General features: G+C 49.4%; 4 protein-coding genes across 5 annotated transcripts in view; 3 read left to right on the top strand and 1 right to left on the bottom strand.

Annotated features, from left to right (window-relative positions):
• The window catches only part of Ubash3a (ubiquitin associated and SH3 domain containing A), a 36,262-nt gene extending 1,133 nt beyond the window's left edge, over positions 1–35,129 (top strand). The window contains exons 2-14 of one of the 2 annotated variants that reach the window (XM_032888707.1): positions 701–754; positions 4,543–4,729; positions 5,736–5,934; positions 8,478–8,647; positions 10,274–10,482; positions 19,770–19,896; positions 23,192–23,291; positions 24,043–24,165; positions 27,761–27,853; positions 29,656–29,800; positions 30,391–30,497; positions 31,766–31,875; positions 33,997–35,129. In XM_032888707.1, coding sequence (XP_032744598.1) covers positions 701–754; positions 4,543–4,729; positions 5,736–5,934; positions 8,478–8,647; positions 10,274–10,482; positions 19,770–19,896; positions 23,192–23,291; positions 24,043–24,165; positions 27,761–27,853; positions 29,656–29,800; positions 30,391–30,497; positions 31,766–31,875; positions 33,997–34,134 — 1,762 coding nt within the window. In that variant the 3' untranslated portion in view covers positions 34,135–35,129. The remainder of the gene's footprint in view (positions 1–700; positions 755–4,542; positions 4,730–5,735; positions 5,935–8,477; positions 8,648–10,273; positions 10,483–19,769; positions 19,897–23,191; positions 23,292–24,042; positions 24,166–27,760; positions 27,854–29,655; positions 29,801–30,390; positions 30,498–31,765; positions 31,876–33,996) is intronic. The other variant, XM_032888708.1, reaches the window with a different exon arrangement.
• Positions 35,130–37,983: 2,854 nt separating this feature from the next.
• Positions 37,984–38,327, top strand: LOC116887077 (40S ribosomal protein S27). The gene has a single exon (XM_032888583.1). It carries the CDS (start codon positions 38,010–38,012, stop codon positions 38,262–38,264), a length of 255 nt encoding a protein of 84 aa, XP_032744474.1. The 5' UTR covers positions 37,984–38,009; the 3' UTR covers positions 38,265–38,327.
• Positions 38,328–47,729: 9,402 nt separating this feature from the next.
• On the bottom strand, positions 47,730–68,211 carry Rsph1 (radial spoke head component 1). The gene is made up of 9 exons (XM_032889189.1): positions 68,087–68,211; positions 64,153–64,266; positions 63,945–64,050; positions 58,126–58,216; positions 57,558–57,693; positions 53,866–53,937; positions 50,605–50,764; positions 49,796–49,918; positions 47,730–47,773 (listed from the first exon to the last, which is right to left on the bottom strand). The coding sequence occupies exons 1-9, from the start codon at positions 68,138–68,140 to the stop codon at positions 47,730–47,732; spliced, it is 900 nt and encodes a 299-aa protein (XP_032745080.1). The 5' UTR covers positions 68,141–68,211.
• Positions 68,212–85,239: 17,028 nt separating this feature from the next.
• Slc37a1 (solute carrier family 37 member 1) lies at positions 85,240–140,372 on the top strand. The gene is made up of 20 exons (XM_032888449.1): positions 85,240–86,137; positions 89,513–89,734; positions 97,337–97,418; positions 105,275–105,413; positions 106,039–106,117; positions 108,790–108,925; positions 110,949–111,025; positions 111,993–112,159; positions 115,644–115,681; positions 118,340–118,420; positions 123,944–124,075; positions 125,749–125,839; positions 127,564–127,626; positions 128,182–128,267; positions 129,109–129,157; positions 130,415–130,488; positions 131,139–131,217; positions 135,955–136,052; positions 138,941–139,005; positions 139,401–140,372. The coding sequence occupies exons 2-20, from the start codon at positions 89,679–89,681 to the stop codon at positions 139,414–139,416; spliced, it is 1,608 nt and encodes a 535-aa protein (XP_032744340.1). The 5' UTR covers positions 85,240–86,137; positions 89,513–89,678; the 3' UTR covers positions 139,417–140,372.
• The last annotated feature ends 895 nt before the right edge of the window (positions 140,373–141,267 follow it).

Genomic DNA, 141,267 nt, shown 5'->3' with positions numbered 1-141,267 from the left:
TCATGGCGGGACCTCTCTGTCATGGCCTCTCTAGGCGGCTACATCTCCACTGCTCTTCGCCCAAATACTGGGCGATATTACACTGGGTTCCAACGCGGACCAGTGGTCTCAGCCAATGATGGTTGGGTGCGTGGCCCACTCTGGTTTCTCTGGCCCAACTCAGCCAAATTGAAGTCAGCCTGTCTACACCCCAGGTCCCAGAATGACTAAGACGCATGGGAACCATGAGGAAAGCACCAGCGAGTAGTGGGGGTGGGGGGAGACACAGGAGAGGGATGTGGATGAGCCTGCCCAGTGGTTGGTTAAGGAATGCTACCGGCTAAGCAACCGGGGTTGGGCTGCATCTGTCAGGGCAGCACAGGCTCGAGCCAGGAATGCAGCCTGTCCCAGCCCAGTTGAGCATCCACAAGTAGATGACGTTGGCTTTGTTGCAGGGTAGCCGGGTGCAGAGAGACGAAAGTAAGAGAGAGCAGAGGTCGGTCTTGAAGGCCAGGACCCAGGGTCGAGAAATCAAGCCATGGGATTTGTGGGTGTGGCATGAGTCAGTGTATGAAAGATGGAGATCTTGGCATAAAGGGAAGTCCAGCAGCTTGGCCCTGGTAGGACACAGTGTGGAAGAGGAACCATTTTACTACCAGAGCTCACCCCTTCCAAAGAAGGGGCGAGCGGGCCTTGACTCTGCTGTGTTCACGTTCCACAGGCTCAAAGCACTGGCAGCCACAGGGATGAAGACAGCAGAAGAGGCCGCAGACTGGTGAGTGGAATGGGGGCTGCAGGGTTACAAGGGGCTTGGGTGACTCCACCGGGGGACTCTATACCCCAGGTAGGTCTTCTGAGTGGGATGGGGTGCCTGCAGAAAAGACTCAAAATGACATCCATTTGCACCAGTTCTGAGCCCAGAGAAATAGTGAAACCCAACTTTAAGACATTAAGACAGAGGGCTGGAGAGGTGGCTCAGTGGTTAGAGCTCTGACTGCTCTTCCAGAGGTGCTGAGTTCAATTCCCGGCAACCACACGGTGGCTCACAACCACCTGTAATGGGATCTGATGCCTTTTTCTGGTGTGTCTGAAGACAGTGACAGTGTAGTCATATAATATAATAAATAATTTTTTTTAAGAGCTAGAGATTGTTCTCACTTAAAAGCCAGATTTAGGGCTCTGCACAGATCCTTCCAAACATCCTGGCTTCTACCCCTTGCCCATAAGTGCAAGCACATGCTCTCTCGTGCTCTCTCTCTCTCTCTCTCTCTCTCTCTCTCTCTCTCTCTCTCTCTCTCCCCCTCTCTCCCTCTCTCTCTCCCCCCCCTCCCTCCCCCCTCTCTCTCTCTCCCCGTCCCTCCCTCTCCCTCTTTCTGTCCCTATCCCTCTTCCTCTCCCTCCCTCTCTCTCTTGCGTGTGTGCACATGCAGACACCTGATTTTTAATCCAAATTTGACTCAAAAAAGATTCATATTTGTGATATACATTAAGTAAGCAGGGAGGTGTAATTTTTGTTGCTATGAAATTCACACACAGGCCACTGCAATGGAGGAGAATTTAAAGGCAGTCCTGAATCGCCAAGGTCTCGAAGGGTAAACCTCCAGTAGGGTTAGGGAAAGATGACCTCCTTACCTCATATTTCAGCCATCTGCCTGGGGGGTGAGGTTGGGAGTCCTTGTTTTTGGGAGCTCCTCCCCAGCCTTGGTGTCACTTGATGTCACCCTTCCACCCAACTGGGAAGTCCTTCCCACCTCTTAGCTGAAGAAGCCACGGTGAAAGTCGAACAGCAAAAAGCAGATCCTGGGCTCCGCTATGGCTCAGTGGTGAGGGCTCACCTAGGTGTGGGGACCTGAGCTCTCTACTAGTTCCCTTTCCTGTTGCTCTGAGATCAAATGCTCAACAAAGGCAACTAAAGAGGGAAGGGCTTGTCTGGGAGTGTTTGACGGTGGTGGGGAAAGCCGTGAGATGTGCTGGAATGTAAGACAGCTGGTCCCTTCTGATCCACAGTGAGGAATCTGGGAGAGGTAAATGTTGGTGCCTGAAGCACCTCAGAGAGGTGCGGATCCCTCCATATCCAGTGCTCAGCTCACTCCCCACCCGCCCACCGACCCTTCCGTAGGATCACTCAGTCACTCATTCAGGTTGAGCCTTCCTTCCTCAGTTGACCCAATCTAGACTTTCATGGTGGAGCCTAGCAGTTTGTCTTCTAGGATTGATTCTAGAGTCTAGCAAATAACGATCAATATTTGCCATCCCAGGTTCCGTGCCGAACCCTATCTACCTAAAAAAAACTCTTCCAGCACTGGATAGAAGCCTGGGAGTGGGACCAGGGTTCTGTGTTCTAGGAGAACCTCTGCCTATAAGGCCACAGGCCAAGGATGTACAGGCAGAGTGTGCATAGGCAGAGGGAGCACATGCAGAGGGAGCACAGGCAGAGGACATGAGTGTACAGGCAGAGGGAGCACAGGCAGAGGGAGCACAGGCAGAGGGCTCACAGTCAGAGGGCTCACAGGTAACACCTCTGGATAAGGGAATGCCCAGAGTCCTGGCAACCTTACAAGATGGAGGGTAGTCAGGCAGTGCCTCAGAGTTCCAGCCATCTGACTTCAAAGCCAGCCTCCAGATTCTAACTAAACACCACAGGCTAAACTCAGTAGTTGAGGGTTGGGGGTGTGCCTGGATGTTACCTGTCAGTAGCAGCCTGGCCAGTGAGACTCACCAAGGATGAGGGATGATTCCGGGTTCCCTACACTTCCCTTTGATGTTGCTGAGAGGGAAGGCAATGTGCCGTGTCAGTCAGTGCTGGGAACATGGGAAGCTAACCATCTAACTCCACACAGTTCCGCCTCTACACAGAGACCTTAACAAAAAAAATCAGATCTACTCAGAGCTCTTAAGGAAGCTCTGGAAATGCGAAAGTAGGTGAGAAGTATGGTGGTTTGAATAGGAATGACCCCCACAGACTCATGCAGTGAATGCTCAGCCTATGGGGCGTGGCATTATCAGGAGGTGTGGCCTTGTTGGGGGAAGTGCGTCACTGGGGGCGGGCTTTGAGGTCTCAGCCGCTCACCAGATCAGAGGCTCAGGATCTCTTCCTGCTGCCTGTGGATCCAGAGGTAGAACTCTCTGCTCCACAGTAATGGACTAAGCCTCTGAAACTATAAGCCAGCCCCAATGAAATGTTTTCCTTTATAAGAATCGCCATAGTCATGGCGTCTCTTCACAGCAATGGAAACAAAATGTCCCCGGATTTGGAAATGGGTTGAGGCGACGTTCCCTTTGTGTAAGGTGGGTTGTGAGGCAGCCTTGGTCACCCTCATTTTGGTAATGTACCTAGATGCCTAGTCTCCGCGCGAAAGAGCCCAAAACACAGGTCATGGAATGGCTTGAACGAACTCAGGATTTATACAAACACACATGCCCGCTGGGTCTGTTGCTAATCCGCCATCAGGGTGAGCTCAGGAAAGAGGTACAGGGAGAGACAAAAGCGGCAGGCTCACCTCTGCTACAGATTATCATCAAGGGAACTTGCTTACACACAAGGTGTATGCCTGCTGATAACACCCCACTTCCTAGCCATCGTGTGACATTACGGGCAAGCATCCGTCCCCCGGAGTTCTCCAATGAGTGTGTGCTAAGCAAATTAACTGCTACTTAGCCCTTACCTTACAGAGATTTTTTTCCGTGTGAAATTTTTTGTCTATGCTTCTTGCTCTTCTTGAAGTTGAATTATTAATTTAAGGCACCAAGTATTTTCCCATGCCAAGTGTTGGCAGATCATGCTAAGCAATGGCCATGCAGCTGCAGCCTGTGGTCTCGCTGTACTTCCAACATGATGGCAAACATCATCAAACCTTTGAAATAAATGCCTATCTTAACCTGACCGACGAGAGAAATTGTGTCTTTCCCCATTTTTATTTGTTTTGTGATAGACTTGTATTTGGCGCTGTACATTGGTCATTCTTGTATTTAGAGTGGTTTGCTTGGCTAGGGGTGGTAGCTCACACCTGTAATCCCAGAGTGAAGAGGCTGAGACAGAATCACTACCAGGTCCACCTGGTGTATAGCGAGCTCTGTCTCAATAATCAAATAAATGCTTTTTTTTTTTATCAAAATAAATAAATACTTTTTGAGTCAAAAACAAACAAATAAAAAAAAACAACCCACTAGTATTCACTTAAATGTTGTCCAGTCTTCTGTGGTTTCAATTTTTCCATTTAATGTGAAAGTCGATGGTGAAGTTAAAATGTGGGGGGAAAATTCCCTGTATGTGTGTTTCGATACCACAAAGATATCTAGACCAGCACTCTTCTGAAGGTTGAGGTCTGGGCCGCTCTGTCTTTGGCTGCAGTGTCAAACTGTAATAGGACTGAGAGCAGGTAGGCATTGGTCTAGCCTAAGGCCACACAGCACCATCACTTGGCACTATCTTGCAGGGATGGCCACAGTCCCGATGTGTTTGTGTGAGATCAGCATACCCTCAACTTTGGGCTGGTGTTGCCGCTGTTGCATGTCCTCAATGGAGACAGTTCCAATTTGACACGACAGTGTTTTCTGTTGCAGGCTGCATGGTCACTGCAGTGACCCTTCTCTGGATGACCCCATCCCTCAGGAGTATGCTCTCTTCCTCTGCCCCACGGGGCCCTTGCTGGAAAAACTCCAAGAGTTCTGGAGAGAGAGCAGACGCCAGTGTGCAAAGAACAGAGCTCATGAAGTCTTCCCTCATGTGACACTCTGTGACTTTTTCACGGTGAGTCCGCCCCGGAGGCCTTAAGTGCTCACCACTGCAGCTGACGGCAGTGTTCTCTGGTAACCGGGCAACAACAGAACATGACTGAGATTTATTTTATTCAAGACATAAGCATGAGCTGTCTGCTTTGTGGGATCTTTTTCTTCCTCTGGTCAACTTTAGTTCATCCTTCAGGACCCAATTCAATTTAGAGTCTTCAATTCCCAAGCAGAAGAAGGTGTAATCCCAGGCTCTCAGCATCTTTTTGTCAATATCTCTAGGAGTACATTTGGGTGCTATGAAGGTTTCTGTCTACCCAAAGACTAGCAAAGTTCTGAACAGAGCAAGATGAAGTACTGAAAGGTGATGATTTGGCTGGACATAAACAAGGGTCTTGCCTGTGTCAGAGCCTGGCCCTCTGAGGAAAAAACATGGCCAAGTCAGCAGCCTCCCTATAGAGTAATGTCAAAGAAACAACCATTTCCTCTATACCTCTACTTGATAAGTTAGAGAAGGACCTACCTACTTCGGGGACATCAGAGCAGAGCCTGCCACTCCACAGTGCTAGAGGAACACTAAGTGTGATGTGCAAGAAAGAAGCTTCCAGAAGCTTTCCCCTGGAAAGCAGCACCTCACAAACATCCACAAAGCACCCACTGTGTGCCTGAGACCAGGAGCTCTCTGGGGTCAGAGCTAAACCCTTGCTTTCTGGAGGTCTGAGCTGGGATCCCTCGGGGCACCATGAGCTTCCTCAGAGTTGACTAGAGAATTCCATATGCATACAACAGAGAAGGAAAGAGGACTGACTGGGGAGGCGACAGGGAACTTCTAATCTAGGCATGTAAAGGGGATAGTATTCTTATCAAAGATGCCTCATAACTGAGCAGAAGACTTGGTGGTGACCCTTCACTCCATAACTGCAGGGGCTGGATAGGGAGAACCCCAGTGTCCTGGACAGAGAACAGTCCATGGTGGATAAGCCTGAACAAGCTACAAGAATACATGTTCTTTGCTTCTCTTCCCTTAGTGTGAAGACCAGAAGGTGGAGTGTTTGTATGAGGCTCTGAGGCGTGCAGGGGACAGGATCCTGGGCTCCTTCCCTGCCCTGGTTCCTCTCGTTCTCCATTCTTCGATCAGCTACCTCGGCTTCTTCATCAACGACAGCCCAGCTGATGTCATCCGGGAATTCGCCATGGCGTTCGCCACAGAGGCATCAGCCCTGGCAGGTAGGGAACCCTGGCTGGGGGCAGACACACTGTACCCTTTGGGTCCCAGCAGAGACACCTCTAGAGCCTTGATGGATTAGCTCCTGTGAGTGGCAATGGCCCTTTAATGACCGTCTGCTGAGGGAAAAGTTTGGCTCTTGTCCTAAGGCAGCCACTGCCCTCAGACAGGCACTGTCTCTATGTCCCCAGATGGCTCTTATAGGTGTCACCTTAAAAGGGGGGAGGAAGTTGCAGGGGTATATATCAGTTGATAGAGTGCTTGCCAGGGCATGTGGTTCCGTCCTCAGTGGTACATGCTCCAGACATGAGGCCCACGCACCTGTAATCCAGAAAGGGGAGGCAGGAGGGTCAGAAGTTCAAGAACATCTTCACCACAGAGCTAGTTTGAGTCTTGCCTTTATTACACAAGACCCTGTCTCAAGAAAACAGGAAGAGAGAGAAAGAAAGGAAAATGAAATGAAATGAAAAGAAAAAAAAGAAAAGGAGAGAGAAAGAAAGGAAAAGAGAAAGGAAGAAAGGAAGGAAGGAAGGAAGAAAGAAGAAAGGAAGAAAGGAAGAAAGGAAGAAAGAAAGAAAGAAAGAAAGAAAGAAAGAAAGAAAGAAAGAAAGGAGGACGGTTGAGTCTGCCCAGCAGAAAACCCTGCCCAGCATCCCTGTCCTAGGTTACACAGGGTCCCCTCCCACCAGGAACCTCAGAGTGGGACCTTTCTTAGCAGTGGGCTCTTTAAAGACTCAATTAATTAAGATGAGGTCACGCTAGAGTAAAGTAACCCTAAATCAATAACTGGTGATTGATACCAAAATCAATAATGTAAATCAATAGCATGGTCCTGAAAAAGACACGTGGGGATAACAAGGAGGTCACTTGATCTAACTACCTCACTTCCTGGGAGAGCTGACCCTGAGCTCATATCCATCTCTTGACCCTGAGCAGGTTTTTCCTGCATTCCCAGGTTCACCCTCAGTCTGACCTGAGAGGCTAGGAGACTCCCCTGAGATGACAGCTCAGGAGTGTCCCAAGTCCCTCCCTGCCCGCACTGTCCCTCTCAGTGAAACTGAACCCAGGTACACAGAGTAACAGAGGAAAAACAAAAGCCTATTCAGAAGTCAGCATGACTCACCCCTGGGTCTCCAGAGAAGCCAGACCAGGTCTTTTCCAGGCTGTGCTCATTTACATGGAGCGCTTACCCTTCTGAACTACCAAAAAGTGTCATGAAAAGGATTTCCCATCACCTACACATACCTTCATGCCACTAGCTGCTTCCCCAGAAGCTTAGGGCTCAGGGACCTGGCCAGGATCCACTGGCTGCCAAAGGTCCCCTGTGTGGAGAATACTGTAGTGAACTTAGCATCATGGTGCCTGAACCTTCCAGAACTTTCATTAGGGGAGCAACACATCCTGTTTGCTTCCTGACCTGGATGAAGAAGTGTCAAGCAGCCCTTGGGCACAGTGGACTCCAAGAGTCCTGGATTTAACCATCTTCATCCTCAAGTACTTCCTGTCACGAAAGAAACTAAGTCAGAGCATGACTCTCAGCCAAGGCCCCTGCGAGGACAAGGACAGAAGAGCCTAGAAGTAGGTCCTTCCACGGCAAAGTCTGTCATTTCTACGAAGACACCAGACTGCCTCCTCAGAGTCTGTAATGCTTGGGGCCCAACTGACACCAGATCTGATCGTTCCCAAGATACTATCCTCTCTTGATTACCAACCTGAAAGGCTCAAAGGCCAACCTGAAGCCGAGGAGTTCTCAAGGGCAGAGGCCATCACAAAGCACTGAGCCTCACCACTACCCGGCCTCCAGTGAGGAAAGTCTAATGCTGGCTAGACACCGACAGTGCTGCAGGTTTTATGTCCGTCTGTCAGGGAGACCCTTCTTTAAGCATTCACCTAGGCTGGAGACATAGCTCAGTGGATAGAGTGCTCTCCAGCAACAATGAGGCCCTAGGTCCAATGGCTGGCAACACATAAACCAGGGATGCGGATGCACTCGGTATATAAGGGCAGGAGGATCAGAAGTTCAAAGTCAACCTCAGCTACATAACAAGTTCAAAGCAATCAAGGACGCACGAGATCCTGTCTCAAATCAAAACCAAAACCAAACAGCACCGACTGAGGAGAGTCTGGGCCCCAGTCACGGGTGCCCCAGAGAATGAAGGGCCATTCACTGCACTTTGAGCTAGCTTGCAGCCTAAGAGCTATGAAGACCTTGAGCTACATCTCTGTGCCCGTCCTTTAGTTTGTTTGTTTTTTGTTTTTGTTTTTGTTTACAAACACTGCAAGGACCCAGCCACATCCTGTCTCATAGGGAGAGCCCAGCCCTCGCTTTGTCAAGAAAGCGCTAACCCTAAGGAGCAGGCGCAGTAGAATAGAGGCAGGGAGAAGAGAGGTTTCTGCCTGTTCCAGGCAGGTAGCACTGACATTCAGGGACAGGTTCTTGGCACTCCAATTCCTATCTGTCATTCAGCATGGGTACCCCGCATGCTATGTTCGCTTGACATTCAAGGTGAGATACTCAGCACCCTGCGTTTTCTTGACTCCACAGACTGTACCATCAAGCCCTGCACCAAGCAGCTGCACCTGACCTTGGCCCATAAGTTCTACCCTCACCATCAAAGGACCCTGGAGCAGCTGGCCAGAGCCATCCAGCCCAGCCACACCTGCCAATGGACAGCTGCCCTGTACTCCCGGGACATGCGTTTTGTGCACTACCAGGTGAGAGGACCTGGCCGGGCTGGTGGGCTGGGCCAGCCTTTCTTACTGATAGGAGGTGAATAAATGCTCCCCTGACAGCACTCACTCCTACAGTCTTCCCTGATGAAAAGAGGGGGCTCCCCTCTGCTGGAGCCCCCCCCTCATGTCCAGTTTGGAAGTAGCATCCCTTTATGGATGAGTTGGACATATACAATCATTTCAAAAGACAATGAAAGAGCTCCCACGGTGTTCAGAAAGCCCGTTCGTTGCCGAGGAGTGCTAATGCATGGTTTGCTTGTTAATTTATCCTCTGTAATGCTTTTGGTGTACTTCATGCCAAGTTTTCCTTTCCTAAGAGCTAATTGGTTGAGGAAGAAAGTGTGTCACACAGAGAAGTATGAGGGAGCCACACATTTCCTGTCATAAGGGAAATTGTAAGTAGTGTCCCACCAAGGAAGGTAGATAAGCATATTTGGTCACACTGTAAGGTCTTTCCTATAAGAGAAACAGATATTGGGAGAAAGATGGATGAGTAGATAGATTGATGGATGTGTAGGTGAGTGGGTGAATAACTGAATGGATAGATGGATGGATAAAATGGGTAGATTAGTGGATGGACAGATGAATGGATGGTGGTGGGTGGGTGGATGGATAAGTGGATAGATGGATGGATAAATGGGTGAAGGAATGCATTGGTGGATAGATAGATGTCTCAATGGATGGATAGATTGGTATATGAATGAGGGGGAATGGGTGGATGAGTGGATGGACAGATGAATGAATGGGGAGATAGGTGGATGGGATGGTGGACATATGAGTAAATGAATAGATACATGGATAACTGGATAGATGAATGAATTAGAAAATGGGTGGGTGGATGGATGGATGGAAAGATACATAGATAAATAGATGATACATACATAAATACATACATAGATAAATAGATATGTAGATAATACATACATAGATGATAGATGATAGACAGATACATAGTTACATAGATACATAGATTAGATACATAGATACACAGATACATAGATAATATATACATACATAGAACATACATACATAGAACATAGATATATATACATACATAGATACATGCATACATACATACATACATGCATATACACATACATAGATACATACATACATACATAGATACATACATATATATACAGGCATACACACACAGATACATACATATATACATACAGGCATACACACATACATACATACATACATACATACATACATACATACATACATACACACATACATACATGGGAAATGAGTGTTTGAGTTGATGGACAGATGAGTGCATTAGTGGATGGGTGGTGGGCAGACGAATACACAAGCATTTGGGTAGGCAGAGAAATGAATGCAGACGTGGGTTGGTGAGTGAGTGGGTGGGTAGAGGGAAGAAGACAGACATAAAACTTTCTAAGTCCACCCTAAGATTTCTAATCTGCGGTATTTGGCTATGTTCCACACTGTGTATCATTAGGCAAAGGCATGAAGGGACCTCAGGGACATTAGACACATCAGAGGAGACAGAAGGCAGGACAGACTGGCATCTGGCCTCCCACTGCTATCGCTTCCCAGCCAAACCCTCACTAAGACATGGGTCTCCTGCCTCCTTTCTAGACCCTGAAGGCGCTGTTCCAGTACAAACCCCAGAATGCAGACGAACTAATGCTCAGTCCTGGCGACTACATCTTCGTGGACCCCACTCAGCAAGAAGAGGCCAGCGAGGGCTGGGCCATTGGGATCTCACATCGGACTGGCTGCCGGGGCTTCTTGCCAGAGAACTACACAGAGCGAGCCAATGAGGCTGACACCTGGGTTAAGCACAGGTGAGCCCCACCCTCTCTCTGTTGGTTAGCACCGGAAACAGCAGGCACAGTGGTTATGTCCTCAATTAGGTCATTAGAGAGACTTTCAGTCCCTACACTGGCCACATTACCTTCCCTTCCCCCCTCTTCCCCAGTGCGCACAGCAAACATCGGATCTATTTGTGGTTTCTGCCGATAACCCTGAGGAAATCGGAGTGCTTCAAATTACTCTTCTGAGATAATAATGCTCAAATATTGTGAAATACCTTCCGTCTTAGGAACATCACAGAGCGCACACAGAGGTCGGAACTGGCCCCTGTAGCCTTCTGAGGAGGGTTAGCAATCTCTTACTGTTCTGTAACAAAGTGACACAAATTTAACTTCACCGTCCTCTAAGGCTGTGACCCTGGGATAGCTTGCACTGGGTTCTCATCTGACGCTCAGAGTCCTCCCCTAAGCTTATGTGGTTTTTCGTAAAATGTACTTCCCGGAAGCTGGCCTGCTCCTGCTGGTGTGTTTCTTCCAGCTCACCTGGCGGATCTCTTTCTGTTAGTATCTAGCACCATCTGTCAAGGCCAAGGGTTTTCAAGCTTTTCAGAACCAAGGCGTTGTTTCTTAAATGTATCAGTTCCTCCCCTCGATGTATGCATGCGATGTATGAGTCTCTGTCTCCCGTTTTACTACGAGCAAAAAGGAGAAACGTGGTGATTGCTTTGAAGTTGCACACAGAGATAGCCAGAGCTACTTAACCAACTCCATTCTTCATCCTTTCTGTTTCCCATCAACAATGTTGCTAAGCCTTTTATTGCAACATGGTGACCTCCCCACCCCCACCCCTGCTTCTATACCTGTGTCTTGATGCTGTGGACATCCTCCAGCCCACAATCTGTATGTGCTCTTCCAGGAATAACCATGACTTTTTTTCTTTGCTTTTTCTGTGGGGTATGTGTGTGTGTGTGTGTGTGTGTGTGTGTGTGTGTGTGTGTGTGTGTGTTTGCATTTGCATAAGCACATTGTGTGTGTGTGCACTTGCATAAGCACATTGTGTGTGTGTTTGCACTTGCATAAGCACATTGTATGTGTGTGTGTGTGTGTGTGTGTGTGCGTGTGTGATGCATATTTGCTGGACAGATCTTCTAGCCTCTGTGTATTCAGAGAGATTTTCTCCTACCCCCCTCCCCCACCCCCATAACTCTTTGTATCACAAGGCAGAGCTGTGGAAACCATACTGTTTTGTTCACGCGCCTACTGGAAGCCAGTTAGAGAGTGTGGTAAAAGTTCCAGAAGCTTAAACTTCTGTTTTGAATAAATTAAGAAGCAATGCATTTTGAATATTTAAAGCAAATGGTTGATTTTGGTCATTTAGTGGCTGACGGGATTTCATGGGGAAAAGGACTTTGCAAGCAATTATTATTTTTATTGAATGGAGGTCTTTTTTTTTTCTGAAAAGATTTATGAAGGGAGATCAGGTGACCTCTAGGCTACTGGTTCTTCCTGTTAACATTAATACATTTAAGTTTGCATGACAGGCCAGGCTCGGCATCTGTGCCCTTGGACTGTGCCACCAAATGCAGTTGACAATAAAGTAAATCCCCCACCACCCCTACCCAGGCTGCCCAGGGACTCACTACGTTGCTCTATAGCCAAGGATGACCTTTTGAACTTCGGATCCTCCGGGCTCCATCTCCAGAGTACTGATATTACAGACATGCTCCGTCGTGCGGGTTTCATGTATGCTACGCAGCTAAGCATGGGTTCCTATATGCATTTATGAATCGGTCAGGTATGCATAGGAATCTAAAATTTCGTGAAAGCTGTGGAGCCTGCCTACAAACTCAGGAAGAAGAACTCAGCCTCTAGGGCTTTTGTATCAGGTCACCTCCATGATCCACTGATTCTCCAGGGCCTGGAGAGAGAGCTGGACACGCCCTCCCGGGAAAGCCAAACCCCCAGCATGGGAGAGGAGGGGCTTCCTGCAGAACCCACTTGGTCGGTTAGCTGCTATAAAAAAAAAAACCGGAAGAAGGAAGAATGTAGGACAGGACAGGCTGGCATTGGACTCTGGGGGGTTGGGGGTGGGGCGCTGGGGAAGATGGGGCCTAGTAGCCCCTCATCTTCTCTCCCCACCCAAGGGCCAAAGAGACCTTACTGTGGCCAAGAAGCCATCAGCCAAGGGGCAAGCTTCTGTAGTGAACTCCGGCTAGCAACAGTTCCACTTCCTGTTAATACGTCACCTGCACCTGCCTTGTGATCCTGACCTTCCTGGGAGGCCAGCTTCTCTCAGGAACCAGGGTATATTTGTAAAAGTTTCGAGAAAAAGGAAGTTCTGGCTGAATGCTGTGGCTTGTCTCTTGAGGTCTCACTCCCCCACACCCCATCCTCCGCCCCCGTATCAGACTCACTCTCTCCTCACAAGATAGCTATGATCTACTCCCCACCCCTAGGCTGTCTGGTGTGCCTATAGGTTGGGAGTTAGCAGTGGGCTGTCTATGGTTTTCAAAGCTGCTGATCGTTCTTCTAAACATTTAAAGAGGTTTTAAATTGGGGCATAGGGGTTGGGGATTTAACTCAGTGGTAGAGCGCTTGCCTAGGAAGCGCAATGCCCTGGGTTCAGTCCCCAGCTCCGGAAAAAAAAAAAAATTAAATTGGGGCATAGCGGTGCCTGGCCTTAATTCTAGTACTTAGGAGGCAGAGGCAGGCAGACCTCTATGAGGTCCAAAGCAGCCAGAGCTACACAACGACACTCTGTCTGAAGAGAGATCCTGGCAAAATCTGAATGTGTCACGGAAGCGTTAAGCAGTGGGGAATGTAGTCAGACACCTGTGTGCACAGATAGTTGGCCTGTGACCAGACTACTTGTTGTATATACCTTCCGTATATAACTCCTAAGGGCACAGGATTCACACAGGGCGTGCTTGATATGTACAGTGAGAAGCGCTGCTATGCCAGCACCCAGGGAGAGATCTGCAAACCACGTGGCAAGAGGCCCCTTCCTGCTCAGAGGACATGCCCCCCCGCCCCCAGCCCTGAAGGTGGCTGCCATGGGAACACACTGTACAACCCCACATTGTGCAACCCCACCAGCAACAGTGTAAACTCCCCAGCAGGTGGCTACAGGATTCTGAGGACCCAATGGTCCTGATCCAACACCCACTTGTTACTTGGAAACCATGTATTACTGGAAGATAGCTGCGTGGGAGGGACCACCGCTACCTCAGTTTCAGGCATCGTCACAGAACATGTATCCAGCCCGGCCACAGATCAGAGAGGCAAAGGCTGAGAATCAGAGCCCAACAGGAGCGGAAGCTGTCTTCCAACCACCAAAGAGCTGATCAGATCCCACAAAGCGAGCTGGTGGGAGGAAGCTTCCACAATAGCAAGGGTACTACGCCGTTGCTGGATGAACTGTGTCCCTCCCAAAACTTATATGCTAAAGCCCCAATGAACATTTTTTTAGAGACCTTTCAATTAAGGTGCCCCTTATCCAATCTTACTTTGACTAAAGGTCATAGAGGACACGGGGGGGGGGGGAGGCACCAACTTCTCACCAGGCCCAGGACAGAATCTCTAAGATAAATCACAAGTTCCTATGTCACCTCCATCTTGGATCTCCTACTCTCTGGGGCAGAGAGACAATGAAACCTGTTGTGTCATTGAAGCCCCAGTCTGTGTGACAGTAACTCCAGGACAGACACTACCCCTGTGACTTTGTCTTTGAAATGCCACACACTGAAGTGACCCCCTTCTAGGAACAAAGGTGAATGGGAAATTTAATCCATTACTATGGAATGAGTTAACCACTAAGTGACGTTCCTAAATCCAAGAGGAAGAAAAAAAAAATGACAAAATGTCACCTGCTTCCCTCTGTCCCTGCAACACCAATGTGCTCGTTAATCTGTTGCTTGCATTTTTTTTTAATTGAAAGACTAGCAGACAAGCTCGACTTCCTCTCTGACTGTAAAGTTCACAGATGTCACTCAGAGATAACCATAGTTTTACTGTCTGAGCAGTAAGCCCTGAGTTACACGTGCCCCAGCCTTGCCCTCAGGAAGAAGAGATCAGCCTGCACTTCCTGTATCGGGATGCTTCAGCTCTACCTGCTCTGTGTGACAGTCATTGAAAAGGGTGGGTGAAGGAGCACCCTCATAGAAGCAGGGGGAGGGGGGATAGGGTAGTGGGTTTCTGCAGGGGAAACAGGGGAAGGGGATAACATTTAAAATGTAAATTTAAGGGGTTGGGGATTTAGCTCAGTGGTAGAGCGCTTGCCTAGCAAGCGCAAGGCCCTGGGTTCGGTCCCCAGCTACGAAAAAAAGAAAAAAAAAAAAGAAAGAAAGAAAAAAGAAAATGTAAATTTAAAAAATCCAATAAAAGAAAAAATGCCAAACCTAAGAATGGTATGTATAGAAGAAAAGAAAGAGAAGGGGGAGGAGGAGGAGGAAGAGGAGGAAAGAAAGAAAAAGGAGGAGGAAGAAGGAAGAAGGAGATGGAGGAAGATGAAGAAGGAAGGAAGAGGAGGAAAGAAAGAAAAAGGAGGAGGAAGAAGGAGGAAGGAGATGGAGGAAGATGAAGAAGGAAGGAAGAGGAGGAAGAGGAGAAGGATGAAGAGGAGGAGGAAGAAGAGGAGGAAGAGGAAGAAGAGGAAGAGAGGAAGAAGAAAAAGAAGAGAAGAAGGGGAGAAGAAGAAGAGGAGGAGAGAAGAAGAAGAAAAGAAGAAGAAGAAAAGAAGAAGAAAAAAGAAGAAGAAGAAAAGAAGAAAAAAAAAGAAGAAAAGAAGGAGGAGGAGGAGGAGGAGAAAGAGGAGGAGGAGGAAGAGGAGGAGGAGGAGGAGGAGACTGCTCAGCTCAAAGGCCCAGAAAATATTTTCAGCAAAACCATAGAAGAAAAATTTTCTAACCTAAAGGAGGAGGTGCCTATGCAGGTACCAGAAGCATAAAGAACCCCCAATAGATTGGACCAGAAAAGAAAGTCCCCCTTGACACATAATAATCAAAACACTAAACATAAAGAACAATGGGAGAATATTAAAAGCTGAAAGGGAAAAAGACCATGTATCAAATAAAGACAGACCAACCAGAATTACACCTGACTTCTCAATGGAGACTTTTAATAATCAGAAGGGTCTGGACAGACGATGTGCTGCAGACTCTTAAGAAACCACAGCCCAGACTGTTATACCCAGCAAAACTTTCAATAACCATCTATGGAGATAGTAAAATACTTCATAAAAAAAGAAAGGGGTTGTCAGTGGCTCTGATGTATGTCAGAATTCAGCTACAGGATTCACTGACGCCTACACTCCATCCTGCTTGTATCTGCAGCGTGAGAACACATGAAGTCCATGTCTTGTTGGTTGGGTGCCTTTAATGGCTGAGCCATCTCTCCAACCCAGGTCCATATGGAGAAGGCCATAAGAGGTTACAACTCGAAGACACAGTGACAGGGACAGAGGACCATAACTTATAGGTAATCAGAAAAATACTTGAGACCAGAGAAATGGCTCTGCAGTTAAAAAGCACTTGACTGCTCTTTCAGAGGACCCAGGTTCAATTCCTAGCACCCACTTTATGGCTCATGACCATCTGTAAGCCCATTCCCAAGGGATCTGATGCCTGTCTTCTGGCTTCAATGGATGTCAGCCATACCCACAAGGCACAGACATACATGTAGGCAAAGCTCCCATATACTTAAAATAAAATATTCAAACACATGGACTACGTCAAAATGCTACAAAAGTCACAGATGGCCCAGAGCTTGGTCACAGGCACCCGGCAGACAGCTGCTGCCTAGACTCGGGGCAAGTGATGCCATGTGACTCTAGACAGTCTTGGGGAGCTGTTGCCTACCATATAAAAAGCCGTTGTAAGAAAGGGGCTGAGTAAATAGAAATACACCTCATGGGTGGTTGAGGAGAGTGAGTCAACTTCAGAGTCTTCCTTCAGGGTTTTACGAGACTTCAGACAAAATCCTGGTGGGGTCATTTGTTTGAATGTCAGTGGCTAAAGGAAGCATTTTCCTAGAAGAGACATCCAGAAGAGAACTGGGACGACATTGGGGCCAAAGTAATGAGAGGCGGTGCTCGCCCAGTGCATACGAGGACCTGGGTTTGAGCTGCAGTACCCCCTGAACCCAGATGTGGTGGTGCACACCTGCAATCCCATAGTCGGCAGGAAGTTCAGCAGTTCAAGGGTATTTTTGTCTACATAGTTCATTTAAGGCTAACCTGGGCTACCTCAGACCCGTCTCAAATAATTTTTTATATTATAGCATATTTTATATTATTATATACTTTATATTATAGTATAGTATATTTATTTTATAGTATATATGTGTATATATATATTAATGGTATATCACATCAAAAATCAAAATAGGGTTTTAGCTCAAAGGAAAGAAGACAGCGGGATGGGGCAGGTATAGGGGTAACAAAGAGGCCTACCTGGCATCTTGGGAAATTCATCTCTGAGAACCCCACAGAAGCTGCGGGGGAAGGACAAATGACATCCACAGTATTTTGTACCCCATACATTTGTTTACCCAAACCAGTGCCTGGCAGAGACAAGAAATAAACAGAAAGAACGTGTTTTTAGACAAGCATGCCTCCGGCTTCTGTGATGGGAAAGTTTGGGTGGGGCCGAAGCCAGAGGGTTTCTCAGAACTCTTGGTAGGCCTGTCTCTAATGGTGACCAGTCATTGCTTGACATTCATGGCCTCTGTACATTCAGAATAGCCAGAGTACCACAGGGCAGAACAAGGCAAGACCTGAGTTTTCGCAAGCTGTTTGCAGTTCACACTCCCATAAGGGGAGCCTGTTTGAGCAAGTTCCTGCCTTTGTGTCGCCTTTGAAAATGACTGTGACTCTGGCCCCAGGTAGTCCTGAGCCATACCCTCACCCCAAGCCGGCTCAGTGGTGCCGTGTGTGTTCCTAGAGGAGATCCAGGCTTACAGTGGCCAAGTCCAATCTCAGAGCCTGTGCATCTTGTTCAAGAGCAGTTCACTCTTTCCTGTGGCCCAGCTGCAAAGCCTGGAGCTGAGCTTGGATCTGTGTCCGTGGTAAAGCACTGGTCTGGTGTGTGAGGCCCAGGTCTGATCCATAAGAGTGCAGAGAGAGGGGGGGGCAGGAGAGAGGGCTCAATGGTTAAGGGCACTGACTGCTTTTCCAGAGGTCCTGAGTTCAAATCCCGGCAACCACATGGTGGCTCGCAACCATCTGTAATGAGATCTGATGTTCTCTTCCGGTGTGTCTGAAGAAAGTGACAGCAGTCCGACCATATCTGTCTGCTCCTTACACTTGCTCAAAGCACAAACCTCGGGTGAGCCTGCAGCCTCTGGGCTCTGCGCCCACAGAAGCTCTTCTGTTTTACCCCTGCCTCTCCTCCCTTGGCTCATTCTGTTCCAGCCAGGCAGGCCTCAGATGTTCCGATAACCCTCAAGAGAGCCCCTGCTGTTGGCTAACCTTCCAGAGAGTTGAGGCCCGCACGCACAAACGCAGAAACACACACATGCCTGCCTACTCCACCTACTCCTCCATCCCCACATTCACCCCATCCACCCACTTCCTGTGTCAATCGAAGCCTTGAGGAATTTGGGGGCCCTGCTTCCATCCCCAGATAGCCAGAAGCCTATTCAACCAGGCCGCCACCCCTGCATTATTGCAGCCCATAATACTCTACTTCTGAAACCCAGCTATGCAATCTTCTTCCCCTCCTCCCCTCCGCACAAAAAAATGGGTCAAGTCTAAATATGGGTGGATGCAAAATCTAAGTTGTTGAATTCAGCGGCTGACAAAGTCGTGACTACCTTTTCGTTTTCAGTGGGTCAGAACCATTTTCCACATTTCCAGTAATGAATCAAACTTTCCTTGACCATAAAGGAATTGGAGAGTAACCTTGCTGGGTTAACAGAAAATAAGAGTAAAGGCTCTCAGACATAGAGGGCGGCAGGCAGGACTTGTCATAGAATGCAATCCGGAACGGCTTGAGTACCTAACTGTCACTGGGGCTGCCCTTTTTTTTTTTTTTTTTTTTTTTCTTTTTTTCGGAGCTGGGGACCAAACCCAGAGCCTTGTGCTTGCTAAGCAAGTGCTCTACCACTGAGCTAAATCCCCAATCCTGGCCATTAGTTTTTAAACAGTTTCCCGAAACTTCTATGAAAAGGCTTCTGCCCTGGGGAAATCACTCATTTTCTCCCGTCAGAGGGGGAGTCGCGTGCTCTGTGTTAGCCATTCACCCTCCTCTCTCAAACACCCGCCTGGTCCTTCCATAGAGGGTTGAGCACAAACCCTTTCCTGTTTCATATCTCGGGGTTCGCTTTCCAGTTTGCTTTGGCTTTTCCCCGACCCATGTGTCCCCAGAGTTCCTGACCGCCCGTTCACGTCGTGGCACTTTAAGTAATTTACAGTTTCCTGGTTACCTGCACATGCTCAGTGCCGTCAGTACCCACTGCCCACAGTGCACATCTCTAGCTCTCAAGGGTGTCTGGCCACTATGACAGTGTCCCGACTACTTCTAGCTGAACACCTCTGACTGCAGCTGAGGAGGGTAAATCAGGGGATGGCGTGTGGAAGAAACAGATTTGATAGTCACTAAAGGTGCAGCACCAGTAAGATAGAGGGGTGGGAGGGGGTTCGTTGGGGAGGGGCTCTGTTGAAGTTTGTGATTGACAGATCTGAAGTCTGAAGGTCAGCCCAGCAGGTGGGGCCCAGGAAAGATCTAGGGCTATAGCTTGAGTATGAAGGTAACCTAGAGACGGAATCCATTCGTCCTCCGTGGAGACCTCCGTCTATCCTGTATCTCCCCCGACCCTGCATGCATGGGATCATCTATTTTATTCAAGGTCTGCCGGTCTCGCCGCTAATCTCATCTAAAAGGTACCTTCTTAGCGATGCTGGAAACATCAGAGCTTGGCATAGAGGCACACATCTGCCGTCCCAGCTACTCGGAAGGCTGAGGTGGGAAGCGGTTTTGAGCTTTCAGTTTGTGCGCAGCCTGAACAACAGGGGAAGATACAAAGTAACTTTTGAACAATGCCTGATCATGGTGTTGAGTTGGGTCGAGCATCTCCATGGTGCTACAACCATGAACCAACCACAGGCTTCACCAGATAGGCTCTGAGCGCTCGGTAGCTCGGTGTTATTTTGTGGCCTTGATTTTTACTGCAGGGGCTGAAGCAGGTATTCCCAGTAACATCCGTGACCAGAAACCATGTTGACGACATGGCATGTCTCTGTTCACAGCTTCTCCTCCTCCTCCTCCTCCTCCTCCTCCTCCTCCTCCTCCTCCTTCTTCTTCTTCTTTCTTCTTCCCCCACAGGACATACACATTCAGTCTCGCCATGGACCTGAACTCTAGGAAGGACTTTGAAGCCAGTAGCAGGAGAAATGGGGACTCACACACTCCGTCAGTGTCAAGGAGCATTAGCGACATACAAGCTTTGCAGGTAACAGGACCTTGTGTTGTTGTTGTTGTTTATGTGTTTGCTGTTTTGTTAGTAAACCGTGCTTGCTGATATAACACTACGGTAGCCCTGGCTGCTAGAGTTTGACTTTTCTCCCAAGTAAGGCTATTGTAGTAACTATTTAATCTCAAATGGGAGTTTCTACCCCACCTTTGATCATTTAGCTCCCAGATAAAAAGACACAAAACTTTTATATCTATAATAAGCCTTAATCAGCACAAGAGCTGGGTGTGTCTACCCTCTCCTATTATATGTCTACTTCCCTGACAATAACCCCGTTATGACCTGCCATGTTCCGTCTGGGCTGCTCTCACCTCTAATTGGCCAACCCTCGTGACCATCTTTTCAAGACTCACCTACCCCCATGGTATCTTCTCCTCTCTCTATCTCCTTCTCCCTCTTTGTGGTCTCCTCAGACCCCAAGCCCAGGAATTGAAACCGTGCTTATCTCTCTTCTGTCCAGCTATAGGCTGTCAGCATCTTTATTCAACTAATAGTTTTAAATTAAGGAGCAAAATCGCATAGCATCGCTTGGCGTGTGTGAGGATTCTCTCTACCCTGAGAGCAATCAGACCTTGGGGCCCGGTGTTTAGCATTACAATACATAGCCAGGGACCAAACCTCACCACAAGGATGAGTTCACACACAGAGGAGCCCCTCCTGAAGGTTGCTGCTGAGGACCCTGGGGCTACTCCCCAAACACAAACCTCTCAAGAACACAGTGGGCAAAAAAAAAAAAAAAAAAAGAACACAGTGGGCATGTGCCCTGTGGCTATGAAGTACCAAGGGCAGCCTAGAAAGGAAGGAATGGGGTTGGGGATTTAGCTCAGTGGTAGAGCGCTTGCCTAGGAAGTGCAAGGCCCTGGGTTCGGTCCCCAGCTCCGAAAAAAAAAAGAACCAAAAAAAAAAAAGGAAGGAATGTTTCAGAGAGCTGCTGCCCCCAACACACACACACACACACACACACACACACACACACACACACACACACACACATGCACTGACCTAAGGCTGCTGGATGCTGTCAGGTAAAAAGTTAAAACAAGGGGCTGGAGAGATGGCTCAGTGGTTAAGAGCAGTTAACTGCTCTTCCAGAGGTCCTGAGTTCAATTCCCAGCAACCACATGGTGGCTCACAACCATCTGTAAATGGGATCCAATGCCCTCTTCTCATGTGCATGAAGACAGCGACAGTGTACTTGTATAAATAAAATAAATAAATCTTTTTTTAAAAAAAAGTTGAAACAAAATAAAATACAGCCTCTGTACCTCTAGATCACGAGGGGCTTTTCCCCCCATTGATTCAACCAACCAGGGGTGGAAAATATTATAGAAGACTGTACATTGTCTTAATCAGCTTCCCAGTATTGCAATAAAAAACCTAAAATGACCAGCTTCGAAGGAAATGAATGGCTTGTTCTGTGTTTGCCGTGGTCTTAAAGTATTCAGTCCGTCATCATTTGGACCAACCGGTTGCTTTGGACCTATCGTGATGCAGTTTACCACGATACAAGCAGATAGCAGAGGAGAGTCAGTTACCTGATAAGAGCCAGGAAGCAAAAGGAGAAAGGCACTGGGTCCCAAGAGCCCTTCAAAGTCACAAGTCCAGTGACCTAACTTCTTCCCACCAGGCTCTCCTCTGAAAGGTCCCACTCTCAGCAGGACCATGGGCTGCAGCCAAGCCTTCCACATCTGAGCCTCTGAATAACATTCAAGATCCGAAATGGCTGCGGTAACACATATCTGTAATCCCAGCACTCGGGAGGTAAAAGCAGAAGGGTAGCCATGAGTCTGAGACCAACCTTGGCTACACTGAAAGTTCTAGGGCAGCCTGGGCTATAGTGTCAGACCATGTTTCAAATGAAAACAAGAAAAAACAAAGAAAGGAAGGAAGGAAGGAAGGAAGGAAGGAAGGAAGGAAGAAAGAGAAGAAAACAAGAAAAAGAAGCAAAGAAAGGAAGGGAGGGAGGAAGGAATAAAAACAAGGAGAGAGGGAGAGAGGGAGGGAGAGAGAGGAAGAGAAAAGAGGGAGGGAGAGAAGGAGGAAGGAAGGAAGGCAGGAAAGAAGGAAGAAGGAAGACAATATCTGCGCCAGTAATGAATGCATACAGACTTTTTCTGCCACTGTTCTTTTTTTTTTTTTTTTTTCTTTTCTTTTTTTTTCAGAGCTGGGGACCGAACAGGGCCTTGCGCTTGCTAGGCAAGCGCTCTACCACTGAGCTAAATCCCCAACCCCTCTGCCACTGTTCCTTAAACAATATGACATAAGTACTGTTCACATAGCATTGAATGGCATTAGGCGTTTCAGTTGTCTGGAGATGAGTTAGAGCACACAAGGGATGTGTCTACGTTCAATAAAAGCATCGCATTGCTTTATAGAAGGAACGTGGGCATCTGTGAACTTTAGTGCCTGCAGGGGTCCTCAGCCCACCTCAGGGACACTGAGGGATGACTGTCCTAATCACTAAGAGCACTCAGGCAAGCAGAGACTGACCAGCAACAGGAAGGCAGGGGGAGGAAGAGGGAGGCTCCTTACCTGAGTGCTCAGAGGCAAGGCACACACCCGGGCATTATGAGGAAGCTGCCTTGGGACGGACTCAAGCATGAATAATCCTGGAGGGCTCCTCAGAAGAGGAAGAGTAGGAGTAAATGAGTAAACTAAATAGATTGATATATGAGAGAAAAAGAAAGGAAGGAGGAAGATGGAGGGAGGAAGAAAGACGGTTAATAGATTAGACAGACAGACAGATGTAGGGGACCAAGTATTCAAATAGCTAAGCCTATAGGGGACACTTCTCATTACTGTAGATTGACAGGCGATAGATGATGATGATGATGATGATGATGATGATGATGATGATGATGATGAAGAAGAAGAAGAAGAAGAAGATAGATAGATAGATAGAGATAGATAGATAGATAGATAGATAGATAGATAGATAGATAGATAGATAGACAGACAGACAGACAGACAGGCAGGCAGGCAGATAGACAGATAGACAGAATGACAGACAGACACTTGGGAGAGATAAAACAGTTGGAGATTACATGTCTGTGATGGGCTCAGTCCTCCTTACATCTCTTTTATGAAGTCATGGGGCCCGGGAAATTAAATGTAGGAAGAAATGAAAGCAATCCCCCAGCCTCACACTGTGAAGGCTGGCCGCCTGACTGACCGCAGTTGCCAAGGAGCTTGGGAGAGTCTTTGTCCCTAGTCGATGGCTGGTGGATACTGCAAAGTCTCTTAATAACTTCACAACCCATTGTTCCCACCCCAGGCTACCATCGCGAGGAGAGGTGTTCTGGTCATACGCCATGGTGAGAGGGTGGACCAGGTCTTTGGGAAGTCTTGGCTACACCAGTGCACTACCACTGATGGTAGGTTGAGTCGGGATGACTCTCGACAGATTAGCTCTGTGTCCTTGAGGGACCCTAGACCATGGCATAGCACCTTTGCGGCCGCTAATTTGGATAAAGAAACCCACCCACGTACACACTGGCTACATGTCTAAGCCAGGCCCTTGGCATCAGGTCGGTGACTGGTGGCAATCCTGGTTCCCCTTTTCTCTAATGAGAGAGGTTAAACCACTCATTTCTGGTCATACAGCTAAGGGTCAGGATTTCTAACAGGTTGACAGATCTTAGAGACCAGTGTCAAACTCAAAGGGACCAGGGTGTCACGCAGCCCCTGTTTTCTGGTCCTGCATTCAAGCATGTGACTGAAGAGTTCCCATGGTAGGGGACCTCCAGCCAAGTGTGGACTGCCCCACCATTAGCAACACAGAAGGGAGGCATCACACTGCAGTCGGTTAACTGATACCAACTCAGAAGTTTATTCTGAGGATGCAGCGTTCTCTCCCTTGTGAGTGATAAGGGATACAAGGGAAAAGTGGGCTCCTGGCCCCTGGGGCTCAAATCTAAGCATTCTGCATTTGAGAACATGTTACTGGCCTGCGATATTTGTCCCCTGACTTGAGTCCCCATCACAAGAACCCTTTACAAACAACGGCACTGGTGAGCTCTCAGACAATAGCCTTCCCCACAATGTGGATCTCCCTCTTGGGGACTTGGGTGACAAATGGGATCTGACTCAGTGACCTCAGATGTCTGCCACTTGTTTCTACCTCAGGAAAATACTACAGGCCAGACCTGAACTTCCCTTGCAGCCTGCCCAGGAGGAGCAACGGCATCAAAGACTTTGAAAACGATCCGCCGTTATCTTCCTGTGGAATTTTCCAGGCCAGACTTGCTGGTACGTTTAAGAGTGTTCCCACAGGAAAGTGGCAGTAACAATAATGACTATATTGTATCCACTGAGCCCCTGCCATGGACTATATTGTATCCACTGAGCCCCTGCCCCTGCCATGGACTATATTGTATCCACTGAGCCCCTGCCATGCATCCTTTGACCATACTGGCATCTTTCCTACTCTGCCCATACCCGGGCATGCAGATTGTCTTAGTTACTGTTCTATTGCTGTGAAGAAACACCATGACCAAGGCAGCTTATGAAAGGAAGCATTTAACTGGGGGATTGCTTGCAGTTTCAGAGGGTGAATCCGTGATCATCATGGCAGGGAGGCAGATGCTGGGTCAGCCGCTGATAGTTTACCTCCTGATCCACAGGCAGGAGGCTGAGGGATACTGGGCCTGACGTGAGCTTTTGAAACCTCAAAGCCCATCCCCAGTGACATACCTCTTCCAACAAGGCCACATCTCCTCCAACAAGGCCACACCTACTCCAACAAAGCCACACCTACTCCAACAAGGCCACACCTACTCTAACAAGGCCACACCTATTCCAACAAGGCCACACCTATTCCAACAAGGCCATACCTTCTAATACTTCCCAAACAGTTCCACTACCTGGGGACCAAATATTTAAACATATGAGTCTGGGTTGGGGGACATTCTCATTCAAACCACCACAGAGACATTCAATCATTTCCCTCGGGTCACACAGCTAGTGACCAAAAGTAGAACAGTCTGATCCAGACGTGGATGACTGGTGATAAAAACAAGGAAATATAGGGAGGAAACACTGTAGGGAGAAGAAATAGCAAAAAATCAGTGAATGCACCAAGAGCGTCACTTAAAAAATTAAAACCGAGCTGGGGAGATAGCTCAGTGGGCCAAGTATTTGTCCAGTGAGCACACTGATCCTCAGAACCTAGGTGGAAAAGCTGGGTGTGATAGCACACTTGTTCTCCCGTGCTGAGGAAGCAGAGGCAGACTGTTCCCCAGGGCTCCCTGGCCAGACAGACTCACCTATAAGGTGAGCTCCAGGCCCGTGAGAAATGCCATTTTAAATAAAAGGGTGAACGGCATTCCTGAGGATTACTTCTGAGGCTGACATCTGACCACCACACATATCCACACACAAGCATACATGCACACCTGTATATGTGCACATATGCACATACACATACACACACGCACGCACGCACGCACAGACATAATCACAGGCATAGATGCAGACACACACAGATATAGGCACAAACACACAGAGAGACACACAGTCACAGACACATACATACACAGATGCACAGGCACAGGCACAGATGCCAACACACAGATATAGACACACACACACAGACACACACACACACAGAGGCATAGGCACAGGAACACATGCAGACACACCCAAACAGATACAGACATGCACACACAGAGACACACACAGTCACACACACACACACACATACACAGACACAGGCACACACATATACACACACACACACATACACACACACACACACACACACACACACACACACACACACACACACACACACACACACAAACACACACACACACACACAAACACACACATGCACACGCGCACAGACACACAGGCACAGGCACCAATGCAGACACACACACACACACACACACACACACACTTTCAAGGCACACCCCCTCACAGGTAATACTGCACTATCACTTATGCCCTTGAGTTTACGACTGCAGAGTCTCCTTCTATGAGCTATCATTTGGGGGAACAGATGAGACTGTTGTGCTTCTCTGGTTTACAACTTACAAATTCAGAAAGCTGAGCCTAAGGGGACAAGCAGACATCCCAGTCCCTGGCTGGTCATCTACAGGACCGCCTTCCTGCTTCTTGCCCTACATGAGACAGGCTCTCACTGCCAGCTCTCCAGGCGGTTCACACTGTGGCTGTTTCTACTCCCAGTCTGACGACAGTTGGTTCTCGGGTTGGGATACATCAGCTGTATGCAGCCCATTAGGGTTCCTCCTTCCTTAGGAGAGTAACATGCCCACATGTCATGTGAGCCTGTATGTGTGTCCCAGAAGTCCTGTCCTCGTGCCTAAATACTTACAGAGATGTTTGAACATCTCCCAGGATGTATGCATGGGAGCATCCAGGGATGGGTTGCGTGGGTAACAAATATCCCCAGTTGCTATATCCCTGTCACCATCTGGGTGGCTGAAGTATCATTTGTCACCTATTGGTGCTAGAGGTTGAAGTCCCAAGGCCACAGTTCAAGCACATGGTTCCTTCTGAGGAAGACTTACCTCTCCCTGTTGCTCCATGGGGTCTGGCCCTGATGTCTCTTCCCATCATCCCTTTCTGTCTATATCTCTACTCAGCCTTCTCCCTTGTGGAAGACATTTTGGCACAGAGCCGAGCTTTATGTTAATATGTTAACTTGTTCTCAGTTGCCCTGGGGAATAGGTCCCAGGATCTTTTTGTGGGCACAGAATCTATGGGTATTCAAATCCATATGTCCATATGTATGTGTGTGTGTGTGTGTATAGATATATATCATAGATGTATATCATAGATAGATACATATCATAGATATATATCATAGATATATATCATAGATATAAATTCTGCATGAAATTTGTGTGTTTGGTGCAGTCACAATTTTCTGATTTTTTTTTTTTTTTTTTTTTTTTAGTATAGAATACAGTTTATTCAGGGGATGGGGAGGGAGTTCGGGGGGCAGGGAAGGGGTGAGGGACAGAGCAGGAGCAGGAGGGAAAGAGCGAGAGAGCAAGATCTCTGATATTTTTCTATTCCTATTGGTCAAAGCCTCAGATACGGATCCATCGATTAAGGTCCCATTCTGAGGGGGTCAGTAGTCCAACTTGCCCCTAACGGATAACCGCAAGCCTCGTGGCTTTCATGCCAGGCACCTCTTATGCCATGGGGTTGCCTTTGCCACCAGCTAGGCTTCTAGCACCACAGAGAAAACACGGTTGGATTACCCCTTGTCCCCCCACAAGCCATGGCTGGCCTTAAGGTGACCGACTAAGTGGACACCTTAGCTATGTGCATGCTAAGCTTAAAGTTGCAGATCTGACTTGAGATGGGCACAGTGGGTTCTCAGTCCACAGAGTCCAGTCCTCCTACCAGACTCACCCAGGCTCTGAGCAGAACTCAGATCCTCAGGGATGTAGGACTGGGGGATCTTCTCTGGCTGCTATTGGCTACTTTCTGCTCCTGAGGCTACACCCACGCCTTGTAACATGAACCCCTCCACTTTTCAACACAGCTAAAGAGTAGGGTTCACATGGCAAGTACAACCCCCTTAGGTTTCCTCTCAGTCCTGCTCTGTGGCCAGCTGGGAGGAACCTCCACACTGCTTACAGGATCATTGACCCCTGGGCCACCACCTCCGCCATGCAATATAATGTAGTCACAAGACCATTGCTGGCATTGCTGGTCACAGTTGCAGGTCCTACCCTATCCTGGTTGGGGGATCCTGCAGGTGTGTATAGCAGTTGATAGGAGTCTCATCCATCCCTGCCTGCCACCAAGGCAAGCCCCCAATCCTGGGCTGATACATGAAGGGAGTTTCCTACCTGTTGTTTTCCAGGAGAAGCCCTGCTGGACAGTGGCGTCAGAGTCACCGCGGTCTTCACGTCTCCAGCCCTGCGCTGCGTGCAGACAGCCAAGCACATCCTGGAAGGTGAGAAGCTCAACAGACCTTACCTTTTGGCTTGATCTTAAGGCGGCTCTCCGTGGGGAGCAAAGAGGGCGTGGGGATGAATGAGATGTTGAGCAAGGAGTGGCAGTTAGGAGCCAGCCTCCTGGGAGCCGCTGGCAGAAATGAACCACTTACATCCCAGAATGCGAGGGTTGTACAACCCGTGGGAGCTGGTGTCACAGGATCAACTGGTCTGTCATCATACTTTGTCATGTGGCTCAGTTCTGCCAAGTGTCTTGGTACTTGGGAATGAACATTCACAAGCCTAGAGAGCTGGGGCTACTGAGGACCCCTTCTAGATCCATACCAGACTTCCCGGGACAGGATCAGTGCTGGAAAGGAGCTGTCCAGCATCTCCCAAAGGTCAAGAAAGCCCTTCACAGATCCTCTCAGCTATGCGAGACAACATAGCCATGTGGGTAGCTGGTGGTCACTCAGGTTCTGCTCACACTTAGGGTGTCATGGAGGTGTCCATAGTGGGGAAGAGAACCCCTCTTTGTTCATTGCAGAACAAAGTTCCTGGCCGAAGTCAGCACACTGCCTGCCACCAGGGGGACAGGGGCCCTCCCTGCCCCTACTCTGAATCCCCCTTGCTTACACTTTTACCCATTCACAAAGAGCCTTACTCGATGGGTCTTTTGGTCCAGATATAAAATGCTCAGGAAGGGTAAGCTGTGAGAAATCCGAATGTTCCAGACGTTTCCTTCCCTACTCTTCACCTCTTGCCCCATCGGGACTCCCTGTCTCTATTATACATCATTCCATCAAGGAAGAAACTGTGGCCTGGCTTAGGTGAGCTTCATATGGGGTTACAGCGGGAACCTAAGGCAAACCCGCTGCCTATGGTATTCCCCTAGCCAAGCAGCATGGTCCCTCTTGATGGACAGCATGCTGTCAGTCCTTGGATTTCTCCAAATGCCTGGTGGTTCGGGGCTTAGAGAAAGCAGTGCTGTGCTTAGATCCCAGGATGGTGATGTTTGCCAGGAAAGAGTAACATATGCGAAGGGTTCCCTTGGACTCTGTTATAGGTTGGTGTCCTAGTTTGCTTTTCCATCACTGTGATAAAACACTAACCAAAATCAACTGGGGAAGGACAAGGCGTACATCACTTCTACTTCCACAGCGCTGTCTGTCAATCAGATCGGTAATGGCAGGAACTCAAAGCGGGAACCTAGAAGCAGGAACCTGAAGCCAGGGAGGGGTGCTGCTTACTGCCTTGCTCCCCATGGCTTGCTCTGCCTGCTTTCTTATAGCACCTAGGATGGCATGCCCAGGTGTGACACCACCCACGGCGGTTTTGCCCTCCCACATCAGTAATCAAACAAGGAAATGGATGTAATAGTGTGTCCCTTTAATCTCAGCACTTGGGATGCAGAGGCGGGCAGATCTCCGTGAGTTCAGGGACTCTGCAAGAGGGGCTGGAGAGATGTCTCAGAGGTTAAGAGCACTGGCTGCTCTTCCAGAGGTCCTGAGTTCAATTCCCAGAAACCACATGGTGGCTCACAACCATCTGTCATGGGATCTGGTGCCCTCTTCTGGCCTGCAGGTGTGCATGCAAGCAGTAATAGGACTCTGCAGAGTGAGTGCCAGGACAGCTAGGGACTTGCCTGCAGTGTCCAGTCTGAGGCATTTTCTCAATTGAGATTCCTTCTCCCCGTCGTAACTCCAGCTTGTGTCAAGTTGACAAAAAAAACGCTAACTACCGTGCCGGGTCTAGCTATGAAGAAGCCTCTCTATGTAACGTGGATGGTAACTCCTTCGCACTTGTTTTCCATTGACCCAAGAGCTCAAACTGGAGAAGAGGCTGAAGATAAAAGTTGAGCCCGGAATCTTCGAGTGGATGAAGTGGGAAGCCAGCAAGGCCACTCTGACCTTCTTGACCTTGGAGGAGCTGAAAGAAGCAGACTTCAATGTTGACCTCGACTATAGGTATGGGTCTTGCAAATCTCGGCCACCGAGGCTTCTCTGGTCCTTGTTAAAGAAAATCTATCTACCCAGGTAGAGCCGTGCGGTGGGGAGTAAGGCAGACTGGGCTGTGTATATAGTACCAGCAGGATCAGGGGAATGGGAAAGGGCTTGAGGGTTATGGTTTTGCTCAATCAAACCGTCAAGACTCCTGGTGAAGGTGGCTAGAGGTGATGGAGGTTGGGGAACCTGACCACATATAGAAGATGGGGTATTCCTGCTTAAAAAAAAAAGGGATGAACACAGGGACCTCACCCAGAAGAGGGTCCTCACTGTGGTTTGTGAAGGGGAGTATCTTTGTCCTTCCCACGGGGTGACTGTCTCCAGGTGGGCTGAGATGTACAGCTTTCCTGTTCGGCGATCCTCCATGCTGGTGGTTCCCTTGGCCAGTGTAGAACACATCCAGGAGCCCCTGCTGGCTGTGAACCCCTGAGCCGTGCCCAGCAGGCCGTCTGGAGGATCATGGCCCCACTCGGCTGCTCCAGCACACTCTTGTTCACCAGAAGGTTCCAGAACAGCAGCCCATCTCTCTCTTTCTCTCCATCCTCTTTCAGGCCAGCATTCCCCTGCTGCTCCCTCTTGCCAGCTGAGAGCTATGACCAGTACGTGGAGAGGTGTGCCGTGAGCATGGGGCAGATCATCAACACATGCCCACAGGACAGTGAGTGTCCCACAGGCTTGAGGAGGACAGCCTCGGGCTTCCCTAGGATGGGATTAGCTGATTCTGGGCTGTTAGCGTCCCCACTTCCCAACCCCCATACTCTGGCCAAGACAGAATGTCATCTCCACCATGACAGAGTGTGGATGCACGCACACATATCCTATGATATCTTAGGGTTTTACTGCTGTGAGCAGATACCATGACCAAAGCGAGTCTTATAAGAACGACATTTAATTGGGGCTGGCTTACAGATTCAGAGGTTCAGTCCATTATCATCAAGGTGGGAGCATGGCAGCATCCAGGCAGGCACGGCACAGGAGGAGCTGAGAGCTCTACATCTTCATCTGAAGGCTGCTAGGAGAAGACTGGCTTCCAGGCAGCTAGGATGAGGGTCTTAAAGTCCACACCCACAGTGACACACCTACTCCAGCAGGGCCACGCCCACCCCAACATGGCCACGCCTATCCCGACAGGGTCACACCCACCCCAACAGGGCCACACCCACCCCAACAGGGCCACACCTTCTAATAGTGCCACTCCCTGGGCCAAGCATATACAAACCATCACACCAGGTTTACATGCTCTGATGCTGAGCATGAATGGACCTAGACCACCAGGGTCATCACAAACTATGGGAAAAGAGAAGCCCAGTATAACAGAAGGGTAGCCAAGGCCTAAAGAAAAGGAGGCATAGCCATAGCCTACCTGCCCTAACCATCGGCCATGCTCCCAGCTCTCCCGGCTTCACACCATCAACCACCGTCTCTCCCAGCTTCCCTTTGTCCAGCATGAGGCACACACAGAGGTGCCAGGTCCCACACCACTCTCCAGCTATCTGGAGCCCATCATGTCACCTGAGGCATCTCCCCAGGTCCTGCTAACCCTTATCTCAAAGCAGGCAGCATCTCAGGCTCACCGTGATAAGCCAGATAAAGTGATTGGCTCGGGTCTTGGCGGCAGCCATCACACACTCCGCCTGTGGCTGACAGGACTTAGGCAGCCATCCACAAGAGCACAGAGACTCAGATCATCATCATCCTTACACCATCCTTGAAGCTGTCACACAGTCACTACATCCTAGCCCCGGGCCCCGTGTGACAAGGTGGTGTGCTCTAAGTCATGGCAAATGACTGCTCTTCCTACCCACACTACTTCCCACCCCACCACCTCACCGGGGCACAGTGGCTGAACCCTCAAACTTTGAAGAGACTTATAGGTTGCAAAGGGCTCCCTGGGCCTGCTCTGACCTTGAGGTGTTTTGTCTACAGTGGGCATCACCCTCATTGTGAGCCATAGCTCAGCGCTCGACTCCTGCACGAGGCCACTCCTTGGGCTCCCACCCAGAGAATGTGGGGATTTTGCCCAACTGGTAAGAAAGGTATGTGTCCCTCTTTTTATGCCCCTTTAACTTCCTTTTTTTTTTTTTTTTTTTTTTTTTTTTTTTTTTTTTTTTTTTTTTTTTTTTTTTTTCGGAGCTGGGAACTGAACCCAGGGCCTTGCGCTTGCTAGGCAAGCGCTCTACCACTGAGCTAAATCCCCAATCCCTACCCCTTTAACTTCCAAGTAAAGCAAGCATTTTATAGAATGACGTGCCCGTCAAACCAAGGGCTGGCAGGACTATGTGAATGTGCCCACCTGCTCCCATGGAGGGCATACCTGCAGGAGCTGTGGGGTAAGCCTGTCACCCTAACACCCGAGTAGCAGTCTCCCTGGTTCTTTGCAGTCAGCGATGTCAGGAAGTTTCAAGGTTTGTTCAGAGCTAGCCCATAGCTCATCCTCTGCAGCTCTAAGAGCACAACAAAGGTCCTATGAGGAGTCAGGAGACATTGTTTGAGTAAGAAGAGAAGGCTAGACCTTGTGTGGTCGTGCCTTCCTCTGTGGGGATGGGAAGGGGGGCTGGGAGGGGTGGGTACTGACAGATGGAAGGAACCTCCACCCACTCACCTCCTGAGTCGCCTCTGAAGGGAGAAATGGGAACTCACCATAGCTATTTATAGCATGACCAGGTGCTGGGCCAGTCTTGTGAAAGGCTCCAGCAGCAAGCTAGGGGCAAGCATGCTTTGGTAGCACTTTGGGTGACCTACTGAATAGGTCCCCAAGCAGAACAGAGAGGGAGGTGGCCAGGCCATGAATTATTCATCTTAGACCAGCCCTATAACTGATAACTGTTTCTCCTCTGGTAACCTGCTCAGGGCTAGGCTCACATATTCATATTCTCTCTCTCTCTCTCTCTCTCTCTCTCTCTCTCTCTCTCCCTCTCTCTCTCTCTCTCTCTCTCTTTCTCTCTCTCTCTCTCTCTCTCTCTCTCTCTCTCCCCTTGTCTTTCCTCTCTTCTCTCTCTCTCTCTCTCATACACACACACACACACACACACACACACACACACACACACACACACACACACACACCAATTTAATTAACCAGTGATCCAGTGCCCTGGCTCTACTAGTATGGGAAATTATAGCTCAGAGTCAGGCATGGTGAAGCATGCCTGCTGTAACCACAGCTACTCGGTGGGCTAAGGCTGGATGACCACGTGAGCTTATGAGTTATGGGTTCCCTAAGCAACACAGGGAACCCCAGTTCAATAAAAGTAGGAAGGAGGGAAGAGGGGAGGAAGAGGGAAGAGGAAGATGAGAACAAGGACAAGAGAAAAATGACTCCTATACATTCTGAAGTCTGGGACTGCCTTATGCTGACCACTGAGTCTACCCCCACAGCAGCCCACATTAAACAGCCTGCAGTTCGGAAGTTTACCCAAGGGCTCTGCTGATGGATGACTGAAAGGACTGGTCCTTCCCATCAGGGCCAGCATCCAGGGCCCTGAGAATTCAGTGCTTTCAGTTGACCAGCTCATTATACCTCCTGGCAGTCCCTGTCTGCCGATAACATGACTTTTCCCTGAGTCAGCAGGGATTCCTCCACACATCTTGGGATGTTTGCAAATCTTGTCTGACCAAAGAATTCCTAGTCATTAAAAAGAAGATGAGGTACTGCTGGGAAGAAAGGCATGTGGACAGAAAAGCCTCAACACAAGGATCCATGGAGCTGGCCCATTTTACAGATGAAGGCACTGAGGCCCAACTTTGCGCTTTGTTCTAAAACCTGAATCCTGAACCTTTCTGTGCAGTTGAGGCATGAATAAGATAATTTGTAGCTGGTTGGCAGGGTCTCCCACCCCCCCATAGGTATGTGGGTCTGGTAATTCTGTGGGAAAGGAGGACTCCTGGCTCCCAAAATGCTCAATCGTCCCACTCTAAGTTGTAACCAATCTCACCCTAGGTAACAATGTAACCCATTGCTAGGAGGGCTGATCATCCCCAGACAAATTAAATGGTCGGTGCTAGCATTTGTTTCCTGGCTCTGTGACAGGCTGGGACCCCCTGGGAGTGTCGGGTCTCCTCCATGACCCAGAAGCGCATTTTGGTGGGTTTAAGAAGGGCTCCGAAGTTGATTGACTCATAATAGAACATTCTAAACATTCTAAACCCTCCTCCAGATTCCGTCTCTGGGAATGTGCTTCTGTGAAGAAAACAAAGAGGACGGAAAGTGGGAACTGGTGAATCCGCCGGTAAAGACGCTGACACACGGGGCCAACTCGGTCTTTAACTGGAGGAACTGGATCTCAAGCAACTAAGTCAGCCAAGCTTTGCAGGAAGAGGTGACCGCCCCATGCCAAGGCATGAAGGGCTGTGATTATGATCACAAAGGCATCCTAGCCCCTCGGCTGGTGTGATTGGGAGAAAGAACAAAACACACTTGATACTCAGGGGGAATAGCCACGGCTCATCCGTGCCAGCTGTGGATCTGCTGTCCTGCTAGCCACTGCAGAGGCCAGAGTAGAGGTTTAGATTAAGAAACCACATTGTAACATGTGGGCTGCTTAGGAGAGAACAGAGGAACTGCCTCACTTCCAGGAACTAACGACTCTCCACACTTGAAGAGGCCACCTGTCTATTATGTATGTTCTTAGGAGGCCTCCTTCTTGCTTTAGCAATCACTCTATATCCAGGGCCACAGCAGCTGAATAAGGAACAGTGGTCAATAAAAGAAATGGCCAGTCCACCAGATCAAAACCAGGACAGCAGCCGGTACTAGCACTTGGTTAGGGGTTCTGTGCTGTTGCCCGGACACAGAGCTGGAGGCAGAGTGATGCTCAAAAGCGGTGCAAAATTCCTACTGCGCATAGACTAAGTGTTTGGTTGCATTCCTCTGCAGATTCTAGAGGACTCTTCCCCAGTCATTTCCAGAATCCAGAGGCCTCTCTCCTTCCTGGCATCATATTTATTATATTATATTCCTGGCGTCTTTTATATTATGATTCTATTCAAGTCAATCAGTTTGGGGAAGTCCTAAGGCACGGTCACATGGCACCTGCCTTGAGCCTCCTGCCTCGGTCTCACAAAGACGCTATAACGAATTGTGCTCAGTAGTCTAGAATCTTTTCCCATCTTAAGATCCTTGACAAACCGAGCCGGCAAAATCCCTTAGCCACAGGGGTCACCTGTTCATGGTCCCAGAAGTTAGGAGGTGTCTTTGAAGGTCACCCTCCATCCTACCTCAGCCTCTGTTCTTCCAAACACATCACAGCTCTTGATAAGGGTCTAGACATAAAGATCTGAGTCTCCTACACACACTTCCTGTGGGTCGTTGTCTGGCTTCTTCTTTTTGATCTTCTCAACAAGCAGGGAGGGATGGGGGCTTTGTGAGTCTTCTTGATACTCTTTTTTTCCTTCCTCTCCCTGGGGTGACCCTTAATGTTTCCGAGCTCGTCTGACCCCTGCTGGCGACATCTGGAAGGACACCTTCCTCTGGACACTGCCCTAGCCCACCTCCCAACCCACAGTCTTTAACCTTTTCACTTGAGTTTTTTATAATTGGATTTTGATTGACACGTGTCCTAGGCAGAGCTGTGTTCTTTCCTCTCAAGTTCAGTTCTGCAGGGATCGGAGGTGCAAACAAAGACAAATGACCCTATGGGTGGACAGGTCAAAAGCTCAAGGCACTCTCCCACATACACACCTGCCCCCACCCCAGTTCCCCGGGGAAGTCTGGGAAGCAACTTGGGGGTTGGGTCACCTGAAATACTATTGAGAGTCACTGCTGTGGGCTGAGTCAGTTCATCAGTCACACAGAAGTCTTGATCCCGGTGCTTCAGTATGGAACAGTATTTGGAGATAGAATTGTTAAAAAAAGAAAAAGTGTGTGTGAGACAGAGAGAGAGACAGACAGACAGACAGGATATATGTAAGCACTCTATGTGTGCGCAGGCTACAGGAAATATGTGGATGTCAGACATTACCCAACTTTACTTAGTGTCTTAGCTACATTTCTATTGCTGTGACAACACGATGACCAGAGCAATTTAGAAAGCATTTCATTGGGCATCCAATTTCCAGGGGGTTAGAGTCCAAGGGAGTGGGCGTGGCCTTGTTGGAGGAAGCGTGTCACTGTGGAGGTGGGCAATGAGACCCTCCTCCTAATCTTATGGGAGCCAGTCTTCTAGCTGCTTTTGGAACAAGAGGTAGATTTCTCAGCTCCTCCTGCACCATGCCTGCCTGGATGCTGCCATGTTCCTGCCTTGATGATAACGGACTGAACCTCTGACCCTGTAAGCCAGCCCCAATTAAATGGTGCCCTTTATAAGAGTTGCCTTGGTCATGGTGTCTCTTCACAGCAATGAAACCCTAACTAACACACTTAGGTTCTGGATATTGAAGTCAGGTGGCCCATCTTGAGCACCAAGCATCTTTACCTTCTGAGCTATCTTGCTGGCCTGGAGTCAGGATCTTGGAAAAGGTACCTGAATTAAATGAGATCATCAGGATAGGTCCAATCCAATCTGACTGTCCTTATAAGAAAAGGAAGTCAAGACACATTGTGGTGGTTTGAATAAAGATGACCCTCTTAGACTCATATAATTGAATGCTTGATCATCTGGGAACGGCACTACTTGAGAGGGATTAGGAGGTGTGGCCTTGTTGGAGTAGGTGTGACCTTGGGGTATGGGTTTAGAGTTTCAGAAGCTGAAGCCAAGCCCAGTGGCTTTCTCTCTTCCTGCTGCCTTCATATCCAGACGTAGAACTCTCCAGCACCATGCCTGCCTGAGTGCCGCCATGCTTCCCTCCATGAGGAAAATGGACTAAACTCTGAAACTGTAAGCAAGTCCCAATCAAATGCATTCTTTTTATTTTAAACGGTTGCCATGATCTTGGTGTCCCTTCACAGCCATAGAACAGTGACTAAGACACACATACAGAGAGGCAAGCCTGTGGCAACATATGAGAAGACAACTTCTACAAGTCAAGGAGAGAGGTCCCAGGAGGAAGCAGGCTGTGTGACACCTCCATGGCAGATTGCCTCTTTATCAAGCATGTAGTCCATGTACATTGTATGGCAGTCACGAAGAACTCTACAGTGCATGCAAGAGCGCCAAGACTCTCCCACCCAGGAGCCGGACACTGGGCAGGCTATGCAGCACCATATGAAGTACTGACCGCCGGACCTGTCTACACAGCGTGCATGTTGAATTAGGCATCATAAATAATGCGGAAATGATCCGCACTGCATGGAGGATACATGCCAGTTGTGTGCCAAGAGGACTCCCTTCTTTGTAAAGGTTTCGTGCATCCCAAGGTCTTGGTTTCTACAAGGATCTGGGAGCCCATCCATGGGGAATACCAGGGAGTGGTTACAGAGGGTACAGAGCAGACACTGGAGTCAGGGAAACATGTAGGGCTCCTGACTGGAGCGAAGGTTATTCTGAGAACAGGAAGTGGTTGTATCTGACCGCATGATCTTCGACCATCACTAAGAATAGACGTGTCAACGTCAGAAAACTCCGTCCAATTCAAGCTCAGAGGCCCAGAGCCTGGCCTCTCCCACACCTGTTGATCCTCTGAGCTCCATCCACTTCCTTGTGTATGAGATGGGCGAACATCAGAAGCTTCTCTGTGGGTTGTTGAGTGGGGATCAGCCAGACAGGGATGACGCTGTCTTCTCCAGCTGCAGTAACAGTTCCGTTACTGTTCGCGTGGCAGCTGGATTAGCCAGAGGTTTCCAGAGTGCCTCTCGGCCCTGTGGACAGGTGCGTCAAGTCTGGCGTGACTAACCAAATGCCAGTGTGCAATATCAATTCCCTGGTGAGAGAAGGCTATAACCGCCTGGGACTTGAGAAAATTGACTAAAATAGTGTTTTTTCTTCTATATCCTGGAATGCAAGAAAAATCGTATTAACAAAAACGTAAAATGGCAATTTCGTTGGAGTCAGAAATTCAGGGTACTTTTTTGAAAAAAAAGAAAAAAAAAAGAGAGAGAGAGAGAGAGACACTCAGAATGGCTCCTGAAAGATACAGACTCCAAGAATGGTTTTCAAGGACCCTGGTTTCCTGACGGAATACAATGGTATATAGAAGTGAAAATGTCCTGAAGAAACCCATTATTTTGGAGACTGAAAGTTACAAAAAAAAAAAAAAAAAGACTTTCCGGCGGTGACGACCTCCCTACGAGAACATGCCTCTCGCAAAGGATCTCCTTCATCCCTCTCCAGAAGAGGAGAAGAGGAAACACAAGAAAAAGCGCCTGGTGCAGAGCCCCAATTCCTACTTTATGGATGTGAAATGCCCAGGATGCTATAAAATCACCACGGTCTTTAGCCATGCACAAACGGTAGTCTTGTGTGTTGGCTGCTCCACTGTACTCTGTCAGCCTACAGGTGGAAAAGCAAGGCTGACAGAAGGATGCTCCTTCAGGAGGAAGCAGCACTGAAAGCCCCTGATTCAAGATGAGTGGGAACGTTCCCAATAAACACATTTTGGATAAAAAAAAAAAGAAAAGAAAAAAGAAAAGAAAAAGTTAAAGTGAGATCGGGTCCCACATTTGTGGCATGGGTCTGTCTTTCTACCACAAGTGACTGGAACATGGGCGAATTGCTGCGACAGACAACAGTAAAAGCAAGATGGCCGCTTCTGAAGGGAAGGGGAGTCCTGTGCTTCCTGCAGCTTCCTCCTGGAGCGTGAGCAGATGGAACCACCACTTGGGTAAAGGGGGACCCACGAGCTGTCCCCGGGGCTCACCACTATGGTAAGGCATATGCTGCCTGTAGCTCACCCAACGTGCAATGCATTCAGTGAGGTAGCAGGCTGTACCTCAGCTCCATCTACCCGCAGGCCCAGGCCACCCAGTGATGTGATTTTTTAAAAAAATGTTTGACTTTAAAAGAGGGGTGACCATGATGATGCATGCACAATGCACAGAACCCCTAAGGCTGCGAAGAATGGTCCAGAAAGGACAAACTGGAAAGGGTGTCACTTGCTGGGTTTTGTTGTTGTTGTTGTTTTTTTTTTTTTTTTTTTTTTTTGAGTGCTGAAGTGCAGAGCTTACTGGAGAATGGCTTGCCACTCCAGGGAAATGGGCACAGCCTCCAGGGTGGAGCTGGACCCAGTGTACAGGAAGCAGGTGGGCTGAGTCTGCTCAAGCAAAATTCAGGTGTTGGACATTTCTGCAAGGCGTGAAACCTGGGGGTGTGGCATCCCTCCCCAAATGGCCACAGCTAAGTGATTATCAATCAGGCCAGGTAGAGTCCCACCACAGGGCTCAACATGAGCAGGAAGAACCGAATGTGGCAGCAACCAGACCCAGGGAGAGACACCCCGCCTCCTGGAACACACGACTCCCCTACTAAGGTAGCTTAGCAATATGTCACTGAAGAGAAAGGCTGAGGCGTCACTACTGAGACAATGAGAATGGCAGGTGAGGAGATGATCGCCAAGAAACTGATGATTGGGACAAGCTATTATCTTAAGGACAAAATCATCCGGAAGCAAAGTGTTCTTTAAACCTGTCAAGTGCCCGCGGTGCGTGAATGCAAGCGCGTCCACCCACACATCAACCTAAGACTCAAATGTTAAGCTGGTCTTCAAATAACTACAGTCTAGAAAACAATTGACAACAACCAAGCCTCCAACAGGGTTCAAAGTGATACAATGTAGCACCAAGTATCAAAGCAGCAACACCAGGCAGGGACTTTAGCTCTAGGGCAAAGAAAACCAATGCGGACCTTCTGTCCGCTAGGTCCGCTCCTCCCTGTACTCCACAGGCACACCTCACGCTATTGCAGGTTCATTCCACCGTAAAGCAAATGCTATAATAAAGTGAACCACACGGAATCTCTGGTCTCCGGTTGAGCATAAAAGTTAAGCCATACTGCTCTCTGCTAAGTGTGTGATAGGCAGATTTTTTTTTTTTTTTTTTTTGGTTTTTTTTGGAGCTGGGGACCAACCCAGGGCCTTGCGCTTCCTAGGTAAGCGGCTCTACCACTGAGCTAAATCCCCAGCCCCGGCAGATGTTTTAAAATCCAATGTAATCGCTTCTCGGCCTTTTGGCTAAGATCAAGTGTAAAATCCAATGTATAGATCTTCATTTAAAATATTGCTGAAAAGAAAAACGGTAACCACCATCTTAGCTATTGGGAAAATGGTGTGGGTAGATTTTAATGAATCTGACTATTGTGAGATTGCCACAGACTGAGAGGGGAAAAAAAATGCCATAAAGAAAAACCCACATCGATGTGCTGGGAGCAAGGATAAAGCAAAGAAAACAAGGTGTGTCCCTCGCTGCAGTTACCTTTCTGTTGCTGTGAGAAAACACTCTAACCCTTGGTGTTTTGGATTCTGAAATATTTGTCCAAATCCCGTTCTGTTCTCGTTTCTCCGCCCTTGTTCAGATACTTCGCATTTTTGGATCCTCACAGTCCACACCAATGTCCCCCCACTCTTCTGTGATCTAGTATGTAAGCCCTTATCCTGCCACTCATGCTGGAAGGTTTGAATCGGCACCCCTACGGGCTGTGTGTTTGAACGCTTGGCTACAGCTCATGGTCTGGTAGCTCCGCCTCCAGGAGGGGAAATGCTATTGGACTTACACTTCCGGGTCACAGCCCATCCCTGAGGGAAGTCAGGGCTAGACCTGGAGGCAGAAACCTGGAAGAACGCTGCTGGCTGGCTCACTCTTTTTTTTTTTTTTTTCCGGAGCTGGGGATCGAACCCAGGGCCTTGCGCTTGCTAGGCAAGCGCTCTACCACTGAGCCAAATCCCCAACCCCTGGTTGGCTCACTCTTACTCAGCTTTCTGATACAGCCCAGGAGCAGCTGCCTGTGATGGTACCAGCGACAGTGGGCTGGACCCTCGTACATCAGTTAGTAATCAAGACAGTCTCCTCCTAAGACACGCCCACAGGCCAACCTGATGGTTGGGGGTTTGATTTGTGCTTTCAATTCGCAAGTCTGCTGCAGGTCCCTGCCAACAGTTGGTTTTTGTGACGGGTCAATGAAGACCAGAGGCCAATGGCTGAGCAAGGGGACAGAGGTGGGACTTTTAGGATTCCTGGGCAAGAAACGCTGAGGAGAGAAGCGGCAGAACCGTCAACAAGGGGAAGCAGAGAGATCAAACTTAAGAGCCCGCCGACCTATAAGAATCCGGTCTGGGTTGGGGATTTAGCTCAGTGGTAGAGCGCTTGCCTAGCAAGCGCAAGGCCCTGGGTTGGTCCCCAGCTCCGGAAAAAAAAAAAAAAAAAAAAAAAAGAATCCGGTCTAAGTGGCCCCAGAGGCCACTCCCCAGATTGGGTCTGGGGTAGCAGAGATGAAGTATAGAATTAGCAAGTATAACTCAGGAATATTAGAGGGGAAAGTGGGTTAGCCACGTGGAGTTGGGGGGAAGCCCCGCTGTTGCCTTGTTAAGGCATGATAAAAATTAATCTGGCCCGTCTTTCATTTGTGAAGCCAGAGCTCTTGGACAGGTGCAGAGCCACGCACGCATCTCGGGGAGCATAGAGCAGGCTATAAGTATTTACTGCAACACCTGATGACGTCAATTACTCAACTAAGACACCTTTTTCAGGTGATCCTGGGCTGTGTCAAGTTGACAGTTAATGCTAAGCGGGGCATCCCTCAAGGTCTTCAAGAAATGGGCAACAGACAACGGTAGATGCTAAACCCTGTAACCACCGGTAGCAAAATCTGCAATTATTTTTCATGGGTTTTAATATCTCTCAGTAGTCACTAGAAACAGAAAGAAAAAATCAATAAATACATAAAAGACCCGACAGCACTACCAATCAACTCGCTTTAATCAATACTTACAGAGCACCTCACCACCCAGTGGTATATGATTTATTTTCTTTTCCAATACAGCATGGCCTATTCTTCAAAAGGACAACGTTCTAGGCTATAAAGCAAATTGTAATAAATGTGAAAGTATTTGAATCGTGAAGTATACATTTTCTGTCCATAAACGAGCTAGATTAGAAAAGATGACAGTGGGCTCAGCGGGTAAGAGCACCGACTGCTCTTCCAGAGGTCCTGAGTTCAAATCCCAGCAACCACATGGTGGCTCACAACCATCTGTGATGGGATCTGGTGCCCTCTTCTGGTGTGTCTGAAGACGACTGTAGTGTACTCATATAAATTAAAATGATAATAATCGTTTTTTAAAAGATGACAGAAAACTGTAAAAGAAAATCCACATATTTGTAAATTAATAATGCAGCTGGATCAGAGGCAATGCCAAAAGGGCAAAATAGGACAGGGGGGATGGATCTGCCATGAGAGGTGCCAAAAAGCCTAAAATCCTGAGTTTCTCAGAACCCACCTGGTGGATGGAGAGAATCAATTCCCACAAGCTGTCCTCTGACCTCCGTGTATGCACACACACATTTTCACACACACACACACACACACACACACACACACACACCCCATATTTTTTTTTAAATCGGAGGAAAAAAATTTCAGCTTTGTTCAAGGATGGGAATATAACCTATCAGAATCTGTGGGATGTCATTACAGCAAGATTAGGGGAAATTAATACCACATTACAAGTCATTACTAGGAGAGAACCTAAAATGCATGGCCTTAGCGTCCTAACTATGAATAACAAGCAAAATATAGTGACTCTGCAAGGGTCCAAAAATCGATGAAGACCCCAGCCCCAGTATGCAAAGACAAAGAGCGTTTATTCTGCAGAAACAACCACTATGCAAAAGTTGCCATTCTGCAGAAACATCTACAAATGGCAACCCTCCCACCCCAGAGACATTCAAGCTCCTTTTTTAAAAAAGATTTATGTATATGAGTACACACCAGAAGAGGGCATCAGATCCCATTACAGATGGTTGTGAGCCACCAGGTGGTTGCTGGGGATTGACCTCAGGACCTCTGGCCTCCAGCCCCATCAAGTTCCCTTTATAATGGGACTGCTTAATTACTTCTGAGATAACAGCACACGTCTACAACTTAGCGCACATTCCACAGGGTTACTGAAACCATTATCCGGAGGTCATAAAGGAGAATATGCCACAGGACCCAAGGTGCAAAAACAGGAGATAAGATACTGAGTTTGTTGGTACAAAACTTCTAGGGTGGTTTACAGTTTTAAACTTCCCGAGACCCTCAGAGCCGGTAACAACGGGGTAAGTTAAGGCAAACAATTTTTTGTTTTGTTTTGTTTTTTTACCACGTGAAACGTGCTCCTAGAGTGCTACAAATACTGAGAACAAAGGGCAAAGATAAGCCCCCTCCCCTTTTCTCCCAACAAAGACCTCCCCTTAGAGAAGCAATTCCCGGCTGAGGTTTTACCTAGCCTCCCGCTGTGTCCCTTTGAGATGCTAACTGAAGGCTGCCGAAGCCAGCCTTAAAGCAACCAGATCAGAATACCTTTCACCCGGGGTAGATGGCAAATGCTCATAATGGTCCTTGGCTTAGTTTCTGAATGAGATATCAAAAAATGAATTCCTCAACTCAATATGAGCAAAAGAAAGGAATTCTCCAAGACCAAGCAGAAAAAGAGCAGGCGGTTGTGACACAAGCCTTTAATCCCAGCACTCGGGAGGCAGAGGCAGGCAGATCTTCAAAAACACCCTGGTCTACAGAATAAGTTCCAGGACAGCCAGGACTAGACAGAGACATCCTATCTAGAAAAAACAAAATGAGCAACGACAAAAAAAAAAAAAAAAAAAAAGCAGAGAAGAAGATTAAAAAAAAAGAAGAAAAGGCGGATCTAAAAAGTTTAGAAGAGTTCTTCACCAAAGAAAAAAAAAAAAAAATAAAAAAAAAATCCAAAAAAAAAAAAAAGAACACAAAAACAAAACCTAAAAAAAAAAAAAAAAAAAAAAAAAAAAAAAAAAAAAAAAAAAAAAAAACAAAAAAAAAAAAAAACAAAAAAACAAAAAGCCTGTGGTAGGGGGTTGGGGATTTAGCTCAGTGGCAGAGCGCTTACCTAGGAAGCGCAAGGCCCTGGTTGGTCCCCAGCTCGAAAAAAAAAAAAAAGGGGGGTGGGGAAGGGAGGGATAAGAGGAAGGAAAAGGAAGGAAAGAGAGGGAAGGGAAGAGAAGGAGAGGGGAAGAGAAAGGAGGTGTTAGCATTCTGTCTAAGCTCCACCCCCACAGTTACCTGGCAACAGCCAGATGTTCCTGAAGCTATAAAGGGGCTGCTTGCCCCCTCCTCACTCTCTTTTTTTTTTTTTTTTTTTTTTTTTTCCGGAGCTGGGGAACCCAGGGCCTTGCGCTTCCTAGGCAAGCGCTCTACCACTGAGCTAAATCCCAACCCCTTTTTTTTTTTCTGGAGCTGGGGACAGAACCCAGGGCCTTGCGCTTCCTAGGCAAGCGCTCTACCACTGAGCTAAATCCCCAACCCCCTCCTCACTCTCTTGCTACCTCTTGTTCTCTCTTGCTCTTACCCTCTTCCCCCTTTGTGCCTCCTTTCCCCATCCCCCTCCCCCCTTCTCTCCACATGCTCGCAGCCTGTCTCTACTTCTCTCTCTCTTTCTCTGTCCTACTACCTTAACTCCCTTCCCCATGTCCTGAATAAACTTGATTCTATTGGCTGGTCCCTCAGGGGGAAGGGATGGCTCAGCATGGGCCTGCTGAGGCACCCCTTTCCCCAGACCTCCATAGAACCTATCCCCCTTCTCCTTATCCTTTTATAAACACAACAGGAAGGGAGAGGGAAAGAGAGGAGGGGAGGGAAGGGAGAATCGGAAGAAACCGACTTGGTGATAGATCACTCTCCCAGCATGCTCAAGGCCTCGGATTCCACCATCTGCATTGGGAAAAGCCCATTGAAACACCTTACATCAATTAGCAGAAAGCACCCCGCCAAGAATGACAGGCCTGGGTGATTTCATTCATCAATCTTGCCAAGCTAATTCCTCCTAGAAGGTGGCTGTTCTTTATCTGCCTGCGGTGTCAGTGTCCGTGGGTTCAGCCGTCATCCTCCGGGGCCCAAAGACACGATACAGTAGAAGACGTTGAAAAGGGTGGTGTGTCGGATCCACCTGAATGAATACTGAGATTGTTCTGTTCTACGGAAGCTGCTGTGAAATGCATTGCACCTATTTTTTAAAGTCGACCTTGTCATAGCTGTGTCAGAGACAGCCTGGTAGAAGTAGGTTTGATACTGTCCTGGCTGGTTTTGTGTGTCAACTTAACACAAGCTGGAGTTATCACGGAGAAAGGAGCCTCCCTTGAGGAAAGGCCTCCATGAGCCCCAGCTGTAAGGCATTTTCTCAACTAGTGGTCAAGGGAGGAGGGCCCAGCCCATTGTGGGTGGTGCCATCTCTGGGCTGGTGGTCCTGGGTTCTCTAAGAAAGCAAGCTGAGCAAACCAGGGGGAGCAAGTCAGTAAGAAACATCCCTCCATGGCCTCTGCATCAGCTCCTGCTTCCTGACCTGTGTGAGTTCCTGTCCTGACTTTCTTTGGTGATGAACAGCAATGTGGAAGTGTAAGCTGAATAAACCCTTTCCTCCCCAACTAGCTTCTTGGTCATGATGTTTGTGCAGGAATAGAAACCCTGACTAAGAAAGGTACCTAAGGGGTACCAGGGGTCTTGAGGAGCGCCACTGAGAGTAAAATGGGGAGAGGGCTACAGCAATGCTTTTGTGAAACTGGTACTGGAAGGGAAGAGCCAATAGTAACTGGCCCCAAGCTCCCCTCAGGTCCAGCAGAGGGGCAGCTTCCCAGCATGCTCCATGCCTCCTCCCACTTGGAGAAGGCTCCTGACAAGAGACAATGGTGGAGCCCCTTGTGTGAGTCTGTGGCTGTTACAGGATTTGAACGACTGGCTTGCTACTTCAGAGCTATTTGGAGAAACAGTTGGGATGGGTGTCGTTAGCAGGAGCCGGGTTCTGCCATGACACCAGAAGTCCGGGCCGTTGTCCCTCGAGCTCCCGGGAGCCATCTCCACTTCTCCATTCCTTGTCAGAAACTCTGGGCCACCACCCGACTCTATTCTCCCACCCCTCTACCACGCGCCCCTTTACCTGAGGTTTTCTGTTATTGACTTGACTGACCAAGTTACATCTGCTCTCCACCCCAACTCCAAACATGGAGTCCTGGTGACAGCCCCTCTCACACTGTGCTCATATAATAAGCAAGGACAACAAGACGGTCCCCGAGTGTAACTGGGAGTCACGCGGTCTCGGCTGCTGTTCCTAATGTGGTGTCGGAATTGCTGTGACCCAGTTACAACAGGCTTTATGACAGCGGCACAACCTGCAGCTTGCAAGGTCCGTAACTTTCTCGTAATTATGAAGAACACCTGCCTTGCGTTTTCAAAGGGTCGTAAAATCCAGCAATCTGTGTACTCTGTTATAAAACCCAGATTGCAGGAAATCCCTGGCCAATACATCTTGGATTCCGCAGATGCTTCATGGATCACCGTGAGGAGTTGGGTGGCGTCACGCAATCTCAATAAATGCCCACATCTCCCTGTGCGTGGTCTTCTGAGCACCTCACCTGCATCGCCTCACATGGCCCTCGTGGCAACCTCTGAGGGTCATAAGGAAGAAATTAGATAAAACACAGAGGTCCCCAGCCGGCTTCCCACACTGTGGGGACCTGAATCTGCCATCTGGACCTTCTGAGCTTTTAGACTAGATCACGACATACTATGGAAAGTGGCCTTCCACCCGGCAGCCCCTGGGAACCTGAACAAATACACACTCAGGCCTCCCCAGACTTGCTGACACTCAGGTCCCCAACCTTCTGTGTTTCCTCTGAAGGTGACTTCTCAATGTGCAGAGAACCTCCGAGAGAGCCAAGTGTCATATGTCATTCTGAAGTGCTGTTCTTGGTGAGTGAGTGTCAACGGGGAAAGGGGTGGGGGTGAAAGCCCAGTCGTTATAGCTGCGAAATTGTGCAGAGTAAAGAGGCTGGGAGGGAATAGAGAGGGGTTCTAAGGGCTGAGGAAAGAGAAGGGAGGGGGCAGGCTATTCTGACAGGGTGTCTTCACCTGGGACTTTAAAAAAAAAAAAACCAAAACAATATTTATTTATTTAATGTATATGCTGGGATTTGAACTCAGGACCTCTGGAAGGGCAGTCAGTGCTCTTAACCACTGAGCCACCTCCCCAGCCCACCCATCTGCTCAGGTGACTCAAATGCTAACAATGCTAACAATGGGCTGAGCAAGGACAAGTCAGTCCTAGAAGGAAAGCGGAAATGCTCGAAATTTCTGTTTCAACTTCTCTAGGAAAGGAGAGGAGGGGAAATGAAAGGGTCGTTTGCAGCAGACAGGCCACTCCCTATAACCCTGGGGTGGGGGCGGGGGCGGGGTGGGGTGTATAGGGAACAAACCCTGGGAGCCTGCGCTGCCCGGAGATAGGTAGAATCAGGGCTCAGCCCTAACCCTCTGGGCAGCTCAAGGGAAGAGGAGGTGAAGCTGTGTGGGGTAAGGTTTAAGGGCTTCCGCTTTAGCCCCCAGGAACAATGTTGGGACAGGGAACAGATGTGGGAGGGAAAGGAGACACCAGGTGTGAGTCCTTTGAACGCTTTGAGTTAGCAGGAACCTGCAGTTATCAAGGAACCTGAAGGGGGAGCCCACTACCTACTCAATGCCTGTAATTAGCCTTGCTTAGCCTGTGGCAGGGATCCTGTGGGAGCCGCCAGAGGGTGGAGAAGGCTGGCACATGGCTTCTACGGAGCCTGGGGCACACACACTCCAGTTGCAGTGTTTTATGAGAAGTACACCCCGCCAGTCCACACCCCCAGAGAAGCTGGAAAACAGTTCACAGAAGCGACATCGGAGGCTCTTTCACAAACACTCAACACGGGGATATTTATTTCCAACTGCAAAACAACTGAGAGAGGGAGGGAGATTGCCAGGTGGTGGGTACCAGCCCCAGCTGACTGGTTTTAATTAAGGCACGCCTGGTGGGTCTGTAGTCTTCTATCTTCTCCCTCTTACTCCTGGAGGTCTAACTGTTCTTCATCAAAGTTCGGGTTTCCTGGGAAGAAAAGAAAACACCAAAATCAGTCAATCAATCAATCAATCTTTGGTTGGGGATTTAGCTCAGTGGTAGAGCGCTTGCTTAGCAATCGCAAGGCCCTGAGTTCGGTCCTCAGCTCCAAAAAAAAAAAAAAAAAGAAAGAAAGAAAAAGAAAAAGAAAACACCAGAAGAGCATAAAAGTTAATGATGTAAACAAGCAAGCAAAAAAAAAAAAAAAAAAAAAAAAAAAAAAAAAAAAACCAAAAACAAAAAATGATTACAACATTTTAAGCGTTTAGCCCTTGCCAAACAAACCCTGTTTCCTGCAGGCACTCAGGTCCCTAAGACCAACTCCTGAGCTAAAGCTCCTCCCCTTTCTCAGAGACCAGCACCCTCAACACCATCACGACCTTTCTTCCTTCCACATTGATTTTTTTTTTTTTATTTTTGGGGGGATCCACATCTTCTACTGGACCCCCGCCCACCCATTCTCACTTGAGCAACCAACTTGAGGCTTATGCTTCTCAAAGGACCCTCTGTCACACCCACAGATCTGAAGATCCAGTCCGAAGGCCCACCATGTGTCAAGAAAGGATGCTCGAGGGAGCTGCAGCCTCCTCCCCGTAACTCCTCCTGAGTTCAGGTTGTGTGCCTTTTGTCTCTGCTTCTGTCTTTCCACTTACTTGGAGTTGACCCTTCCTAGAGATAGTTCCTGTTCTTGTCCCACCTCTCCGGGCAGCATCCCTAATACTCTATAGTGAAATTGTAGATGTGGGCAGATCTGGATGAGATCCCCACCTCTCCACCTGACACTGAGGGCTCCCGCAACCCAAAGCTGTATGCAAATGAGCAATGGAATTGTCGGGTTTTTAGGAACCCAAAGGAAGGATACAGGGCCGCTATTGCTCCAAGTGCCCACGGGACCCTGCAGGCATTGTACTCTGGAGGGCTCATTCTTACCCACTTAGGGAATGAGAGGATAAGGGTGAGCATTCCACCAGAGCCCGCTCAATGAATCCTGCAATATTCTTACACTGTTCACTTTAGCTATTGCCAGAAGAGCCAAGTCCATGTGTGCGCTCCTACCAGCCACATAGAAAATGAGTTTTGCCTGGTTTTGTTGTTTCAGATTAAAAAAAAAAAAAGGAAATATATTCATTCTTAATTTATAACCAAGATCTAGTTTTAAAGGGGCCCTGTGGTGGCTTGTATGAAAATGCCCCCTCATAGGCTCATAGTGAGTGGCATTATTAGGAGGTGTGGCCTTGTTGGAGGAAGTCACTGGGGGCAGGCTTTGAAGCTTCAGAAGCTCACACTGGACCCAGTATCTCTCTCTTGCTTCTGCCTTCCGATTCGGGTGTAGAACTCTTGGCTCCTTCTCCGGCACCATGTCTGCTTGTGTGTCACCATGCTTCCCTACACAATGCCAAGGGCTAAGTCTCTGAATAGTTTACCGGTCCCAATCAAACGTTTCCCTTTATAAGAGTTGCCATGGTCACAGTATCTCTTCACAGCAATAAAACCCCAACTAAAACAGTCCCTAAGTCCATGCCAGGGGAGCAGGCAGCCTTGGGTAGCCAGGCTGCCCCTAAGCTCTCTCCCTAAGAACAAGGTCAGATTTACCTCAGAAAGTGAGAGCCCCACCTGATCAAATCAAAGTAGCCCCTGTGGGGAAAGAGTTTTCAAAAGACTCCAAAGTCTCAGGTGGGATTCCTGCCCTCTGTGGATTACAGAGGTATAGGTTTACAGGTTGTCCCTCTAAACCAGTTTGACAGAACTATTCCCAGTCACATCTAGTTTTTTCCCTCTGGGGAGAGTGTTAAGGACCAGTCACACCAGGCCAGTTCCTGCCAAGGTCAGGCTCAAGTGCAGACAAGCTGGACTTCACATGAATCTACACTGGTCTCTCCAGGCTCCCTCTGATCCCTCAGACCAGCAGGAGGATAGCTCAGTAGAGGAGGAAGAAGCCTGTTCCTCCTAGGGTGCATAGCTGGACCCTCACACTAGCCCCGCCCACCCCGAGGGGGCATGTATTCTTACCCTGGTCTATGTCGTAACTGTTCTCCTGGCTCTCCTGCCTGAAGTCCATGTCTTCTTCGCCTGTCCTCGGCTCTGTGTCGGCCTCAAAACCTTCTGCCTGGATGTCATCTGAGGGCTCAGCGCCTGGGATGAAGACCGAATGAGATCACCAGGGAATATGGACGCAGGTCTGTGTGTCAAGTGACCCTTCTGGTCTACCCAGCAATGTCTCCTGTTCTTTCAAGCATGGCCTCCTTTCCCACGCCCAAGTTCCAGCCCAGGCCTGGCCATAAGATCACCCTGGCCTGTCACCTGACTTTCTCAGCAAGACCACTATAAAATGCATACAGAGAAATGCTACCTCGATCCTTCTTCCAATGGGGACATCTGGTACCATTTGCTATTGGCTGCCCAACCCAAGTCACGCCCAGAGCGGGGTGGTTCCAAGTGAATTCTGGCTATTGGAGAATCCCCCAGGGTTCCTAGGGCCTGCTTCATTTCTTTTTTTTTTTTTTTTTTCCGGAGCTGGGAACCGAACCCAGGGCCTTGTGCTTGCTAGGCAAGCGCTCTACCACTGAGCTGAGTCCCCAACCCCCTAGGGCCTGCTTCATATCAGGACATCTTTTCTGTATAGTTGATTTTTTGCTCTTTTCCACTACTTCCTGGGAGGTTCCCATCCCAAACCCTTCCCCTTGTAACGTCCTGCACCCAAACTGACCCACTGGCCATTTCCCAGAGTACCCCGATATACCAAGGCCTGTGGACAGGTGTGTATGGTGCTTGCCCTGACAACCCCAGGGCAACCCTGAGAGCAGCCGGGTGTTCCTTACCAGTAACTCCCTGGACTTCTTCCTGCCCTTGTCCCTCAGCAGGAGGATGCTCCTCGGAGAGGGTTGGAGTCCACAAGGCCAATTCTGTGATTTTGAGAGCTTTCCATTTTGGAACGATACTCACTAATGCCTCTTCCTCCTCCTCCTCTTCACCTCTTTCCTATTTTATGCCAAAAAAAATCACAAAGCTGTCGACATTGCCGTCACTTGGTCTGGAAGATTAAATGACAAGAGGGGAGAGGCAGACAGAATTCTGAACATCTGCTCAGTCGCTCAGAAATGAATTCTTCTATTTTCGTTCCCAGGGTTCTGAGTCCCTTCACCCATAGGGTGACACAAGTAATTCAAGGATGGGAGTGGCCAAGCCTGGCCTGCACCAGAGTTCCTCAGAAGGCTCTCTGAAGCACACATGCTTCTAACTCAGCCGGTTGGGACTAGAAACTAATAATTGGCATAGGTTCTGGGTCAGGATTGGAGACGAATCATTTGCATAGGATCCCAAGTGACCCAGAGCTGCTGAGCCAAGGACTATACTGGGAGAATAGCCCCTCTGCTCTGGCAATAGCTGACCTGCCCCAGATGGTGGGTGGCCCTTCCTTCAGCTGCTGGCAGTCCACAATTTATGGCTCATAACCTGGGTGCCTCCCACGGAAGTGACCCCTCCCATCAGCAAAGCCACAGAGCCAGAGCCCTAGGTTTCAGCCATCCCCCTATCCCACACCTGCTGCATGGCTCTGATTCGGGTGGCTCCCAGCTTCAGAGCTGTCACAGCACGGGTCACCTCCTGCTTCCTCGACAGTTGACCCTGAAGTCAACTCCCAATACGTGGTGTATGGGTGCCTCGGAGTTTTGAAGCTGATCTTTGTGTGATGATGTCAACTGTGCCCTACCCCCCAAAATGTGACCTTGTCCTAGCCCCCAGGACCTTAGAGCATGACCCTTTTGAAGATTAGGTGGTCCATGCAAAAAAGAGGTCATACTATCGGCAGTACTAAGGTATGCATTCCTCCCCTCCCCCCCCGCCCCCCTGGAGCTGAGGACAGCGGAACCCAGGGAACCCAGGGCCTTGCTGGGTTCTACCACTGAGCTAAATCCCCAACCCAGAGGTATGCATTCCTTTTGGGTAGCTGTGACAAGCCACATAAGGGACTGGCTTAAAAGAGGAAAGGGGTATTGGGCTCAAGATTTCAGAGGCTCGGACCATCATGGTGGAAGAAACAGGGATGGGAACAGACAGGAAAGGGCCAAGGGTGATGCAGCACCCTAAGATATCCCCCTGGTGATGGGTCCTCCAATTAGGTCCCACCTGCTACAGTTTCCAGTTTCCAGCCTTCACCTCTGGAGATGCAGGGGGTGGGGGTGGGGGTGGATGGATACTTTTCCTTTAAACCAGAACAATTGGTAACATTTGTGAATGTGTTAGGGAGACTCCCTTTAAGTGAAAAGAAAAAACGCTGAGGTTCTGCAGAAACCTTGGTGAGGGAGGGAAGAAGGGAGGGACGGAGGGAGGGAGAACATTCACGGAACTCTTATTTTAGCCACATTACTACTGTTCCGTTTTATTTTATTAATTACTATTGCCACCCCTCCTCTTATTGTGCCTGTTCATAGATTAAACTCTACGGTCTGATACTATCTACTGCGCCAGGAAAGGCAGTAGAGTCAGCTTATGATACAGTTCCAGCTCACTAGGAAGGGATGACTATGTAACTTCAGGGACCAAGGACAGAATGAAGGCACAGTTTGATACTTTCTCTGGCCAGGTTCAGCCGCCTCTAGTTGGGGCTGAGCTGCACCCTGTTCAGCTGAGGTATGGCTGGGTCCCCGCCCACTCTGTTGAATCCTGGCTTAGAAAGGCTCAACTTGCAACTTTCGGAGCAGCAGTTCTCAGTCCAGCAGTTACGACCTTTCAACACAGTCCCTCACGTTAATTATCTTCCTTGCTACTTCGTAACTGAAGTTTTGCTGCTGTTATGAATCATAAATGTAGACATCTGACTTGTAGGATAGCTGATATACGGCCTCTGTGAAAGTTTCCTTGGAGCACTGACTGCTCTTTCAGAGGTCCTGAGTACAAATCCCAGCAACCACATGGTGGCTCACAACCATCTGTAATGAGATCTGATGCCCTCTTCTGGTGTGTCTGAAAACAGCTACACTGTACTCATATAAGTAAAAATAAATAGATCTTTAAAAAAAAAAAGAAAGAAAGTTTCCTTGGGTTCCTAAAGGGTCTCGATCTCCAGCTTGAGAACTGAGGCTCTAAATGGTAGCCAAAACCTAAGCATGTTCACCCCGATCCCTTGGGCTTCCTCGCCCTTTCTCTAAAGCACCCCTTCCTTGTCATGGCGGACCCCTATGCCAGCTTAGCTCAAACTTTTGTTATTGTTTTGAGTTGTTTTTGTTTTTTTGTTATTTTCTTTCCTTCTTTCTTGCGTTCTCTGGGAAAATGACTGAGTTTACAGCTTGCCTGCCCTGAGGTAGTTTTTTGTTGTTGTTTTGTTTTATTATTTGTTTTATGTATACCAGTACACTGTAGCTGTCTTCAGACATACCAGATCCCATTACAGATGGTTATGAGCCACCATGTGGTTGCTGGGAATTGAACTCAGGAGCTGGGAATTGAACTCAGGACCTCTGGAAGAGCAGTCGGTGCTCTTAACTGCTGAGCCATCTCTCTAGCCCGTTTTTTTTTTTTTTTTTTTTGTTTTTGTTTTTTTTTAACTCTGATAAAATTGTCCTTAATCATTAAAAAAAATTCAAAACTTTTAACAGCAAGAATAAATAAGTCAAAGGCTCAAAGCTAGTACTAAGGCCAGGAAATTTTTACTAAACCTCATTACCCCCAGGCAACAGTCAGGCATTGACGCATCGGGAGCGCACACATGGACACCCCTTCCCACAATCCTTTACCTGAGGGACCAAAAATAATGATACTTGTGCCAGCCAGAGAAGGGCAACCTGCTATGAACATTCATTCTCTGTGTAGCAAAGGAACTTATTAACTAAGTAGATTTTAAGGGCAGGCCACCCCTTGTGACGTTAATAGCCACCTGACTTCAGTACAGATAGTTACAGTGGCGTTCAGATGCCATTCTGGGGCTCAACACCTGCCGGACCTACGGACCGTTGTGAAATGACATTGATCGCTCCGGCAGCTGGGCTGCCCAGTGGGATCAATGTGACCGAGCAGATATTTATTTCCCCCTTGGAAACGGAGGGGGAATGCGGGGGGGTGGGGTGGGGGGGGCATCGACTCACCACATCTGTGAGGCGGTATTCACCATGCTGTTCGCATCCCACATCAAATACGTACTTTCCCGGGCCCACAGGCTACGGGGGAGAAAGGAATTCAGCGCACTTTATTCCTCAGAAGTTCTTCTGAGCAGAAAGCACAAAACACTTCCCAAGCACCAAAGCCCGCCCGAAAGCCCGCCAGAAGGACCTCACTCGAGCAGAGTCCGAGAGGGGTTATGGAATGTTTTTGTCGACTGACAGCTAATGGAGGTGCTAAAAGGTTTTGGTTTTGCAGGCCCCAGCCTTGTTTTATTGCTTCATACAAGGAATGAGAAATAAATTCACTTGAGAACCTGTGATAAATCGGTGCCTGTGAGCAGACTCGCTAGAGAGGGGGGGCTGGCTACCAACGCTTTGGTATGTTTGCTGTAGCACTGGACTTAGTGCAAAGCTATTTAGTGGTGGGGGCAGGGTGCACATGTCATAGCATGTGCGGCGGTCAGAGGACATCTTGCAGGAATCCATTCTCTCCTTCCACCATGTGGGTCGTGGGTATCAAATTCAAGTTGGCAGGCTTGGCATAGGGTACCTTTACCCACTGATCCATTTTACTGGCACCCAGGAGATTTTTTTCTTTAAACAAAAACCTTGTCACAATTACACGCACTTGGACTCCACTTTGACTCAGAAACCCAATGTGAACCGCTCCTCAGATTTACAAATGCCCCTGTCACCAGCTGTCAGCCTGATGTTTGATTTCACCTTGCACCATGAATGATAACGCGCCTGACTCCGTTACTGATGTGGACCGTTGCCATGCCAACACGCTGTGTTTTGACACCGTGTCTCACTCCACAGTTCAGACTGGCTCAGAGCCGCTTTGCTCTTGGTCTCAGCGGAGTCTGTAGCCCCATCCCGCCACACTGGCTTTTCTAGTCATTGTGCTGCTTCTTATGAAATTAAATCTAATATTTTTTTTCTCTTTGCAAGTCTGTTGGGCTCTTTCCCTCGTTTCTGCACTGGCAGGCAGTCACCTAGTCACAATTTAAATATTCCTTCTAGAAAATACCTTTCTCCCTTTGCTGAAGGGCAAACCAATTTTACGACTCCCTAGCCCTTTTATAAAGTGGTAAAGAACGGGCTGGAGAGATGGCTCAGTGGTTAAGAGCACCCGACTACTCTTCCAGAGGTCATGAGTTCAATTCCCAGCAACCACATGGTGGCTCACAACCATCTGTAAAGAGATCTGATGCGGGTTGGGGATTTAGCTCAGAGGTAGAGCACTTGCCTAGGAAGCGCAAGGCCCTGGGTTCGGACCCCAGCTCCGAGAAAAAAAAAAAAAAAAAAAAAAAAAAAGATCTGATGCTCTCTTCTGGTGTATCTGAAGACAGCTACAGTGTACTTATATATAATAAATGAATAAATCTTTAAAAAAAAAAGTGGTGGGGTTGGGGATTTAGCTCAGTGGTAGAGCGCTTGCCTAGCAAAGCGCGAAGGCCTGGGTTAGGTCCCCAGCTCGAAAAAAAAAAAAAAAAAAAAAAAAGTGGTAAAGAACAAGGAAGACTTTTAAAATTACAACTCCTTGGCCGGGAGTTGACAGGAGTACATGTATCTTCTGTATCCCTCCCAGACTGTGCCCAGCGATGTGATTTGGGTTTTATCTAGTTATCTAGTTTCTCAGTTCCTTATTACCCCTCATTTCTTCATTCCTACCACAGGGATGGGAAACCATTTGAGAAAGAAACACTAACAAGTGCTAAGAGGGTGAAAGATGCTTGACCCCACCTGTAACCATGGAAACACAGTTGAGGGGGCGTGACTGCACATGAGATTGGTGGGGGTAGCCAAAGGATGTAGCTGATCAACCCAGTGTGAGGAGAACCTGGTGGAGACTTGGGTTCTGTTGTCGGTGAGGGTCGTGCAGCCTTTCAAGACAATGGGTGCTGTCTGGGGTGTTTCGAAGCGTCAGCCCTTGACACTCAGCCACCCCATTCATTACCTAGCCGCGATGGCGCACCCTGGTTGTCAACCTGACACACCTATGATGGAGGCCCCTCAACTAAAGAAGTGCCTACTTCATCAGATCGAACCGTGAACATGCGGGCTGTGCTCTTAGCGGTTAGTGGATGTAGGAGCGGTCGGAATCCACTGTGGGCAGAGCCACGCCCAGGCGGGGGTGGGGGGTGGGGCTATATAAGAAAGGTTAGGTAAGGTAAGCTTAGCTGGAGATCAAGGCGCTATGTAAGCCGTGTTCCTCCAGGTCAAGCTCCCCCTCTCCTTCAGTTCGTGAGCTGAATTCCTTCAAAGATGGACCATGACCTTTTAAGATGAAATAAATCTTTTCCTTCCCAAGTTGCATGTGGTCGTGGTGTTTAACCCACCACGGCAGAAAGGTAACTAGGACTCTAGTCTACGTAAGTGCATTTTAGCAACTACCAACTTAAGTATGAAGGTCTTAACCGGCTTCATTACGGAGGCGGGTACCACCTGTCTGTAAGACGGCCATTGTCTCCAGGTGAGGGGAGGGGAGGGAGGCAGTGTCGGAGAGGGTGGGGTTGGGGGCAGGGGACACGGAACCAAATGTAGATTAGGCCCATTCAAAGTTCCCTGCCCCTTGAGGGTCAGAGCCCAGGGGATGCCCTCACCCTGCACCCGGAAAATCTGCTGGGTGTGGATTCTGTTTCTCTGGGCAGATGGCTTGCTTGTGATGTAGAACTGAATGGCCCCCTGAGCCAGGGAAGGAACTCTGTCTAGACCGGGGGTGGGGAGGGGAGGGGTGGCTCCTCAGAATTTTATTCCACATGGTCAGATGTGCGGGATGATAGCAGATGTCTCTCTGTGTCCTGGTACCTCGGGAACTCCCAAAACTGATTCTGCGTAAGCTGACGTGTAAGTATGCGTGGTCCTGAGGTCCTGAGGGAGGGCCGAGAGAGGGGCAGCCATAGGGGACTGGGATCCTAGCACAAGACGCTTTATAATTTGGCTGTTCTTGCGTGGTTTGTGTAACTGTAAGCTTTTTTTTACACTTAACCGGCGGAGCGAAGCCTCCAGGTTTACTGTCTCATTTCAGGCCGGCTAGCCTAACATACTGACTTCTCCAACAGTTGGGTCTCAAGTCCTATAACACGTAAATGACCTGGAGCTTTCGGGCATGATGAAAGTAGGTAATTATACCCCACATTGGCTTCTATGCCAGTGCACTCAGCAAATTCCCTCTTTTAGGGAGTCTTCCTCCAGCCCAGCCCAACATTCCCAGGAATACCTGGGTAGAAGGCTCACAGTTATTGGTTTTCCCCTCGGCCAAAGCTGAGCCCACCAAATGGGCAGCGGGTCAAAACGTGGAGGTTCCCAGACCCAGGGTGCATAGAGCCCTCCCCAACCAGGAGAAGCAGGCTAGGCCTCTGGCATGAGGGGGAGCCCTGGGGTCCCTGTCCCATTCGACATGATTTACCAGAGGGCAGACAGCACACCCAGCCAATGGAAAATGCTCTGGTATCAAGGGCACTGGCCTTAAGAGACACACAAAGTGTTTCTGAGGCCCTGGGAAACAGGCCCAGCATTCTGCCTTCCACACACACCCCCTCCCCACCCCCTACACCCCGATCTGTGCTCTGTGAGCCTCAGACTAGCTCAGAATGGAGCACAGCCATCCTCTGCTGGTGGGAATGGAGGACTCCTCTGAGGGTTTAGTGTTGGCACACGGCACGCCGACTTACGTTTTTGTTTATGAACTTGCCCTGGTACCTGTGATTCAGGTGGATGAGCTCGGCGGCACCCTCCTGCTGCCCGTGCACCCAGGTACCGACGTACTTACTGCCGGTCTCCGCGTAGAAGTAGGTGCCTTGCCCGTGCCTGGTGAAGACAAGACAAGGCCACTTGGTCACTGTCCGGGTTGGAGAACTGACCTTAGGACAGACGGGGAGCTAAGTAGAGGCCAGCTCACGGGCATCGAGTTTCCCTCAGAGGCTTGGCATGCCGCCCACACATGGGACATTAAGAGACGTATGGGGCTAGCATCATCTAACCCACAGAGGCCAACTGTCTGCGCACAAACTGCTTTCCCCATGCAAATGCAGGGCTGTTTGATCTCCCCTAGATTGGCCCTCTGTGTCTTCACTCCCTGGGGCTTCTGGACAGAGGATCCCACTGATGGGACATGGAAATGCCCCCTCTCCCCTTCTCGACAGTACCTACACACCTTCCCTACAGCATGGAACCTTCTTAAGTGGATATCGTCCTGTGCTTACACAGATGGACCCCCAAGACTGCAGGAAGAAGCCAAACCTTTGATGATTGAACCACTCCCCTGTGTAGGTGTCATTATTGACGTAGTAGTAAACGCCATGGCCATGCCTCTGGTCGTCAGCCCACTCCCCTACAAAGGACAACACACACTCATTAAAAGTGAGTTGGAAAGAACAGACCGATGTCGCCGCCCCTGCTAGCCTAGCGGTAGCCAAGCTTCGGAACCATAAGGGCTGCCTCTCTCCTGACTTCCTGCCTCTGCACCCCTTCCTCTTGTGCCAGCTGGCTAAGGTGGGTCCAGTTAGGGGTTCAGGGTCACAGATCTGGAGGGTGGACGCGCGTCATGTGAACTCCTAGTGTCTTCATTGTTTCACAGGCTGATGGGCACAGGATGATTCAAACAAGCTTGTCTGATCCACTGTAGGGATCCCAGACACATTCCATCAGCCTCAGAGGCGCCTTCACTGTCTCCCACCTGGGCACTTGGTTCCAAGGCTGCCCTTCTTGCCTGCTCCTTCAGTCTACCTCACACATTCCTTCTTGTGACCTGGGTGACCCTGCCCATGCCCCTCCATGTGGTGGCTCCTGATAATCCCTCATGCATCGACACGTGTCATTGGGAAAAGAGCAAGAAACGAGGAACGAGACATTATGACGAGGTCGGCGGCAACAAACCGTGCTGTCAGTCACATGGGGATTTGAAATCGGTCTCTCAAAAACTCCTCAACTCTCACAGCTCACACAGGGAAGAAACCAACCAGTGGATTCCCGAGGCAGACATTCCCTAAAACGTCACATATGAGCAATGGCAAACCAGCATCGGGATGGAACTTTCTAGAATACCGCTTTCTAGACTACTACCCCGTAGAACTTTCTAGAATGGAAGTACAAATAATTAAAAACTAACTGAGATCATTTGGTTTAAAGAGAAAAGAGGCCATTCCATCTTCTATTGTCTCTACAGAAAACGATGCATGCTGTCTTTATACAGAAAGAATATTGGCTAACACGGGCGGAAGTCGCCTGCCTGGAGTGTGGGAGGCCTCAGATTCAATCCCAGCGCAGCAGAAAAGCCAAAACAGTGGTGAAGGAAAGCTGTCCTAGAATTCTACAAGGATGTCAGTCATTAATTAAAAATATATACCTTTTTTTAAATTTAAAATTGGTTTATTTCAATTTGCCATGACAAATAAAAATGCACCTTTACAGCAACTTTCTATCCTTTTCCTTAAAGAGGAGCCTAGAATGTGTGCAAACTTCTGGCTTACACAAACACTAGAACCATTTGCACGCACACTATGCTAACAAAATGTTAATTACCCGAACTGCTGTTTCCATGACCAAACCTCAAAGTTTATCCAAAAAATGGGGATTCTATAGAACTTTCCTCACTTCTCCCATTTCACCTTAACGACGACAACATTCTGGCTGCCTCGTGAGCTGGGAGAACGGCTGTACAAAGGGACAGCGTGCATCTCCCATGAGCTTCCGCCAGATGAAGACAGAAGCCAACAAGGGTGTGGTCCGCAGCTGGGGGCAGAGGCAAGAACAGGCCCTCAAAGGTGAATGACAAGCTCAGCACAGACATTCAAACACGGAGAGATGGGGACCATGACTGCTACAGGTTCAGAAGGCACTAGGTCTCACGATAAGATGTGAGACAGGGACACATGGGAAATCCCAAAATTAAGGTACTTCACTAAAATATACATTTGGTGCCAGGTGTGAAGTGACCATGAGACCAGGTGTGTAGTGACCAGGTGTGAAGTGACCATGAGACCAGGTGTGTAGTGACCAGGTGTGAAGTGACCATGAGACCAGGTGTGTAGTGACCAGGTGTGAAGTGACCATGAGACCAGGTGTGTAGTGACCAGGTGTGAAGTGACCATGAGACCAGGTGTGTAGTGACCAGGTGTGTAGTGACCATGAGACCAGGTGTGTAGTGACCATGAGACCAGGTGTGTAGTGACCAGGTGTGTAGTGACCCTGAGACCAGGTATGTAGTGGCCAGGTGTGTAGTGACCAGGTGTGAAGTGACCACGAGACCAGATGTGAAGTGACCATGAGACCAGGTGTGTAGTGACCATGAGACCAGATGTGAAGTGACCATGAGACCAGGTGTGTAGTGACCCTGAGACCAGGTATGTAGTGGCCAGGTGTGTAGTGACCAGGTGTGAAGTGACCATGAGACCAAGTGTGTAGTGACCAGGTGTAAAGTGACCACGAGACCAGATGTGAAGTGACCATGAGACCAGGTGTGTAGTGACCATGAGACCAGATGTGAAGTGACCATGAGACCAGGTGTGTAGTGACCCTGAGACCAGGTATGTAGTGGCCAGGTGTGTAGTACCCATGAGACCAGGTATGTAGGGACCATGAGACTAGATGTGAAGTGACCATGAGACCAGGTATGTAGTGACCATGAGTCTAGGTGTGTAGTAACCATGTACAAAGATCTAATGGGCATTTGGTGGCAGCGTTGTGGCTGTGTCTGCAGCACCCGCCAGGTTCTGTGGTAGAATATTCCCATTGAGGCCAATTTGGAGCTGTTTATGGAGCTGCAAGAAGTGCAAAATTGGCTTCTGTGAGCTACTTGGAGCGGCTCCAGCACGCCCTGGGACTAAGTGGCAACAACCGGAAGTTACTTCATCTGCCCCCCACACACACACCGAAAAAAGACTATAACAAAACAAACAAAAAACAAACAAACAAGAAAAAAACGAGCCCATCTCTCTCTTCCTGACCTTGGAAACTGGGCTCAAGGCTGGCGAGACAAGAAAAATGTGTGCTCTGCAGAGTCTTTCCAAAAGTGAAAGAGGACATTTAAACCGCAAACACACCAGATTTCTGGTCGGTGAGGACCGGAGAGCACATGCCACACCCCTTGAGAAACTTGTGGGAGGCTCCGCCCAGCCCAGGAAACCCTGTGCAATGGGGCGGGGCTTCTCAGAGGAAGATGGCCTATTCCTGCTGCAGGTTTCAACCACCAGGAGTCAAGGTTCCTGAATGGCATTTGGATGGAAACATTCCTGCTTTAAATTTGCACGTAACTTTTTTTTTCTTTTGAAAAATTCTGAACAGTTCTCGCCTATTCCCACCACTCCTGGTCTCGTCACTGGAGCATTAAAGGGAGGGAATTACTATCTCAAAATCCCCTGAGTGAGATTTGAGGAGGGTTTGGGTTGGGAAGGCATTGCGTGACCAGCTTCATAGGAACAGAAGCTCCTCAGCGTCGGACCCCTCTGGAACTCACGCTGCGCACCCTTTCATCCGACTGTTCATCGGCGTGGTTTGTAGCATCCTTTAAAACGAACAACAGTTTCCAAGAGTTCTGCAAGCTGTAAGCGGGGACCATCATCAGACCCGAGACAGGGTTAGGAGAACACCTAGTTGGCACTGAGCTGGACAGAAGTGTCAAGTACCCTAGAAACATCCACCATGACCTCTGCATCTGAGTTTGGGGGCGGGGTGGGGGTGGGGTGTCTCATAAGGACAAGTCTTCTTGAGGCTCCTGTAGCTGGTGCCATGAACTGCTGACTTCTTGGAAAGCCGTTGCCTGCAGAGCCGGAGAACGGCTTGGTGTGGACACCCACACTTGAGCTCACAAGTCTTATGAATAGACTTTTCTCTTTGGTTGGTTCATCTCCATGTTATGAATTCCTGATGTGCTGGGCAGTGGCCATGTCTTTAATCCCAGCACTTGAGAGACAGATGCAGAGGCAGGTGGATCACTGTGAGTTTCTGGCCAGCCTGGTCTAGAAGGGAGTTCCAGGAGAGCCAAGACTACACAGAGAAACCCTGGAGAGGGGGAGCCAGAGGGGGAAGGGAGGAGGGAGAGGGAAAAGGGAGGGGGTGGAGAGAGAGACACAGAGACAGAGACAGACTAAGAAAAAGACTGAGTTCCTAATATCTCTCCCTTGGGCTGAGACCGTTCCCACACTTGGGGATGTCTTATAGCAGAGCACCTCCTTTTCACCTAATCTTCATGCCTAAGTCTATATTAAAATATCTTGAATAAAACACCCAACTCTGTTTCAAAAAAAAAAAAAAAAAAGAATTCCCAAACCCCTCCCCGCCCTTAATATACTTTATGTGTAACCTAAATTGTATTAACGTCTACACTAAGATCAAAAGTGACAACAAAATTATGCTCACAGGGATCTGGGGAGAATTAAATTAAGCCCTAAATCAAATTGTTCAAAGCTCATTAAAAAAGCAGATGGCGCTTCTGGTTGACCAAGCCTGCTAAGGTTTAGGAAGAACAGTTTAAGTTCCATATCTATAATACAGAGGGCAGGAATCCCTCTACCCCATCTCACAGTCTGGCAGAATTCTCTTACTTTACTATCTGTTCTTTTTAGGTTTTGTTTTATCTTTGTTTAACTGCTATGGTTCGGCTAGGTGTCTCCCAAAGGCCGTGTGTTGGCTTGGTCCTCAGCCATAGTACTATTGGGAGGTGTGGAATCTTTGAACGATAGAAGCTGGTGGAAGCAGTCAGGTCACCAGGGACATGCCCATCCCCACTCCCACTGTTGCCTGGCTACCATGAGGCGAGCAGCTGGGTCTATCAAAGAAAGACTTCCCCCACGATGCTCTCTGCCTTGTTGCAGGCCTAAATGCAACATGGCCAAATCTATGGGCTGAAATCAGGTGCTGAAGAGACCGTCCAGAGGTTCAGAGCCCTTGCTGCTCTCGCAGAGAACCCAATTCAGTTTCCCCAAACCCAGAACCATCTATGACTCCAGTGCCAGAGGCTCCAATGCCCTCTTCTGGCTTCTGTGGACATTTTATTGTGAACACATTTCACTGGCATACATGCAGGTAAAATCCCCATGCATGTAAAACGCCCACACACATAAAATTAAAAAAAAAAGTCTTAAAACCTCTGAAATCAAATTATGCCTTCCTTTCCTTGAAGATGAATACATCAGGTGCTAGTGGTGGGAATATGGCTGGCAACTTAAGAATACGTCACCCTCATTAGAAAGTGATGTTGTCACATCAGGTGCATCATGGTCCGTGCCAAGAAGAGCTTCCTTCCCTCAAGGCAAAGTTTATAGGAATTACACACTTATCAATCTATTCCATCTGCACACTACCAGCAAGAGAGCTGAGACAAGAGAGGGGATGCGAAGAGGCACACCGGCTGTCCCCTAGTCAAAGGCTGAAGGCACAGATCTTTTTGGAAATCAGGCGGAAACCAGAAAACCCTTTTCAGAGATTGGAGGAACCGCCGGTCAGGGGGTAGAGAAAAACCCAGACACTTCCTGCCTTCTCCCTTCCTGGCTCTGGGATTAGACTTGGACCCACCAGGCGGCAGCCGTACATAGGGCCCAGAAGGTCTCAGAAATAAGAGTCTTCCTGAGGCACAGCATGGGAGACTGGCAAAGATATCCTAGTAAAGCAAAATGCCCAGATGAAGAGAACCACCTCCCCCCCAAGGTCTAAAGAAACATGATCATCAGAAGAGGGATTGGACAAAACCAGAAAACAACAAAGACCCCTTCAGAGGGAGGACGTGACAGGCTGTCATGGACCCAAGCCTCACCCAGAGTCTGTGCCCAACCAGGGAGGCTCCTTCACTTACTCCAAGTCTCTGGCTCGCAGGAGGGCACGTGCTACCTACAGGACCAGCCGTGTGGGTTGCTTAATCAGAGGTTTGGTTACTTAAAAGACAACCTAGCCTCTGTGACAATATTAGGAAGGAGAACAATTTGTTTCATTGACTGGTAGGTCCAGTGAACTTGACACGTTCTTGTATGCCTTGTATGCTTTAGTACCGTGAACAGACAAGTTCAACAGTAAATACAGCCTGTACAGGGGAACAAGAACAAGAACCAGAAAAGGCTTCGCCTTACCTTCATATCTGGACCCATCTGGATAGACAAAGGTACCTTGTCCATGCTTCTTATTTTTAACATAGTCGCCAACGTACCGGGCCCCATTCTTAAATTTGTAGGTGCCCTGAAACACATCAACGATACAGTGCACACCGGTCCTGAGTCTCACATGCACTAAGACGATATTTAATTGAGGAAACCACTTCCCTCTGTCACCTTTTCTGACCTGGCCATGTCTTTTTCCAGACTCATAGTTTCCTTCATATGTGTCCCCGTTGGGCAACCGTGCCTTCCCACGTCCGTGCCGCTCTCCCAGTTCATTGCGCTCTCCTTCGTATTCCTGGGCAAAAGAAATCAAGCTAATTGCGGCTGCTGTTCCAAGCACATGCCAAGCAGTTTACAGCTGTTGTCCCACTGAAGTCTTCCAACCTTGGGCACTGTGTGCTCCTGTGACGTTGCATACTGGAGAGGCAGGTAACCAAGCGTTGTGGGCGGAGCCCTGGTCTAAGGTCTCACAGTTAGTGTGGGTATCCATGGTGGGAGCCTCACTCCCTTCAAGCATCTGAGAGAGTGTGATTCATTATGCTAATCCTGACACTGTAAACACAACCAATCCTAGGGATACATGTAGAGAACACGTGCAGGTGAAACAGGTCCCCAGCCTGCACAGACACCTCCCAGGTCACTTTCTCCAGCCATTCAGGACTTAAAGAGCAAGTGCCCTCCATGGGTTTCCTAGACTGACCGCTGTCTGCAGACAAATTGGACCCAGAGACTAGAAAGATGGCTCAGTGGGTAAGAACGCCGGCTGGTCTTGCAGAGAACCCAAATGGAGTTCCCGGCATCCAAGGCATCCAAACGATAGCTCACAGTCAGCTGTAACTCCAGTTCCAGAGGACTCGGTGCCCTCTCTTGGCCTCCTCAGTCACTACATGCATGTGATACACAGATATACATGCAGGGGAAGAAACATCCATACACCCAAAATAAAAGAAGTTAATATTTTTAAAAACCCAAAAATTAAAAGTAACTAACCCAATCTGAAATTTCTATAAAGCTATCTTATAAGTAGATTAGAATGGGGATGGATCTCAGTAGTAGTAATACTGCCTACCCAGCACGTACAAGACCCTGGGTTTCACCCCTTCACACACACACACACACACACACACACACACACACACACACACACACACACAGACCGAGAGACAGAGACAGACACACATAGACACACAAACACACACACAGAGACAGATAGAGACAGACACATAAGCACACACACACAAATGTACACACACACACACAAAAAGAGAGAAACACATATAGGCACACAGAGAGACCGAGACAAACACACAAATGCACACACACACACACACACACACACACACACACACACACGACTTTTGCAAGTAGTACCACTTGTACGGGCTGAACCAGGATTGCAGGATCACTTGAGCCATGGGGTTGAAGGGCACATCGGGGTCCCAGAGCAGATCCCTGCCCCCCACTCTAAAATCAAGGGAATAAAAAAGTAATACAAGCTTGCACTTCTCCCCTCCCCCTCCCCCCTATACTTTTCAAGGTGAATGTTCTCTGACTCACGCACATGGATGTAGTGCATATAACATAACATAACTAAAATGGCCGGAGCATTCAGTAACGATGCAGCATGGCTAGCTTATAACGTCTTGCTGCAAACTTTCAACATACACAATAACATGACATATTATTACATTTCAGTTGTCCCTTATAAGCTCATATATCTACACACCGATTCCCTGCTTGGTGGTACTGTGTGGGGAAGCTGCGGAACCTTGGGGAGGCTGCGGAACCTTTGGGAGGTAGAGGCTTGCTGGAGGAAGGTACATCACTAGGGACGGACTTTTGAGTGTTTGTTGTCTCACACCACTTCCCGTCTGCGCTCTCTGCTTGCATCTGAAGATGTCAGCCCTCAACTTCCTGTTCCTGCCGCCATGTCTGCCCCTTTGCCTGCCTCCTCACTATGACAGACTCCTACCCTCCTGGAACCGTAAGTCCAAATAAACTCTTCCTTCCACGAGCCATGGTGCCTGGTCACAGTACTAGAAAAGTTATTAAAACCCACACCGTACAGAGTCCCTGCTCCCATCCTGGAGATCTCCCGCTATGGCCAACACTGAGTCACAGAAGTGGACCCCTGTACTCATCTCAGGGACCTCCCAGTATGCCCAACATGGACTGAGCTGTCTGGATGACAACAGAGAAATTCTTTAAGTTGACCTAAAGGTGGTTTGATGCCATAACTATAAGCTTAGACACGTTACGGGTCAGTAGGAGCCGGCAGGGAACAAACGGGAAACCCTGATGACCGGACTGTGTGAATTGAATATCTGCAGAAACAGACTGTAAATTAGTGACCTCCATCTGTGTGTGTGTGTATGTGTGTATTATGTGGTGTGTTGTGTGTAGTGTATGTGTGGTATGTGTAGTATGTGTGGTGTGTAGTGTGTGTGGTGTGTGGTGTTTAGTATATATGGTATGTGTGTGTAGTATGTGGTGTGTAGTGTGTGTGGTGTGTAGTATGTGTGGTGTGGTGATATGTGTGTGGTTTGTAGTTTGTGTGGTCTGTGTAGTGTGTAGTATATGTGGTGTGTGTGGTGTGTAGTGTGTGTGTGGTGTATGTGGTGTGTGTGATGTGTGTGATGTGTGTGGTGTGTAATGTGTAATGTGTGTGGTGTATGTGGTGTGTAATGTGTGTGGTGTGGTATGTAGGGTGTGTGTGTAGTGTGTAGTGTGTGTGGTGTGGGTGTTGTGTAGTATGTGTGGTGTGTAGTGTGTGTGGTGTTTGTGTGTGGTGTGTAGTGTGGTGTGTGTGGTGTGTTTTTATGTGTGTGTGTGTGTGTATGTATGTGTGGTGTGTGTTTTGTGTGTGTGTGGTATATAGTATGTGTGGTGTGTAGTGTGTGTGGTGTTAGTGTGTGGTGTGTGTGTGTGTGTGGTGTTAGTGTGTGGTGTGTAGTATATGTGGTGTGTGGTGTGTGTGTGTGTGCGTGCGTGTATTCATTCAGTAAGGTGGATATGTCCATGTGGGTGTTTGCTCATGTGAATGTTCATGCTCATCTATAGGGGCCAGAGATTGACATGTAATGTCTTCTTCAAGTCTCTCCACCTTATTTTTTGAAACTGGCTCTCTCACTGAAGCTGGAGCTAGGCTGGCCAGCCAGCAGCGCCAGGGATCCTCCTGTACCGGGCTTTTTACACAGTGGTACCTGAACTCAGGCCCTCGTGCTGTTCAGCAAGCACTTTACTGACTGAGCCATCTTCCCTGGGGGAACTTTTACAAGTAGAACCCTAAGAAACCAGTGAGGAGATCTGCCAGATTGGAAAGGAGGCAGCTAAGCCGGGATGCATGTTGCAATCTCAGATGCAATACCAGCCTCCAGCTAATGGCATGGAGACCTTGAGGTCTAGATGTTGCACTTGAGAATGTCCTGCTTCTTTGCACTAGCTCCTGGGAGCACAGGACTCCCAGGCATTGTGGCACCTTCACACTGACCAGGCTGCTCCAGCACATAGATGAAGAAGCTAAGACAGGATGCCCAGGGCCTGCAAAGAGGTCTGAGCGGGTACCAACAGTACAGAGCAGGGACTGGGTTCTTCAGTTGATGCTCAAAGTCCTTTGCTCACACACAGTGGGCCTATCCCCCACTCTGTGAGCCAGGGCGTGGTTATCCTCTGGTTTAAGGATAAACAGCCGGCCCACAATGCACTCACGTAGGAGCACATGGCTGTGGGTCCTTTGCCTCCCCTCTGCTGTCTACACTAGAGAAGTGATTCCAATGACTTGGGATGGTTCCGAGAAACTGATTCCAAACCCACATGGTGAGATCTTGAGAGCCCGGGGCACCTCAGCCCGTGCGGGAGTTGTCAGGAAGCAACCCTTACTCACGCCCTCTGCTTAGAAATCTTCGCCTTTAATGGGAGGCGGGATGGGAGCGGGGAAGGGGGGGTGGAAACAAGACGTCACGGCGTTTCACCTTTCAGAGCGACTTCCTGGACGCAGCGCCGCCACTGTGGCCGGCGTGGTCCTGTCCCCAGCCTCTCGGCCCTCTGATCCCCACGCCTCCTGCTCCGGAGCTGCGGCGCACCCCAGAAGTCCCTCCCTGGTCAGGAGCTCTCACCCCAAGATCGTTCTCTCCCTCCTCCTCTAACTCCTCAGAGCCCAGGTCCGACATGATCTGGTCTCAGACAGGATCTCCGGAGCAGCGTCTCTATCAAGCAGGTACCAGCCACCCCCACCCGCGTCCCGCGTCGTCATGGAGACGCTGCCCGCCCCACTTGGCTCTCTGCCTGGAAGGGTGGCGGGAAAGGGCCGCAAGAGAAGCGTGGGAGGAGCCAAGGGCTGGAATAGTGTCCTAGCAACTGGAAGGGTATCTCTGCCAATCGGCGCCCGGGACGAGGGGGGCGGGGCCTTGGCAGATCTGACCGTCTAACCTGAGCTGTGTCACCGGCCTCTGGAATGTCCTTAGTGATCTGGTTTGTGGGCTCTACAAGGAACCACCTAAAAAGCGGATCCCCATTGGGTGCATCTCAACTCTGGGCCTTGTCTTTCAGTCCCTTGGGTCCTCCGTGGATGCTGCAAGGACCCTCCCAGGTCCTGAGGTGTTTGTGGTCTCTAGATGACGGGAACTTTTCTGTTTCCTGTCAACACGTATACACTGGACGATGAACTCTGACCACTTAAGCAGATGCTAGCACACACTACCCCGGGTCAGGGTTTAGCATCTCCACTAACTCAGGCTACCTCTGGGCTCTCACTTGCAGGGGAACTATATTCGTTCTACTCTGTCCTCTGGTGCCTGCAGGCTTCCTCTCAAAGGCCCGGCCTGCTCATTCACACTGACTGTCTCTTACAGATAGATCTCCTCTTGGGGTCCCTCCAGTGCCACATTCCACCCTGCAAGGACCCTCTGGGTCCCCTTCCACCCCTATACTGTCATTCCAGCTCAGACCTTCCTGCTCCCCCACTGAGCCAGTCTTTCTGTCCCAGTACCTGGCCTCCTAACAGTCTCACAGTTTTCTCTGTACAGAAACCCAAGCACACACAGCCTCCCTCTATGTCCCCAAGCTCCCCCTCCCTGCACTAGCTACATTGCAAACAAACCAAACCACCCAATCCTCCAGTCCCTGCTTCTGGCTTCTGCCTGGTCCAGCCCAGCCAGCTCCCTGGAATACCTGCTTCCCCACACTCGAAAGCACACCAAGACATCTTTGTTTGGTTGGTTTTTTTCCCCCAAAGATTGGCTAAAAAGCTGCCTCCCCACGTGATAAAATGTAAAACATAACTTGGGACAATTAAAAATGCTAATGTGCCATGATGTGCATGCAGTATTCTGATTAACACACACATACACACACACACACACACACACACACACACACACACACACACACACACAGGGCCGATTTCCACAGACACAGCAACACAGCCACTGTAATCACCACCACCACCACCACCACCACCACCCCGGGTGCGACCTTTAGAATCTGCTCTTCACACTCCTAGGGAACTGTCCATGCCACTGTGACAGTTAATTTTGGTTGTCAACCCGACACACTCGGGAAGAAGGGATCTCAATTGAGGAATTGTATCCTGGTCTGTGAGGGTGTCTGTGGGTGTGGTTTTCTTACTTGCTAGTTGGTGGAGGAGAACACAGCCCACTGTGGGCGGTCCCATCTCTAGGCTGTGTAAGAAGGTCGCCTTGCAGCAAGCCAGAGGGAATGAGCCAGTAGGTGGCGCCCCATCCTGGGTCTCAGCTTTGCTTCTTTCTCTGGTTCCCCTCAAAAGATCAGTTATGGTCTGCAGCCTGTAAGCCAAAGTCGTCATCTCTGCCCCTCAGTTGCTTTGGCCCATGCTATTTTACCATAGCAACAGGAAGGCAAAGTAAAACAGTCACCATGACCTATGGTAGGTCACACTGTCCTCCCCAGGTTTTATACGTGAGCCTTTGTGCCCTGTAAGTTTGACCTGTTACATCCCACAGCAGCTGGGGTTTAAATATCTCCGAGGAAATGCTGGTACTGTTGATATATGCCAGCGACGTTTCTGCCACTGTGGAAAAACACTCAAGGCCACAGCTTAGCTCGTGGCTACAGAGGTTTTAGTCCATGGGTAACTGGCTCTGCTACTTTGAGACTTCTGCCAGCATTACCCTGGTCATGAGGGCCGACTCTGGGTCTGAACACTTATTTCCATTAAGAGCAAAAACGTAGTGTGCATACAGAGACATGGGGAAATGAATGAATTAAAAATTTTAGCTTAAACTGTGGGAGAGAGACATTCTCAGTTTCTCTGCATCTGCCCCACGACAGAGCTCCCATTTCAAAAAAAAAAAAAAAAAAAAAAAAAAGACAGGGAAATCTGTGTCTGTAGGTACAGCCATGGGTCTGTGTTACTAGAACTGAAAGATGAGTCTTTATTCTGAGAAAGACCATTAGGGTTCCAGAGCATGTATGTCCTCACCCAGCATAGAATGTGTTGGAGAAATTTGTACCCTCATATCCAAGGCTCTTTCTGCCACATCTGTACGCCATGTCATGGTGGGAATGAGTGACACGAGAGCCCCCATTTTAGGGTGTGTCCCGTTGATCTTACTTCCTTCATTCCCTACTCATGCCACAGGTCGGTGACCTAGCCTATGAGCCCTTGGGAAACCCTTCCAAACCATGCCAGTGGTGCTGAGGTGAGATCTTTGCAAGGTGACTAGGCTGTGAGGCCTTCCATCTCGTCGGGGCATCCCTGTAAATTGGACCTGTTACGTCCCACAGCAGCTGGGGTTTAAATACCTCCTTCAGAAGGCCAGGGCGGTGCCATGGAAATGTTAGTGATCCCCCAAAACACAGACGGGAGCCGATCTGATGCAACTCACAGTAGGGTCTTTATTCAATGCACCACCGTCCCACAGGACAGATTTGGTGGTGGGGGAGCCCTGAATGTCTATGGGGCAAGGGTTTAGAATAAGCAGCAAGCAGGGAGTATGGGTGCAAGCATCTAGCTGGAAAGCTACTGTGACCTTTAACATAACTGGCTGGTGCTGGGAGTCTTATCATAAACTTAACTTCTGCTCCCCCCTGCACTGGTGGTCATTAGGCAGGGGGTGGGGTTATAACTTGGGGGTGCAGGTTTGTTGTGGGAATAACCTAGAAACCCTGATCTCGTTGAGGGTGTAACCTGGGAATGCTGGCCTCGTTGGGGATTGATTAGCCTAGAGACTGGAGCTAGCCTCGGGTTTGGTTGGGCAACTTGGAAACATCCAGACATCATTCAGGGGGCTCCCTGAAGCAAACCTCCTATTAATCTGCCCTCTGCCACCAGAGGACATCAGAGGACACATGATTTGTCCTCTGCTCTTTGCGTGAAGGCAGCAAAAAGACCATCTTGGGGAGGCTGAGGTAGAAATAGAGTTGGGGTTGAATCTTTCAGTTTCACTACAATACACATTTTTTTTTTTTTTTTTTTTTTTTTTTTTTTTTTTTTTTTTTTTTTGAGCTGGGAACTGAACCAGGGCCTTGCGCTTGCTAGGCAAGCGCTCTACCACTGAGCTAACTCCCCAACCCCACATTTTTTTTTTTTCTATGAGAAACTTAAACCGCCCTAACTAGGGATGAGCAAAGGCTGTTTATTCCGAGTCTGCTGAGGCAAGGGAGTCAGCAGCCATCACTTGTATTTCGGGGGGAGGACAAGGAAAGACAGAGTCAGAGTCTCCTCGTGGACAGGGGGTGGGGGGGGGGGGTGTAGGGGAGGGGGTGTCGGGGGGGGGGCTTTGGTCCTGGGTTCCTGAAGCAGGAGGTTGTATATTGTCTAGGGTATGTGTTTGGCTTTCTTGGTTTAGGGGGTAGGGGAAGGGTGATTTTTTAAGATTTATTTATTAAAAAAAAAAAAAAAAAAAAAAAAAAAAGGCTGGAGAGATGGCTCAGCGGTTAAGAGCACCCGACTAGTCTTCCTGAGTTCAATTCCCAGCAACCACATGGTGGCTCACAGCCATCTGTAAAGAGATCTGATGCCCTCTTCTGGTGAGTCTGAAGACAGCTGCAGTGGACTTATGTATAATAAATGAATAAATCTTTTTTAAAAAAGATTTATTTGTTTATGTAATGTATATGATTCTTGTCTGCGTATACATATGCAGCAGACAGTTGTGAGTGGCCACGTGGGTGCTGGGAATCGAACTCCCAACTACTGAACCATTTCTCCAGCCCGCGGTTGGTCCTAGTTTAAAATGAGGGTAAAAAACGAGAAGGGGTTGGGGATTTAGCTCAGTGATAGAGCGCTTGCCTAACAAGCGCAAGGCCCTGGGTTCGGGGTCCTTAGCTCCGGCGGGGGGTGGGGGGACAAGGAAAGCTGCTCGCTATTAATCAAGTCTTGGTCATCTTGGTTGTTACAAGAGTTGTCGGTTGTTTTGCTGCCTGTTTGGAGGGAAAGCAGGTGGCACCCCCCCCCCCAAGCCTGGCTTAGAGACCGCAGGCAGTCCATCCATGCAGACAGTGTCCAATTTGCTTGGTTGGTTTTTTGAGGTGGGGTAGACAAGCTGATCAAAGGTTTGCTCTGTAGTTGACCTTGAACTCCATCTTTCTGCCTCTCCTCCAGGCTCTGCGATTGCTATCTTGTATCTCTGCGCCTGGGCTCACTGTTCTGTTTTTGATACCCGGTCTGTCTGGCCGCTGTCCAGTTCTGTCTCCAGCCTCTTAAGTGGCGGTTTTTTGAATTACAATTCGTAAGAACTCAAAGTAGTTTGCGGTACTCTTTGTTGCTTTTGAAAGGCAACACTTTAAGCAATGGTGACACACTCATCTTATCCGGTTAACCTGAGTTACTCTAAATGTTTGCTCTAACTGGGAAGAAAGTGCACTACCAAGTTAAGCATCATCTGATGAAAACATTGACGACTGAAAGTCACCTCAGAATTCTAGGCTCCTGTTGTTGCTTTTACTTGGAAGCAAACTTCAGGAACTCCCCTGCCCTCCAGCCTCAGTTTCCTCTAGTTTATGAAACTTTCGGGGGTAGGGAGGACAGTGCCTGGTTAGTGCGTTGTTTAACAATTGGGCGATACGCGATAACTGAGACCCTCACAGCAGCCTGTTCCCCTTCCTGTGCTGCATGGCTGCTGGTACTCAGCCAACGCTATCACCCGTGTGGAGAATCACCCATGGACTTTCCAGAGCACACAATGCCTACCCTCCCATCAAACGGGATCTCTCCTCCAGAAGACCCCTCGGGCCCAAACACTGACTGAATACACCAGCCACAAGCAATTAACATGCAAAGCCCTGAAATTATATATATATATATTTTTCGGAAGATGAGAAGATTATAAACATATGTTAGCAGCTTCTCCAGCGAGGAGAAAGCTGGTCGTGAGGTTACCAGGGGGACATCGCTGTGCCTATATTTGTTGGAACTTTCCACATTTGTTTCAGTTGTGTAGGTCTTATTTCTGTAGTGAGAGAATACTTAAAATGTTAGAAACTGGAACTGGAATGTAATCAAGTGTGTGAAAATGAACGTTAGCTCTTTGGACCACACAAGTGCCAGGAATTCAGCTTTCGTATTGGCGCTCACAAGGACGGGAGAACACCTGGGCTAGATTCTGAGGTTGGGCTGGCACTGTGTGAGCGACTTGTATAACGCATTATCTTAGAAGCCCTGGCTGTCACTTCACCGTTGTGTGGCTAAGTACAACAGTAGCACAATAAAGTACAATCTCAGCTCAAGGAGAGCTGAGATGGCGGTGGAAGATTGATCAGCTGTTGGGGTCAGAACGAGCTATCTGACTGGAGAGCGACTTCCGCTAAACTCCTGATCTCTGATTTAAAGGCAATTGTAGTTCCCTTAGAGTGACGTTCATCTGCCTTCCAAGCAGGGACCCACTGGCTCTTGAGAGTCTCCCACTGAAGCGCTTGAAAGTGACTTAAGCTAGAGAGCTTTTTCTCATCCTGCCCCTGAAGAGAATTTCCAACATGCACCACTAGGGCGCGCCCATCCTGCAATGCAAAGGGCTTCCCAGCAAGTTCCGTGGGCCCTTGCTGGGCCATCATCCCCAGCCAGAAGTGCAGCGGGCGTGGCCCACTAGGGATATGCCCAGATGGCCAGCCCTGTGCTGAGAGAGAAGGGAGAACTCTCTCGCTCTCCCTCTGTTTCACATCCCCAACTGAAACCTTCTTGTCTCTCAACCTAGTTCCCTTTTCGCTGGAAAAAAAAAAGAAAGAGGAAAGGAAGGAGAAACGTCCCTACTGACCAAGCTCAGTATGAGGTGGGAAGGTGTGCGGGAGGGAGGGGATGCTTCCAAGAGTACCTCGTCTTTCTGGATGAGATTGCCAAGGAAACTAACTGACCATGAGGCCGCCTACCAGGGCTCCGCCCAACAGGAGGCTCTGTGAGCCTGTCAGTTGCCATGGTGACTGACCAAGGCCCTGCATGTGTCCCTTCTGGGCTTTCAAGTAGAAAAAAAAGATCTTAAGAACCCAGGAAGTCAGGAAAATGCAACTGCTCAGACAAAAAGCAGGTTTTCAGGAAAATCCATTCAGATCTGCCACAAGTATGGAAGTATACCATTTTTTTTTTCCTGATGATTGTTGAGGTCCTTAAATTTAGCAAGGCGCATGGCTATGCCTTATTGGCTATAAGCGTGTATCGACAGAAAATTCTACTGTAAAAAGTGGATTTTTATAGCACCCCACATTTTGCGCGTAACAGGAATCCAGTCCAGTCCCTGACTGTCTGTTTAGACAATGGTAAAATGAGGTCGGTGGTGTCACCCCCTCATCTGTAATGAGCACACTGTGCTGTGCTGAGCACACAGCCAATGCGACATAGGTAACCCCTCTTATTAATTATGCTGACTGCATTGGTTTCTTTCTTGTTGTTTTTATAAAACACTACAGCCAAGATAACTTACAGGAGAGAGGGTTTATTCAGCTTACGGTTGTGCAGAGTAAGAGTCCACAATGACAGGGAACCGCAGCGGCATGCAGCAGGAATGGTGGTAGGAGCAGGACACCGAGAGGTAACATCTCAATCCCAAACACAGAGCAGAGACAACAAACTGCAGATGTCCTGCGGCTTGCCATCTCAAAGCCACTTTCAGTCACTTCCCCCAGCAACCCTTCACCAATCTAAACCTCCCCAAACAGCGACATTAACCTAACCAAGTGTTCAAATGCCTAAGACATTTCTCATTCAAAACAGCACACTGATTTTCTTTGGCTTCTGTCTGTTTGTTTGTCCTGTGGAATGGAACCCGGGCCCTCGCACAGGCTAAGTTAACACTCTCAAGGGGTTGCACTCCAGCCCAACTGCTGTCTCTCTCACAGTGGACTAAGAACATTTGGTCTGTCAATAGGTCTCTGCAGAACCTTTAATTACCTTCGGATGGGTTTCTTTCATGCAAAAGGTCCTTGGCACAGGTAACTGTGACAGTCGGAAGTTAGTCTGTGATGAGCAGGTAGTTGTTTCTGCTCATGCTAGCACCAAGATTTACAAAGGTGGGAGACCAAAGTGTCTAGGGGAGAAAAAAAATATGTATGTGTTGTGTGTGTGTGTGTGAACATGCACACATTAACTGTTTAGCATTAGATTTTTTTTTTAAATTTTCTATTTATTTTATGTGAGTACATTGTTGCTGTCTTCAGACACACCAGAAGAGGGCGTCAGATCCCATGACAGATGGTTGTGAGCCACCATGTGGTTGCTGGGAATTGAACTCAGGACCTCTGGAAGAGCAGTCAGTGCTCTTAACCTCTGAGCCATCTTTCCAGTTCCTAGATTTCCCCCCCCCCCCGGGGCTGGGGACCGAACCCAGGACCTTGCGCTTCCTAGGCAAGCGCTCTACCACTGAGCCAAATCCCCAACCCCCCTAGATTTTTTTTTTAAGCGTTGGAAACAATGTTAAGCATATGAAAACAATGGAGCAATAGCCCCAAATCTATCTATCTATCTATCTATCTATCTATCTATCTATCTATCTATCTATCTATCCATCCACCCGTCTGTCTGTCTGTCGGTCCATCTGTCCGTCCATCCATCTATCCATCCATTTATCTATCTATCTCTGTCTCTATCTATCTCTGTCACTCTGTGTCTCTGTCTCTCTCTCCCTGGGTTCCTCCATGAAGCATATGGTTTAATGATGTTAAGTACAGTTGTAGAAAGAGAAATAACAAAATCTCTTCTTCCCAGGAAATGAGATTGTACAGTAACATCACAGCAGAAGAAACAGCTTGGCATGAGTAGGGTCCGGGTAGAGACAGGAGATGTCACAGGCAGCAGCTTTGGCCACATGCCACATGGCAGGTGCCTGCCATTTAGGAAGTCATCAACGCACATATGTCAAGTAGAATTTCAGATATTTGGGGGCACAACTCTACCCAATGCAGTCCCGTGGAACAGAGAGAAAGTGGAACATAACAATGTTTCATTTCCTCTTCTCCCAGCTTGTGATCTGATTTTCTTATGTCAGACTCCTTTTCCAGGAGCTTGTTCCGTTGCTTAACCGCATCCGAGTGTCTGTTGAGTCCTAGACCAAGGGTGAAAGGAAATGATGAAGAGATTCTCTAATTTTCCATGCGGCAGGCAATATCTGCAGTGATTTGCACCCTTATAGCATTACCAAAACCCCGTGCCTTATGGCTGTGTGTTATCCCTTCTCTTTAAAATGAGTGTCCCGGGGTTGGGGATTTAGCTCAGTGGTAGAGCGCTTGCCTAGGAAGCGCAAGGCCCTGGGTTCGGTCCCCAGCTCCGAAAAAAAAAGAACCAAAAAAAAAAAAAAAATAAAATAAAATAAAATGAGTGTCCCATGTACTAACTGGGAATTTAGAATTGGTTCTGCTTTTGGAGTGTGTGTGTGTGTGTGTGTGTGTGTGTGTGGTGTGTGTATGTGTGTGTGTTGTGTGTGTGTGTGTTGTGTATGTGTGTGGTGTGTGTGTTATGTGTGGTGTGTGTTTGTGTGTGTGTGTGTGTTATGTGGTGTGTGTGTGGTATGTGTGGTATGTGTGGTGTGTGTGGTGTGTGTGGTGTGTGTGTGGTATGTGTGTGTGTGTGTGTGTGTGTGTGTGTGTGTGTGTGTGTGTATGTGTTGCTAAACACAAAACTCAAGCAATTTTTCACTGGGTCCCAATTCTGATACCACATATAAATAACCTCACTGTGGCCTACGATGGTGGTGGTGTGAAGTCATGTGGTATATAAGGCTGTCTCTCCAGGACCTAAGAATAAGTTAGATCCTCTGACAGAGGGCCAGAGAAGGAAGCAACACACTGAAAGGCCGGTCCGTTATTTATTTCTTCAGGAAGGTGGTAATTAAGTTGCGTGAGTAAGACACTGAGGAATAGGATGATCCAGTTTCTACAGAAACTTCATGAGTTTCTATAGAAATGTAACCTGTATATGTGTGTAGTGTGTAGTTTTAAAAAACATGCTACCCCCTTTGCCCGGGAGCTGCTGCGCTCTAGCCTCTCCTGGCTCCCTTTTGTCCAGTTTATCTGGGGGGGGGGGGCAGTGGCGGTGGCAATCAGCCCCAACCTGAGGTCCTAGAATCCTCAGATAAAGGACAAACAGACAACTTTATCATGTTAGAACTTGCCGGCTAGTCACAACTGCTGGGTGCAGAATCTCCTGCCCAGAAAGGCATGTCCTCGTCAATTATTATCTCAGTTTCCCCTCCTGCCCTAAACTTAGTGGTCTGTATGAGCTAGCCCTTCCAACCTCCTCAGCCCCATCCCATAGCGAAGGCTGCAGGCCCTAGCTGCCCGAACACTTTACATGACTGCTGCTTTTTTCTCAAGCACAGCAGAGAAGCCCTTCTCCTTCCTTGTGTCTACATTTTCCTCTTGGGATCCGGAAGTCTCATGTGTACCTTCCGCCCAGAAATTGGCTCCTGGCCTTCTCTATTGACAAATCAAGAACCAATTAGGGAACTAGACCTTAGTTTCAGCACCTCCCCTTACACATACGCCCCAGGATTTAAGTTGTCTTTATATAGTATTTCAGAATACTGATAGACGTTACACAGGTTGCTGGGAGGAAGAGGTCATCAATACCCTTATAACTGTGAACCCTATGGTCTATGGTAATGACCAGTGTGGCGAGATATGCCTATGAATGCTTAGTGGCATAGCTGGTGTGGAATTAAGGCCCACTTGTCCACTTCCCAAGAGGAAATGAATGCCTGGTATAAATGTGACTGAGAATCCATGGTTAAAGTCAAGTGGTGGTACCCATGGCTTTAATCCCAGCACCTGAGAGGCAAAGGTAGGCAGATCTCTGAGTGTGAGGCCAGCCTGGTCTACAGAGCAAGTGAGTTCCAGGACAGCCAGGGCTACACTGAGAAACCCTGTCTCAAAAACAAAAAACGAACAAAACAAAAACAAATGAAAATTAATTTAAAATTAATCAATTACTTAAAATAAAATAGAAAAAGAGAGAATCCACGGTTAGAGAGAGCTCACAAATATTTTGCCAAATGGAAATTCAATTTAAAACGAGAGGTGGAGAGATACTCGTGCACGCCAATGATGCGGCCAAGCCAGGCAGCGAGCCCTTGCACACCCGCTGTCCCAGCGGATGAGCTAGTGTGCGTCTGTGTGAGTGTCTGAGTGCCTGAGTCTTGTCCTCATTCCAAGTTCACGCTGTAGAGTCCTGACTTATATAGAGCGTCGGTCGGTCGAGGAACCGGTGGTGAGGCTGGTGTTTACGGCTTGCTTGCTTCTGTAATCGCTGGGGGGAAACACGTGTCCCAAGCAATGGTAGGGAAGAAGGGATTTTTGGCTTATGATTTAGGAAAGGAGGCATCCATCCTGGGCAGGGGGAGCACGAGGTGCTGGGGTCATGTGTCTGCAGTGAAGTGATCAGCTGTCTCTTTCCTTTATCCCCTTTTATTCCGTCTGGAACCCCAGGCCGTGGGCTGATGCCACCCACAATCAGGCCAAGTCTTCTCCCCTTATTTAATCCTGTCTGGAAACAATCTCACAGCCTAGTGGCATGCCTTCTGGATGATTCAAAACCCAGTCAAGCTGATGGAGAGCAACTATCACGGGTTATAAATACGGCCGCTACTGGCTTCTGGGATGGCAAACCCCCACTCCTACCAGCAGAATGTGACTCACTGTTTTGGGGCTTCTGAGAGGTCATTTTTCTTCTTTGCTGGTCTGAAAGGTAAGAAGGTATCTCATAGTGAGTGCAGTTTGTATCTTAGCTACACAGAACAAAAAGCAAATCAAAATCAAAACAAAACAAAAATCACGACTGTCTTAGGGTTTTACTGCTGTGAAGAGACACCAAGGGTTCAGAGGTTCAGTCCATTATCATCAAGGCGGGAGCATGGCAGCATCCAGGCAGGCATGGTGCAGGAGGAGCTGAGAGTTCTACATCTTCATCTGAAGACTGCTAGCAGAAGACTGGCTTCCAGGCAACAAGGATGAGGGTATTACGCCCACGCCCACAGTGACACACCTACTCCAACAAGGCCACGCCCACTCCAACAGAGCCACACCCACTCCAACAAGGCCCCCCTTTTTTTTTTTTTTTTGGAGCTGGGGACGGAACCCAGGGCCTTGCGCTTGCTAGGCAAGCGCTCTCCCACTGAGCTAAACCCCCCTTTTTTTTTTTTTTTTTTTTTTTTTCCCCCCGGAGCTGGGGACCGAACCAGGGCCTTGCGCTTGCTAAACAAGCGCTCTATCGCTGAGCTAAATCCCCAACCCCCAAAGCCACACTTTCTAAGAGTGCCACTCTCTGGGCCAAGCATATGCAAACCATCACAATGGCCAAGTATTTAATGTGGGTGTTAGGGTAGAAATCTCAGCTCGCGTCCAAACAAAACACAACGGGCCAACATGGTTCCACATGGAAAGGTTTAAGAAGAGAAGAAGGGTAGAAGGGGAGAGGAGTAGAGGCCGGCCATGAGCACGTGGAAGGAAGTGGAGAGGGAAACGGGGAGAAAAGGGACAAAGGGGAAGAGAGGAAGAGGGAAAGAGCAAGGAGCAAGAAAAGAGCAAGAGGAGAGAGGAGAAGAGAATAAGGAGGGGCAAGCAGCCCCTTTTATAGTGAGTCAGGCCTACTTGGCTGTTGCCAGGTCACCGTGGGGCGGAGCATACCTGGCTGTTGCCAGGTAGCTGTGCGGGTGGAGCTTAGACAGAATGCTAACAGTGGGGGCTAAGGGTTCCAGAAAGTTGTAGTCCATGGCCACCTGACAGGGAGCTCAGCAGCGAGCAGGAACGTGAGCATAAGGTAAACAGAACTTACTGGGACCGACATGGGTTAACGCCCCCCTCTCCCCCGTGTGACTCATTCAGTAAGTGCTGGTGTGGACACAGCAGTGACTTTGAGCATGTAGGAAGTGAATGAGGGCGCTGGCCTCCTTGGCCTGGCTCAGCGTAGCTAGACCTCAATGGAAAGTAGCCCTGTGGGGTTTGTTTGTTTGTTGAGGCAGGGTCCCGCGTCGTAGCCCAGGATGGCTCCAAACGCATGGCAGTTATCCTGCCTCCGCTTTCCTTTTTTTTTTTTTTTTTTTTTTTTTTTTTTTTTTTGGAGCTGGGGACCGAACCCAGGGCCTTGCGCTTGCTAGGCAAGCGCTCTACCACTGAGCTAAATCCCAACCCTGCCGCCCCTTTCCTGAGTGCAGGGGATTATAGATGCAAACCCTGGACCGAAGTCGGTCCACTTGTCTTAGAAAGCTGCCGTTGATACATGGTAGCCGCGCAAAGAAGCAAACTTGAACAGGACTTCCTGAAGGTGGGGCTCTCAAACTCTCCTTTGTGAACAGTTTAACAAAATAAACTGAGGAAAGAGACTTTGGAGCGCCCCTCCCCACCCCCACCATCCCGATTGCTCACGTGTCCTGGGCTCGTCTTGGATGCCTCTTTCCCAGTCATTAGGATAGCCACAGACATTTAGAGCGGATTTAATGTTTCCATAGAAACCCTGTAAATGTTCCCTCCATAGGGAGGGTTTCTTAAGCTTCCGGAGTGTGCCAAGCACAGGTGAATGAAATAAGTGAAACTTGGTGTTTGCAAAAACCTTCCTCCACCCACCCACTACTCTCACTCCCCCTTCCCCTCCTCCTCCCCCACTCCTCCCCCTCCTCACCTCTTACCCCCACCCCACCTCTCACTCCCTACTTCCACCCCCTTTACCCATCCCCCAACTCTTGTCCCCCCAACCCCATCCATCCTCACACCCATCCCATGATCACAGTGGGGAGTTCATCAAACTAAAGTGGCCTCCACAGGGTCCCAGGAAGTTTGGAGTCAAGGTTTGAGTTGGAGACAGATCCCAAATCTCCTCTTGCTTGGCCACCACCCGCCGGATTGGTAAAGCAACGTTCACAATAAAAGCAACTTTGAATGATAGTAAAAGATTGAATTTGGGAGGGAGTTATACAAGTGTGGTTTGAGAAAGGGCTTAAAAGGGGTTAAAAAGGAAAGGCTCTCAACTGTGCACAGATGAGCCTAGGGCCCAAACCCTCCAATGACCACAGTCAGGATGCACAGAGGGTGATGTGCAGGCCGTGAAGCCAGGGATGGACACACTCTGTTGAGCAGGGTAGTAGCTTCAGGAGGCGCCACACAGGGCTTTCTCTGAAACCAACTTAGCCTCAGGCTAGGAGATGGGAAATCCTAGTGAGATGGTTTGGGTTTGAGAATGAAGTGATGGGTTCTTGTACTTTCCCACCAAGGCATTAACATACTGTGTGCACTAAGATATGTGCACTAAGAGGACTCTCTTCATAAATCATCACACGCATAGGCCCGTAGGGAACTCTAAAAGCACAACCTCTTGATTTGAACTACATGGTTTCCCAAACCACAGTTGAAGGTTATTGATCCTTTTGGGGACACCTTGTAAAAATTGTCCAATTTGCTTGTCACATTTGTCTCCAGCAGCTGCTTTGCCAGGAATGACTCCACTGGGGTCAGGTTTTTTTTCCTGTTTCCATATGTCTGGTCTTGTGCGAACTATAAACTTGAAATGTAGGGAAGCCCACGGCAGACAGATGCAGCAACGGGCTGGCCCTGGAGAAGAGTTCAGCTGCAGAGCTGTGCCAAGAGCTGTGCCAGCCCCCAAATTTGATTCTAGACTTTATATAAGCCCTGCTACAGTTAGGATTCAATTTAGATCTTGTGTGACCACTTCCCACAGATAGGAGAAAAAATAATAAAGGCATTCTACTGGAAGACAGTGCCAAGGAGTCTTAGAAACAGGAACATTCGCCTAATCTGTCTTCTACGGTCCACTTACCAAAGCCACTCATAAATGTGTGGTTCAAGCCAGGCATGGTGCTGTAAGCCTTTAATCCCAGAATCTCTGTGAGTTTGCGGCCAGCCTGGTCTACAAAGTGAGTTCCAAGGCAGCCGGGGCTATACCAAAAAACCCTACCTCAGGAAAATAGACAGACAGACAGACAAGACATTGACAAAGCTCCTCTCTCTAAGTAGACCCCTGATTCAAGTATTAGTGCCTACAGTGTCATTGCTAAAAAGCCGTTGCTGAGGGCTGATGTGTTTATAAAGAGATAAAGAGAGAATATGTCCTAGGTTTCAGCACCAATGTTGTGTTTATAAAAAGATAAAGAGGGTGGGGGTTATGTTCTATGGAGGTGTTGGGGGGAAAAGGGTGCCTCTGTGTACCCATGCTGAGGCATCCCTTCCCCCTGAGGGACCAGCCACATGATGGTATAGTATAGGATAGAGTTTATTCAGGGCATGGGGAGGAGAGTTAAGAGGGTAGTAGGGTGGGGGAGGGTTGGGTGGGAGGGGGAGAGAGAGAGAGAGAAAGAGAGAGAGGAAAGAAGAGGAGTAGAGGCTGACCATGAGCACATGGAGAGAAGGGGGGAAGGGAATGGGGAGAGAGGAGACAAAGGTGGAAGAGGGTAAGATAAAGAGAGCAAGAGAGAAAGGAGGGGGGGCAAGCAGTCCCCTTTATACTGTCAGGCATACCTGGCTGTTGCCAGGTAACTGTGGGGGTGGAGCTTAGACAGAATGCTAACAAGGGCTAACACAAACTCTTTCATTTCCTTCACGTTGTCTTTTCATTAATTTTTAAAACTTTATTTAATTTATTTAATTAATTTAATTTAAAAATAATTTGATTTTTAAAAATTTGATTTAAAAATTACTCTTAGGACAGGGGAGGGGGGTGGTACTCAGCGATAGAGCATGCACTTACCATGTGAAAACCTACGGATATTCGTAGGGGGGAGAGAGCAGGGAGAGCCAGTCATGAATCTCAGAACTCAGAAGGCTGAGGCAAGAGGACCATGGGCCACAAACCATGGTGGGGCCACCCAATCCTTTCTTATAGCCTCTGAAGTGTAAAACCTGCCAGCCTTCTGACCGAATCACAAATTTCCATTTCAAAATTTATTTAAATTTTACACACAGGCATCCCACTTCAACACATGTGAGTGTTTCTTGTAAAGATCAATTTAAATATATATATTATGAAACATTAACTTTACCTAAGATTCTAAGATTGACGCTTTTAGCAAATGTCATGCATAGGTCGCCAGACTCCCTCTGGCTAACTCCAGGATCTATGCGAAAATTGTCATTTTGGTTTTTCTTTGTTTGTTTAAGGGGAAAAAAAATATCCCTAACTGTCTCGCTGTCTTAGGTTTTCTAATCTAGGACTCCCTCCTGCGCCCCCTAGGGGCCGGGAGGTAGACAGGCGTCGCTAGGACATGGGCATTTTAAACAGAATCCAGAGGCATATTTCAACGATTCTCAAAGTCTGAGCTCACTCAAAAACCACAGACTCAGGAAAGACGTCCCAACACACTAATGTGAAAAGTCCCATTCTTGGGAACTGAAAAGCTACCCGGAAGTTTTTGTGAGGCTCTTCGGCTGAGCTAATGGCCTCAGGGCTTCCTGAGGAGTTTGTGTTCTTGGTTGTGAGGAAAGGCCTTCTAAAAGTGGCCAATCAAGTTGGGGAGCTCAAAGTTTGCTTCGGGAGGGCAGTTTGGGGCAGCTACAGAAACAAAAACAAAAACAAAAAAACCAAACCAAAACAAAAAAAAAACCCCAAAACAAAACAAACAAACAGTAAAAACCAAAAACCAAAACCGGAACACAGGCAGAAGAGCCAAGGACAAGCTTGAGCAAGCTTGTTGATGGCAGGCCTGAAAAATAGTGACATGGGGAGGCGCCTAGAGAAGATGTAAGCGTCCACCTGAGTTGCTACGCTGCTTACAAGGAATGGGGAGTTAGGGAGTTAAAAATAGAAGACATCTTGGGTTGGGATTTAGCTCAGTGGTAGAGCGCTTGGGCCCTGGGTTCGGTCCCCAGCTCCGAAAAAAAAAAAAAGAAAAAAAAAAATAGAAGACATCTAACCAAAGGAACAGGATAGACCAGCCAGAGTTCCGGGGTCACACTTCCTAGTGAGATGTGGATGCAGGTGGCTCAAACAGGAAGTCAGCTTTGCTTCCAGGGTACAGAACACTTCTCAAAAGTCTTGTAGGTAGAGTAGGGCTTGGCCTTACCCAATTCAGCGAACTGCGTGCGCGCTTATGGCAGAGGTGGGGGTGGGGAGGAGAGTGAAGCTATGGGCCGCCTGTACACCAACCAGTCTGAAGAGGGCGCTAGTTACCCCCCAAAACACTCCCTGCCCTCACCCCGGCTCTGTCCATGTACCTGACTTTTAAAGCGAGGATTTGAGTTGGTTTGGGTTTAAGCACGGTTTTACCCAGTGGGTGTTCCAAGGAAGTTGGTTTCCTGCCTGGTTTTGCCGTACCTGGCAGGTGCTGATCTGGGGCTGAGCAAGCAGGCCTTGAGGCCCAGCCAGGCGGATAGGTGGAGGTGTGAGGCAGGAGCTCTTTAGAAGTAATCAGGCCCTCCCCGGACTTTCCAGGGTCAATTCTTGGCAGGAGGTGAGGGGTTTGAAAGTTAATTATCCGGAACTGACTAGAAGGCTGCGGGCCAGGGCAGGCATCTCCCCAGGACCCGGATGGCTGGCCTTCAGGACCTAACTATGCAAGCGGTTTATCACACTGGCCCAGGTGCGGTACCAGGCGTGTGCCCGCTCCTTTTGTAGCATGCCAGTGCTCTTGACTCTGACACTTGGTGCGGTAGGCCGAGAGAGGCCGTCCTCAGTTCAGGACTCCGAGGGAGCAAATCTTTACCCCGGAACTTGTCCTTTTCGCTGGCATTAGTAAGGTCCGCCTTGGGGACAAAAGCCTGATGGTGCTGAGGTCCCCTGGGAGCCGACGTTTGGCTGCTGGGCATCATGCCAGGAAGAGCCGGGCGTCCTACCGGGCCTAGGAGGGCATGACAGGCAGGTGTGGAGACCCAGGAACAGCTAGAGGAGGATGCCCCAGCTGAGCATCCCCGGGCAGTGTGCGATCTGAGCATCCCTGGGCGCGCGCGGGGCCGGGGTCAGGGGGCGCGCGGGAGAGGGAGGAGCCGCTCTGGGCCGGCGTTCGTAGGGGCCGGGAAAGTGAAAGGGCGGCCGCTCCAGGAAGTCGACGGCAGGAAGCGCACGACGCGGGCTGCGGAGTGCAGGTAGGCGCGGGGACAACGGAGGACCCTCCCCAGCGGCGCGCACCTGCCAGCCGCCACGCACCTGCCGCGGGCCCGCGCCCTGCGCCCCCGCTTCGGCCTCTCCGCAGTTTGGGCTCCCTCTGCTGTGTGGCTGGAGAGCCGGGGACTAACCAAGTGCTTTTCCTAGAATGGGACGTCTTTGAAGTAAAGGCTCCTAGAGTGGCCTTGAGCGACAGTGCGGGGGCGATCCCGTGCTGGCTATGCTGAGTTCCCAGGGAAAGTGGAAGCGGAAGGTTCCCCGAGGCCTGGGGGGCTGGGGTCGCCTAGCTGTGATGCTAGATCCCCTCCCCGCCCCAGGCCGCAAGTGACAGCTGTGAGAAGACGCCTGCGGGAGACCCAGCGCTTTGTCTGCAGCCGCGCGTTGGGGACGTGGGCGTGCCTGTAGCCTTCACCACCCGGCCAAGCGGCTGTACGACCTGGGAGGAGTCCGCTCGCAAAGCCCTTGGGAAAGCTCTCAGCCAGCACCCTGGGCTCCTGGGTTGTTTATTTGCTAAGGAACTGCTTCCCGGAGCCGGGCTCTGTGGCCAACGCAGTGACAGCCACGGTCTGGCTGTAATAAAGGGTTTAAACCACCGGAAAAGTCCCCCAGCTGCGCGCACTACTCCTCCAGCACTTAGGGTTCATCCAGAGATCTTGGCGACTCGCAGGTAAAGATTTGCATTTGAACGGAAGACTCTTCCCTAGCTCTAGATTTAAATTCCTTAAGGTGCCTTTTCCTGGTCTTCAGAGTTCCATGCACCTGCCTGGTGGCTGCCTCCCTCCCTGACTGCCTGTTCGTCCTGGAACTTAAGTTGCATGAAGTTGGGCGAGTTGGTAAATATGTTATTCCGGCTTTACACAGAATTCCCTCCCTTGGTAGTCCCGTTTGCACCTTGTGATCTTGGGAGTCTTTTTACAGGTCTGGTTCCGGGGTGCGTTTTTGTTGTGAGTGGGCTAAGAGCGATGGTGGATCGAATTCTGACCAACCGTTTCTGTTTAATCTCCCATGGGAAATGGAGCCTTTAAAAGCCTAGAAAGTGCTCGATTGGAGGAGTTATAGTTTGTCTTGGTTTAAAACAAAACTCGTGAAGCTGTTGGAGGGAGTTTGGTTCTCAGGTTTGCCCTTTCAAAAAAGGTGCCATAATTTTGAGATGTTGCCTTAGGCTGCTCTGATTTTTGCCTGTGTGCTAAAGCCTAGAAAACCCCCTGGGGCCATTACTCTTGCGTTTGCTAACTTCCACCCACTCCTGAGTCTCCTCGAGGAGTTGATGGGTTCTGGGTAGCTCAGTGCTGGGAGGATCGAGGGGGTGTCTGTTCCTCAGCTCTTGGCCAAGCTCTCCGTGTGCTCCTGAGCCTGGTAGGGGTGCTGCCTCACCAAGGAAAAGCTCCTAATTGCTCTCCTCACCCTGTCCAGTAATAACACTGCCTTCTTATCCTTCTCTCTAATGGCCTGACGTTCTCTGGGTGCTTCTAAGAGGTGACATTTAAAAACTACTTTAACTACTTTCTCGGGCTCGGGATCTGCGCCGAAGCCTGCCAGCCAAGTCACGTGCTCCCCTGCTGTTCAGGGATAGGCAGGAGGAAGTGTCCTCGTGCCTGAGAAGGTACCCCCAGGGAAATGAAACGCCTGGGTGTGAAGACCACCTAGCTGGGCTAACCTCTCATCTCTCTCTTTTTTTTTTTTCTTTTTTTTTTTTTTTCAGAGCTGGGGACCCGGAACCCAGGGCCTTGGCGCTTGCTAGGCAAGCGCTCTACCACTGAGCTAAATCCCCAACCCCTCATCTCTCCTCTTAGAGCAGCGGTTCTCAACCTTCCTAATGCAGTGACTCTTAAATACAATACCTCATGTTGTGGTGACCCCACCAACCATAAAATTATTTCATTGCTACTTCATAACTGTAATTTTGCTACCTATAAGATTGGTAATATCTGATATGCACCCCTGTTGAGGCCAAGACCCACAGGCTGAGAACCGCTGCCTTAGAGGGCAAGCTATGCCTTGGGCTCCAGGAGGCTATGTCAGTGGCCTTCATGACCTGGAATTTTGAGGGAACAAGTTTTAGAGATGCTGTCCAGGCCAGCAAGAAAAGGACTTTAAAAAAAAAAAAAATTATGTGAGCACACTGTTGCTGTCTTCAGACACACCAGAAGAGGGCATCAGATCCCATTGCAGATGGTTGTGAGCCTCCGTGTGGTTGCTGGGATTTGAACTCAGGACCTCTGGGAGAGCAGTCAGTGCTCTAACCACTGAGCCATCTCTCCAGCCCCAAAAGGGACTTTGTTAAGCAGAGTTCTCAACCCCCTAAATGTAGACTTGACATCTGTCCATCCTCCAGTGCACTTCTTTCAAGAATGGATACCCAACCCCCACCGGGCTACATCATCGGCTCGGTGGTGAAATCGCTAACATTATTTATAGAAGCCAGGAGCTCTCCCCACCCCCCGCAACTCTTTAGGGCCTTTGCTGTTGGGTGTTTTTGCACCTCGATATGACAGATTGGTTTCCCTGGTCACAGGGGTGAAATTTTCAGTATTTTAGTGGAGGGGGAGGGGGAATGGACTCTGGCTTGCTATTTTTTAAGCCCTGTGCAATTGAAAACAAATCGTTTAGTCAAAACCATCAAACCGCAGCAGAATTACTTCACAGGTACATTCGAAGCACATGTAGGACCAAGCCCAACAAACTCATTCTGAGCAAACCCCTCTTTGGAAGATACCATTTACTTATGGAGGTTTGAGCCAACGTCCCCCAACTTTTGGTTTAGTCTGGAGGTAACCCTGCCTGGCCTCCAACTCAAAATGGACCTTCTATCTCAGCCTCCTGAGTGCTGAGATCACCAGGCCTAAGTCACTGGGCTGACTCCCACTGAGTTCTTTGCTTTTGTCCTGAGCTGGGATATGGGACAGGGAAACCCTGCCCTCCCTGAAACTCACCTACAGAACCACTCACACTGGTACTGATGGACTGTCTACTACGCCATGGCCTTCCTGAGACCATGTCTTTGGGTCTCGTTGCTTGTGCCATTATTAGTTTGTCTTTTAGCTGGAGAAGTTAAGGGAGCAGGTGGACTAGTGGCCCATCACTGCAGATCTGTGTAGGGTCAGGAACAAGTGACCTTTGCTAAGCCCCCGTGGGCCCTTGGGAAAGATAGAGCTCTCCTAGCTGAGGTGGCAAGGGCCTCCACACCTCTATGATGGTTCTGGGGCTGGTCTCTTGGAGTTTATTGGTTGTGTTTATGTGACCTGCTAGGCTTGGAACCCAGAGTCTCCGCCCTGCTGTTCCACTACCAAGCCAAACCTCAGACCAATGCACGCGGCTGTGGAAAGCTCAGAGGAAAGGAGGAGATAGATGAAGAAGTATTTTCCACTTTGGAAATCTACAGTGCCTTAGAATATATGTCCTGAGGGCGGCTTGGGCTCAGGATAGGAGACGTGCCTTCCGGAGGGCTGGACTCCTTATTAGTACGAAGGCTTTGTTCTGCCCCTTCCAGAATTGCCCCTCTTCAGCCCAGTTCTCAGAGCATGCTCACAGGAGAGGGAACCACAGTGGCACATGGGAAATTCACCCCTTCCCTGTTAGCCGTGTCAGACTCAATTGCAGACCCACGACCTAAGCAACTGATGACTGGTCCCTTCTGTCATCCTGCCCAGGCCATAGTCCTCAATTGCTAAGGCTCACAGGAAGCCTGACTGGGGAGTAATGAAGTGAACAAGCCTAGTGCCCGCCCCGTGCTCTGATAGATGCCCATGTGACTGGACATAGACATATGTTTCGTGGCCAGACTCATCTTTGGAAGCCCTAAAGGCGGAGAGATGAATGCCCACTTCCCTGCAGGAATCATTAGAGCATCATGTGACCTCCAATATGAGCAAACCTCCCTGAGGCACCCGTGGTGCGAGCTTCCTCTGGTATCCGCAGTGTGGCCTTTGGTTAGGCGTGGGGTAGCATCTCCCCTTCTGTAGAATGACCGGTGCCTGCCAGTGTCTCTCCAAAGTACTCTTGTAAGGGTCACGGATTCTTAATGCCTCTCTTTCTCCCGTAGAGCTCATCTCCCTGATGGAAGGAAGAGGGGACAGGACCCAGTAGAACCCATCTGAGGTTGCTTCCCGGGCCGTGTGAACCGCAGGGCTGTCAGAACAACTTTAACCCGTTTCTCAAGTGGCTGATTTCCGGACTAGAGCACCGACTGAGGTCAGGGGGCAACATAAATGGCTCCGCTCCCCGTGGGCGTCCGCTTCATCATCTCCTTCTCCAGGGATCAATGGTAAGCTCTGGTGATGGTCTGTCCTCTGGAGTATGTTTTGGGGACAGAACAATAGTGGGCATCTGGTGACTTCTTAACTCATATTCTGTTACGGAACATGGGTGTCCGTCTTTCCCATAGCTAGTGAATGGTGGCTGCTGTGACCTGTCGCCCTCAGGAGGTCTGTGTTTCAGTGGTGACACCACAGACAGCATCTGGACTTCTGGGTAGTTTGGGTGACTTTTTGAATAACCCACCGTTCTCACAGAGAGAATAACACTGGTCTGTTACCCTCCCGTCGCAGTAGAACACAACAAGGGTCCAGGCTACTTAGAGAGGGTAGGGTTTGTTTTGGCTTACGGTTCCAGAGAGTTAGAGACCATCTCGGCCGAGACACACAGAAGCAAGTGGCAGGCGAGACTAGTAATGGGGGTGGGGGCGAGGATAGGGGTGGAGGGGGGTGTCTAAACCCAACTTCCTCTGGCAAACCTGTACCACTCAAACCTCCCCAAATACCACCACCACCAAGGGACCAAGTGTTCAGATGCCAGAGCCCGGTAAGGGGACATTTCTCATTTAAACCACCACAACCTGCCGTGAGCAGGATTACGAAATGGTGCTCATGAAGTAAGGCCCGGCACCTCTGGTTCCGGATGAGTGGCCTAACTGGATGGGACAGAGCAGAGGTGAAATCGACAGACCAGAATGCCACAAGGGAGGGTGTCCCTCCTGGCTGCTCTGTGACTCTGCCGCCTCACAGGGGGACCCAGTCTTGCCATCCTCCTTAAGGGGGCGGGGGCGGGGGGTGATGCAGAGTGGAGCTCCCCAAGCTCTGTTCCACCCTTCTCCTAGTCTGTCAGGAAGGGAAAAAAAAAGGTCCCCTTTCTCCTCATGTTTTATTTTTGTGGTGCTGGGTTCGAATCCCGGGCCTGGTGCGTACTAGATTAAGCACTCTGGCGCTGAGCTGAGGCCTCCGCCCTTCTCCTCCCGTTTGATGTTGAGTGCTTGGGCACAAGCAGGTTAAACCGAAGAGACAGGTGAACGAGAGACTAAAAAGATTTGTATCACGTGTTCATGGAGGTTCGCAGAGAAATGTGCGCCCGAGGGCCCATGGAGAACCTGGGGCTCATTATCGTCTTTAATAGGAGACATGGCAAAGGCCACTGAGGAGGAAAACACACGGATTTTTTGGGAAGGAAAAAAAAGTTCTTAAGAGCACAGGTAGTGGGAACCGATTTTTTTTTTTTTCTTTTTTTTTTCTGGAGCTGGGGACCGAACCCAGGGCCTTGCGCTTGCTAGGCAAGCGCTCTACCACTGAGCTAAATCCCCAACCCCGTGGGAACTGATTTTATCTGTTGCGGCTGATAGAGAAGTCTCCTAGCCTTTCTGGTTGCTTCTGGGAGACAGAAGGTTTTGTTTGTGATAGTTAGTTAGTTACTTAGTTAGTTAGTTACTTAGTTACTTAGTTACTTAGTTTTCTAAATCTTTGGAAGCTTGCTTTGAGGCTCCTAAGAGGCTTCCGGAACTCAGCAACTCTCCACCCAGTCTTCTATACAGACTCATTTTAATCTACTCAAGGCTTCACACAAGACCACTGGGCTCCAAAAGGTCACAGGGTGGCTTTGAAACCACTTGCAGATGGCATCCGTCAGTGGCTTTCCTTTGAGGCCTGCTGAGACTCTAGCCACACACCCCTTTAAACACTTCTACTGGGAGACTTTTAGCTTGTTTTATAAATAGATGGTGGTTACTATTTACTGTTTACCCGTCTCTGCACCTCCCTCGCGCTCTCTCTCTCTCTCTCTCTCTCTGTCTGTGTGTGTGTGTGTGTGTGTGTGTGTGTGTGTGTGTGTGTGTGTGTGTGTGTGTGTGTGTGTGTGTGTGGCAGTGGTAGGGTGCTTGCAAAGCGTGAAGCCCTGGTCCAAGCCTCTAATCAGTGGTCATGTTATCTGCCACATCCAGTGTCCAGCAAGATCTCTGGCAGTTCCTCTTCTCATCCAGGATCTGACACAGGGCCACAACACTGCGTCTCCCCATCTTGTGGTTTTTGCCTCCTTTAGATCTAGAAATGTCCCTTGGCTTTATCCTTTGTGACCCTGAGTCGCTGAAAGGTTCAAACGCATGTTTTATGGATGGTCTCTCGTTTTGGATAAGCAGATGTTTGTTGAGCTGGAAAGTCAGTGCGTTTTTTGGCTTGTGGGGCTGGGAGGGGAGGGGCTAAAGATACTATGGGGGAGAAGGAACTAGGCATGTGGGGATGTAATGAGAAGGGATCCTGGAGATCCAGAACAGGTTTGCACAGCTGGCTCCTGGTCTCCTTTGTCTGACTCCTTTCACTGACAGGAGCCAGCATCTCAGAGACATACTCATGCCTCAACTGGCAGGAACTGCAGAAGATGGCGGGGACAGCAGAAGATAGGCAGGGACCACAGAAAATGGGCCGGGACTGCAGAAGATGGGCAGTAGGCTTTGTGGTACCAGGAAACAAAGCCATGAGTGAAACCCAGAGGGACTATTGCTTGCTGACCAGGTCAACAATTTGAGACTTCAAATAATTGATCCTTGGAGTAGACGATGGCCCATCGACAGAATAGCACCTGATGTTTCCTCAAACATGTCACAGTCCACGAGTCCCTGGAGCAGGCCCATGCTTCCTTCCCTAGGAAGCCAGCCTCCAAATCTGGGGGGGCTGGAAGCTGGGACCTAGGACCAGCCCCGTCATCTCATAGTATGCTCCTACAAGATTCATAGTCTCTCCTTAGTGTGGAAAACAGACCTGTTGCCAAGGTAGGCAGGATCTTAGGTGAACAATGTTCGTCTCTGTACTGGCTGGTTTTGTGTGTCAAGTTGACCCCAAGCTGGAGTTATCACAGAAAAGGAGCCTCACTTGTGGAAAATGCCTTTGTGAGACCCAGCTGTAAGGCATTTTCTCAACTAGTGGTCAAGGGGGGAGGGCCCAGCCCATTGTGGGCAGTGCCATCCCTGGGCTGGTGGTCCTGGGTTCTATAAGAAAGCAAGCTGAGCAAGCCAGGGGAAGCAAGCCAGGAAGTAACATCCCTCCATGGCCTCTGCATCAGCTCCTGCTTCCTGCCCTGTGTGAGTTCCAGTCCTGACTTCCTTTGGTGATGAACAGCCATGTGGAAGTGTAAGCTGAATAAACCCTTTCCTCTCTAACTTGCTTCTTAGTCCTGATGCTTGTGCAGGAATAGAAACCCTAACTAAGACAGTCTCAATGGCATCAGACTCTCCTGACCAAGGCTCTAACAAAGATACAACCTCCCTTCCATATCTGGTTGCATGGCTTTCTGAGTTCAGAAACGGTTTGGGTTCATTTCTAAACCAGCCACATTGACGAGTTATTCCTCTAAAAAGTGCGTGTTGAATCCCTGCGTGACTGAGCCAAGACCGGTTGATATCCCAGTGTCTCTGTAATAACCTACCTTTCGTTGACCTTTGACTCCAACCCACCCGAGGAGGTTTGTCAGCCCTGCTCCCTGCTGCTGCTTCTCTGAGGATCCTGACACGGGAGGATACTATTAGCTATTTGTTTCATTTTTGTAACCAAATACCTGGGGAAAAAAGGCCACCTAAATAGGAAGGGCTTATTCTGCATGCCTGAGGGTACAGTCTCCCCTGCTAGCCAGTCCTATCATGGATGGTACCATGAGAAGGGCCTGAGGCTACTTGCTCTGATCTTAGTGGTACAGGAAGTGGGGCCAGTCCGGAAGCCTCACAGCCCACTCCCCAGAGATCTCCTTCTCAGTAAGCAGATGGCAATGGTACAGCCCTACAAAAATCATGTCTTAAAATATTTTGAGGGTTATTGGGGGTAGAGGGAGATGTGATTTTTGGTTATTGTCGTTGTTATAACCTTACTGGTTCTTGAGTGGCATAGATGATAGTGTTATGTTACAGTGTCAAATATAAGCGATAACCCCCGAGGAGAGTCCGGGGTGCATCCAAGCCCCGAGCTGGCTAATGGGATGTGAGCTTTTTGCTTGAAACTGGGGCTAATCCAGGCTCCATTCTTGTATTGGCATGAACCGCTTGTCATATCTGCATAAGGGGGCCCTGGAAAGAAAATGCAGAGCCCGATGGCTTCTCTTCCATTACCTCATCTTCCAAGCCCACCTGTAGCATCACATTAAAGCCAAAGACTTGGTCCTCTCCCGGAACAAAGCACCACGAACCGGATCCATCATAACTTGGAAGGCTGAGGGGTCAAGCTGAAAGTGCAGTAGGGTCATGGCCGTGTGGTGGTTTCAGGTGACCTCTTCCTTCCTCCTTCAGGTCCTTGTGCTGCAGTATCTCTGGTACCAGCTGCATCACGCTGGCCTCCGTCTCTGTGGCCACACTTCCTTCCTCCTTGCTGTCTCTGCATGGGCTTTTGCTTTTTCACTCTAGCCCTGGCTATCCTTGAACCCACACTAGAGTCCAGGCTAGCCTCAAACTCGCAGAGATCCATCTGCCTCTGCCCTCTGAATTCTGGGATTAAAGGCCCGTGTCACTATGTCCAGCCTCTTCTTTTCAGAGGAGGACATTAGTCCTTGGGTTTAGGGCCATCCTAACCTGACAAGACCCCAGGCTAACCCATTACGTCTTCAGAAGCTTATTTCTGAATAAAATGATGTTCGGAAACCCTGTTCCTGTCTGGGGGGGAAATGGTCTGGCAGAAGGGACGACTTCAAACTCCTGCTTTACAAATGGTGACAAGGATGTCTATAAAGCTACCAAGTGGAAGGAGGGAATTACAGAAGAATCCTAAGGGACCTCACCAGGAACACACAGGAGCCTCTTCTCCCTGAGGCCAGGCAGGGCAAGATGGCCGCTAGCTGAGAACAGCTATTACCTGCAGACCCTCCAGGAAGGTGAAGGACAATCAGCAGCCCTTGCCTCTCCCATCCACACCCAGCTCCTCTAAGAAGCTGAGGAAAAAGGAAGGAAGAAGAATGACTTTGGAAATGGAGGAAGTAGGCGGGGCCTCGGCACCAGCCCCTTGAAGATAAGGCTTCCTTTTTCTGCCTCAGGGAAATCCTGCCTGCTCTTCATTGACCTTTGACTCCAGCTCACCCGAGAAGCCCTGACTCAGTGAGGCTCTCTCTTCCTGAAGGATCCATTCATGACTTCACCAGCATGAATGAGGGTTTGTCCTGAGGAGCCCTTTTGCCTGTGTCCTCCACACCACCTTCCCAAGCCACCTTCCCAGAGCCACCTTCCCAGGGCCACCTGCAGAAGGGCCTGGTAGAAATTGGGGCTGAAAGCTACTATCTCCTCATCCTCACATCTCCTTGCCGGAAACCTACTGAGACTGAGGAATGTAGTTTGTCCGGGCTGGGCTCTCCTCAACCCTTATCACTCACTATGGGGAGTTTCAATTCCAGCAGTGGAGTAGACAGACAGAGCCTAAAGCCATGAGTCATTTCCCTGCTAGGTAAAGCCTTAGCCATGCAGCCTTGGGCAGGGGCCACTGGAAGATATCCCAGGCTCCCGAGTCAAACTGAGAGGCTCTAGAGGGACATCCATGCACAGGTTGAGGACCTGGAGAGGAGCTAGAGTCCAGCTGTAAGCTGGAGTTTAGAATGGGGTTACTGGGGGTCAGTGGGTGGAGTCTCACACCCAGCCTCAGGCCATCAGGGGATGGGCCACAGGGCAGCTTCAGCCAAAGGATGGAAAGTACCTTCTGTTCTGCTGTAGGGAGGCTTTCAGAGACAGACAGACAGACAGACAGACAGACAGACAGACAGACAGAGGCAGAGACGGCAAGAGACAGCCTGTCCCTGGTGGGGCAGTCCCAGCTCTGTCTCCTAAGTGCTTCCTTTTCTTCTTGTCACCTGGTGGGTTTGGACGGCAGGTCCTGGAAGAACTCAGGTTTCCCCCAGAGAGAAGAGAGCTCAGACAGTTCCTTATTCAGAAGCAAGTTTCTTATATTTTCGTTTGTGAGCCTTATCTTTTAACAGCTGAACCATCTCTCCAGCCCCAGAAACAAGTTTCTTAATGTGAATTTGGCCCTTTTTTTCCTTCTACAGGACTACTACCCTGCCTTCTTCATTTTTTTTTTTAAGACTTATTTATTATATATGTACACTGTAGCTGTCTTCAGACACACTAGAAGAGGGCATCGGATCCCATTACAGATGGTTGTGAGCCACCATGTGGTTGCTGGGATTTGAACTCAGGACTTCTGGAAGAGCAGTCAGCACTCTTAACCACTGAGCCATCTCTCCAGCCCGCCTTCTTCATTTCAAACGGAATCTTTTTTTTTCTTTCTTTCGTTCTTTTTTTTTTTTCCGGAGCTGGGGACCGAACCCAGGGCCTTGCGCTTGCTAGGCAACACTCTACCACTGAGCTAAATCCCTAACCCTCAAACGGAATCTTTAATAAAGTCTGGAAATGTGGGTGTTTTTTTGGGGGGGGCTTTTTTGGGGGGGACGGGCTCCAATCCAGTTGTTTGGTTTTTTTTTTGTTTTTGTTTTTGTTTTTTTTTCAGTTGTTTTTTTTTTTTTTTTTTTTTTTTGGGTTCTTTTTTTCGGAGCTGGGGATCGAACCCAGGGCCTTGCGCTTCCTAGGTAAGCGCTCTACCACTGAGCTAAATCCCCAGCCCCCAGTTGTTTTTTTAAAAACATCTTTTTATTCGTTTTGTTTATGTGTGTGTGAGTGTGAATACAACACCTGCACTGGTGAGAGCGGAAGTCAGAATGTGACTCTGATGGAATCTCCCACCTTCAACTCTGTGGGTTCGGGGCTCAGGCTGAGGTTGTCAGGTCCTTTAACTCACGGAGCCAACTCTCCCTTGCAGAGCTCCCCACTCTGACTGGCCCAGGCTTTAGACCGTCTCTTCTCTGGTCATAAGCATCCTGCAGAGATGGTCGCTTCTTGTTCATGGTTTCAAAAGTCTCCCAGTCAGGGGGAGACAAGTGTCCCTGCAGCACGTCTTCATTCTTGCCACCCTAGCAGGGCTCTGTGGGCTTTATAGCAAATGGTGACCTCGAGAAAGGGTTTCTCTGGGTGTGGATAGCCACTCACACGCAAACTAACTGAACAAGCACCAGGGCCTGTAGGAACCCCACTTTATCAGTTGTCAGTTTATTAGTGAGGGCTGTGTGTGGGGTGGGACCCTCAACCCTGGGGTCTGACACTATTACTATGTAGATTGGTGTCAGACGTGGCTTGAATTGTAGAACCCCTCCAGGCGGAATCCACTAGAGAGCTGTTTGTTGTGGGGACATGGGTCTCACATATTGGGGGTGGGAGGGGTGGGAAGCAAAAGATGTTGGCTTTTTTCCCTAGCTCCTACAGGGCTTCTGAGAGAAAAACAAAAACAAAAAACCAAAAGCAAAAACGTAACCATAAATGTCTGATTAGAGCAAGCTGTATTTAAAAGTCTGCAAGGGGCCCTAAGTCAGGGTTTCAGAGAATAGCCCCTCTCACTGGCTTTTCAGGTTCCTTCTATGGAGAAGGGTTAGAGTTGAGAGAAAACAGCTGTTAAGATCATTGGCTGTTAGCACCTTCACTGGAGTGGGAGGTCAGGGCTCAAGGCTACCTGTCCTTGTGAGATTGTAAATGGGACCGGTGTGGGACTAACACAGCATGGCACCTCTCATGCTCCTATTATATGTGTTCCAGGTATCGGGCTTTCATTTTTATGCTGACGTTTCTGCTCTACGCAAGCTTCCACTTATCCCGAAAGCCTATCAGCATAGTGAAGGTAAGAGATCTTCACACACCTGGCTTGGCTGGCATCTGCAGGAGGAGGAGGAGGAGGAAGTGGGCGGGGATTGCTAGAGACAAGTTACTCTAGCATCTTAGTTGTGGAGCCTTTTTGTTACATTTTGATCTTGCTTTGCTTTTTAAGGAACTCAAATCTTTACAATGTTTCAGGCTTTATCCCCTCAGAGGCACTACTGGGTTGGACTATGGTTCCAGAATTCCCAAACTTAGTTAAATGATTGTGTTGTCTGGGTTTTCTTTCCTAGTAGATCCAGTCTTAAATGCTTCCCCAAGTGGCTCCTACTCTTGGTGTCATTTGACCCCTCTCTTGAGCAGTCTCTGTAGTACAGACACTGGGGATCCTGGGAGAGCAGGTGACAGTTAGGGAACAGGTATCCTTCTAGCCATCAAGTCATCCGTTTCCATCAGAACAGGAAAGGAATCGGGTATGTTTTTCACCCCACCTTATTTGTATGTGGGCTGACTGCAGAAATGAATGGCTTTTGACTACTGTAGAAGAACCAAAGACGCTCCCCGGTGCCAAGATCAGCCTATTTATGGCTCTGTTCCCTGCTTGCCTTCCAGCAGTCGGCAGGGACCTGGTCCCAGACTCTGGAGTTATGGACTTCCCAGTTGAGCTGGGCTAGCTGCCCCAGAAAGGTTTCCAGTACAGGAAACAATGTGGATTGCTGCCTCTGGGGTCCTGTGTGCCTTCTCCAGTATATTCATTCCCTAAGAAGATGCTAGTAAATGGTAGCCAGCAGTTGCTGTGGAAGCACTTGGAGAGCTTCAAGAAAGAAGGTCTTTCAAAGAGGACTGGGGGTAGGAAAGTAGTGGGTGGCTTTAAAAGCTCTGACGTGTGACATGTGACAAGGGCTCTGACATCAGCCCTGGAAATCGGAATGCTGTCTCTGTGACTCTTTCTGCCTAGAGAATTCACGCTTAGCTCCTGACAGAGGGATAACACAGAAAACAAACATCAGGCCACCCCTACAGGGGGTGAGCGCTGAAGATGTGGGATCAATCAGAGTCAGGGGGCCTCGCTAGGGCTTCCAGGATTGACCTGGAAAGGTTAGGTCTACGTGGTGGGTGAGGGACCACGTCCAGTACCAGGTAGAGAGTAGAGTGTGACCATGAGTCATTGCCTGTGGGACAGGTATGGTGAGTGAGGTGGGCCTCGACACTGGAGGGTCTCTAGGGCAGGACTTTGCCCTTGGACTCTGATGAACACAGGTCAAGGTCAAATTCCATTGCCTTAGGTATGCAGAAGTGACATTAGGACCTCTAGGTTTCTTGAGGAGATGCCTTAGTTTGAACCAGAGCCCCATACCCAATGGTCCCAAGTGCTTGTGTTTGCTTTCTAATACAGTCCTCACAGTGGCCCAGGGGTATCATCAGGAATAAGCAAGCTTGGTGTCTTCTACATTGGTCCTCTGGCTCCAGGGTCTCGTTTCTATTTTTTTAAAAAAAGAATTACTTATTTATTTTATGTATATGAGTATGTATGTGTATGTAGCTAGCTGTCTTCAGACACACCAGAAGAGGGCATCAGATCCCATTACAGATGGTTGTGAAGCCACCATGTGGTTGCTGGGAATTGAACTCAGGACCTCTGGAAGAGCATTCAGTGCTTCAGTGCTCTTACCCACTGAGCCACCTCTCCAGCCCTCTTACTATTTTTTAAAGATTTATCTAGTGTTTTGCCTATGTGTATGTATACACATTGAATGCATAACTGGCTTCAGCCTGAACCTTGAATTATGAACAATTGTAAGCTGCCCAAAAGGATGCTGGGAACTGAGCCAGGGTCCTATGAAAAGTAGTCAGTGCTCAGAACAACTGAACCATCACTCTAGCCCCTGGGCTCTTCTCTTAACAGGGCTGCCCAGGAGTCTCCAGGGCAGCTAACAGCTTGCATACGGTCAGCATCTAACACCTAGACTCTCCAGTGCACCTCTGTGTGCAATGCCCTTATGTTAAGTCATGAAGGCTGCTTTACCTCCTGAGGCAGACAAAGCTGTCTCTACCTATAATTTAGATTTCACAGAGCCTGCAGCTCCCGCTCTAAATGACACAAATGAGTCAAGGAACGGGGATGATTCTATCAGGGACCCCGTGAGTCACCATCTGCAGTCTGTATTTCCCAGAAGGTTATAAACAAAACTGGAATACATTTGCTTACTGGACCCCGACTGAGAATGGGCCGTGATTCGCCCAGTGACCGTGACTCATTTGTCAAGTGATGCCAGGTCAATCAGAGTGACACTCGCCTCAACTATCACTGATTGCTTTTATTTTTCTCTGATTAAAAAAAAATAGTACCTTTAAAAGCACTCTGAAAAACCTAGAGCTGTGAGGACAATGTTGTCCCCTCCCATAATCCTCCGCCTGCAGCCAGCCATCTTTATTTGAGGCAGATGTCTTCCCTGGCTTGTAGATAGATGGGGGTCTATGCCCCAATGGAGGGGAACTTTGGGGAACTGTCCTCCAGGCTGGGCCAGAGCAGAATCTTTAAATAGATGGTTTCTTAGAAATGATATCACATGGTCCCTGAAGAGGGGGGAGGGAGGGAGGGAGGGGAGGGGAGGGAGGGAGGGAGAGAGGGGTGGGGGCTGGCTTAGAGGATAATTGTTGACAGACCTCTTTGCACACAGAATTGGAAGTGTTTTTTTTTTTTTTTGTTTTTGTTTTTGTTTTTAAAGTGCCAGGGCAAACAGAAAAAAAAATTTTAAAAGGCCAGAGCTGTCAAGGAAATCTGTTTTATGAAAAGTTCCAGTGCCTCCCGTGGTCATGGGAAAACCTCAGCAGAGATTTCCACTTTAGACGAGGTCTCTCTACATGCCCCAAGCTGGCTGGGGGACTCCCCAAGAAGAGAACGCTGACTTCAGACTCACAGAGATCCACCTGCCTCTGCCTCCTGAGTGCTGGGATCAGTGCCGTCACACCCAGCCACTTTTTTTAATTAAATAAAAGAATCCTAAAGTTTATATGAAAAGATGCTCCTTAGGAATTAATTCCCCAAAGATGGGCGTGGTAGAGGAGTCCGTTGATCCCAGTGCTCTGGAGGCAGAGGCAGGACAATCTCTGAGAGTTCGAGGCCAGCCTGGTCTACCTACATAGGGAGTTCCAGGACAACCAGGGCTACATAGAGAGAGCCTATTTCAATAACAACCAAAAGGAGAGAGAGAGAGAGAGAGAGAGAGAGAGAGAGAGAGAGAGAGAGAGAGAGAGAAAATCGCCAGGAAAGTGTTCAAGGATAACTTTTTAATAAAACAAAATAAAAATATAAAAAAATTAATGCATTTTGTGGTACTATAATCAAAGTATTGGGCTGCTGCACAAGAACAGGCAAAAGGCTTAGAATAGAGGAGAGTACAGCTCTGTTTTTAACTCCGGGACTGCTGCCTTGGAATGGGTAACCTTGTCAACTTGAGGCTGAGTGACACCCAGGAAGTAAGAGAATTCCAGAAGAATACGCAGGCTCTGACCTGTCAGTAGATGAGAACACCACGCCATTCAGATTTGAATAGACACTAGGGACACACTGGAAGATCCCTCTAGCCAGAGGAAATAGATCACTGGGGGTTGGGTCTTACAAGGGCATATCCTGCCTAGGCCCCGCCCACCACGATACCCCGCCTTCCCACAGCTCAGAAATGTGAAGCCAAGGACAGCCTGCTGACCTAGTAAGCCAAGAGCCAAAATACAGCCTTTTATTAGTTCTTTTTCTCAGGCATTTTGTCACAGCTCTCAAAACAAGCACCCCTAATTAACACAGAAACATCTTCTGTTGTTGTTTTGACAGAGTTTTCCTCTGAAACCCAGGCTAGCCTTGGGAACTCTGCCGTGATCCTGTCTCGGACTTCTGAGTTCCACCACATGTCCCACCACACCCAGCTAGTATAAATGTCTTTATTGCAGCATCCAGAGGGAAAACAAAGTGCATGAACAGATTCAATAGGTGAAAGTTTGAGAAAATTATGGCATTTTGAGTAAAAATTTAGGTCACTGAAGATAGGCTCCACTATTTTATTTCTATATGTATGTATATGTGTATGTATTATGTATGTATGTATTTATGTATATGTGGGGAGGGTGCATTAGGAAGTCAAAAGATGTCCTGTGGGAGTTGGGTCGTTCCTTGTACCTGTCCTGGGAATTGAACTCAGGTCCTCAGGCTTGGCAGCAAGCACCCATGCCTGCTGAGCCATTTTACTAGCCCTGACACCCTTTTGACTGATCAGATCTTTTGTGTATGTGCATGTGTGTGTGAATGAGAAAGAGGATGTGCATACACACGTGTGTGCATGTGTGCTTGTGTGTGTGTATGCAGGTGTGCATGTATATACATGCGTTTGGAAGCCAAGAGATCAACTTGAGGAGTCATTCTTCAGTCAGATTCCACCTTGTTTGTTTTGTCTTGTTTGAGTCACCGGCCCAGAACTCACCAAGTAGGCTAACCCGGCTAGCCAGCTATGCTTAGAGACCTGCCTGTCTCCATTTTCCCAGGGATAGGATCCAAAGCACCCACTGCCACACCCATATGCCCCCCACCCTCACCCCAGCATGGGTTCCAGAGCTCTAACGGAGGTCCTGGAGCTTGCAAAGGCAAACACTTTTTTTCTTTTTTTTTTTTTTTTCTTTTTTTTCAGAGCTGGGGACCGAACCCAGGGCCTTGCGGTTGGTAGGCAAGCGCTCTACCACTGAGCTAAATCCCCAACCCAAGGCAAACACTTTTAACCGACGAGGTTAATCTCCCTGATCGTTTTATTAACCAACTGTTGTAGCAGGCTGATCGATTTTCGGCGTAGCTTGTTGAAAGATAACCCTGTAAATTTTTGCGAGGGATACTGCTTTGACGTAAGCTATGGGACACGCCCTTCCCTGAAATGTTTCTTTGGTAATCAGTCCGTGGGAGCCTTGTATTGTGAGGTCCGAGTTGAACGTCTTCCAGGACCTCTTGAATGAGACTCACTGAGGCAGTGATCGATGGAAAAGCAAGAAGAGTTTAGTTCCGCCGTCTCAGGGTCCTCCCACTTCAAGGGGAGACGACCCTGAGCAGACTTTAACAGAGAGTTATATACCTTGCAAACAACTGGGGCAGAATTCAAACCATTGGGGCAGAATTTGCACAATGGTAACTAAGCAGGGTACTGTGCACATTTGGTGGATCGAAACAACTTTCAGATCGGACTCAGTGTACCCTTCAAGACTTTCCCAAGGGGGGGAGGGGTGTGCGTCGGTTGGAAGCCACAGTTTGGCTTGTAGCTGTCTCAGGAAGTAAGCCAGCCTTTTTTTCTTCCTGGAAGGGAGGGGTCCTTGTGCTCGGGAGGTTTGTGGTGGAAATTGTCCAATCGGCCCCAAGTCTGGCTCTTTAGAACGTCTCACTGCAGTCTGACGTGAGAGTTTGTTCTCCCATAAACACCAGGCTTTCGTAGCAGACATCATTGAAATATTAAACCAGAGCGATGTAATTGAGAATTAATGTGCTTTCTTAAATATCCCCCGAGTTCTTCGACCTTTGGAGGCAGCCTCCCAGCAGGGCTACAAGAGAGGCAAAGATGACGGTGAATGGCTTGGGAGGGGTGTGGATACACTGTATCCATCAAGGGTAGAGGTTAATTGTAGGAGCCGCGCCTAAGCACAGCCGAGCCAACAGCTGACCCTGTTGGAGGGTAAGGACCTGGGTGGTGCCCTCTGAATGAGCTCCATCCTTCAGACTATGATGTCATTCTTTGTCATGCTGGCTTCAGAGCTGATGGCCAGGGAGTGTGACTGAGGTCAGTCAGTTACAAGCAGCCATAGGTCTCAGCCCAGGCCTGTCTATAACCAAGAGCCCGTGACCGTAACGAACCAGGGTTCTCGATGCTGCTCACCATGGGCAGGACCTGAAAACCTTTCCAGAGACTTATGGAAGATCCTGGATCATCTCTAACCTGGTCTGATTTCCATGGGTGATGTGCCCCAGACAGGTTAAGCCACTGGAGATAATGTCGATGATTCTATTCCGTAGAATCCATATCCCTCGCTTCCGTGCAAGGCTAACATTAGAAACTTACTTAGTCTGGCAGATGAGTCCCTCCTGGCTTGTGGCTGTCCTCAGTGAGCAGCAAGAGAGAAACGTCCTTGGGTGTGGTGGCCTTGAGAAAGAACAGTGTATGGAAGGCAGAAACTCTCACCTATTGAGGTAGCCAGAAAACTAAGGCCTCAGAGATAGAAATGGGACACACACACACCACACACACACACCACAATTTAGTAGCCCTGACGGGTAGCAGCCTGAGTGGGGAAGGGCCAAGTGACCGTGTTCTGTTCGGCATAAGACAGAAGCCAGAGAGCCTCTGTGGCACATGGATGCTACCAGTGAGGAGACAGTCACTTCAGTTTATAAGGTGGTGAGCTTTTGGTGTGACATTTAAGTCAGAACAGCGCAGGGATGTGCTCAAAGCCACCGCTGTAGAGAAGCTACATTCACGTGCCGTGCTGGGGCTCAGCGACTTGTGTCCAGAAATCTGGTATCCAGCCAGGATGATGAAGGCAGCCTTTCGGACAACAAGGCCCCATAGCTATTCTGTCCCAACGGAGGTAGACAAGCCTATCGCCTGCTTAGGGGCCAGGTGGCTCCTTGCCCCATGCTATATAGCAGGGCTAGGATTCTGTACCAACCCCCAGGCCCCGTGACTCCTGAACACTGGAAGGATTTCTTGTCCTCAAAGGAGCATCTCCCTGACCAGAAGTTCCTCCTTGTCACCTTTCACCCACACCTGATAAGGTTGCTTCATCTGTGTTCCCTGTGACCCTGGACCTTTACTAAATCTAGTGGTAGGGGACACGGGTATGATAGTGAATTCCCTATCCCTCAGTTTCCCCGGGAGAGATAGCCCTGGCTACTCCCGCTGGAAGTATGGCCTCCTTCTTTAGGTGGCCCCATCCCCATGCTGTGTAGAAAACCTGGTATTGACCGACACAATCTCTGTTCTGTAAGTGGGCGGCAGCCTCCTGCAGATGGGGAGATGGAGGGAGGACACTTGTGACTTGTCAGTCCTCACGCCCCTCAGCTGCGTCATTCCCTCCTTGCCCCCACCACCAGTCAGGCGCCTCTGCCCTAATACAGCTTGCTGGTCCTGGTAGGCTGGTGGCCATCTGCCTTGCTGGTGTGTGTGTGTGTAGATAGATAGATGATAGATAGATTTATAAATATATATAATTTGTATGTATAATTTATATATTTACATATAAAATATGTAATATATATGTATAATATAATACATATATTAATCTTAAGTGTCTGTTTGACAGGTCTTTGCCTATACACCTGGATAGCCAGGATCTAGGTTAAGGCTTTTTCAGCCCCCTGTGCCAGCCCCTACCATCCCCTTCTAAGCAACAATAAGATTTATCCTGCCACTAGGGGTGTCTTGCCTGTGCTTGAACTGGTGGAAATGAAACTGCGCAGCCCACGTTTCTTTGTCTATTTTCCTTTTGAGATCCTCATTCTTCCATTCCTGTAGCATCCAGCTGTCTAAATCCAGCAGTTAACCCTGTTCTTCCCCCGAGGGGCAGGCCGTCAAGGATGACTGGCAGTTGGTCCTCAGCTTGATGCTCTCTTGCCTCCTGATGCTACCTCCATGTTAAGCCTTTCAGAGGCTGCTGGTGCTAGGCCCTGGCTGCTGTGTGGGCCATGAACTGGAGTTCTTACAAAATGCTGCCGGAGCCTCCTGTCGACAGCGGGACAGCTCCTGCGGAACTCAGACACCTACCAGAAGCCTCCCTGTGCTCAGAGAGCTGTTGCTGTCCTGACTGAGACATCCCAGTTGAACACTCCCCCCACACCCCCATCTCTGTCTGTCCTAGGGTGAGCTACATAAGCAGTGTGCTGCCGCAGATAAGCCTGAACCAAGATTCGGTGGCCCGAGCAGCAGTACCAGGCGTAGCCCCACCCACTGGCTCCTGAACAACGAGACCGAGACCGACTGTGGCTGGGCCCCCTTTGGTGAGTTTGGGTCAAACCCTCTGCCGCCCAGGTCTCTTGGCAGCCATCCACTGGAGTTTCTACAACCTGGCTAGTCTCAGGACAGTGACGCCATCCTCGGCTGTGAATGTGTTTCAGGGATGACTGCCCCCTAGCAAACACCCGCCCACTGCGTGAAGTTATGTCTGTACTGGGGAAGTCTCTCCAAGATAGCTTGCAGTGTGTGCTGTCCCGAAGAAAGTCCAACCCACCACAGTCAGTCAGTCAGTGTGGTTTGCCTCCAACCTGAGGGACACATTCAAGGACAGCTTGAGAGAGAGGTGGCTTTTACTTTCCTTCACAGGAAGCTAGGCTGTGATGGTGTGTGTGTGTGTGTGTGTGTGTGTGTGTGTGTGTGTGTGTGTGTGTGTGTGTATTTTTAAGAGTTAGAGCATCAGGGTTGGGGGATTTAGCTCAGTGGTAGAGAGCTTGCCTAGCAAGCGCAAGGCCCTGGGTTAGGTCCTCAGCTCCAGATATTAAAAAAAAAAAGAGTTAGAGCATCTCCCTTTCAAAGAGATTTACAGAATAAAGTTTTCTGTTTTATAACTCATCTCTACAACATGTCAGATAACTCCAAGCCTTTCTGTTGGTTCTCAAACCCACGTAGATAAGAACAACTACCAGCAACTGCTTGGAGCCCTGGATTACGCCTTCCTGTGTGCCTATGCCATTGGGATGTACCTGAGGTAGGAGTGCCCATGCTTGAACCCTTCCCAGACTTGTGGGCCCTGTCAGTCCAGAGAGGTACAGGAGGTAGATGGATCTAGGAGGTACTAGATGTTCTTAGGGTCAGGAGGCAAACGCGTGGGTGATTTAAAACCTCGTTGATGCTATCAGCCCCACCATATTTTAAAATAACATCAGGGAAGGGTTAGCGAGATCACTCAGGGATAGGGTGATTGCCTAGCATACACAGTATATAAAAGACCCTGGATTCAAGCCCCAATACTGGGGAAAAAAAATAAGGAAAAACCTTATAGGAACTACAACCTTTATCCCAAGAGACTTTGTTTTAGACATTGATCTTCAGAGCCTGGGAGTCTCGGGGTATCCTTATAAATGTTTATATAACTGTTTCTCTCAGAGCTTCCCATCATGTGGATTCAAGATCCAGGGCCCTTCCCAGCCCAGAGGCCCTATGGCGGTGACAGATTGACAAGTGGTTCCTGCCAGTGGTGGAGATAGCCCTCCTCCTCAGATGTAAATGCCACACGGAGCTCAGAGCTAGTGTGGATGAGAGTAGGGTAGGAGAGGTTGTTCAAGGGCTGGTGTGTGAGGTACGCTGGATGCTCAAGTCTACAGTGTATGAGGTACACAAAGAGAAGTAAGGTGTGGGGCCTGGTCTCCACCTTCCTGCCAGCCAGATATCCGACCCAAGAAACCTCGCTTAGTAAATAAAGCCAGCTTCTCCTGTAGCTTACCAGCGAGTGTATCGTCATGGGATTCTGTTGGACATGAAGTCCATAGAAAAGTCTCAAAGAGGGAGGTGAGAGCACCTGCCTCATTGTTGATGGGCCGGGTGCTGTGACAAGAAGGCAGGACAGCCCTCAGAGCGCTGGGAGGTTACCACTGAGGTCTTGAATGGTAGCATCACATGACTCTGTAGCCCGAATGCACACGGGGGAGGTGGGTGGACCCTGGTCTTGCCTGACAGGATCATCAGGTGTGGCGTGGGTGTGAGTCCTGTGTGAATCAGATATGATTCGGGGTGGCGTCCATTCCATCAGAATTGTCCCTCAATCTCACAGAGGAGATGAGGGCGCTGGCACCAGGTGGCCATAGTAGGGGACACCTCCCAGCAGTAGCCAATGGCAGCCGCTCTTGGGAACCCATATGACTTGGTGCCTTGTCCTGAGCCTAGGCAGGTTTGCAGCCCCTGACAGGTCTCCCGATCTCTAAAGTGAGCATGGTTGAGTGGAAACACCTTGACTGCTTCCCTAGTCTCTGTGATCAGGTTCTGCTCTGCTGAGTGTATCAGCCCAGGGTGTTGTGGTTGGATAACACTCGAGTAATAGTGTTCACGGGTCATTTGAGTGGCTCTAGGTAGATCCTTCCTGTTTGGTGAGCGCAGAAGGGAAAAGCAAGCAAGCAGGTTCTAGAGGTGACACGGGAACAGTGTCACTTACTCCAGGGGGCTGCCCTTGGGCAGGCAGGTGTCTGTCCATGTTCTCTGATGGTTGGACTCCTGGAGTGGGTAGGTAGAAGCAAATGTGGCTTGCGGATTTTCTAAAGATTTATTTCTGAGTGTGTGTGTGTGTGTGTGTGTGTGTGTGTGTGTGTGTGTGTGCACGCGTGCATGTGCACATGCGTGCACATGTGTGCTCGGGAATCCATGAAGGCCAGGAGAGGACATCCAAGCCCCTGGAGCTGGAGTTACAGGCAGCTGTGAGCCTCCAGATGTGGGTACTGGGAACCAAATCTCACATCCTCCAGAAGGACACAAGTGCTCTTAACCAGTGAGCCGTCTCTGTCTCTGCAGACCCCACTGAGTTTGCAAAGAGCACAGAGGGCTCTCATCGTGAGTCTCTGTATCTCCGTGGTGATGTGTAAAGCAGTAGATAGAGGTGTGGCGGTGATGGATAGCAACCGGTTTCACACCTGCCCCATTATGAAGCCAGGGCCCTGTCACGCTCCTCCACACCGCCACAGTTTGACAGTCGCCCTACCACACGTCCATAGCTCCCTGAGCCTCACTGCTGTCTTAGGGCTCATGCTCTGCCCCACCCGTCGTGGTTGTGGCAGGAAGTGGTTGGCCGTGCAGGGGAGTGTTATTTTTGCTGACCCACCCGACGGGTTTCTTGGTCACCACTCAATGGAGTTCACAGTCATCCCCATTCCAAGTTACCATTTGCAGCTTCACGGTGACATTTTAAAACAGCTCTGTGGGTTGGGGATTTAGCTCAGTGGTAGAGCGCTTGCCTAGCAAGCGCAAGGCCCTGGGTTCGGTCCCCAGCTCCGAAAAAAAAGAAGAAAAAAAAAAAAACAGCTCTGTACATTGGCTCTGTGTTGTCAGTATAAAAGGAGGCTTAACAAGTAGGGCAAGTCCTGCTTTAATAGGTAGGGTGGGTGTGAATTGCGGTGTGAACTTTATTGTTGGACAGTTAGTGGGGTTTTTTTTTTTTTTTTAATGAGAAACAAATGAGGGTTTGTTTTGTTTTTAATGAAAAATGAGGCTAAGGGGTCCCATGATAGCGTGTGAGCTCCAAGGGAAGCATTTCAGTCCAGTCTCCAATGGTGGGGCTAGGCAGTCTGGAAGCACAGAGAATAGATGGTGTGGGGCATCCGGGAGACGTGGCCAGAGCTGTTAGCAGGGTGCTGTGCTGTTTCCTCATGCCTGTCTCTTTCCTTGTTGCCTCAGTGGCATAATAGGGGAACGCCTGCCGATTAGGTATTACCTGACTTTTGGGATGCTGGCCAGCGGCGCCTTCACAGCTCTGTTCGGCTTGGGCTATTTCTACAACATTCATAGCCTGGGCTTCTACGTGGTGACCCAGGTAAGGTTCTGACCCAGGACGGCAAGTTCAGGTCCCAAAGCCGACCTCTGCTAAAGAGAACGGATGGTAGATACTAGCGAGGGACAGAAGAGCGCCCCTCCAAGACCAAGGCTCCCACAGCCGTGGAAAGGCCCTCCTCCCTTGTACTCTGGCATGTGGACGCTTACTTTCTGTTCTAGGAGCTGTCCGTGTGCGAAGCGCTAATGATCATGCCAAAGCGGCCATGGGGCCGGCCAGAGGAGAAGAAAGGGTTGGCTTGGAGCCATTGCCGGTAGAGTAGGGGTATGAGGCCTTCACTACAGAACCAGGGAGAAAGGAGAGGTGGGACCAGTGGCCCCAGTCTTGCCCTCCTTGAGGGCCCAGCCTTTGCGGCACCTCTTAGCTTCTGCCCTCTCCGGCAATCCTGTGGGCAAATATTGACTCGTAAGAGAAATAGGGCTGGCCAACTACTCCATAGGGCCAAGGGTGGGGAGGCGTGATAGGAAACCAAAGCGACTCTTGTTTGATTTTGGTTTTCATGACTGTGCTCAGCCGCTTTCTTGCAAGCGGGCTGTCAGTTACCCCCGGTTGCCAATGTCCTCCCTCGGCCACTCAGGTCCCTTGCATTCGTGGCATAGGGCTCATGCTCATCCAGCAAGCACCTTCCTGTAGCAATTCAGCCACCTCTAGACTGTCTATAGCATAAAGCACAGTATGAATGAATGCCGCGTCTCCAGTTGTTACGCTGTTTGGGGACCATTGGCCATCCGGTATGGGTGTAGCCATTATAAGCCCAACATTACATTAGACCATAATGTCGTACAAAGTCAGAAGGGAAAGAGAGCCAATTCCCTGAGTCCCAACATGCTCCTCTGGGAACGGCCGAGCTGCCAATCCTGGAATGGCAGTAGATGGGCATGCTGCCCTGCGCATGCTTCCCGGAGGGCCCGTTTCCCCAGTGATACAGCAGGGAGCTGGGCTGGGCCCTTTGCTATGGCCTCAGTTCTAATGACACCAAAGTGAGCCTCCTGGTATGTCCCCTCTGTTAATTGCAGGCCCAACACCTGCTCCCCAACACCTCTTGGAGAGGGCGGGAATGCATGCCAGGGCTGGGTCAAGGCTGCTTTGGCTTCTGAGAGGAATATTCTTCTTGGTTAGTCCAGGGGAACACGTGCCATTTCCAGGCTGAGTTTGTAGCAGTTTGTAAACCTGTCTATAAAGAGAAAAGTTCTTGTCTTCACCGAATGTTTAGATTCTAAGGAATCTGGAATGTTTGAGTCCGACCTGTCAGGAGAACGTTCCTGGCTGTGGGTCCTCGCTGGGTTGGCTTTATTTTTAATTTTTTTTTTTTCTAGGCAAAGTCTCATATGTAGCCCAGGCTTGCCTCAAACTCACAGCATAGCATTCCTCCTGAGTCCTGGGGTTATAGGTGTGAACCACCATGTAAGGTTTGAGTTGGCTTTTTTACATGGGTATGTGTGTGTGTATTTGCATGCGTGCACACACGTGTTATTTTTTGAGAAGGGAATCTTTTTTTTTTTTTTTAAAAGATGTATTTATTTTAGTTATATGATTACACTGTATCTGTCTTCAGACAAACCCAGAGAGGGCATCAGATCCCATGACAGATGGTTGTGAGCCACCATGTGGTTGCTGGGATTTGAACTCAGGACCTCTGGGAGAGCAGTCAGTGCTCTAACCACTGAGCCATCTCTACAGCCCCGGATCTTCTTGTATTACCCAGGCAGATAGATGTCAAACTCCTCTCCTCAACAGTCCTTCTGCCTCAGCCTCCCCAGCAGCTAAGATGATAGCCCTGCACCACTATGTATGCCTGGTTTTTATATATATAACGTATTCATGTTTCTATATATTTTATGTATGTGAACTACATATATATTTTACATTTCATAGCTTAAGCGATCTGTAAATATAAACCTTCCATCTCGCCACTGGTGGTGAGACAGAGTGGGAGCCGCCCCTCCCAGGGAGGATGGGGCGGGACTAGCCTCTCCCCTCCGTGAGCTTCCTTTTCTCCCTACAGATCATTAATGGACTGGTGCAGACCACAGGCTGGCCCAGTGTCGTCACCTGCCTCAGCAACTGGTTTGGAAAAGGAAGGTGAGGGAAATAGTGGCCCATTTCCCACATTTGTCGTCCCACCCCCCACGCCATCTCCCCTACCTTCCCCCCCATCGCGCGCGACAGATTCAGATGGAAACTAGACCAAATTATATTCAAGTTTTCTTTCAGCCTATTTCAGAAACTTTAATGAGGCTCTTCTTGGAAGCAATGTACTGAGATCTCCAAGATGGACGCTCTATAGTTGTCATGGGGTGACAGCCTCTGTCTCTACAGAACCCAGCCCTTCCCCTTGGCCACTTAGGCAGGTAGCGTGTGTGACCCCGGACTCCATACCAGAGAGCCGTGTGGCCTCAGCTTCCCTCATACTTGTGGGACATAGAGAATCTGGGGGCCCACCCCAGGCTTCTTGAATTGGAGCCTGCATCTGGCCGTGGAGTTCGAGACATTCTGGCAGAGGTCACCCGGGCCATAATTAGCAGGCCTGAGCCAGCTCTGGTGATCGGACTACAGTATTTCAGTCCCCGCCTAGCTTAGCTGGGGTTAAGTAACCATAGAGACACCACCCGCCATCTCTGAGGCTAAAATGGGAGATGGACTCAGAAGCCCAATTTAGAAAGCTTGTTTTAGTCATTTGGCACGGGCACCAGTGCGAGCTTCTGTCACCGAGATAGTCAGACGACTACCGTGTTTGTGGAGGCCCAAATTGAAATCCTCTGCCTTCTAAGAATCGTAGGAAAAGCCCTCGTGCCTCGACTTGAGGATCTCTTGAGTAGCGGTGAACTGTGTACTGATGCAGCCCGAGATGCGGTTCTCCGCAGAACATCGCAGTCTCGCTCCTCCGGGTCACTCTGGTTCCTCTGGGTCACGCTGGCTCCTCTGTGCATCCTTCCTGCGGCCTCCCACCCCCACCCCCGTCATGCTACCTCGCTACTTCTTGCCCTGCAAGCAGATCACAATTTGGGGCTACAGCGCCCGCTCACTGTCCCATCATGCTGTGTTGTAGGCGTGGCCTGATCATGGGGATTTGGAACTCCCACACCTCCGTGGGCAACATTCTGGGGTCCTTGATTGCTGGTTACTGGGTGTCTACGTGCTGGGGCCTGTCATTTATTGTGCCCGGGGCCATCGTTGGAGCCATGGGGATAGTGTGCTTTCTCTTTCTCATCGAACGTAAGTATACATGGCCCCTAGACATGGCCACCTTGGCTTTAGTCTTCACGGCGAGTTGGTTAATGTGGATTCCAGTGCTATGGGTGCGTGCCGGGATTCACCCCAGCAATCTCCTAGCCAGACCCTGTACACAGTTCCCCAGCAGCCCATTCTGTCTTGGTGTTGCTCTGTTTTCTGCTCCTTCCCGGTTTCCTGTCGAAATTCTTTCCCCCTTATCGTCCTGTCCCCGTTCTTACTTAGCACCTTGCATCGTCAAAGACTCTCAGATCTCCCTCATACATCCACCCGAGGGCACAGGCCCAACCCTATGTGCCTGCACCTGCTCACACCTGCCACCTCTACACGCCAACGCCAACGTGGACTTTGTCAGTTTGTGTACACAGCAGTGAGCCCCGTCCCGGGCCATGTCATAAAACCGTGGTGTGGCTTAAAGCCATATGTCTTATGAGGCAAATCGTCCACAGACAAGTGAAGCCCATGTTGTATTCCAGTCAATTCCAGACTTCTGACTTAACAAATCTTGAAAGCGATTTTTTTTTTTTTTTTGGTTCTTTTTTTTTGGAGCTGGGAACCGAACCCAGGGCCTTGCGCTTCCTAGGCAAGTGCTCTACCACTGAGCTAAATCCCCAACCCCTTGAAAGCGATTTTTAAAGCGAAGGGCCTGCAAGGGAAAGGTCTGAGCAGCCAGGTTGAGGTTGAGGAGCCAGGCAGGCCCTTAAGACCTTCATCCTGGTCTCAGAAGTGAGGCTGGCCATTTAGTTCTTAGGTTTATTTTGTTTTTGTTTGTTTGTTTTTGTTTTTGTTTTGTTTTGGTTTTTTGCTTGAAGCAAGATGAAAGCACACGGCTCTGGTATATCAGAGTAGCCCCAGACTCTGTCCTCATTTCCCTTCCCTCTGTACACACTAACCTTGCCTCAAACCCTCAGCTTCCATGCTGTCCAGAGCTGCCGTTGCCTTGCCCAAGAAAAGAAGGTATTTTAGTGAGCTCCATCCCTCAATTCTGATTTTTGCCCGCTGCTTAAGCTGACCTGTTAGTTTTTCATTGGCTTCCATCTTGCCAAACTAGGGGGATGTGGCTCTCCCGGCCAGCTCTCTGGGTAGTGAAAATAAAAATGAACACTCAGACCTAGAGCTTAGACGGGCAGCCTATGAGCAATGTGGGCCACTGCTAAACCCCATTTCACGGTGTCCTCCGGAGGCTCAGGAAATGGTATGTCGGCTGATGTGCCGGCTGGCAGGCAAGTGCACTGTGGGACAGGCAGGGCCCCGTGGCTTCTGTACTTGGGCAACCGGTTAACTGGTATGTCACTGGAGTTCTCAGAAAGGCCATTGTGCCAGCTGTCTTCCTGGGCCTTGTCCCCTCCCCTCCCCTCCCCTCCCCCAGGTATTGATCTGCTACTTACCACACACCTGGAGATTGACAGTGCCTCCTCACTAAGGCTCCAGGCTCCAGGTCCACCCTGTCCCACTTCTAGAGTCCCCAGGGATGGTGTTCTGGACTTTAACTGATGGGGGAGCTAGTTCTGGGTTAGGAGAGTGAGGGGAAGAACAGAGGATGTGGCACTGGTCAGAGAGGGTAGGTGATGTCATTCACCCCGGTCTTCCCGGACAGGGTGTTAGCCCCACTCAGAGCAGGATTATCCAGAACAGAGAATCGCTGTTCTCACCTTTCCGGTACCTGACCTGGCGCCTCCTTCCTATGTGGCCCAACCCCGCCCTTTATGCTATTCTTCCTCATCTGCCCCAGAGCAGACAGTTTCTACTCCTTAGGCCCACGGAACCTTCCAGCCAGCTGACTAGGCCTAGAAGCCGCAGACCTGATGTTTGCCCGTTTCTCTGGGAAGTCTTCCAAGAGCCAACATAGTCAGGACCATTCCTCCAAGCTGCCCTGTGCCTCCTCCTACCCGGTCCTTCCTGGCTCTGTTCAGGAACGTGGTTGCTGGTGATGGTGGAGCATCCTAGTGCCAGGACAGAGAGACAAAACCAGGACCCTGGTCTCAGAATCGGCCTCCGTACTGTACTCACACGTCCTTCCCAGTTCCTGGGTTTCCTTATTAGACATATAAGCCTTCAGCACTCACTGCCAAGCCTGGTGGAAAAACCATCTATTTAAAGCTTCTTCTTCCTCCTTCCACACTTTGCTCTCCTGATGTGGGGGATGCCCTTCGAACCCCGTTCACACTGGCTGCTTTGCGACATCAGCCACCTCCCGCCCCTGTTCCTGCTTCTGCCTCTCTTGGCCACTTCACTGAAGTCTGTGGCTTGTCCCCAATATGTGGCCTAGGCCACAGACCTGGTCGTGGTGCCCGGTGTGATTCCCTTCTTCTTCCCTGAACTCCGCAAGGCTGTCTCCAGGGCCCGGTGCTCAGCTGTGTGCTCCTTCAGTCTCTGGACCTTGAGGACAGCTCCCCTAAACCTCTGTACTGTCCCCTCCCATGCCTGAGGTCATCTATCTCTAACTTTAAGATCTGAGCTTGGCCCTGCTCCCTCCCCCCCTACCTTGGGGTTAAGACCCTCTTCCTTCTCTTCTTCATCTGTCATATCTGGGACATCTTCCTGGGTGGCAGGCAGGGACTGTCCCATATGGAATGCTTCCTGCCTCCCTGACACCGTGCCAGGCCCCAGGGCCGTTCTCCCACATACACAAGTTCACAGGGTTCAGGGACAAGCTGCTGTTTATCAGGGGAGCTGAGTGACCACCCAAGGCCCAGAAGGCCACCAGATAAGTTTGAGGTGCCAGAAACAGACAGGGTCTTTTCATAAAGTGTCGAACCACCCTAGGTCCAGAAGGTCACCGGATAAGTTTCAGGTGACAGAACAGACAAGGGAGGATCTTTTCGTGACGTTGCTTCCTTGCAGCGTCACCAGCCTTCCATTTCCTTCAGGAAGGCGTCTGATTTCCGCCCGCTCTTATTTCTTAAGAAATTCATCGTCCACGACAAACGCTGCTCTGACAGGGTTCCGTTGCCCTTCTTGTCTTTTTGTGTCTGTCTAACGGCTCTGAGGGTCTACCAGTCCTTGGCTCAAGCTGATTGACTACACTATTAAGCTCCTAATGTATTCGTACCCTCGGGCTGCCACACGCCCATCCGCCCATCCGCAGTCGGTGGAGGAATGGGAGGGGAGCCAGCTCCTCGCCAGCCCCTTGGCCTGGGCTGTCTTTCTTCCTTAGGCGTCTGTGTGGTTAGTAAGAGCACCAGATGGTGTCTTGTTCCTGTCAAATGGACCTTATTATATGCATTCAAGGACACAGAGCCAATAAAAGCTACGGTAATGATGCACACCCAGCCACTCTCATACCTTCCTCATCTGTTCCCGACTTTGCGGGAAGAGGCCCTAAAACTTACATAGCAGGAAACCCCCGGGTAAAGAACAGGTCCGGTGCCAGCAGCACCCTAAGGGCTTGCTGAGGGAGGGCGCTAGTTGAGATTCATTTGCTGTGAGCCGTAATGCTCAGTTACCCATCTCCTGTTTGCTCTTTCAGACCCAAAAGACATCAAGTGCTCCTCCACCCTCCCCACGGTAAGAGCTCCTGTGTTTCTGTTACCTTCCCAGCCCACACTGCCAGTGCGGAGTCTGTCTCAGCCATCGCCACCCACTGAGCCCTTCCTGCTGACCAGCTCCTAAGTCCTCAGCTCTCCCTGCAGAGGTTGCCTGAAACATGTCACCCCCTGGCTTGACTGGCCACCTCAGTGGCTCCCATAAGATCTCCTCGACCTGTTTACCCTCTGCCCTGTCAAGCGTTAGGATATCAACCAGATCCTTGCTCTAGGGACAGTGCCCGAATTGCGCAGCAGGGGGCGCCAGAGCTGCTTCCTGTTGAGGCTTAACAGCTCCTGGGCTTCATTGGGGGGGTGTGTGTGTGTGTGTGTGTGTGTGTGTGTGTGTGGGAGAGAGAGAGAGAGAGAGAGAGAGTGTGTGTGAGTGTGTGTGTGAGTGTTTGAGTGTGTTAGGGGAACATTTTGACACTTTATTAACCAAAAAACAAAGATAAGGGGTTGGGGATTTGGCTCAGTGGTGGAGCGCTTGCCTAGGAAGCGCAAGGCCCTGGGTTCGGCCCCCAGCCCCCAAAAAAAAAAAAAAAGAAAAAAAAAAAAAAAAAACAAAGATAAGCCAAGAAGACTACTATATTCTGGAGAACTAGATGTGGCCAGTATTTGAAAGTGTTCCCAAAGCCATCGCCACGTGGAAGGGTAGATTTCAGAGTCGAAGTTCACAGAGCTGGTGATGTTTCTATTGTGATCTCAGTCAAACGGGGTAGTGGGCAGCGGTGTGGAGGGGAGGAGGGGTGGGCTCTAGACACAATAGAACCTGGCTACTCACTTGCACAGGTGAGTACCTGTCCCTCTGGGCAACTGGTAGCCACACCTGTGGACGTAGCTTCTAGAAAAATGGCTTCTTCCTCATAGCCAGCTCCAGACATACAGGGGAACCAGGCCAGGCACAAGTTCCTGTTTTCTCCTGCTGACATGTGTGTGAGGTAGGGCTGGGTCTGCCTGGTTGATTCTCTTGGTCCAGTAAAGCACATCTTTATTTTCTCCTCTTCAAATCTCGGAACGAGTCACTGGGCTCTCCCAGAGCTTAGCTGCCCTGAGGGCTCTATGGTAAACAGAACAGTTGCTATTTCCACACCCCTTAATGTTCCACAGTGGGGTTCCGCCTCAACACATGAAGCCATGGGGCTGCCCAGCCTTAGCGTAGTAGAATTGAAGTAGGAAAAAAAACCTGTCAATGAGGCTTCATCATAAATTCAAGACTTAGTGTTTCAAATGGGACCCTCTGAAAGGAGGCGGTCCCACAGAAGAGGGGTGGGGGGGTCGGATATTTACAAACTGTGCCTGGGCAGAGACCCACATCTAGAATACTAACTCATTACTGAGACACCCAAGGACACACAGGGTCAGAGGACCAGAGCAGATACTTGTTCTAAAAAAAACACACAGGATGGTGGGCAGGAAAGTACACGTCTCACCATTTGGTTGTGAGTGGGCATCAGGGGAGTTGGTCAAACTCCACAGGGCGGCCACCATGGGTGTTGGCGTGAACGTGGAGGGATCAGAACTCTCACCTCACCGGGGCGCATGGAAAGGGATGCCGCCGCATGGGAGGTACAGTCACATCTGACCCCGCAGCCCCACTCCCAGAAACACACCCAGAGAATCACGATCGATCGATCGAGCAAGAACCTGGGCACGAAGGTTAGCCACAGGGTTAAAGCATTGCAGCCGTGGGACAGAACAGACAGCTGCGAGTCGGTTAACAGATGCGCATTCTATGCGATCCGTTCTGTAGCGAAGTATTCTGATCAGGACGCAGACGAAAGCAAGCCCTGTTGAAGCCATTTTGCTGAACTAAAGAAGCGAGTCACAGAAAGCCACAGCCTAAATACAGTTCCATTTGTACGAATGCCTGGCTACTAAGCTATAGCCCAGCCCCTCTGCAAAGCATCCAGAAGAGGAAAAGTCCAGGAGGACAAGCAGATCAGGTGATGGGGGCAGGGCACACAGTGACAGTGCCATCTCTAAAAGTGAGGGACATTCCGGGATTGAGGTCAGTGTCAGATACAAGGCTCCGACTCACAGACCACTGAACGGTCAGCTTTAAATGAAGTAGCTCGGTGTACGTGTTTCTTTGGAGAGTCATGCATGAAACAGCAGCGTATTTCTGATTGTCTCCCCACCGGTTTTTTTTTCCCCCTGAGAATTTTTTCTGCGATAAAAGAAGTGTTTATTTCAAATAAAAATGTATTGGTGAGCTGGAGAGATGGCTCAGTGGTTAAGACCACTGACTTGGTTAAGACCTCTTCCAGAGGTCCTGAGTTCAAATCCCAGCAACCACATGGTGGCTGACGACCATATGTAATGGGATCTGGCGCCCTCTTCTGGTGTGTCTGAAGACAGACGGTGTACCCACATACACAAAACCAATAATTACTGGTTTTTAGTGTGTAAGCCTTTGCCTCTGTGGATGTATATGCACCGTGTGTATGTTTGTGTGCGTGTGTATGTACGTCAGATCCCCTGAAATTGGAGTTAAGAGAGTTGTGAGCTACTAGTTAAGTCACTGGGATTTGAACTCAGGACCTCTGGAAGAGCAGTCAGTGACCCTAACCGCTGAGCCATCTCTCCAACCCCAGAACAAGCATTCTTACCAAACTCTAATCACATCCTTTTCTTCCAGCATCCCAGAGCCTCCGAGAACGGCATAAACAGATTCAGAGTACAGAAGCAAACCACACGCAGTGAAAAGAACGGGCCTCTGGTGAGTAACACACAGCTTCCACCTGCTGGATGTCTTCAGAGATTCAGAACCAGTCTCTAAGCAACTGCCTGTCCCTGGGGCTCAGTCATGCATGTCTCAGGCCTCCAGGCCATTAAATCTCCTTATATTCCTAGAGGGTATTTGAGTCAGCCTTGTTGACTTTCTCTGGACACTCAACTAGACTCATATGTATACAATCAACTCTGAAAATTATCCAATAATTAATTATAATCCATCCTATAATTGTTCACTAACAGGAAGCACTGCTCAGGGTTGTTAGGGACTGGGGGACAAGTGCAGATGGGAAGTGAGTGGACTTGGCACCCCAGGTGCTGTTCCAGCTGGCCTCAGCAGGTGTCACTGCAACACAGCTGTATGGCAGGTGGGTATTGCAGGTGTAGAAGCACTGCTCAGGGTTGTTAGGGGTTGGGGAGCAAGTGCTGATGGGAAGTAAGCAGACCTCAGCCACCTGGCACCCCAGGTGCTGTTCCAGCTGGCCTCAGCAGGTGTCAGTACAACACACCTGTATGGCAGGTGGGTATTGCAGGTGCGGACACACAGTGAGCTGGGGGTACAAAGTGATATCAAGAATTCATATCACAGGCCCAAGACAAGGTGGCAGATGTCATGAAAGGTCATCTCTCAGCTTCCTCCCACTATCTAGATGAAGAAACTGAGGTACAAATGCGTTAGGTTCCTGATTTGTAACCTGCAGAACGAGCCCAGATGTCTTCTCCATGCCTGGCTTTTCTCCCTGTTCCTCTCTTATGAAACTCTTCTGGCTTCAGTTTCTCAGATAATTCACTGAGTTCATGAGCTGAACCCCCTGGAGCACCGTAGACTCGGTCTTAGTCATCCAAGTTACAGCCGTTTTCTTTCATCTTGAAGTGGGGTTGCCTGAAGGATTTGTGCACTAAGCATGATATCATTTCTTTATTGCCCAGAGAAACTTACTCGCGGTGTCTGGAGTGTGCAAAGAAAGACACACGATATGCCATACATCCTGGTCTTTATACTTGAAGGAGAGTGGGCATTGTGCGTAGTCACTTAGATATGTCTGTAGCCACACTGTGGGAAGCCTGCCCTTGCTGAGGTCTATGATTCCCAACTAGCAAGCAAGGCATGGGCAAATGAGCCATTCCGAGGCTCATGTGCGTCTCAGCAGTGTCTGAGCCGTGGCCAGTCAGAGGTGCCAAGGAAGAAGATGCTTACAGATCTGTCCACCCTGCACCCCAGAGGCTGCATGCACGGCACCCCAGGATAGTTATGAATACAGCCCGATGCATGGTTTTTTGAACGTGGACTTTGTAGATGGCAGCGTAGCATTTGAATGTCAAAAGGTTGGTCGAGCCTACAAGAATCTCAGCTCACTTGAGTTATGCTTTTAAAGACCACGGCTTGATTAATGTTCACACCTCTTGTGACGCCTCTCCGTGGTGACCGTGAAGGATGACATTTTGTTCCTCGTAGTGATTAACCTGAAAAGGCTCACTCTGGCTTTAACATATTACTTGCCTCTCCCCGTTCTTTTCCCTCTGCGAGTTTGTTCACTGCCACTGAGAAGCCAGGTACACAGCAGCCCAGTAACTTCATTTAAGCCAACGACAGTGGGGACTGACCAGTCAGGGACAGGACCTGCTCACAGGGTGTCTTAACCAAGCCCCTGCCTCTGCCCTTGCTATGGGCTAGGATTTGTGGGAGGGAGGGTGTCCCCTGCGCTTGGTAGGAACCCCTGATTGTCCCCTTTCCAGAGTGTTCCAGAGTGACCCCAGGCACTCCTTTCTGCTGCTCATGCCATACGCAAGGCTTAAGGCAGAGGCCATATGTGGCTGCAGGGGAAACCTCTTTGGTCTCCGTGGGCTTGTGATGGTTGCCTTGAGCTGGTCATCATTCCCATCCCCTTGGCCACAGTGTGGCTATAGGCTCATCCGAGTGAATGCGGTGAGGCTTTTCAGTTAAGAGCCTTTGCACCTCCGTATGTGCATGTGCATGTGCACTCGCGTATGTGCATGTGTTCTTGAACTATTTCGCCAATAGCAGGAGCAGCCTAAGCCAAGAACAGCGTTCTGACTGAAGAATCTCCTATTCATCCTGCAGCCTTTGGGCTGGAGCACACATGGAACCTGGTTATTACACAAGTGGAGATAGGCTTCCCCCCACACATATGTAGCAGATGTGCAGCTTGGTCTTCATGTGGGTCCTGAACAACTGGAGCAGGAACAATAAAGCTACTGCCTGACTATGTTCTTCTAGCTGGGCTGCCTTGTCTGGCCTCAGTGGGAGAGGATGCATCAAGCCTCATAGAGACTTCATGAGCCTGGGTGGCTGGATACCCAGGGGGACCACCACCTGCTCAGAGGAGAAGGGGAGGGAAGGTGAGGGAAGTATAATGGGAGGGGGTGACCAAGAGTGGGGCAGTGAGGGGGATATAAAGTGACTGAGTGAAAGATAGTCTAAAGCAGGAGCCCCTCCTCCTGCCCTCCCCACCCCCAGGATTTGTCTCTTGATGCTCAGTGGTTCCTTGTTAATCCAAAAGGAAATAGCATCTCCTTTTGCTTGCTTTGAAAGGCCTACCACTACCTAACTTTCCAGCCTACAAAGAGAATAAACCTTCCCCAGAGGCCTGGGTAGACTCCTGTCTGCTGCCAGAGCAGTCTTAGCCTGCAGTATAAAGCCATCCCAGCAGGTGGCACCTTAGAGCACTTCATACTCCCACATGGTCCCTGCAGGAGAGTTCCCTGTTTTCTCCGGTTGACCTGGTTGACCTGTTCTTATAGCTCTCCAGGTCGCAGACTGCTCCTCCCTTGGCAAGGTGGATTCTCAGCACTTGTGTTGCCTTGAGGCTTGCTGCATCTTACCCCCTGGTCAGGCCCCTTTCTGTTTAAAAGGACGCACAACGTCCTGCAGGTCTCAGCTTGGCTCTCCGAAAGCCTAAAGCTGTTCAGATATTCCTATACCTCAGTCAACCCAGTAATGGGGTCGCAGGCTCTCAGAGGAGTCAGTGTTAAATATGTTGGAGAAATGGTAGCGTGCCTCCCAAGCTGGACACCTATCTTGATCCATGAGAGCATTTTAGGTTTGCAAAGTGAACGGCAGACCTTTGTAACCCTGTGACTGTGAGGAGTAGAACGGGGTTGGGGGTGGGGGTCCAGTGTGAGAATGTCTGGCCACTGAGCCCAGCCTAGGTGATGTGGGCATCTCAAGCTCGCACAGAATCTGAGTGTCTGCACGTCAAACCTTTCCCCTAACTTTCATCTTTTTTATTTAATCTGTATGTGAACTGTGTGTGCAGTTTCCACAGAGGCCAGGAGGGAGTGTTGGATTCCTAGAGCTGAAGTCACAGGCATTTGTGAGGGGCCCGTTGTAAGTGCTGAAAATTGAACCTGGGTCCTTTGCTAAAGCAGCAAGGGCTCTTAACCGCTGAGCCTTCTCACCAACCCTATCATCTCAAAAAAAAAAAAAAAAAAAAAAAATTCTACTATGGTTTGAATTCACCCTACATGGGTTACAGTACAGTAAAACAAAATACATCAATGACTGTTAGATCATACAGCATGCCCGAAGCATTTTTTTTTTTTTTTTTTTTTTTTTTTTTTTGGTTCTTTTTTTTTGGAGCTGGGGACCAACCCACGGCCTTGCGCTTCCCTAGGCAAGCGCCTACCACTGAGCTAAATCCCCAACCCCAGGAGCACTCCTTTTTAAGCCCCTGGGATTCACGGTTCATTCAGGGAAAGCCTTCTTAGATCACCTTTGCTCTGACTTAAAACTCCATGCAGAGCTGGGATTTCTCTACCATGCTCCAGTAAGCACAAATTCTGTCCCTTAGGAATGTCCCCAGTATTGGAAGGCACAAATCTCAGAACTGGCTTATAAATTTCAAAATAACATCGCTTCTGGAAGTGTTTGTACACTGTGACCTCCTTGCAAAGTCCAGAGTTCTGTGAAGAATTCCTCACTAGCAAGTCCATGAAATTACATCTTTCTACTGCATTGCTGGATTAGACTTTAGCCTCGCCCTTTATTTCAGAAAAGCATCTTATAGATGTGGATGAATATGTACACAGTTCCTTTAGGCAGGTTCAACTCTGCTGTCACCTGCGAGGTTCATGCCAGAGAACTTTGCAATTAAGTTAAAACAAACAAAAACCACACACACTAAAGTTTTAAGTAGATTTTATACTTTGTGTTGGATGTGTTCCTGAATTATCTTTGGCCACATTTCAGCCCTGGGCAGCAGGCTAAACACACCTGATTAGACCATAATGAAAATCTAATCTGATTACATCTAAGAAGATGCCTACCATAGGCATCTGCTCCTGTTACCAGAATCTTCCAGATGTTTGGGTGCAAGATACAATACCACACAGCTTTTTTTTTTTCTTGATTTTTATTTTTTAAGATTTATTTTATATCTTTAAAATTTGCTCTATCCGCATGTACACTCGTGTGCCAGAAGAGGGCATCAGATCCCATTATTTTTTTCTTAATCTTTTTAAAAGAAAAAAAAAGTTGCTTTCTTCAGACATACCAGAAGAGGGCATCAGAGCTCATTACAGATGGTTGTGAGCCACTATGTGGTTGCCAGGAATTGAACTCAGGACCTCTGGAAGAGCAGTCAATGCTCTCAACCATTGAGCCACCTCTCCAGTCCCCTCTTAATTTTTTTTTTTTAAGATTTATTTTATGTATATGAGTGCTCTGTCTGCTTATACCCCTGTGTGCCAGAAGAGGGCATTGGGTCCCATCATAGATGGTTGCAGGCTACCATGTGGTTGGTGGGAATTGAATTCAGGACCTCTGGAATAGCAGTTAGTGCTCCTAACCGCTAAGCCATCTCTCCAGGTCCCGTTCCCCCCCCCCCGCCCCTTTTAATGAACTGATCTTTCTCCACAGTGATGTGGGGTTCTTTCTTTTCTTTTTTTTTTTTTTTTTTTTTCTGTCTTTCACTATTTCTGAACCAAAGAATTTTATGAGCACAAGGCATCTTATGAGCCGGGTGGATACTAAGGACTGAGGAAACAAGGGAATTGTCACTGGTTTATCTTAGGGTTTCTCTTGCTGCAGTGCAACACAATGACCAAGAAGCAAGGTGGGGACGAAAGGGTTTATTCAGCTTACACTTCCACATTGCTGTTCATCACCAAAGGAAGTCAGGACTGGACTCACACAGGGGAGGAACTTGGAGGCAGAAACTGATGCAGAGACCATGGAGGGGTGTTGTTTACTGGCTTGTTTCTCATGGCTTGCTTCACTATAGAACCCAGGACCACCAGCCCAGGGATGGCACCACCCACAATGGGCTGGGCCCACCCACCTTTGATCACTGAGAAACTGCCTTACAGCTGGGTCTCATGGAGGCATTTCCTCAAGGGAGGCTCCTTTCTCTGTGATAACTTCAGCTTGTGTCGAGTTGACACACAAAGCCAGCCAGTACATGGTCCTAAGACTTTTAGTAGGTTTCATTTGGCCTCATTTCAGTCAGATGGCCCTGGTGACGTCTGTCCCTTTTTGCTTTTGTGCCAGGACCCAGAGCTTCAGTGCTTACTGCTCTCCGATGGGAAGAGCCCCCTCCACCCGAGCCACATCGTCGTCCTCCCCGGTGACAGGACCAGCAGCATGGCCGCCATCAGCTTCACGGGAGCACTGAGGATCCCGGTGAGTCTGCCTTCCAGAGAGAGAATGCTGCTGTGGGAAGGAGAGTGTGCGGCTGTGTCGTTTGCGGGTCAGATCATCCCATCCTGTGTGGGCAGTGTGGCTGGTCACCCCGGGGAGAATGCGGCGCTGTGCATGATGCCTTCATCTTGTACTATCTCTAACACTTGTGAAATTTCCACCCAGACATTTCACAGACAAATGAAAACTGACAAATGTTTTTTCACTCCGAAAAACAGAAAGCTGGCTGCTCTGGGCCTACACCCCGGATACCTTCTGTCCCTCTTGGCTTTCCACCCTCCCAGCCACTTGCCTTCTGGCTCTGAGGGGGTAGGGTGCTATATGGGAGGCAACCTGTGCTTGCTGTTCTGTGGCTTTACTGGGTCTGCTCTATTTCACAGCATGGCGAGGGTCTGAGTTTCCAGTGTGGCGTGTTTCCACAGGGAGGGAGAGGCATGAAGGAGGGGAGACTACAGAAGAATAACCAGCAATGTGTTAAGGCATTAAGCAGCAGGACCTGATTATGCGCTAGCACTAGGGGCCTCTTAGCGCTCACAATGCCCTGAAGTGGCAATCTCACAGTTTATAGTTATAGGCCCTGGGTTCCTGGACGGACTTCATAGTAAGCCAGTAGGAGACGGCAGTTTTCAATGAACGCCATTTCTAAGGATGTGTTCTTACTATTGGCTGGCAGCCCTTCTGTGGTACCTTACTGCTGTGCATGACTGCCCCAGATCCTTCTGCTGGCATCGGGTGGGGAACAGACTAGCATGTAAATGCAAGTCATTGGACAATGTGGACAGGACTGGCTTTGGAGACCTAGCCCAGCCTTCTCCCTGCCCCTGCCCCTGACCCATGCCCAGATGGTTGGCATAAGCGTCTACTGCAAACTTCCAATTACCCTGGGCTCCTCCCCTGCTACAATGCCATTTGCTGATTTTATCCCAGTGCAGAACATGCCAAGCATATATGTAGTAGGTACCACACGCTCCTGTCCTCATGTCACGGTAACAACCAGAAAATACCAAGGTGGGGATGGCGTGGGGTTCAGTGTGTGTGTGTGTGTGTGTGTGTGTGTGTGTGTGTGTGTGTGTGTGTGTGTGAGATGTATGCACATGAGTATACATGCATGTGCACACACCCGGGTTCACCACATTCAGAGGCCTGAGGAATATGTTTAGCAGCCTCACCTATCACTCTCCACCTTATTACCATGACGCAGCGTCTCTGTCTGAACTGGAAGCTTGCCAATTTGGCTAAATAGCTGACCGGCGAGCCCCTGGAATATGCCCGTCTCACCCTGCCATGCTGGAGTTACAGACGCACACAACTTTGCCTTGCTTTTTATGTGGATACCAGGGATTTAAATTCAGACCACACTTGTCCAGCAAGTACTCTATGGACTGAGACATCTCCCCAGCCCAGTCTTAACAAGCATTCCTCTGGGAGGGAATCAGTAGCTATCACTCTGCGTGACTATCTCATCAGTACGAATCCTCACGGGCTCTTGCTGGATTCAGATCTCCTAGGTCTTGCTTCCCACTCACGCTCTCCCCCGATCAAGGCTGCACCTTATGGAAACACAGCATGTCTGCAGGGGAATAGTCCTTTGTCCTGAGTCACACCTTGAAACAGTGCTAATCCCACACCAGGTTGACAGCGCCTCTCTCTTCCAGGGCGTGATCGAGTTCTCTCTGTGTCTGCTGTTTGCCAAGCTGGTCAGCTACACATTCCTGTTCTGGCTCCCGCTGTACATCACCAATGTAGGTGAGTGCTTGCCGGAATGGAGGTTCAGTTCTGTGCACCGACTTCTCAGAACTCCTTTGTTCCTGCTGGGCCAGAGACTTGTAACAGAGACCACACACATGGTAACTGGGGAGGGACAGCATGGCTCAGCAGATGAGAGAGTGTGGAGGCACACACAGTTTGTGGCTCTGGTAGTAATCTTTACTGGGCTCATCTGGTACATCCAGACCACTCTGCGGTTCTCAGAGGCTGCCTGTGTTTAAATCTGGGCCATGTTGGATTTTAGAACACAGCGGCCAGCAAGCAGGAGCATGGTCGCTGGGGGCTGAGATCTGACCTACAAACTGTTTCTGGGGATGTGTTCTGATTTGTGGGAGGGCCGACGGTCTCTCGGGTTCCCAGAGTCCAAGAATGTCTGGAGCTGTGGCTCTTGATAGAATTTTCCAGAAAAACAGTACTATATCGCTGTGCTTCGTTGACTCGTAGAGAGATAAGGGGCTCAGCGGTTCTCAGGCACCAAGTAGGACTGTTGTAAATTCTGTGCGTATGGTAACACCTTGGCTTCAGGAGCCAGTGAGTCAGGGGAAGGATGGAAACGAGCAGCATTTTGTAGACACAGCCGTGGGCGTGGGCAAAGGGTGTGGGCTCGGGGACAGCATAGGAAAGAAGGCTTCAAGAATGGGAGAGTCCGGGTTGGGGATTTAGCTCAGTGGTAGAGAGCTTGCCTAGCAAGCACACGGCCCTGGGTTTGGTCCCCAGCTCCGAAAAAAAGAAAAAAAAAAAAAAAAAAAAAAAGAATGGGAGGGTCTGATTCCAAGGGGTGTTGTAAGGTCATGTCAAGGTTGACCAAAACCCAAAGTCAGAGGGAATGTCACCTCAGCTGCGAAAGCTGGGGCAGCAGCAAGTGGGGACTTTCTTGGGACGTGGCTAACAAGGACAGGCTGCAGAAAGGAAGAGGGTGGGTGAGCAGGCTGTAAGGAGCTACCTCAGGGCCCAGGGCACTGCCTAACAACCCCCACCTCATCTTGACAGGGGCACGGTAGTCCTAACAGGGAGTCTCAGTAAGAGACCATGCCCCCTTTCACAAGGGGACAATCTCAGCCAGTGTCGATGCTGGGTGCCCAGTCTGAGTCTTGGTTTGAGTCAACCCCAGTTTCCTGCAGGTGGCATTCAGGGTGAGGAAGATGGGTTGGGCCAGCCAAGCACTTCCCAGTTGTCTCCTCAGACTGGCCAGCATCCAGCCAGCTGGAAGCAAAGGGACATGAAGGGGCAGTGCCCTGCCACTGAGGCATGAGAAGGCTCTGGTCCCCAATGATACCACACTCGGTTTCACTGTGTGACTGACTGAGTGGTCTTAGTCATTGTTCAGGAAGAACCCTACCAGGACCTTGAACTACCTGCCCTCAGAAACATCACTCATAAGTCTTTGCGTGTGTGTGTGTGTGTGTGTGTGTGTGTGTGTGTGTGTGTGTGTGTGCGTGCCCACACACACACACACCCCAAGTAACTTTCTAGGCTCACCCTCTTTCCTGACCTGATGCCCCTCTGGTGGCCAAGGGCATCTGTGGAAGACCAGGCATCAACCAACATCCCTTTAAAATGTGCCAACCAACATCCCTTTAAAATCTGAGTTCAGGCGATTACTCGTGGTAAAATTCTGCTCGTGGAGCAGGGTCTGGGTGGGCCTCTGTGGGATAATCGCTCAAGACATGTCCTCATGGGCTCACCTGCTGTTTATTCAACAGATCACCTGGACGCCAAGAAAGCCGGGGAGCTTTCCACGTTGTTTGACGTGGGTGGGATCTTCGGTGAGTTCAAAGCCCTTCGCTCTGCTTTGTCAAGAACTTAACAATACAACCGGGTGACTGACATTCCTGTGATTTAGCACTCTGAAGCTGAGGCAGCAGGATGGCAAGTTTGAGGCTAGCCTGGCCTACACAGTGAGACCTTGTCTCAAAAGACAAAAAAACAATCTATCAATCCCTGTTCAAGTTATTTGGTTGCTGGGAGAGCACCATGTGACACAGCGACCTTGGCCATTGCTTTGAAAGATGCTCACCTCTGACCTTGAGCCAGCTGCCCTCAGAAATGACACACGGGTGTCCCAGGCAGGTGGCCGTGGCATTAGTACCTACCAAGTAAAGGGGCTTTGAGGTTGCCCTAAAGCCTGACCCTAGACACCCTGTGGCTCCCATGGTCCATACAAGATTCATCCTGCTAGGCCAGACTCCAAGTGGCCATTTCAGATGCCCAGTAAGGATAGGCTTGGGGACGGTTGCTGCTGTTCTTGTCCCTGCGACCTGGTCTCTGGGGAGCTCATGCCAGATGTCAGCTCCCGAGGCCACCCCCTCTCTCCGTTACAGGTGGAATTCTAGCAGGTGTGATCTCCGACCGTCTGGAGAAACGAGCCTCCACCTGTGGTCTGATGCTACTGCTCGCGGCACCCACGGTAAGCCCTGGCTCTGCCCAAGGTTACAGACAGTCATCTCCCCTAGCTACCTCTGTCCCGTGTTTGAGATCTGCATCCCTAGAAACCCTGACTGGAAGCACAGAGCCTCCAGACTTGCTTGCCTCAGCCCCTGGGGTGCATGGACCATGCCTCTCCCTCACTCTGGGTTTCTCTCTCTGGGGTGCCCTTCACACCCATCTCTAGCCCCCTTCCCAGTCACACTCCTGCCTGTCCCTTAGGATCTCTGAGCCATTCCTCCCCTCTAGGCTCAAGGAACCCTATCATGCCACACTCGTCCTTCTTCAAGCATTTAGAAGCTCACGGCCTTGGCCGGGTGATTCCCCTGCCTCAGAGTCCTCATCTGGTCATGAGTGGCATCACTCCACAGTGAGGCTGTGCAGAGCCCTGCCATTGTTGTTTGGGAGATGAGGGCCCATCCTGTTACCCCGTTACCACCGTATTGTATTTGTCACATGCCTTTCCTCCCAAGGCTGTGACTGTCCCCAGAACATGGCCTAGTTCTGAATCCTCTTGGGCCTAAGGCTTTATAAAGGAATCTTCGAAATTACTAGCAGCACGGCCCTCTTGCTGGGAGGCCGGCATCTCGGGGTACAACGTTCAGGCAGGTAACCGCGAGACCTCAGACGAGGAGTTGGGAAACCGTTCAGTGTCCTGCCACCAGCCCTGGGCATTCAGAGTCCCACCCTGCGATTGCCCCAAGGTCCAGAGCTACCTGTGCGACAGGCAGGTTCCCGTTGGCTCTGTCTCTAAACCGCAGGCTCCTGGCGGCCCTGTAGCTGCCTGATCTGAAGCATCCCTTTCTTGTTCTTAACTCCTGCAGCTCTATGTGTTCTCCTCCGTCAGCAAAATGGGCCTAGAAGCCACCATAGGTGAGTCCACGGAGCCTCCCCACACAGTTAATCTAGAGGCTTTAAGCTGAGTGACTGAACAGAGTGGCCCTTTTGAGGTAGTACGTTAATCTGCTCTAAACTTCCCAGAGGGTGTGCAAGGGCTTCTCGATATCACCCAGTGTTCTGCATTCCCCAAAGAAAGACACATACACAGCCTTATAGTTTAAATACCTTAAACAGCTCGATGTCTAGGCCGCTCCCTACCTCCACATGGCTAACACACACTCCCCTCCAATATTCATGAATACTTACTAAATCTATAGTTTATCTCTGTTGCCCTGGACCCTGCTGGGCAGCCCTCCTGGGGCCACTTTCCCCCTGCCGTCTCTCCCTCCTGCACCTTTCTGGCTAGTCCATCTCCTAAGCTGTTATTGTCATGGTGAAATTCTTCCTTCCTTGGTCCCTTCCTGGGAATCCTAAAAGTCCCGCCTCTGTCTCCCTGCCCAGCCATTCGCCGCTGGTAACTTTATTGAATAGTCAAAAACCAACTGGGGACAGGCTTCCTTTGGTCCTACGTGTGGGAGACTTCAAACAGGTTTTCGGGTAACGTAGTTAGCATAAGAACACAAGCCACTACTTGGCCCTCTGTCCCTCTTTGGGAGGAGGCCAGGCTCCTGTTTCGGGGCATGGACCTGAACAGTGCAGGTGTGACAGTTGGTGTGGGTAAGTGGTCACCTGACCAGCGATGCTGTGCCCTGGTACCTAGGGGAGGAGCTGTTCAGCTTGGGCATGGGGCATTAGCCACAGCCCTGGAAGCCATTGTGTAAGGTAGAGAGAGCCAGCCAAGGAGACTGGAGGGGGAGAGGGATTGGGGAGGGTCCTGTCACGTGGGGTTTGCTATAGACCCAGAGTCTCTTCAGGAAAATGAACTGAGCCAGTGGAGGGGAAGGGACATGTGGTTCATTGTCCCCGCCCCCTGTGGTGATGAGTGGACGTTCCAGGTATGACTGAAAAGGTTATGGCACGGACACAGTGCTGGCCTCCCCTCCCAGTATGGCCATCAGCTGCTGTCCACGGAGGCCAAGGGACTTGAGTTCTATCTAAGTCTGCCAAACAGGCCTCCAAGGCTTTGGGGAAGCACAGCAATGTATTCCCCCCTCCCCAACCCCCGGCACAGTGCAGAAGCCATTTGTCCTATGCCCTGGAGATGGGTCTCTTCCCTGTCAATGCCTGCCCTCACCGGTTGACTGCTGGGCCAGGCAAGGCTCTGTCCTGAGCTCCCTCTGTTTTCCACAGCCATGCTGCTCCTCAGTGGGGCCCTGGTCAGCGGGCCCTACGCTCTGATCACCACTGCCGTCTCTGCAGACCTGGTAAGTCACATGTGGCTTCCCCTACTCCGGGACAGCACCGTCTCAGTGGGCGAAGCGCCGTCCCCAGTTTGTTCACAGAGAGCCTGTGTCTTGAGAGTTCTCTGGCACCTGTCCCTAGCTACCCTCCCTCAGCTCTCTTCCTATGAATCCCTGAGTGGTCAACAGACAGTGCCAAGTGAAGAGGAAGAGGGACGGAGCTTTGAGCCATCCCTTCCACCCCGTGGCATCTACGCAAGGCAGCAGAGCAGGTTGACCCTGCCTGGGCCTTGATGTCGGGTGTGTTTCTGAGTCTGCCTCTAGGAAGCTTATCCTTGGGTAGGCTTGAGAGTTCCGACTCAGCGCTGTGCCCATGAAACAGGCTTCAAAGATCCACACCAGACTAAACAAAACGGTCCATGTGCAAGGGGCAGAAGCAGATGAGGGCTCTTAACTATTTTTTTTTTTGACTAAATAAGAGGGTCACAAATAATTAAATATGCTCAGGTCGGTGTTATGAAGGGTTTACGTCACTTAGAAACCCGCTTCGCTCAGAGCGGCGCAGGGTGTAGACTTCCTAAGGAGAGTGTTCTGTGTATCGAGCGTGTCCGGAGTGGATTCATTTCTCACTTTTAGCTGCCTGTGTTTCACGTCCTTCTCCTCCACTCCCACAGGGGACTCACAAGAGTCTGAAAGGGAACTCCCACGCCCTATCCACCGTGACAGCCATCATCGACGGCACCGGGTCCGTAGGTATGCAGAGAACACTCTCTCTCTCTCTCTCCCCAAGAGCTCTGTGGGGTGAAGGAGGAAAACTGTTGTTCCTAACTAACCAGTGCCCAAGGCTCTGATGCCAGCGTCAGGACCGGCTGCTCCTAGAAGCTCAGGGGAGTCAGCCCCGGAGACTGTAGCATGTCGCTTCAGAGAAGACAGTTGTGGGTAGCTGGATCTGTTTCTGCGACAGGAGAGAATGTTCCTCCGGGCTCCAGTTTGACCCAGGGGTTGGCACACTTCAGGCTCCAACTTTTCAGGACCGTCCCTCCAGGAAAAGACAGGATCGTATTTCAGTTTTAAGTTATTGAAAAAAAAAAAAAAGCTAATGAATCCCGAGGTACCCATTTTAGAGTGACAATGTAAGCAGCTCATCCTGGTGTTAGTCAGCTCTGTGTTACTGTAACAAAACACCACAGATGGTCAACTTCAATAGAGGAAAAGGTTTGTTTTGGTCCCTCTTGGACCCTGGTGTGTGTTCGGGGCTGAGAGGTGGGGGAGGGTGCCTGTACCTGGCGATGGGTCTCAGAAGCAGCAGAACCCTTCCTCAGAGGTGTGGTCCACCACTCTCCAAGTTTACCCAGCTGTCTGTCTGTCTGTCTGTCATCTGTCTATCTGCTATCTATCATCTATCTATCTATCTATCCTCTCTATTATCTATTATCTCTCTCTATATCTGTGTCTCTGTGTCTCTGTCTCTCTCTGTCTCTGTTTGTCTCCTCTCGCTCTCTCCCCTCTGTCCCACAGAAGTCTTTGTGAGGTGCTCTGCTACCCCAGGACGCCTTGCTTAAAGCTAACATGGAGTCCCACCCCCAGCCTAGGTGCCACAGTAAAACAGAGGATCAGAGGAGAAAGAAAAGCCAGGAAGGAGGTGGGGAACCATTTCTTTCTTGACATTTGTGTCTCAAACGTAAGGCTGGAGGGAGAGAGGCTGTGTCAGTGAAGAGGTAGATCTTGTCACGGCACACTGGGCTGTGAAGGAGGAAAGAACCAGGCTCAAAACAGAAGGGTGGCGGGCCCTCCCTGCCCTCAGCGTCCCCTGCCACCCCCCCTTCAAAGCTCGAGACTACCTGGGTTTCTATAGCAGTGACATTTGGAACTGATGGGATGGACTCCCAGCCCCCATGCTTCCCTGACTACTCAAAGTGCACAGGGACTCAGCAGCTAGTCACCATGGAAACGGCATGAACACTGGTCCTCCACCAAGTCCCAGCTTTATGCCTCTCATGCACGCATCCCCCAAGATGAAGCAGAAGAAGGCCCGAGGGATGGCACACCACTTTAGCAAAGCCTCGCACCAAGAAGCTTTTGCCCCACGGGTTTGTCAAGTGTTCACGTCAATTAGTCAGTGCGGGCTTGAGCGGATCCCAGCCGGGACTTTCTCCCAACTTGGGAGTTCTTTATGGCTCGTGTGCTTGGTGTGTTTGCAGTGTCATTTGCAATGTCCAGAGTGACATCCCAGTGGAACCCAAGTCTGCCCTTCCTACATGTGTGAGCGGAACAGCTAAATGTAGCTGGATGTTCTCAGGGTTTCATTGTATCCAAGTGATACATACTGTAGCCACAGGGGCTAGCTAGTTCTATGAGGTTTTATGATGCACTGTGACAGGCCCTGGCTCTGCCTGCTCAGGTCCTCTTCTTAGAGATGGTTCCTCTCAGCTGCCTCTTCTAGCTTCCTCGCATATGTGAGGCTAGGCACCATTTCATGTCCTTTAACCAAGAAAACTAGTCATGGCTCTTGTCACACTGCCTGACCTACAACCACCCCGTACCCCCCAATCACACTGACCCCACTGATGCCGCCCTCCTTCCAGTCAGGAAGTCAGCCTTGCAGGTCCTCAGACTGGTCATCCCTCTCTCATTTGCTTTTTGTTTGCTTCTGTCCTGGTTGTCCTTGCCCTGATACCGCCACCTTCTGGTGCCTGGTGACAGGCCACACAGCTGCGTACTTAGGCTCCAGAAACCTTTCTTCCTCCCCATCCCTCGCACTGCCTTCTCCTCCTTCTGACATCAGGCCACTGTTAGCCAGATTCTTGCTCATTGCTTTTCTGTGGGTGGGATTGTGGCCTAGTAGCTTCCTAAGGTTCCCGGGGCTCGGCTCGCACAGCTATGGTACTGGAGTTTCATCTCCACAGAATCTCGGCGCCTCTTCCAGAACCCCAGTGTCTCTCAGTTTCCATTGCTGGCAATAGGTATCTGCTGTGATTCTCAACTGCTCTTCACATAGACCTGACTGCTCCCCTGAGGTTTCAGGGTCTCCCCCTTACCAAGAGGCCCTCCCCCACCCACCTGGAAGCAGGGCCTGCATCTTGCGGGTTGGGCGCTGTAGTTTCCTTTGATACATTTGCCTACCATTTTCTTTCTTGTTTTCTGGAAAGCCTTAGTCAGATGTCAGGTTTCTAGGTTGCTTGTCCTTCCTGCCTCTCTTGTTCTTCTCCCAACAGTGCCCTTGACTTTCTCTTTCAACCTCTGTGATCTTATTTTAGCTGTCCTTTCAGTGCCTCAAACACTGTGTTAGGTGAGAAGTAATCGCTGGGGGTTTTCATCTGTCTTGTTCAACTGCCCCTGGGCTTCCTTCCTGGTGGTTCCGATATGGTGGCAGCTGGGTCTTTTTCTCAGCCATAGGTTCTCTAAGCTGCCACATTGTATCTTTGGCCTGCCACATTGTATCTTCGTATTTAAGGGTGTGAGCAGAGTCCTTTCTCTTGGAGAGCGCCCCCTCTGGTGGTTTTTACAAATGAGCCTGGAGTCTGCCTACCCATAGGGAAGGAGCTCAGTGCTGGAGTTCTTGCTGTTGTTGGAATGTGAATGACTGCTTGGGGGCTGGTATTGTCCCCTGGATCCTTGTTCTCTGTTTGGGGCTTTCCCCATACCCCTCATAAAGTCTGCTTCCCCCAGAGGTTTAGTAATTGCTCTTCTGTGGGTGTCCTTGAGTCACTGCTGAGGAGGACCTGGACTCTGAGGTAGTAGAGGGAACAAGCGATGGCCCTTCTGCCACTGCTGCCCCTTTCGCTCAGCCAGCCTAGCTATGGGGACACATCCCCACGATTGTCTTTTAAAAAAAATCATGTTTTTCTCTCATCTGCACTCTACTTCGTTGATTTACAGTTTTAAAACTCAGGCATGGTCCCCGCCGTGGTCTTTAGGATGTTCAGAGTAAACTCATGAGTAGTGCCATTTGCCTGCAACTTTGCTGAGACGTGGGAAAAGCTTATTAAATAGCTTTCCGGGCCCACAGAATAATGTGCGTGCTGGATACACACTCTCGGAACAGTCTGTGTGGGTAAAGAGCAGAGAGCCCAGCTCTTGGGTACTATAATGGAATCAGTTACCTGCAGGCAGTTCTCCAAACTCTGTAGCATGCTGGACAAGCCTTCTTCTTGTCAGAGTCACCCGCCTGCCCGCTGTGAGGGAAGCACTCAGGATGCTGGAGCAAGCCTTCCTATGCAGAGGTCTTTTGTTTGTGTAGCCTTCAAAGTTCATTTGTCATAATTTAAGACTTGAAAAAAAAATAACCTCACAAACATAAAAGAGATCCCAGGCATCTTGAGTTTGCTTTATCTCATACCCCATTCACACATGCATGCATACACATACTTGTGCACATATATACACATGCACAATTGTGTACAGATTTGTATACTTATGCACACTGATGCACACACATACATGCATATGCACTCTGCGCACAACTGCATACACATGCATGCTTGTACACACACGTGCATGCACGTACACACATGTACATGCACACATGCATACACATGTGCAATGTGCCTGTGTACACACTTACATGCATATACATCCTTACGCACACACCTGTATACACAGCACTTGTGCAGCTGCATACACATGCATGCTTGTACACACACGTGTATGCGCATGCACACGTGCCTACACATGTGCAACATGCCTGTGTACATACTTACATGCATACCTGTGCCTGTGTATACATATACATGCATATACACACTTGTGCACACACATGCATACATAGCACTTGTGCAGCTGTATACACATGAATGCTTATACACACATGCACACCTGTTCCCACGTACACACATACATGCATATACACATTTGTGTACATACATAGCACTTGTGCAGCTGCATACATACACATGCTTATACACATGCATGCTTAGCATGCATGCATGTGCACATGCACACTTATGAACACACACTTTGCACATGTACAAGCATATTTTTCTGAACCACTGACGTAAGGTGCAGCCACACTGCCCTTTGGAAATAACTGGTCAACACCCCTCTCAAAAGACAGGGAGTCCCCTGTCACATCAGCAGAGTCTAAGTCTTGTGTGTCTTACCAGATTTATTACCATTTTCTTTGAGCACAGGGGTATCTGCAATCATATGTTGGGTTCAGATTTCTTTTATTTATTGTTTGATTTTTTTTTTTAAAGAGTCTCTGTATAGTCCTGGAACTCACTATATAACCAGGCTAGCCTTGAACTCCCAAAAATCCTCCTGCCTCTGACTCCCAAGTGCTGAGATTAAAGGCGTGCACCACCACGCCCAGCAACATAAGCTCATTTATAATGACAGTGTGTCAGACGGAGTGGACATTTCAAAGATCAACACCTACTTTTAGAATGGGTTCCAGAAGATGTTTGTGCGAGCCCACTCCGTCTTCCGCACCGACTGAGTTCATCTCCCGTTGTTACCTTTCCTTAATCAGCATCTTTATGCCCATTCCAGGAGCTGCCTTGGGGCCCCTGCTGGCGGGGCTCATCTCCCCTTCAGGATGGAGCAATGTGTTCTACATGCTGATGTTTGCAGACGCCTGTGCCTTACTGGTGGGTCTCTTTGCTTGTAACCCATGCGTCTTCAGTTAGCAACCCTAGAGCTGCAGGTCAGACCTTACCACGGTGGTTCTCACCCTTCCTAATGCAGCAACCCTTTAATACGGTTCTTCACATCACGGTGACCCCCCATTCTCCAACCATAAAATTCTTTTTTTTTTTAAGATTTATTCATTTATTGGGGTTGGGGATTTAGCTCAGTGGTAGAGCGCTTGCCTAGGAAGCGCAAGGCCCTGGGTTCGGTCCCCAGCTCCGGAAAAAAAAGAACAAAAAAAAAAAGATTTATTCATTTATTATATATAAGTACACTGTAGCTGTCCTCAGACACACCAGAAGATGGCATCGTATCTGTTTATAGATGGTTGTGAGCCACCATGTGGTTGCTGGGAATTGAACTCAGGACCTCTGGGAGAGCAGTTGGTGCTCTTAACCACTGAGCCATCTCTCCAGCCCCATAAAATTCTTTTTGATGCTACTTTATAACTGTAATTTTGCTACTGTTTTAAACAGTAATGTAAGTATCTTTGTTTTCCCTATGGTGGAGTCATGACCCATAGGTTGGGGGTCATGACCCATAGGTTGAGGGTCATAACCTAAGCTGCCCTAGCACACTTTCTTCCTGTGGACTCCTACAGCCCCTAGCAAAGGTGTGTGTGGTGCCACCTTCTCCAGGTACACGTAGACTGAGGCTTTGTCTCTCTCCACCAGTGGGGAATAAGCGAGAAGCAGGTGAAGCCGTAACCTTGTAGGACGTTGAGAGTCAATGTCATGGAGCCTCTCCGTGACATTCACATTTACTTTTTTCTATTGTTTTATGTGTATGTGTATGTATGCCTGAGTGTACACATCTGTATCACACGTGTCCAGAGACCAGAAGAGGACATCAGACTCTCCCCTCCCCCCGCCCCCTGAAGCTCAGGTTAAAGATGGTTGTAAGCTTCCTTAGTTGGTGTGTGAAACTATCCTCTGGAAGAGCAGCCAAGGCTCTGGATCCCTGAACCATCTCCCCGGCCTTAGCAGCCACATTATAAAAGGGTGTACTGATAGTGATGGCCAACCTGTTGGGGAACTAATTGACCGTGAGCAGAGAGAACCCCCACCTCGCCTGCCTGCTGCGGCAGTCCCTATAGCAAACGCCTGACAGACCAGCTTTAAGAGGCTCGGTTCTGCCTACAGCGTTGGATACTTCAACCCAGGATTGCCTTGAGTCTGTGACAAGGCAAACCTCTGCAAAGGAACAACTCACGGAAGGGCCAAGGATCAAAATATAAAAAGAGAAGAGGTTGGGGCTCCCGCAATCCTTTTGGGGCACGCCCAGCGACCTACAGACCTCCCACTGGCCCATAATCCCAGCACTCAGAATGTACACGACCGACCGACCGCCACATATTTGAGGCTAGCCCAAGCTGTTTAATAAGATCCAACCCCGGGCTAGAGAGCTGTTAAGAGCACTGACTGCTCTTCCAGAGGTCCTGAGTTCAAATCCCAGCAACCACATGGTGGCTCACAACCATCTGTAATGAGCAACAGGTCTGGTCACGTTCCTGTCTCTTAGCCTCCTCTTTCAATCATGCCGCCCAGGTTCCCAGCCTCTTGGGACAGGCACTGGGAATGGGTGGACTCGTTTCTGCTGGTCACTGTCACCTGCATGGGCACAGAGCTTTGTTGGAAGGTGACTTGGCTCCTTGTGACCCCTCCCACCAGCTGTCCCATGCTCACAGGCAATATTTCCTTTCCCTCCTCCTTCCTCTTGGCAACCAGATTTCACCACCACAGGCCTCTTCTGCCAGCGCTCACCACATACTGTGCTTGGTGGGAGGGCTGTTGGTAGCTGCCAGCTCAGCCCTGGGTCGTTAGTTAAAACCGAAATTGGAGTTAGTTCCAATTTGCTGCAAAATTCTCTTGCCACCAACTCCAGGCTTGGTACTGCCTCATTCCCACTGCCGTCCAGTGATTGACTGCCATGGCCTTGTTCTTGGGCCAAGCCAAGTGCTCAGCTGTGTATTATCCCCAGGAGATATTCCCATCGTCCTTAGCGTATGCATGTGGGCCTCCTTCCTGAACATGGAGCATCTAGGAGCCATAGCCCGAGGCCTGGTGGACAGCTGATGGGTGGACAACAGTGGTCCCTTAGCACCTGCATTGCCTGTTCCCCACCCCAAACCCCTCAGGATTAAGGCTGCCTTCTAAGCACATGCCACCGGAAGCTGAGACTTCCCTCAGGACCCCCTTCCATGCAGCCCTGGAATCTGCCCGTGGTTTGCCGTCAGTCACAGAGACTAGCTCCGCACCGGCAGGCAGGGTCAAGGCCTGAGCTATGGGCGGTAGCCAATCATTACTCTGCTCTGGTTATTCTGAGCCTTCCAGCACATGGAGGACGTAAAGTTAACCAGGTGAGCCAGTGGCTCTAAGCCTCGCAGTTAGCACTACGTGGAAGGCAGCCAAAGGAATGCATAAAGACGCGCGCCCATGCACACACGTACACACACACACACACACACACACACACTGCTAGTCCCTAGACACTACTTCAGCCTCACAGAACATCTCCCTACCTGCTCACCTGGCTCCAGAGTCCCCCATGCAGCCCCATACCCTGGGCCACCCTCCCCTGCGTTTTCTGTCTTGTTTCCATGGGGAGCACCTTGTGCTGGGTTGGTTTTGAAGTCCGTGCTAAATGCCTGTTTTCCGGCAGGCATCTGAGCCTTGACCCCAAGCTAGAGAGGCTGATGTGGTCTCTGTTCTAATGTCCTCCAAGGGGCATAAGCCTGTGGGTGCTCCAGAGGACAGGTCCTCAGTCCAGCCAACCTCGACAGGCCATGCTTGCCCCTCTGCCTGTGTCCTCCGATGGTGACAATGTCTTTTCTCTGTCTTGGGTGCAGTTCCTGATCCGCCTCATACACAAGGAACTGAGCTGTCCAGGGTCGGCTACAGTGATCCAGGCTCCGTAAGTCCACTAAGGCCTCTAGAGATAGCCCGACTCCAGGCAGCCTGACAGGAAGGAAAGAACTTACCAGCCATTACCAATCATTCCTGTCTTGGCACACCACGGTCACTCTCCTTTCTTGTCTAATAAGTGCCTCTGTGTGGGTGTGATTGGGCGAATCGCTCCTCAGACTCCCGGGGAGGGGGAGTGTGAGGAAAACGTTTGTGGAGGTTGTGAGGTGCGGCTTCCCAGCCAGGACGGTCTCTCTAGCAGCTGTCCTCCCGCCCTTGCCTCTTCTCCCTGCCACTGAGAAGCCATGGGGAAAGCACTGGGCTGGCCCTGCGTGGGGTCTGTGCATTTTGTGTGTGTTCAGCCTCTGCCGTGTGGCCCTCTGTCACCGTATCCTTTGCTTTTAGGCTGAAGGAGCACTGACCACGGAGTCCCCTGGAGCGCCTGGGCCCATCTTCCACATAACTGTCTTTGGAAAAGATGAAACGAAGGATCCTGTCATGAAAAGGAAGGCTCGCCCTTTCCACGTGCACCTGGGGGCAACTCGGAAGCTACCTTGAGACTTGCCGTATAGACTGACACGGAGCTCAGGCTGACAGTGGGAGGGGAGTCTGTCTGGCTGTGTCCCACTGCCTTAACGGGCCAAGACCCAGTGGCCCAGCCAGCCCCAGCCTGGCAGACGCTCACTACCCTTTAGCCACTGAACTCTAGCTTGCACAGTGACAGGTCGGACTAGCCTGCAGCACCCAGGCAGCCCACCCCTCTCAGGTATCCAGCGCAGAATGTTATATAGCCTGTGAGTCCCAGCCATCCTGCCCCGCCATTTCCCGAATGTTTGGGATGAAAGGAGAAGACATGTCACTCACGGGATATCTCAGCAACCGACCAATAGCATGGGAAAACCCAGTCCCAGTCAGAGACTGAGATGGAGTCCACGCCCGGCTGTCACGGAGAGCCATGCTCAGTACCAACCGTGTCAAGATGGGAATGTCTGCGAAGCAATAAGCCCCCCAAACAAGGCAGGGGCGCTAGGAAGGCCAGTCCCGAAGCACCAGCATGTGCTACGGTCCCCAGAAGAACTGAGAGAGAGCACAGTGGCTGGGGAGGGGACTCTGTTGGTTACCCAAGAGCAATGGGTCTTACATAGCCATCCCTCTTATCCCAGACACCGGGGCTGTTTCTAGACCCACAGGGATTTATTTATTTTAAATGTATAATGTATTATATAGATTTTAAGAGACATAAATGGCATTTTGTTATTTATTAAGACGAACTGTGATTGTTCCGTGGCCACTTGTTGTCTTGATTGTACCTGCTCTTTGAAATAAATGAGTTTTTATTTTAAAAATAAAAAAAAAAAAGCTCACGTCCAATACAAATGATGATCTCCATCCAAGTCTCCATCCTGCTGACAAAGACTCCAGGCAAGCTATGTGACTTTGGTTTTCTTAGGATTGGAGACTGTATTAGTCTTATGTGGCTGGGACAAAAACGCCTGACAAAAGATTCTTTTTTTTTATTTTAAAGATTTTATTTATTTATTATATATGAGTACACTGTCGCTGTCTTCAGACACACCAGAAGAGGGCATCAGATCTCATTACAGATGGTTGTGAGCCACCATGTGATTGCTGGGATTTGAACTCAGGACCTCTGGAAGAGCAGTCAGTGCTCTTAACCACTGAGCCACCTCTCCAGCCCATGCTGTTTTATTTTTAATGTTATTGCCACGTGTATAAATTGTTTTCCCTGCAAATGAAATGTCTACAAACACTGACTTCATTGTCAGTTTTCTACGCACAGAGGTCACCAGCTGTCCTAGTGAAACGGGGAGTGGGGGGAGAGATGCCCCTTTGGGGTTTAGTCCCATTAATAAAAGAATTTAAGAATGGACTCAAACAGAAGTACTAGGGTAAGGTTATTAGAGTTTAAAAGAAAATCCTCCAGGAAGACAAGCTGTAAAGGATTAGCTACTGACCCGAGGGGGACAGAGGGGAAAAGCCATATCTTTACCTAGCATGGAGGACAGACACCATGGAGGACAAGCACCAAGAAATTCTGAAATGTCGGGGGAAGAGAAAACGCAGAGTGTTACAGAAAACACGCAGAGAAAAAGATAGAAAAAAAAGCAGGGCCGACTGACCCCACACTCTGTGGTCTATCATCCCCTGGGGGATTCTGGGAACAAAAGCACAGTGTCTCATTAAGGGACTAAGTACTCTGCCCACCTCTTCAGCATGGCTATACTCTAGCCTGCCTTTGTAGGCAGGATTT

This window comes from Rattus rattus, chromosome 18, assembly GCF_011064425.1.
Source record: "Rattus rattus isolate New Zealand chromosome 18, Rrattus_CSIRO_v1, whole genome shotgun sequence".
Classification (NCBI taxonomy): Eukaryota; Metazoa; Chordata; class Mammalia; order Rodentia; family Muridae; genus Rattus; species Rattus rattus.
Note: the sequence above shows the minus strand (reverse complement) of the source record. Positions and strands in the feature narration are given on the sequence as shown.

What these genes read in the sequence shown, in the direction of transcription:
- LOC116887077 (XM_032888583.1), top strand. Translation starts at nt 38,010, where the DNA reads ATGCCTCTCGCAAAGGATCTCCTTCATCCCTCTCCAGAAGAGGAGAAG.
- Rsph1 (XM_032889189.1), bottom strand. Translation starts at nt 68,140, where the DNA reads ATGTCGGACCTGGGCTCTGAGGAGTTAGAGGAGGAGGGAGAGAACGAT. An exon ending in AGAAGTCCAGGGAGTTACTG is followed by an intron (nt 49,919 to 50,604) that starts GTAAGGAACACC and finishes TCTTCATCCCAG; the next exon opens with GCGCTGAGCCCTCAGATGAC. An exon ending in CAGTTACGACATAGACCAGG is followed by an intron (nt 47,774 to 49,795) that starts GTAAGAATACAT and finishes TTTTCTTCCCAG; the next exon opens with GAAACCCGAACTTTGATGAA.
- Slc37a1 (XM_032888449.1), top strand. Translation starts at nt 89,679, where the DNA reads ATGGCTCCGCTCCCCGTGGGCGTCCGCTTCATCATCTCCTTCTCCAGG. An exon ending in TGACGTGGGTGGGATCTTCG is followed by an intron (nt 127,627 to 128,181) that starts GTGAGTTCAAAG and finishes TCTCCGTTACAG; the next exon opens with GTGGAATTCTAGCAGGTGTG. An exon ending in CTGCCGTCTCTGCAGACCTG is followed by an intron (nt 130,489 to 131,138) that starts GTAAGTCACATG and finishes CCACTCCCACAG; the next exon opens with GGGACTCACAAGAGTCTGAA.